The sequence below is a fragment of the Rousettus aegyptiacus genome, unplaced genomic scaffold, assembly GCF_014176215.1.
Source record: "Rousettus aegyptiacus isolate mRouAeg1 unplaced genomic scaffold, mRouAeg1.p scaffold_m13_p_8, whole genome shotgun sequence".
Lineage (NCBI taxonomy): Eukaryota > Metazoa > Chordata > Mammalia > Chiroptera > Pteropodidae > Rousettus > Rousettus aegyptiacus.
In genome coordinates, this window is record NW_023416311.1 from 36202244 (window position 1) to 36346422 (window position 144179).

Genomic DNA, 144179 nt, shown 5'->3' on the forward strand with positions numbered 1-144179 from the left:
CCAAATTTTACATGGAGAAGTTTTTAATAGTTCTCCTTTCAGTACAATGTCAATTTTTTAAAAAGATCCCTACCATATTAACAATGGTCTTTCCCTTCTTAATTTCATTAATTTTTGTTATACATGGATATTAAGTTAGGATGATCATGTAAATTTTCCCCCTAGAATATTGTTATTATGAAATATATTAATTTTGAAATGTTAAAATAACCTTATATTCCTGAAATAAATGCAACATTGTTACTTTTTTTCTCCCATTTTATATCTTGTGGGATTCAGTTTGCTAAAACACTTTTTAAGATGTTTGTATCTATGTTCTTGGGAATGATTTGCCTGTAACTTTTTTTCTTGATATGAATTTCAGTGATTGCTATCAAAGCCATGCTAATGTTGTAAATCCAAGTGGTTTTATGTTCTGTTCTAAAAGTGATTGTGTAAGATATACTTAATTTCTTCTTAACTATTTTTTTAGAATTAATTGGTAATGCCTTTAGTGCCTGGAATTTTCTTTGTTGAAAAATATTTAGTTATACATTCAATTACTTGATATAAGACTAATTAAATTTTTAATATTTTTCTTAAATCAATTTTTGTAAGTTCTATTTCCATGAATTTACTCATTTCATTAAATATTCATGTTTTTAGATAAAATCCTTTGTTTTTATCTTCCCACTACCTAATAATGGCTTGTTGAAGTTTTCAGACTTGATGAGTATTCTTTCCTAATTTCCAATGCATATTTTTATATTTTAGATTTTCTGGGTCCTTTCAATTGAGATTAATAGGGGAAGTCAGCAGCTCAAATACAAAGCCGGCAGCTGCTCTTATACCATAAAGCTTCATACAAATAATTTTGAATCTGGAGATTTATGATTTTAATAAATTTTAAATGAAAATAAATAAATTGTGTATGTGTGTGTGTGCACGTGCACGTACATTAGAGGAAAGAGAAAAAAGAAAGCAAGCATGAAAGCTCTGACAAACGAATCTATGTAAGAATAAACATTGGATGGGTTATCATGATTTACACAAAAATTTTTCCTATTTTAAAATACTTCAACAACTCGATCTAAGCAATTATGTGAAAAATATAAATAGATTTCTTCATTAAATTTGTTGGGGTGACATCATTGGTTAATAGACTGATACCATAAGTTGCCTAAGTGTTGGCTCTGACCTTTTACATGTGCTTCTCAAACTATGCCCTCCAAACCATCAGAAACTTGAGGACTTGTTAAAAGCAAATTCTTGGATCCAACCCCACATCTACTGAATCAAAATCTCTCAGGATAAAACTCTGAAAACTATCCCTGTAACCAGCTCTCGAGGACAGTCTTCGTCTGTGACAGTTGAGAACTTTTTTGGATGAATTCCCTGCTAGTAATTCAGCAGACTGATTTTACCTAATGTTCAAAGTTGTGTAAACATTCACTTAATATGCTTTTTATGTATGTATATATGTATGTATGTATTTTTTGTTATGATGACATTGGTTAACGAAATCCAGTAAGTTTCAAGTGTACAATTCAACAGTAAGGCATATGTATATTGCATTGTGTGTTCATCATCCATAGTTCGATTTTTTCTGTCACCGCATATTTGACCCCTTTTACTCCATCTATCCACCCCCACCTCCAGTAGCCACAAGTCTATTGTCCATGTCCATGAGTCTCTCTGTTTGTTTGTCCTGTTTGTTTGTTGCTTTTAGGTGTATATCCCACGTATAAGCAAGATCATGTGGTTTTCAACTTTTTATGTCTGGCTTATTTCACTTAGCAGGATTATCTCAGGGTCCGTCCATGTTGTCGCAAATAGCTGTATTTTATTTTATGGCTGAGTAATATTCCATTGCATATATGTGTCACAGTTTCTTTATCTAATCATTTATTTAGGACACTTCAGTTGTTTCCATGTCTTGGCCACCGTGAATAATGCTGTACAAATAGAGAAAGGAGAGTATCTTATCTGAGATGTAGGCTAGCTATCTCTAGAGATAGATGAGTATGTTAGCACTAGTGCAGATATCTGGACAACTGAGGTTATAAGAGTGAGACCTTTGCAAAGATTTTGTTGATCCAATTTGAAATCGAAATTGTTTATCTAACCTGAGAAATTTCACATGATCCACTTAAAAAATAAAGATAGTAAGCAACAAAGAATACTTAACATTTTTCTTAAAAATATTTGAATTTTATTAAAATATATTGTAGAAAATTTTAAATTATTTTTCATGTGCATTACTTTTAGATTAAAATATTATCCAAAAGAATGTTTTTGCCTGTTAAAATATATATGAATTTATAATAAATGACTCCTTTGAATACATGATCTAACTACTGAATAATTATTCAAAACCCCAGTGAAAAATAGAATTATGTTATAAACTGTTTAGATATACTAAAATTCCAAAGTGAACATAATAAAAATCTCTCTACAGAAGTCTTTGAAACATTGTCTAAGATATGCTTACATTTGCCAATGCAGAAAATAGATATTTTAACTTATAACTGAAATTAGTATTCAGTTTGATTTTATTTAATAAGTGTCTATTAAGAGAATATAACAGATGTGATTTAAATGAAATTATAAGGAATTTAATGATGAAATAAATGTATTAGATATTCAATAAACCACTGTAATAATTTAATGGAAAGAAATAAAATCATTTCCCCCTTTATTTTCATCTTTTTTATAAACCCATTATATGCTCAGCATCTTTTCAAAATGCATGAAAGAAAAGGATCTCTCAGAATATCATAAAAATTTAATCAGATCCCTTGCAGGAACATTTAGAGATAATTGCTATATGCTGTAATCACTTCCTTCAGTCCTGATCCTTGAGGTATATATGAGGTAACATTATTAATGTTTTTTGTCTTTTGGGAGACATGTGTAATTATTCTGTGCCTCATTGGCCTACGACTATATGCTCAACACTTTAATGAAAATTGCCCTTGCCTTGTCTGCACAATGCACTAAAAGAGAGTCAAATCCCCTTTCTGAACTTCAGGGACCCATTCCTTGCCATGTATTATTCATTTTAAGTAAGTTAATGCCACTGGAAGACAGAGTTGCTGCCTTGTATGATAAAAGGTTTTAAGTGAGATGAAGTTAATTACTTATTGCCCATACCCTGGTGTGCTTTTCCATATGGCATTTTTTAAGCAATGAGTGACAAGAAGTCATCAGGGCAAAGATATAAGCAGAACTTTTTATATTAAAACTTTAATGTATCAATGCCTGGGGCACTAGCTAATTCTAGTTTTCTAGTTACAGAACCTGAGTGAGTAATTTAGCATCTAGTGCTTCTCAATAGGCTTATTTTAGTTCTTCTGTCTCTTAAATCAAATACAGAATTAGCTTTCAAGTGCGTCAACTGCATGTGTCAGTGACCTCAAAAGGAAAGTTTTATTAGCAGAACTCCTACATTCTCACAGGAAACATACTAAAACTTTTAAACCACAACCGTGGGTCTAGTTTTGGAACGATGAAAATCCAAATGTGCATAATGGCAAGAACATTTTAACATTTCATGGTCTTGGATTATACAAAAAAAAAAAAAAAAGAGAGAGAGAAAATGCTTCTTTATCTTTTCTAATTATGAAGATATGTGTTAAAATATTCCTTGATTGACAAAAGTTGTTCCGAGATCAAGGATCAAGCCTCATTAATACATATAATGACTATGGAAACTAAAGAATAAAAAGTGTGAGAAGTTCAGCTCTAGAATGTCACTATCAGAGAAGATTTGGTTTAGTAAGCTTACTGGGTGGTCTGTGACTTGGCATCAAGCTGCCCTTGTGTAGTTGCCCACTGTTTCTACATCATTGGTCTGTTTATTTGGGAATAGTCTTGAGTGCTATTTGAAATTTGGTCTAAATCTTCCCTATCCTAGTCCTTTGTATGGCCACTTTATATTAAAATATTAGAAATAGAAAGGACTTCGAAATTGTTTTAGAGTAACTCTTTCATTTTATAATTGAGAAAACTAAATTCCAGAAATTAGAATGTTCAAAGTTACAGTTTAATTCTTTATGCTCTAATACGATTAAAATATCTCTTAAAATAAATAGTAAACATGCATGCATCATTTGCTATTCCTATATAGGTATCAAAAAACACAATCATACCATAATTTTTATTTTTCTTTATTAAGCTATTAGAAATGCTTTCTCTCCACTGGGTATAAGAATATGATTATCAAGGAAGCTGGTAGAAACATAATGTGTTTTGTAGAGCAGAAATTTGATACAATTTAACCACAAATGAGATGTTTTTTACTTTCATAATTTACATATTATGTATTAGTAAAGTCGATTTGCCATGCAAAAGGTAATTTGTACTTGGAACAAGATCTTCACCAGTATTACACCGTTCTTATATTTTTATGATGTTTAATGATACTATTCTTTTTCTTAAAAAGGATACTTAACTATAATCTTATTTGCCTTATACTGTAGCCATAATTTTATTTAAAAAGCAATAATTTGCATATTGTCATTTTAGAAAAAGAGGTTTGGCAGAAGGAAGAAAAGAGAAAGAAATTTACTATATTACTAATATAATAAAACTTGCCAAGAAATCAAGGCCAAGTCCAATTCAGTAGTGATTAAATAGCAATTATAATTTTAGAACTATTAATAGGATGGTGTGAACTGATTTGGTTTCAGTTTAGTCCCAAGGAGGGACAGATGCACATTGTATTGACGTGTAGTCACTCCACTGAATTATGCTCTGGAGTAGAAATCAGGAGAGCTGAGTCTATGTTCAGCTTTACAAGTAATTTTGCAGAGCCTCTATTTAGTATCACAAATTTTTAATCTATAGCTATTTCAATTCTTGCCTTTTTCTTGTAGAGAGATTTTGCTGATCAATGAATTCTGTAAGAGAGTACGTGGTAAATTAGACAATGCTTTGATTTTTTTTCTTAATTAAGTATATAGTCAGTATATAATATTACATTAGTTATATTAGCTTAAGTCTATAATATAGTAATTGATGTTTTTTATACCTTACAATGTTATCATTCCACTAATTCTAGTAATCTTATCTGTCAGCATGCAAGTTTATCACAGTGTTATTGACTATATCTCCCTCCACCTTTTCGTCCATCTTCCCACCCGCCCCTTTGGTAACCATCCTTTGGTCTTTGTTTCTGTGAGTCTTTTTTGGTTTTGTTTTGTTTGTTTGTTTGTTTGTCTAGATTCCACATGTAAGTGAAACCATATGGTATTTGTCTTTTCTGACTTAATTCGCTTAGTAAAATACCCTCTAGGTCCACTCATGTCGTCACAAATGGCAAGATTTTATTCTTTTTATTGCTCTATAATATTATAGGTTGCTTCCATATCTTGGATATTGTACATAATGCTATGCCAATTTGGGGACTGCAAATTGGTGCAGCCATTATGGAAAACAGCATGGAGATTCCTCAAAAACTAACAATAGATCTACCATATGACCCAGCAATTCTACTTCTGAGTATTTATCCAATGAAAACATTAATTTGAAAAGATATATGCACCCCTATGTTCATTGCTTTGACTGTTTTTAATCCATTTGACTGCTCAGAATACAGTTAAGAACTAAAAAATATCTATTGTTAATGAATTTTGTAACATTTCAGTAGTTTGGCACAATGGAATAAGTTATATGAATTAAAATTGCTGGTGTTTCAAGGAATAACAGCTTAATCCAGTACCTTTTACAAAAGCTCTTCTTTTTCTCTTTACATGTTTCCTCTCTATGAACTTCTCATCTTATTCTCAACTATCACCCAATGCTTCATATATCAAAAGTCCACTATATTTGTGAGTCTGTTTTTGATTACTCCGTTCTTTTTATTCCTTAGATTCCACATATGAGTGAAGTCATATAGTGTTTATCTTTCTCTATCTGACTTAAATACCTTCTAGGGCCATCAAAGCAATATCTTTTTCCATCCTTTTTCTTTTAGTCTGTGTTTGTCTTTTAGTATGAAGTGAGTCTCTTGTAGGCAATGCATGTAGGAGTCTTGTTTTCTTCTCTAATCATCCACTCTATCTTTTAGTTGGAATACTTAATTTTTTTTCCATATTGATAGGAATATAGTTGTTACCATCCTTTATTCTTGTTTTTGATACACGTTTTTTCTTCTTAAAGAAATCCTTCCAATATTTCTTGTAATACTGGCTTGGTGGTTATAAATTCCTTTAACTTATTTTTATCTGGGAAGCTCTTTATCTGTCCTTCAACTCTAAATGATAGCTTTGCTGGATAAAGTATTCTTGGTTGTATATGCTGGGTCTTCATCATGTTAAATATTTTGTGCCAAGCCCTTCTGTCCTGCATAGCTTCTTTTGAGAAATCAGCTGCCAGTCTTATGGGTGTTCCCTTGTAGGTAACGATCTGCCTTTCTCTTGCTGCTTTTAATATTATTTCTTTGTATTTAAACTTTGGCATTTTAATTATGATGTGTCTTGGTGTGGGCCTCTTGGTTCCCTGGTTTTGGGGATTCTCTGAGTGTCCCGGGATTTTATGTCTATTTCTTTCACCAGATTAGGGAAGTTTTTCATCATTATTTCTTCAAACAGTTGTTAATATCTTGTTTTCCTTCAGGTACTCTGTTCAGATGGATATTTTGACTTCTAATAGTGTCCCATATGCTCCTTAAATTATTTTTATAGTCTTAGCCTCTTTTTTCTTGCCATCGTGATTGAATGTCCTTGGCTTTCCCATCCTCTAGATAGGTTATTTGATCCTTTTCTTTATTCACTTTGTTTATTCCTTTATTTATTCCATTAATATACTCCCATCTCAAATAATGTGTTCTTCATTTCAGACTGGTTCCCTTTTATAATTTCCATTTCTGTTTTTATGTTTTTTATTTCTTTGTTGAAGTTCTCACTGAATTTATCCACACTTCCCAAAAGTTTGAGTGTTTTGAACTCTGCATCTGTTAGATTACTTGACTCTATTATATCTGGATCTCTGTTTTATTCTCTCATATGGTTTCTGCTTCCTTGTCTTCCTATTTTGGCTGTCTTTCCATGTCTGTTTCTATGTACTAAGCAAAGCTCCTAAGTCTCCCGCTCTTACTAGTGTGGATTTGTGAAGTAGGTGCTCAGTGGCACAGTCCTGAGAGGGATTCAGCTGCAGACCAAATTTAGCCCAAGACTCTGCCCTTCTGGAGCCACCTGTTAAGATTCAGCAAACAATCCAACTATATGCTGTGCTTATAGTTGCCTCAAAAGGCTACACCAGAAACTGAGGCCAGCTGGTGTAGCTGAGGTGCGGCTCAGCAAGGAGCACCTGACTCGCTGAGGATACACCTGGATATGGCTTGGATAGAGCCGCGAGTTGAGGGAGGCGGAGTTTCAGGGAATCCTCTGGGTGGAGTTATCTCTGTTATCCAGTTTGATGAAGTCTAGGTTACGGCAGGGCTGTGTCTGTGCATTGGGAAGGGGAAGGTCTCAACAGGGAACTATGGGTACTGCCTGTACTTCTGTATAGAGCGAGTCTCGCTTTGGCCCTCACTCTGCATGCATCCAAATTGGCACTGGTGCTCAGAGCAAGTGGGTCCATTACTGGGAAAATCCACTCTGAGACATGGCCCCTTTCAGAGATTTCTGCCACTGCCACTGCCTCCATCTCACTTAGCCGCTCCAGACTGGGCAGCCCCATGTCCTCGCCCTGTCCTGCCTTCTGCCGTTGCAGGGCGATTTCTTAGATTTCTCACTAGTTGTATGGCTTGTTCATCTAGATCTCAGGTGATTTTTCCTTGCCATTTGCTCCTTGTTTCCGTTACAACTTTGATTTGGTTGCAGGAGGGATGAACCTCTAAAGCCTCTGTCATCTATACCATTTTTTTCCTCCTCTTGATTTTTTACTTTTTAAGGTAGAGACAGAAATGTAATAGTAAAATCAGCTTTCATGTGCAGGCTTTAATGCTGGTTTTAAAGTGATAGATATTTTAAGGGATCTACTGAAATAACATTTTTTTTTCTCTTCTAACATAATGATGTATGAAACCTTTTCTTTGTCAGACAACCTGGAATATTTTCAGTTTATCTAATATTTGTCTAATAAAAATCTATTCATGTCTCTGGGGTGGGCACAGCCAAAGCATGAAATAGTGCTGAGTGTCAGCAGTACTTCTTCTGTTAATAAGGATTCTCAAGAAAAATTTGACTCAAACTGCAGAGGCTAGAGTTCCCTTTTTAGCCTTATTTGAAATCTGCCAAGCCGTTTTTATTGCTACCTTTTAAATCTTGTCAAAAAGTTAAATGGTTAGTTATCTTAACATGGATTACAAGCTTTCTTTTCACTATCGGGAGTTTTCCATGGTTATTATTAGATTTAAAGTCTCTCAATTTGTGTATTTGGTCCAGGAGATTTTTTTTTCCAGTGTTTGCTTAAAAATGTATCTTTCATTATTTAATCAACTATAAAAATACAAATAAACTCCGTGTTTTTTTTTTGAGAGATTGTTTTTAAATGGTAATTATCTTAAACTATATTTTATTTAAAGTAATTAAATTAGATGTATTTTAGCCTGGTTTTAGGTTGTTCAATGAGTTGAGGTCTATGTCATTTACTGTTATGATGTTTATGCATTTTCATGTCAGCTTCTTCCTCTCCTCTAGAAGACTCTTCCACATTTAGGGAAGATTTTGGCCATGAAGAGAAAATTTTCCTTTTCCCTCTATTTTCTGTCTTCCTTTAGCTTTGATATGTATGACCTTTTTAAAACTATTGTTTCATGGTCCTTTGACCTCTAATTAAAAAAATCTTAGATGTCTGTTCAATTTCAGCAATTCTTACTCAACATTTAAAACTTGTCATCACCCAGAACTGCTCAGTTTCATAGATCTCATGTCTTTTATCTCAAACTTTAGGTCTTTTATTTCTGTAATGGAACGTATTCTTTTCCATCCCTTAACCATCAGTTGTTTTGCTGCCTTACTATTCTCTCAGTCTTCCAGCCACTTATAGATTTCACTTGTCTCTCTAGTCAACCTAGATTCTTCTTGTTACCATATCATATCGCACTCTTAAACTTTTGAAATTCTTGCTTCATCATTACCCAACCCTGGAAATATCCTCACATCTGATTTGCTTATATCTGTTTTCTAGTCCTATTTTGTGGCACAAAGTCACATAACTTGATAAACGATCTTCAGCACAATCTCCATGGTTTCTAAAAACAGAAGAGTGTTGAAAAACAAACAGAGAATTGAATTTTTAAAAATTTTTTCAGGGAAGAGTGAGTGGTTCAGCTTGAGGGGTTTGGTTGGGAATGATGGAGAATGTAGCTGGAAAAGTGAATTAGGCTGAGGTCATATAAGAGTCTAATGTATCATGCTAAGGAGTTTAAACTCATCCTATAGGTAGTAGTGAGTAGTTAAGAAAAATTGAAGTGGATAAATATTCTTAGAGCTACATTTTTAGAAATAAAATATTGGCAACAGCATGGGAGATTATTCGCATGTGAAGAATGATTGGAGGCCATCAGGCCAGTTTGGAGGCTATTGAGATTGTGCAGTCATGAGGCATTATGGCCTAAACTGGATAATCTGGAATAGGCATGAAGAACTGATTCTCCCTCACTATGTTCTTCAGCAAACTAGTATCTCCTATAATGATAGCAATATTATAGGAGACCTTCAGAAAAATCTCTCGGCTCTTTTATAAGATGACAAGTCAATTCATCTTTCTCATGGGAAACAAATGAGTTTACCAAGCTGATTATTTTTCCTAGGTAAAGCTTTGCGTTTATCTTCGCACAGATGGGATTATTATACATACTACAACAAGGGGATGTGATAGGTAATGTTTGTAAAAAATCTTTGAGAAATATATCTCTGTGTAGAAATTATGCCAGCTTCCTGTTTAATTTCTGTCAAAGAACAGATTGTCTTTCCACTCAGTGCTCCATTAAACCTGCCTAAAATAATTTAAGAAGGTTATAATTGAATTATCATAAAGATCATACAGTCTACACCAGGGAAGTAGTAAAAATGTTTGGAAATACTTTCTACTTTTAAAGTAGCACTGAATTTGACCATAAAGCTGGTTTAAAAGTTGTTGGCAGACCTCTCTGAGTTGCCTTTATGACTCCCTTGAAGTAGGCAAGTTGAGGGGCTCAGATAACTGTGGTTGAAAACTAAAAGCTTGGGAAGAGGGATGGAAGCAGTGAGAGTAGGATCTATATATTCTTTGGCAGTGCCTTGGATAAGAAATAAAGGTGTAGTACAATTCTTTTGACTTGTTTTCTTATCTTTTGGTACCCTGAAATTTCCAACTTGTTGTAAAAACATACCTTAAGGTCTCAGCTGAAAAGATAAATTTTGTCAGCTACTGTAGCATTTCTTATAGTCAAGTGTTTTCCCCCTAATTTAAGGTGATTTGTTGTCTGTGCTGATAGAAGTAGCTGGAACCTTTTAAATGGCAACCTCTCTTGAAATGATTAACAATAAATCAAAATTATATTCTGACTACTCTGACTCAAGTTCCTTGCTATATAGCCTTAGTTTTATAGTTTTCTGTCATTTTGAAGATTTTAGGAGGCTGCAGGTACATAAGTTTTTTTGTTTTTTGTTTTTTTTCAGTGAGCCATAGTGGAGCAGAAATAAAATTAATCTTTAGTGAAGTCCATGAAGCAGACATTTACTAATTTAGCCAGCTCTAATTAGAATGAAATTGATGTTTCACATAAAACTTTGTTAATATCTTACAGTAGTTTACTTTCTTTGCTTTCTGTTAATGTTGGTGTATACTTGCTTTATTCTTCCTAACTTCCTGCTATGTTAGCGTTTGGAAGTCAAGGAATTAAGTTTCTTATCTTGAGATCAGTGCAGCTTCTACACAGCATTACTATGTCTCATTTAGTAGGGTCAGAATAGATTTGTGTGAAAACTATTTCAATAGTATAATTGGTAGCTCAGGTGATATTTTAAGTCACTTAAACTTCTGTCAACATGGTCATGTAAATATTGACAGAGCATCTTTTAAATTTTGTTTTATTCAACAACACTGCATTAAGTACTTATATTTCAATTTTTGTGTTAGGTACTTGAAATACAAAGAGAGAGAAAATGAAGTCCTGGTTTTCTAGTAGGGGTAATGCTTAGGTAGGAATTGGAAACACATTTAATTTTTCTAAAAAAGAATCTTTGATTATTCACTTGACTAGCTTCATATTCTGTGACACTAGGCACTCTATAGTGGACTTCAACATGATAGAAATATAGTATTTAATTCTTGCCTTGTGAACTGTGTATACAATCAAGTGGTTAATCTGAGCAGAGAGGAGATATGAATTCTGATTGTTTTCAGTAATCCAGAGCTTTCACTCTTTATCTATTTCTCTTACACATACACATAAAGCCATACAAAATTTTTTTGGCCAAAGCTATTTCCATTCTAGCATTATCATTGAGGTAGGAAGGAATATGAAAATAAAGATGTCCACTCCTACTTCTAACACCAAATCTAACTGTAGTCTGCATGAAATTTGTGGTACTAAAGTCTAAATAAGATCTACTGAGAATAAAAGGAAATACTTGTTGAAGTGTTTTTTAGATTTCAATTCATGAAAGAGTGGAAATCAACTTGGTTCAGTGGTTCAACTGACCCCAAAGAACAGAAACTATAATCATAGCTTAGCTCATTTTGGCTTTTGATGCTTCACATTTTTTTTTTTCCAACAATTCTCCATGGGTGTCTTGCATTTCTACGTATCATGAATACAGGCACAGTCTGCCTTATCTTAGACTGTTTAAGAATGTTTGTGTACAGTAAACAACCTTGGAAAAAGATAATGTCTAGCTACAGAGCAAAGGGCAGGTTGGTTTACTTTTTACTATAACAGAGATAATGACTCACTTCTGGGGCAAAGTTCTAGCAGATTTTCTGCCCAAAACAAAAGATTTCATTTTTTAAACTTAAGAGTTTCTTTCCTGTAATATACCTGGCCCTCTTTGCAGTGACCTATGGAAATTGGGACTCAGCAAACTAGAGCAAAAATAATACTTCAGCTACTGCTACTGCTATGAATAAAAAATTGCACTGTATTTCTAACTCAGGAGTATAGTATTTTGAAACTGTGCCCATGAAACTGTCAAGCTAAATTGTAAGTTTGTAAGTAGGGGAAGAATTTCAAACCCTGCACAGTTTTTGACAGAGATGAGATTAGAACTGATTTCTAGTCACAGAACCAAATGACATGAAAATGTGGACCCTCCGTAATTATTTGACAGTGGCATGATACCAGATTGTTTCTATCTTTATGTCGACAGCCATACAACTTTAACACTGTTATTATTACAAAATAACAAAAACAAAGACAATGATTTGATTGCTGCAGGTAGAACTATTTCCCTAAAGAATATTATAATAGGATAATTTCATATTGATTTTTGTTTGTTCGTTTGTCCTTTCAGTTAATGGTTAAGTTCCTAACCTTCTACACAGAACTCTACTTTATCATTTTCACATCTTCACAGTGCTCTTTGGATTTTATAGCAGACAAAGTCTAGAGCATTGCAGAAGCTAAGTAAGACCATGAATACTCAGAGTGTTTGCAGGCCAAGTCTTCTTCACGACCCTGTGGGAAATCAAGCAATTGCCGAGAGAGTAAATGCAATGCTTATAATTGTAGTTTTCTGTTTGGTCTTTCTATAGTCGGCTGGTTTTCATCACCTATTAAATCCATATGAAGTGAAACTCTGCTGAGTATTTTATTGAACATTATGTGAGATTAAAATTAAAACACTGTACACCCTAAGTGTAGTGTGTATGCATGTATGTGTGTGAGCTGTGAACACACATAAAAAGCTTGGAATGATTTTCCCAAATCTATAATCAACATTTGTCTTCACAAAGAAACTTCTTGACAGACGAAAACATGGAAAATACAGTTCTTTAGCTCTTTGCCATGCATTCTCATTGATCGTAGGATGTTCACTAATACATTTTAAAGTAACCCTGTAAATATGGTAATGAGTTAAGGAAATTTAGTTCTGTGCAAATACCAATTTCTCTTCAGACCATTTTCTTCTTGAGGACAGAACCTCTGCCTTATTAATCTTTGAGTCTCCCCACTAGTCTCCATCCTCCCTGCAACATTGGAGATACTCAGTTAATGTTTGTTTGTTTAATTAATGAAAAAAAATTGTATTCAAAACTAGTAAATGGGAACATTTTCAGTGGAACTATTGTCCAGAGAAGATTAGTAAAATGATTTACTTCAGGCAGAACAGTGCTGCTTACTTCAAATATTCAGTTGTGTTTTTAAAATGGGGTCTTAATCTTTATCTACTGCTTTTATAATTCTTTAATTTTTCCTCATTATAAAGAAATAATTGTAGCAAACACATACTGAGAACTTATCAAGTGCTAGATATTGTTCTAAGCTCTCTTCATATTACCTCATCTAGCCATCAAAAAGCTATTACTTTTATCTCTATCATGCATATGAGGAAATGGGTTATAGGGAGGTAGGTAACTTGTCCAAGATTACAAGACTGGTTATTAGAACAATATGGAATCGCTGGAAGACTACTTTATTTTAGGTGGTGTCTTAATACTGCATTTTCAAGTAGGGTAGATGTACAAGTGCATACATTAAAGATGATCCACAATTTGCAGCAAATAGCTAGAAGAAGCTGTAAAGGAACTGAAATGCAAACTATTTTGAAAATTTTCTGTTGCAGAAAACTAGAAATTGGCTTTGAAAGCATGCTGTTTCTTTATCCTTGGTAAGAGTTTATTTTCCAGTCATACTGGCTAGAGCCCATTAAACATGGCTACTGGGAGGGAGGAAAAATACACATTGTACTTGACCTGAGATTAAACTTTATAAAAACCATGCCACATAACAGATGTACAGTAAATATGTTTTTGATTGATTGAGGATGGTATTAGGATTCTAAATTACTATTTAATTTTATTCTGATTAGTTTATACTCATTCCAGTTTGTAAATGTTCCCATGGCCATTACTCCTTTCTGGGAAAGTATATCCCAAACTTTGTTATAGTACAGCATTGATTCTGCAGTAAATTTTATGGGTGTTATGTATGATATCAAAGTCATTTAAGTAACTAGCAAATGTTTTCTGATGGTAATCTACTGATATTTTAGAGTAATTTAAATACACAATCTAAAAATTAAATAGGTGAAGAATCAGGAATCCTAGAGCTTAGTGAGAATTTTATAATATTATATGAGGAAATTAACTTCTTCAAAATGGTAGCTCTCACTGAGTTCTTGTAGTTTTGATTTTTATAATAAGTCTAATGAGTTTGGGAATTTTTGGCCTCTAATTTTTTAAAATTTCAAATAAAAATCTAAAATTAATTGATGCAATCATATTTTAGACGATTCAGAGGACCACTTATAACCAAATACTAAGGTGGGATTTGACAGTGGGCAGTGGCATTTGCCCTGGCTGGGTTTTCAACCTCCATACTACAGACATTTTTGACTAGACGATTCTCTGTTTTCGGTATATATTCTATGCATCATAGGATATTTAGCAACATCCCTGGCCTCTACCTGCTAGATGCTAGTACCCTCTGTTCCTTGTTGAGACAGCCAAAAAATCTCTAGATGTTGCCAAATGTGCCCCGGAGGGCAAAATAGTTCAATGGAGAACCACTGTGCACTGCTGTCTGACAATGTCTTTAAGCGAAGAGATACGTTTAAATGTGGGGTAATATGAAAAGAACAGAGGCAGGACTTAATACATAAATGATGCATTTCATACCAGGTAAAGGGCAAGATGACATCACAGTACAGGCACAATTGAAGGTTTCACAATAGTTTTAATAGAGAAACTTCTTAGAATGTTTGAATCATCAGATCTCACAGAAGAATATAAGCATTGTGTACTAGATGACAAACCTGTGCTGAAGCGGGTATCATATTTACATTTAGTTGCAGCATAATATCATCTATCACACTAAATTAATGTTGTTAATTTGAATTTTACTTCTTTTTGAATTTTGTTTGTATATGTATTGGTAAATTTGTTTTGGTTGTAGAATTAAAGCTCTGAGCATAAGTTCTAAGCATAAGGAATTTATACTTAGTTTTGTGTTTATACATACTTAACAAATATAATAATAAAAATAATTCATCAACACCAAAAAGCCTCAAAGATTTAGCCTTTTTTCCACTAAAAAAAGATCAGTACATTTCTGAAGTTTTAGAGAAACACTGGATTTGGGGTATCAGAGGCTAAATGAAGGGAGAAGAACATCCTTGAGAAATTTGGGGAAAACTCCAGTCTTAGGTGCTGGACTTCTGCTCTACCATTTAAATTTGTGCCAAGTACAGAAGAAATAAAAATCAATGTTCCCTTTTAAAACTAGCTCACAAAATGACAGAAACTGCTAACTGGGTTATTTTATTTTTTTCCCTTTTGATGAAACGAAGTTTATAAACACACCTGCCTATGTAAACTGCCACATGGAAAGCATGATTATTCAAGCAAGATAATTTCATTTTGATCACAACTGAAGACCTAAGAGTCAGGGAAAGAATTTTGGTACATATTTAGGTAATTTGGACAACTTATTGTGATATACTATAAAAACACTATGTGATTTTAGAGCAAGTATAAAGGAAAGGAGTGAAATTGATCATAACTGGTCATAGTTTCAGTGGTTGAGGTGGAAGAGCCCAACCCTTCCTGCGGAGCCCATTTCTCTGCATTCCCAGAATGAGGAAATTCCTAAATATAACCGATTCCTAAAATAACTGATTCCTTCAGTTCTGGAATGGCTGGAGATGATACTTTACTCTGAGCTGCAGAGCAAGGAATGTGGAAAAGTAGGGATTGGAAAGCATTTCCTAGCATTCTGGGATAAAGGGCCTTCCTTTTAACCTGTGTACCGTGGAGATGACTGGCTCCTCTCTACCTCACCCTTTATCCAACAATGGCCTGGATATCTATGTTGCCAGAGAGACAGCCAGGCCAGAGTCTCAGGGAATTTCTGAGGAACGAACTTCAGAGAGTATTTGTGGTCATCTCTTCTTTCAGCGAGAAGTCATCAGTTGTTTCATGTGTCTTCATGGAATTTGGGGCCGTCTGAAAATGTATGGTTGTATTGCTTTTCTAAAAAAAAAAAAAAAAAAACAATAAAAATGTAAGCAATAAATTAGGTGAAAATTTCATTACATCATTAGGATGATCTGTTAATTGCTATCATTCTTTTCTTCAAACAAGTTAGATGATTAAGTTTACATTTGAGATCTAACTTTTTGGAAAGAAACATTCTTTGGTACTTAATGAGACATAATTATCATAAAGTCTTAATGAAAAGAAGACAGTTTATACAGAAAGTTTTATCTGTCACTGTATAAGCTCTAAGATATAGCATTTATGCTTTGAGGTTCTGATGTTTGAAAAAGGAAATCATTCAAGATTACTGTGATTTGGGAATCAAGTGTCTCACTGTTATAAATGAACTAGCAGCATTATTTGACAGATAAATTTGAGGCTCTGTTTTGTAATGTCACACTCCAGTAAGATAAGTGAAAATGTAGGCCTGGTTTCTTGCCAGAAGTTATCTTGTAAACTGCCAACACTTTTGATGGGTGCAACTTGTATGGAGCTTGTTAGAGATACAGGAAGAATCCCCTAAGAAACAGGAATAGAAGACTTTAACCTTCTGAAAGTTTATAAGCTCATTGAAAACAATTGTTTGGACATGTTCATAATTATCTTTGTAAAAGCAAACAAGGTCTGATTTCTTCCAAAAGATGCACTCTTCCAGGAGATGCACAAATGTGTTTTACAAATGACATATTTTTTAAAACTTTAAATTATTAAAACCAAGCTTATCTGAAATTTTATGAAACAAATTCTCTCTTGACTATTTTATTTGTTTTCTCTTGAACTTGTATATATGATATAAGGGAATAGACTGTCATGGTTATTTTAAAATTGCATTTTTAAATTAACTTGCATTATGGGTAAATCTAGTTTTATATGGACAAGAGATAAAAAAGTTAAATGATGTAGAAATCACTCCTTTTAAAGGTATTTTTAATTTTGTATTTCAAATAGAAGTTATTCTAGATGGAATACTTTTGGGTACATACATTACAAGCTATCTATTATTCTTTATTGTTGTGAGAAAGAATTTTTCCTAAGAAGATAATGCTGATGACTGTGGCCATTGAAACCTGGAATTTCAGGTATCAGAAGAGAAAAATACTTTTCAAGTCTTTGGCCTGGACTAAAGGGCCATCCAAATGAAAGAAAGAATGATACTTCATCAACCACATAGAATCTAGATTTCTCTCTCTCTCTCAGTGGGTTTTGGAGTGCTTAAGCACATTTTCTTTTTCATTGCAACTGATGTTCTTGTTATTCATTCATATTTCCCAAATACAAGCTAAAAAAGCCATGTTTTATATTCCATTTATACACCATATAAGGATACCTAAAAAATATTGGAATATGTTTCCATAGTTGAGTTTTGAGACATATACTTTTTTTCTCTTCAACTTCTCTGCATTTTCTTTCCTTTTTCTTTTTATTTGGTGGGGGGTGGGGGGTGGGGAGATTTCATGTCCGTCAATAGTAAAATTAATTTTGTATGTATAAGAGAGCACATAGTGTCTCAGATACTAATGAAGTTTGATTTCCAGCTGAAGCATTTTTCATGAGTACTTAAAACATTAAAGATATCAAAGAGTTTCAGCCTGAGAAGGAGCTACACTTTTCATGAACTTGGCATTCAACAATTATTTCCTGTATGTCTTCAATATGCAGGACAGAGCATTCATTAGAAATTGTTCAAGCCTTCCTTTAGGAGGAATAAATACCTAATTCAAATTAGAATTATGTAAAAATATCATAAACCCATTTGTAGAGGCAAGAATTCTCCCTAGAAGATAGATAACGTTTGAGCTAGATCTCAGAGGTAAAAACAATTTACCAAGGAAAAATAAAGGAAAGGTCAACCCAAGGACAAAGAAGAGTGTGTTCAAAGCAGAGACATAGTTTCTCCGGAAATATCTTGATAGATTATATATTTATACATTATTTTAGTTCAAGACACATGTTATCACTGACTTTCTCTGCTCAAAGAACCATCTTTATCCTGATACGGCCTGCTTCTCCCAGCCTCACCTGGTCACCCCAGCTGGAAGACTTGCACCCCAACTGCAGCTTTGCCCAACCCTGGGACTATTGCTGGGGCCATATCTGACTATTAACTACTTTGGTCTCAGCAGAACCTAGAACCAATACTGTTAACCTGCGTGCAGGGCCAGCAGTACCAGGGTGAGCCCTGACAATCAGCCAGCCCCTAAGCTACAGACGGCCTCTACCTCCTTCTCTGGTCCTTTGTGATGAACTTTACTTATATCTTGCCAATCTCTTCCTCTGGCTAGGAGATCTGCTCCCAGTATCTTTGTTCCTTGCTGGCTTATTTTGAAGGGATTGATTGTACACAATGACAACACAATTACTCATATAAAGGTATAGGTCCTGCTATTTGTTCTCCATCCAATGTGAATTTTTTTTCCCAGAGTGAACTTTTTTTGATGTCAAACCTTGGCAGAACCAGGATTGACATGGCCTCATCATGTTGATACTGCTCTTGGAACTCTGACTTTGGCTATTGGCATCCCCTTTTTCTACTTTGAGGTCAGTGCTGTACTCAGGCTAGTTTTTAATGAAACACAAATGATGTTTGGGTAAAAGTAATAGCAACATATTTTAGCTATGTAAGAGTGAGACAAAGATATATTTATTAGAAGACTACGGAAATATTTCACACATAGACCAAAAAAAAAAAAAAAAAAAGCCAAAGGATCAGGTCTTAGAAAAGGCAGTTCTGAGGCTGGAGGCAGCAGGAGCCGATGGGCTGTTTGGGTTATCACCACCACTGGAATGAGACAGCTCTATCGCTTTTCTTCTTTTGCAACCCTGAGCTCAATTCCTGAGATTTGTAATTGTGTGAGTTTGATTGGTCTAGTTTGGTCTATGTTTTTCCCTTCCCTTTAAGCAGGTCAAAGCAGGGCTTCTTAATTGGCATCCTGCCAAGACTACAGTCAATAGGAACAGAATAATCCTCCAAACAAAATGGTAGTGCTGCGTAAAAAAGAAGTTGGAGTTGATATTGGGCAAGTAAAACCAATACTGTCAACTATATTTAGACTATGGTCTAAGTTATCATTTTCTCCTCACTGGCCAATGCTATTTGGGTCCAGTATACATTGAAATAAACCCCTCCTAATTTATGATAATATTGGAATCTCTAACATTATTATTTTGTTTATGAGGTCTCTTTTTGGAGGAGTCTCAAATAAAGTTTGGTCAGACTTACCTTGCTTGCCTAACATAATCCAAAATCTTCTAGCCAAGGGACAACATTTGCTTTATTTCTGTTAGACTTGAGAAGAATAACAAGATGTAATATACGTGTCTATAGTTACAAAACTGCAGTCAGTTTTTAATATCTCGAACATAGTATCAAGATTTCCTAAGCCTCAAAATTGAGATTGGATTAAAATTAATTATAACTAATTCTAGTAGTATTTACTGAAGCCTGAAAAGAAATTTAAATATTTTCTGTAACTATGAATTCTTTAATTAATGAAATTTGACATTTCTCATTGTTGACTATAAAATTCAGCACATATTTTCAAAAATTCTTTCTTAATAACTTTGTAAAATTTTAAATGTATGCAATCTTTGTAAAAAAAGATTTCTAATACCTATCCTAATCCAGTTCCCACTCTTCTCAAACCGATCAGCCATATATTTATTTATTCTTTGATTTTACTTGAATAAAAGATACAAGTGGTTAACACATTAGTACAAAATGATATTTAAAGACATCTTCAGTTAAAATAGTCAGTGAGTCTGGGACTCTTTGGTATATTGTTTGACTATATTTTTTCTTGTTTTTGTTGAGCATCTTGCTACACATATGAATGTGCTTAATTCAATAAATTATAATCAGTTCTATCTCTTCATTTAGTTAAAATGTGATGCTAATTAAGTCAAAATAATTGACTTTAACATTGTATGAACCAGGCTTTTTTTTTTTTTTTTTTTTTTTTTTGCAAAGACCTCCTTTGATCATTCTCCAATTACAAACTGCCTCTCAACCACTTTCTAATGTGTGTTTCCTGTTACAATGGAGAATGAGTATCAGATGGGTGAATAACTCAGCATAACCTATAACCAGGACTGGAGAAAAAGCTACTTAGAGTTGCTTTTTTTCTCTAATGATAGTTCTGCAGCATTATGTCAGCTGTTAGACTGTGGTACACAAGTGAAATAATAAAATTCTCAAGTTATAAGAACCTCTACAAAAAAGTAAACCACAATAAGACATTTTTGATTTTATTATTTTTAACTAATGTTTATATCAATAATCATCTGGTACTCTTGACCAGACTTCAGCGTCCTGTGCAATATGTTTTAGAAATATTGCAGGAGAACAAGAAAAGATGTTGAATTGTCTTGGGTTAAAGGACAGTGCATATATTGGTATAGGGAGGTGGGAGGTGAACGAGGCCCCTGATGTTAAATATAATATGTTTTATGATTGAACTTCTTAGAAACCAATGGAGCATTCTTAATCCAGGCTCAGCTCCATTGCTTTCAATGAAGAATTATTAATATAAATACACTGGATCAATCTGGATTCAATTGAAAGTAATAACGTAATGCACAGAATATTTCTTTCAAATCTTTGCTGCCAATGAATCAGTTTATGATACAATGCACTATTGATTTCAATAAAAAAGTTATTAAGTGCATAGTGAGTATAAAAATATTAATGTAACCAAGCAGCAAAGCAATGCTAACATTTGAAATTATTGAAGATATATGTTAGGAATTAGCTCAAAATATGTTTTACTGAAGCATATGACTCTTTTGCCAAAAGGCATAGTACGAAGCTGTTTTATCGCAAGAAGAAAGAAATCTAAGATTGGCATGAAAACAACAGATTCATGACAAATCTATTTAAAATTCACAAATCCCTATTGATACCTATCATAGCCCCACATTGTGCTAACACACTAGGAAGATGATTTTAAAAGGCAGTGATGGGATGTAACAGAATATATTATGAATTTTTCAAATAACTGCTCCTAGAGGATTTTATCAATACCAGAAAGGAAGTGCCAGACAGGTATGGTATGATCTTGAAACTGTGACTATTTTACTCCACCCGTTTGTTATCTTGAGATTTCAAAATTTCCTAACCTGAATCAGTTTACAAGATATAACAGAAGGCAACATTTAAAAAAAATAATAAATTAAATTAAGAGACTACCCAATCAGTCAATCTAAAAGTGACCTTGGAGTTCCACATGTGACTCCTAACACAACCCTTTCTAATGACATAATAATCAATCTTTACAACTAAAGTTTCAAAATAAAAACTACTTTTAAACATTATTCTCCTAAACAGGTAATATGCAAGGCGCAGAGGGGTAACTACCCTATGCTACCAACCCTGAGACAATCAGCTGGCAATTACCTAAAATCAGCTGTCGTGGAATCTGAGATTCTGAAAATGAGTGATAAATGAAAGAATGCAGTCTATTAGAAAAGAGTATTTCATCTAAAGTCTAAGCCCTTTAATATGCCTCCCAAGAGATTGCTTATTAAGGATATTGCATAAGAAAACCCTAGTAAGGATAAAAACTGTAGACAGTCTGGAAATATTTTGCTGATATGAAAGCCAGAAAAAAAATTACACAAATTTTTTGGGAAAAAATTGGACTATCTGTTTGTTACCTTTGAGTTTTTTAGGGTGTGAGTAATGTGATTCAGTTCTGATTAATGAGAAAAACGTGAAATGAAAGGCAATCCAAATCAGTTCAAATATGAAGCACGCAATGAATCCTCCAATTTGAATATAAAAAAAGAGGTTCGTATTGTTATGAACATAAAAAAACCTCAGGTTTCCTCCCTCTGAGATAAATACTAAGTGCATAATTAAAGGCTTTAAATATGATGGGATCTAAGTTTTTAGTCTGCTTGGCATATCTTGATTTTGCCATGACTTACAGACATGGTATAAAATTATACCTAGGATGGCCTAGTACAGTCATAAGTAATTGTGATGGATAAGGAAGAATTCAGAGAAATGTTAGGAACTGAGCCGGCCCTTAAAGAGAGTTTAGGATTTGAATTAGAAAAGTAAAAAAGTGTAATGAGGGGAGGGACATGTTGACTTATTTTCTGAGACTTATTTTTTTATTAAGTTTATTGAGGTAACATTGGTTAATTACAATTATATAATTTTCAGATGTACATTATAATTTAATGTCTATTTATTCTGATATGTGTTTACCACTCAAAATCCAGTTTCCTTCAGCTACCATATATTTGATCCTTTTTACCCACTTCGTCTTTCCCCTACACCCCTAAATTTGACCCCCTTTAACCATCTGCCTACCCCCCCCCCCCATCCCCTACCCTCTGGGAACCACTAGTCTATAGTCCATGTCCATGAGTCTCTGTTTGTTTGTCCTGTTCATTTGTTGCTTTTAGGTTTATATCCCACATATCTGTGATATCATTTGATTTTCAACTTTTTCTGAGACTTTTTTGGCCCCTTGCAAAATGCTTCTGTTTTAGTTAACTAAATTTTGAGTTCAATAAATGTATAGTCATCTGTGTGGCTGAAAACAGTGCACTATCACATTTCCAAAACAGTCAATTGGCATTTTTACTTTTTAAATGATTATATTGTATGAAGAAAAAGACTAAAAGCTTCTTTTATATTTCTCTAGGTCCTTTAGTGACTAAGCTATTTGAATAGTCTGCTCGACCTAAACTTACCACATTAACTGTACCACCCTCAAATCCATTACATTTAAGGTAAGTTGCTTTTGTAAGTCAGACTCTCATAAATTATTTCCATTATAAACTAATGGTCTGTGATGATTCAAATTTTTCGAAGACTTGAATGTTTTCTGTGTACTATAGTGCAGTTAGAAAATTACAAAGTTGTTTTAAAGCTTCAGTCAGTTAGAGGACATCAATTCAGATTCTATCAAAGTAACCGTTTAAGTCTTCTGCTGGCAGGTCATACTGCGGGCATCAATGCAGAAAAACATTATTTCTTTTACAAATGTTATGAATGGTGAGTATTTCACACTCTGGTCTATTTTTGAATTTGGAAGGAGGTCAAATTAAATCATATTCATTTGTAATAATTATGACAAACTACCACTTTTTGCTATACTTCATTTGATATAGCCCAGTCACTGTGATAAATGCTTCACACATGTTAATTTAGCGCTCTTCAGAATGCAGTGACGAAAATGAGAAAAATCAAGGTAGAGAAAGTTCAATATCTGACCCAGAGTAACACAATTGGTTAAGAGAAGATGTTAGAATTAAAAACTAGATGAGTTTGATGAAAACCTGCATTTTTAATCTCTCCTCCATTAAGTGGATGTAATAAATTCCCCAAAGTCACATAACTGGTGTGTTAGCCATAATGGTTTATTGCAAGTGACAGAATTCAGCTTAAAATAGCTTACTAAGAAAAATGTATTGGAAGGATATAAGAATGATCCATGGAACTTTAAGAAGTGCTAAAAGAAATGATAGTTGTTTCAGAGGTCAGGGATCAGAACCAGGATCTGTAATAAAATCAGATCCACTTCTCTTGTCATTTCCCATATTATGGTAGGAGCAGAAATTTTACCCATACTACTTTATATCTTTGCAAAAATTCTCTGGATAAGTTGCCATTATTTCTTTTGACAGCCGTGATAACTAAGATATAGAAAGTGAATTGATTTGTTCAAGATTGGTGGCTGATTGGTCCCAGAGGCAGGGGAATGCTCTGCTCTGATAACCTACTTGTGTTTAATAAAGCCCAATTGTATAATATTTTTACATGTGTTAAAGCCTTTTTTATTTTAGATATATAAGACAGGCTAATAGAGATATTAATACTTTTTAAAGTGAAACCCCATATGACATTTAAGATTCTCATATGCTTCAGATATTTTTATAAATATTGATCATGTGAAAAAAAAAAAAAAAAAAACAACCCAGGAACAACACATGGGCAATGAACCTATGTCTTAAAGTATTCAGCACTATAGTAGTAAATGACAGGTTACCTTTACTAATATGAATTTCATTAATTTTTTGTTAAAGACATTTATTAAAGGGCTTTGTCTAACATAATATTTTAGAATATAACATTTAGTTTGCAGCTGATACACAATGGGAAAAAGTCTCTTGATAAAAATTATTCAGTATTCTTTCCTTAACCTTACCCTTAAGTAGACATGCTAATAAAATAAAGGTGAAGATAATTAATATCTGTGATACTTAGAATATTTTTTACCTTTTGCTATGTGATTCCTGATAGCTTTCTAAATTAGATGTCTTATCCACAAGATGGTGTCCTAACACTAGCAACCAATAGGTTGAACTTAACGAAAAAAAAATTTGACTTCACAGAAATGTTTTCAGGTTGAAAATGCCAAGTGCCCATGCATAAAAATAATTACTCCTCGGCCTGTGGTTTTGTGCAAAATGTACTTGGGAAAATGTATTGTTCAACTCAATTTGATTAACTCTCTTTGTCATAGATTTGTATTTTTTATGTTAATGCTACACTGGAATGTTCAGTTCATTAACTTCTAATTTAGCTAAAACAGAGGAAAACTGTTTTCCTTGCAAATCACAACAAAACTTCAAATGACATAATAGCTGAATTGTGTGTGATATACATTTTGTTTTATGTCATCAGAGATACACTTAAGAACTTAAGATTTATCATGTTTTTTAAATTACCATGATGGTTTTCTTTTGAAATCAGGGATTGTAACATCTAGTTAATCTTGCACATGACTGCATTTAAAACTTGAATATGGTAGGTTATTTGTTGTTTTCTGACTTGAACACCATGTTTTCTGCTTTCAAAAATGAACACTTATTCCTGGCCTCCTGAGAAATCTCTGGCTTTCTTTTCCTATCAATTTCTGACTTTTGAACACACGTTGAGACTTTCTTATACCAAATTCTGGAGGAAAAGAGGTTGGATGCACTCTATTGCTTTTAAGAACATCTGAATTAAAAAAAAATGTTAATGCTTTTAAATTAACTAGATTAATAACTTCTATGTCCATTTTAACAAATGAAAGCTAAACTTGCTCTACGACTGAAAGTAGTACTTTTGCTTTTTTAAAAAGATATTTCCATTTTTATGTTATCTTTACTGTTACCAAGTTATGAGTGTTTTTGAGACTTTTTTTATATTTTCATTCTGAAAAAGAAAGTTTATAAAAAATGTCAGAAGACAAGAAAGAAATATATCAAAGTGAGATATATAGAATCATTTCATAAGTTATTCTTTGCATTAATGGTACAAATGTGAATTTTATAGAATTTTAGAAATAAATATGGTAATATATACTTTGAACCTAGTCCCACTTTGGAAACCTATTACACAGAAATGTAAGTACCAGGCCTTAGGCCATACATACAATAATATTTACTCCAGTGTTGTTCATGGAAGCCAAAATAAAAACAAAACAACACTGTAAATAAATGAATACTCTTTAAAAGATGAAATATTAAGTATATCTTGATGTATCTACATTATAGAATATTATTCAACTGCTAAAAGAATGAACTAAAGCTATGGAGCTATACAAATCACATAGAGGAATGTATACTACGTATTATAGAATGAGAAAATTAAGGAATTAATTTAATTAACTTGATAAGAACCCATTAAAAAACAACAAAAAATAGTATATATTTACAATACATATGCACTTGTATATGCCTGTGTATGTTTGCATATGATTAAATAGTCATGGAATAATTAATATTGGTTTATGAACATGGTTTCCTTCTTGAGAGCTCTCAAGTCAGGTTTCCTGGAAAGCAGACCATAAGATAGAGATCGGCATGCAGAAAGTTTATGGAGGAGTGCACCCAAGGTTAACCTTTAAAGGGAAATGAAGGATAGATTACGCTGAGGGAGGTTGCTGGACTATGATGCAGTCACAATGGTGGCTCACCTGATGCCTTGGAAACTCCTAGAGCTGGGATGTTCCTGTAAAGTCATTCCGAACTGGAGCAGAGGTGCCTTTTTGCCCTCCCCTCGCTATGTCTCCCCTCTCCCCTGCCCCCGCCCCTGCCCCAAACCCCCTCTACATTGACTAGTCATTATTGGATGTGGACCGCTCCCAGGAAGGAGGCGTGATGTTGCAGCTGCAGTTCTCTTCAGCTGAGGGTAATCCTTACTGGGGAAGATTCAGCTGTGAGCCATCAACTGTCAGCATTCCTAGCAGCTGACGAATAAGCACCTAAATCCCGAAAGGGGTTAAGGAAATCTAGTTGGCACACCATAACATCCTTTTAAAAACTGGATGAAGAATAGTGTGGTTGAAATGGGGGAGGAGAGAGAAAGAGGCAGCCATACAAAAAGGAGAGAAATAACTTTTCTAAAAGCATTTAAACAAGTGGTTAATGTGCATCAATACTTCAAGTGCTATGGGAGTAGCAATACTATGAAACATTCATGTTTCACCTGGAAAAAAACCTTCTAAAACCTTTTCGAACCAATTTTCTAGGTCATCCTTACTTTTCAAGTTACTGGATTTTCTTTGCCAACACTGAAGAGATAAAATTCTCAGTATAGGAGGATTGAGAAGTAAGCTTAAAGGTTTTACTTTTAGAAAGTAAAAGTGGCTGATGTAGGAGGTTACAACATTCTGTATACTTATTGCAGTATTTTGGCTATGATAACTGTATTCTCACTAAGACACTGTATTTGGAGGAAATTGTTTTGGGTAAATAGATAAGCATGTTGATAACATATTGTGGCTTAGCGTATTACAGTAAGACACTGAACTACTTTAATTAAACTATACATACATACAGCTTTGTAGTTTGATTCATTTATTGAATAGCTATCATATACCAGGAAGTTTATTAGGCCCTGGGAACTAGAAAATATAGACTTAGTGCTTCAGAACCTTGTAGAGCCTTGAAGGACAAATAAAGAGGCAACCACAAAGTGATAAAGACTATGATATAGACAGATAGAGTGCTATGGGAACTCAAATGACTACCCAAACACAAACCAGAAGGTTTTAGGTTGAGGATGTCAAAACTTCCAGGAAGAAAAAACTTCTGATATTGGGCGCAGGTGAATAATAAGGAAGATCTGAGCATAATAAAGGCAAACTCAGGGAGATGTGATTAATTTAATGTGTTGTAGTTGAGATCGTAAGCTGTATGGATTGGGATAAAGGCGTGAGTATCAGGAGATCATGGTGAATCAGGGACAAAATCATAGGGTTCTGAAAGGAAGCACGAGGCTCAGTCAAATAGAATAATTTGAAAAAATTATAATAAAGCAGCTCTTTACAAAAATGTTGTAGAGGAGTAGGGCAAGGGTTGTACATTTCCACCCCAGGCCTAAGGGCAGCAAAAGTTAGAGGGGTTATTAGAACCTGGAGGAAGAAGGGCATCGCTTTCCGTGGAAGGATGCTGCTAACTTGCAGTGATATTGAAAGGCGAGAGCTGGGAGAATAAATACCTTGATGGAACCACAGGTAGATGAGCCCATTAGTATGTCCTTTCAGGTTAACATTTTGAAGAATGGAGAAAGGTAGAGAGGAGTAGAGGGTGGTTTTAGAGGGACAAATGAAAGATTTCTTCCTGCTGTAAGTAGCAGTTGCAGAACTGAAGATTAAGTAGGAGGAAAGGAAGAAAGTGCTTTCTAGGCAAATGGAGCAAAGCAGCAGGAGGGGTGCATGGCGAATCTAAGCAGCTAAGGTGTAGAGAAGAAAGTGGTGAGGTGTTACGTTATAGCGGTAGCATGAAGCAGACCATACAGAATCTCTTATGCCAAATTAAATAATTTTGTCTTTACGCTGATAGCAATGAAACAACATATGAGTCTGATCCATAGGTAGCATGATTTTATATATATTATTTTATTTTATTTTATTTTATTTTATTTTATTTTATTTTATTTTGTGAAAATCATTCTATTTGAAAGCAGACTGAGGTACAGTAGGTGTGAAAAGACAGCTTAGAAGACAATGACAGTAGTTGAGGAGAGAGATCGTAGTTGCTTATGCTAGGGTAGAGATGTAGAAAGTGGACACAATCAAGAAATATTTAGGAAGTAAAAATCAACAGCACTTGGTGACATTTTGGACATGGAAGTCGAGGGAAAGAGAATCGTTAAGCATGATTATTAGTTTTCTGACTACATCAGAAGTACATTGGGAAAAGATTTCCTTTTTCTTTCCTAAGAATCATAATTCTTTGTATTCCTACTAACTTTTCTCTCAAATCCTCATTTACTGTAATCATCATTTCTTATCTATGTTTGTCCAGTTCCCTGTGTCACATAATGAACTCATCTCCTTTTCGTCTTTACTAAATCATTATGTTTCACGGATTTCCACCCAGGAGTTTCCTCCTCTAGGTTTGTTCACACAGCACCTACTTCTCCTTAACTGCCCTCTCCTTTGGCTGTAGTCCGTTTGAGATTAGTCAGGAATGGAAGTAGCATGCTATCAACTAGAAGTTTGGTGTCATTAAAATTCCTTCAGGTTTGTGACACTGAATTTACCCGCTGTAGTTTCCATTTATTTCTGTTTTGCTCGTTACCTTCTTCATAAACACCCCTCTGGTTGTCAAAGAAATTTGTATCATTTGTCCTTTCAAGGTTACTGATATGCAGTGTGTAGGTATTTCAAAATGCAGAGTAGCCAGAAAACAGTCTATCGTAAAGCTATTAAGTTTTCCTCATATTTTATATATATCTGTAAAGAAAATGTTTGAAACAAACATTTTTTTTGTTGTTTCATTAATGGGTAGGCTCTCCTGAATTCATGTCAATAAAGAAGAAAATAAAAGAGCTTCGATTATTTTTGTGTGAATTCTTCTCAATTAGAGGTAAATTATTTTTTAAATGACTATATGAATCCAGTATCATGTGTGTGTGTGTGTGTGTGTGTGTGTGTGTGTGTGTGTATCACAAACGACAGTGGAATATTAACAACCAAGAAATTGAACTCAGGTATGACTGACATTTGTGACATTTTAATGTGACCGATAATGCATCTAATAATTAAGAGTATGACATCATTATATTTCATTAATGACTATAATTGGATTAATAAATAATTTATTCTTTTAAATTAAGCATGAAGTATACATTCACTAGTGGAAAACAAGTATATTGTATTTAATTCCTTAGATGAGGAACTCTGGATGAAATTAGCCTTGAATCCTTTCCTAGGAGGTAAAATGATATAGTGAAAACCCCCCAAACCTGAAATTGAAAACTCAGAGTAAGAGTTTGGCTTAACTACTGCCTACTAGTCACTGATGAATCTGTTTCCTCATCAGTGAGATGAAAATCACACCTAAATTATAGAATTATTGTGAGAAATAAGTTAATGTATGAAAAGGAACTTTATAAATTGTACAGTATGCTACTAATATTACTTATTATTGTTATGAAACTTTAAACTGAAGCACTGTTCCTAATTCTAATTTTCTTGCATTTACAACAAATTGGTTGCTACCTATAATAATTCAAAGATGTTTATTTAAATGGAGGAAATGAAAAAGATCAGAAAAAAAATCTTTGGAATGATATCCTCAACAGAGAAATCAGTTTTCTACTTCAGTGAGTATACGTGTACTTCTTATTTTGCATGGTAGTGCAGGGACATACATAAAAATAACTGCACGCTGAAACGATGGGGAGCCTCCAGGATAGCCTATTCTTTTCATCATAAGTACTCATTTAGGTCAATAAATTCTAATAATATCCAATTATTGCTTTTCACTTCTTTGTTACACTTTCATCGTTTAATCAATTCTCTCTTTGGGCTATTCAATATCATAAAATGGGTTTATCACTGAGAAACAAGGAGGCAACACTGAGGGTAAACTGAGTAACAGAGGCACGGTGACCAATCACTAACAGACTTTGAAAGAACTGGCATGATTGGTAACTGATCATGATATGCATCTGCTATTTATACAGAGATTTGTGGATCAAAGAGCTAGCGGCAAAATTTGTCCTTTATGTAATTTACTCACAATAATTATATCATGGTAACTGAAACTTGGACCATGTTATTGAGGGACTATTGTTATTTAACTAAACTGTAGTAACTGAATTCATGCATATTAGAACAATGTGAAGTGAGGAGTACCTGTATATTATCTACTCAGGGCCTAAGGAGAGAGAAAAACAAACAACTATAGGAAATGCCTCAGGTTAGATCAAAAGAAGAGAAATATGAGTTCTCTCTCAACTTCATGTTTGGATTACTTAATTTAATGTGGAAACAATTTATAGAAAAATGCAGCATGTATGCACCAAGTAATATTTATACCCACTCCTATTTATTTGCTATATTTAAATTTTATGATTTTAAACAAGGTAATGATTTCAAGTGGTTAACATTTCATAAGATAGGAAAGGCTATAAATGAAAATGTCTTACTAGTGCCCTTTTCTCAAGTACCAGGGTTTTTTTTTTTTTTTTTTTCCCTGTGAGGTCAACTGACATTATCCTTCCAGAGATATTCTTTGCATATACAAGAACATTAAAAAACGTACATAATTTTTTCCCCTTTTAAAACGCAAGTTCTAAGCAGCTAATATTTATTGGGCATTTGCTATGTACTAGACAATGTGCTAAACTTTGTGTGCTTTATATCATTTAATCCCCCAATAAAATTTGAGATAGGCTATTTTCACAGGAGAGGAAAATCAGTCTCTGAGAGTTTAACTCTTCCCCAAGTCAGGCAGTTGGTGTGTGGTGGAATAACTATTCTCACCTAGGTAGTCTGAATTCCCAAGTGCAGACTCTTAATGGCCTGACTACACTGTCTATGATCAGTGTGTAGGTCATACAATAACATTTTATTAGTCTAACAGCCTTTTATATTACTGGAAATTCTTTTTGATAATTTAGCCTATGAAAATATGGTGCTCAGGGGGGCTGAGAGAGACTAAGGTATGTCCAAAAGCATTAGCTATCTCTCTCAGGAGATTGTTCGGCCACCATCTGCACTGGGATACTGTCCAGATTGCTTGGAAGGAGCCCAGCTCCAAGTGCACGTCTCTGGTCTGTTCTCCGGGACTGTCTGGCAGTCTATCTTCTTGACAAGCATTAGAATTCCATCTGAGGCTTGGAGCATGCGCACGCACGCACACACACACACACACACACACACACACACACTTGTTCATTTATTCATTCATAACAAACATACCTATTAATTATCTTACTCTTTCACAATAGAAACGTGAAACTTAGAAAAGGTAATAATGTAAGCCAAAGGCCGCGTACCTTTCTGATTTCATAAACTGAGTGCTGCTTGATGGTTTACGTTTAACAGGCTGTTGTAAGCAGAGATGCTACCCTTGTCAGTCCTGGTTAGCAATTGTGCATGTTTTCCAGTTGTCTGCTTCCTGAATGCATCTCTTGGTGCAGTCTTAGAGAGAGCAGACTGTCTCCTGAACAAGCATGTGTTGCCTCCTTTTCTCCACTACACATACCTCTCACCTTTGTTACGGCTGAGGTGCTGAATGTTTTCTCTGCTGCTTTTATCTGAGACTGGAAAGTTTGAAAGTGAATTTCAGTCAAGTGATCTCTCTCTTTCTCTCTCACCTTCTCTCCCTCTCCCTTCTCCTTCCACCCTCTCTCCCGTCCTGGGATATCTTGGCAGCAGATTAAGTGCTTCTCTGAGGAAGCTTTAGCCTTTTAAATGAACTGCTCAAAACCTGATTAACAATTGAATGTGAAAGATAATGATTTCCAAGAGCTGCTAGTGAGACAAGAAATATGCTATATTTTCTTGCAAGCTCGAAGGTCTTGGAGCTTGCCATCACTAGGTGTTTGTGTTAAAGAATAATACAATCTATCATAATAATCAGGATTTGGATTTGTTTCTTTTATATACTAGGTTTTTGTTTAGAAATCTAGTTTCCAACTTGGCTCAATTTCAAGTTCATGCTTTTTAATTTGTGAAAGCTCCAGTCTTTGTTTTAAATATTAGACAAGGAGTAAAGATTATATTCCATCTGTAAAATAACATATTTATTATTTCTGTAATATCTAATAAATGAAATTGAAATATTTCTACACAGAGATAGCCATATCTCAGTAGATGATCTCATGTTACTTTATTCAGAAGTGAGAGCACCCAATGTAAGCACCCCAATTTGCCCTTTTCTCATTTTAAAGTCCATGTCACTTTTTTCCTCTTTTGTTCATGCTGATTCGGAGGACCGATCCTTCCAAGTCATACCTACACTCTTTACCTCATTCTCTGTTCTCTCCTGGAATGTCTTTCTATCACTTATTTTAAGTTTTCCTTTTGTATAGCTTCTTTCTTCATCCCCAAAAATTCACAGCCATTCTCTACCCTCTTGCATCTTCAATTACTTAAAAAAGAAATATTTTTCAAAAGAGAATTTTATGTTTTCTACTTCACTTACATTAACACCAGGAATTTGGTCTTATATCTACACCTCTCCAAAAGCCGCTATTCTGAAATAACCAATGACTTCCTGATGCCAACTCAGATGGCCTTTCAGCCATAGCCTCATTAAAGTTCTATAGAATTTGATGAAAACTCTCCCCTTACGGTTTCCAAGACTAGTATTTTTTTCTTTTTTGGTCTTGCTATTTTTATATTCCTTTTTTTGTACTCTGTCAGGGGTTCTTTATCTAATCTCCCCTAAATATAGAGCTGCATCAATTTTCCAGGTTTCTATATTTGGACCCCTCTCTGTCCTCTCAGGTTTGTCAATTTAGCCTCTTCACAGTTTTACTTGCATTTCTGTGAATAACTTCCATATTCACTTGTCTGATACTAACTTTTTGAAAGAGGCAGATCAGCACTTTCAACTGGCGTCTGGATATCTCACTCACTTACTCACACTCATTGATGACCTGCTAAAGATAAGTACTGCTCTAGAGCTGTGGAAAGAGGAGTGAACAAAGAAAAGTCTCTGTCCCACAGAACTTGCATTCTATGGAGAAAAGGAAGTAAAAACAAATAAAAAGTGTATCAGCAGGTGGTAAGTGCTATGGAGAAAAACACATCAAGTAAGAGGATAGAGAAAGATGGGAAATGTGGTGATTAATTTAGATTGGATAATCAGTAAAGTCTCTCTGTAAAATGCTACTTGAGCAAGAAAAAAAAATCTGAAGGAAATGAGAGTACAAACCATGTTCACATCTGGAGGCAAAATGTTCTCAACAGAGGGAATAGGTCCTAAGGTATAGGAGGCAAATGAGGCAAATGTGATGAGTAGAGTGAGTAAAAAAAAATGTCCTCCCTCTCCTCTCCTTTCCCCTCCCCTCCCCTCCCCTTCTCTTCTCTCCTCTTCTCTTTCTCTCTCCCATATGGGGATAGAGATAGATGACATGGAGAGTGAAACAGAGAGAAAGAGATATCTTTTTCATTATATGTTTATATATAATGAAAGTATATATATAATCATATAATCTCATATAATCTTACCACTTATACTCTTTTACACACATACCCCCCACCCCCCCATTGTAACTATAAGATACAATAGTTAGAAATATAAGGAGCTCAAATCACATAGGGCCTTGTGGAGCATGGTAAGGACTTTGACTTTTACTCCAAAAGAGAGGAGAACTATTGAAGGGTTTTGAGCCAAGAAATAACAAGGTCTAATTTACACTTAAAAGGAAACGGTTTGGTTGCTTTGTGGAGAAATGATCGCATGCACTCAAGTGTGGAATCAGTCAGACCAGTCAAGAGTGTAATGTAAAATGCAATAATGCAAGAAAAGAAGATGGGAGCTTGTACCAAAATGTCAGTGATGAAGGTTGTTGGAAGCAGTAGGTTCAGGATCTATTTGAAGGAAGACCTGAAAGGATTTGCTGAAGGAATGTTGAAAAAGATATGAGAGAAAGAGAGTAGTGAAGGATGACTGAAACTTAGAAACTGGTAGAATAAAGTTTCTATTTAATATGAAGAAAGAGACTTTGGGCCAAACAGGTTGTGGAGGGTGGTGAAATCAAGAGTATGGTTTTGAATGTGTCATATTAAACATCTGAGGGGAAATATCAATTAAATATTTAGATATATAAATTGAGTTCAGAGTGAGGTCAAGCAAACTGTATAAGCATGTTATTTGTCAACAGATATATATTTAAATAAAAGTCAGAAGACTGGATGAGATCTTTAATGAACAAGTATAGATGAAGAAGAGGAGAGGTCCAGATGTGAGGACTGAGTTGTGAGACACTCTATTGTTTAAAGTTAAGGAAGATGGGGAATTAGAAAGGGAAACAAACATATAGAAGAGTAAGCATGTGTTTCAAGAGAGAAATAACAAGTCTTTCTAGTTGATTAAGAGGAAGGCTGAAAAATAACCATTGGATTTATCATCATGGAAAGTCACTGATGATCTTACCATAAAATAAAGAGGTGGGTGTGGTGGTAAACAGTGAACACAACCTTCCTTGGGGGCAGGGGTGAGACTAAGAGCAGAGTAATTGGAGACAAGAAGCAGAAATAACAAATATGCTTGTAATAAGTCAAGCATATTACAAGATAGGGTTATATTATGATTATAAATATATAATTGCAGGGAAAATTATATAACATATATTCATATAAAATGCATGTATTTGTACCAACATATAGAGCTAGACAATCTCAGCGAGATTGATATTTGTGTTTTTAGTTATATGTCATTTTAAAATAAACTTATCATGGACATCCATCATTATCATAATGAGAAAAGTAAAAATATAAGATAGAGAGCAATAAAGGCTTAACTGTGTTGAAACCAATGGAAATAGAAACAAAGACATGATGGTGAGAATTTAGAGGTAGAGTCTTTTTTAAATTTTGCAACCGACGAATGGAGTTACAGAAGTGATGTACAGAGAGAAAATCGATAGATCTCAAACCAGCGTTACAGGAGAATAGAGTTGAGAATAAATAGAGATCATATTAGTATGTCATGAAATTATTTAGTGAGTCACTATCCACCTTTTTGTTAATAAAATGGATTTGAATTGAAGTGAAAGTAAGTGAAGTAAGGGTATTGTCTCCTGAAATTTGTGGTGAGTGTATGTTCATGTATTTACATCCTGGATAGTGATATTTCTTATTCTATATTGACGCCAGAAACATTCAATAACCATTATGCTAGATAATTATTTTATACATTCTCATCTCAGATCTAATCTCCTCTTCTCTCTACTACTGTCTGTTGAAAATTCTCTTGTTTCACTGAAAATTTAGAAGTAATCACAGAAGAACTTCACATTTTCTCACTGAATTGTGAATTTCTGCCCATATCATTATGTGTTTGACAAAATCATACTTAATATGGTGTTTTGTGTATAGTATTTTAATCTAAACCATTTTGTTGAGTTGAAGCAGTCACATGAGAGTTTGCCTCTCAGATCTGGGACTGCAGGGAGCACAATTTGCCAAGGACCCTGGCCGCTGTGCTCTAAAATCAACTCGTCTCGTTGTCATAGGACTGCGCTTCCTATGAGTTGTTGCTCTTCAGTAACTGAGCACTGGAAATGTACTTAAGGAGGCCCATTTCTTGGAGACTTGAGATTCATCTGGTGAGCAACTTGACTGGAGGTGGCCCAGTCAGTCCTGTAGAACTCTCCTTAGATCTGTGCACAACTTTCCCTTTCTTTCTTCCCTTAGGATCAGACTTGCATGGAGTCCAAAGACTCTCTGCTTCTTCCATCTCCTTTCCCATTTTCTCACAAGGGCCCTTCTGTTTTCCCCGATAAATTTTTTAGAGGATCCAAACTGACACAGACATTTATTTAGGTTGTCCACAGATTTTTATTCTGTGCAACTAAACTTCTTATTGCTCAACTCTTAGCACAACATTCTGTTGAGAGTTCTTCCAATCATTGCCATTACTCACTAAATTAAGCCTAACCTCCTCTTCTCACAGCCACACTTTGGCTCTGACCCATCTTTCCCAACACCACACACTGCTCTTAGCCTCGTCCAAGGGCTGCTGAATAAATATTTCTCCCACTCATTTTATCATGCTGCCTCCCTCCCCCACACCCCACCCCAAGAAAACATCTGCCCAGCTGAAGCCTCTTTCGTCCTGGATCCCTTCTTGAATTTTTCATCCCATGATGTTGTTTTCCCTCTCCACTTTAAAGGCCATAGAAGGGTGTTTTCTGCAGTATATTCACTCTTTTGGGAATGTTAAAAGGGAGACTGTCTGGCCCAGTGGTGAAGTGCTTAGTATGTAATCAGATAGGCCTAGATAATTATATTACCATCAACAAAACCAAACCAAATCAAACAAAAAGCTGAGATTGGATATGTTTGAGAAACTGAGCTAAACAAATATGATCCAAGATTTTTTTGTTTGTTTTTAATTGCAAGACTTCCTAGAGCCCTTAAAATGCTAATATACACCGTGACTTTCCATGACTAGCACGGCTATACTTTATGTCGCTTGTCCTGAATTTATTTGATCACAATAGATCATTTCCAGACATTATTATTTCTTGGAACACACTTTGGGAAAGGGTACGAGTTGTCATAAAATTTTGAATGTATACTTTTTACAGTACTATATGTATTCTTCATCTTGTTATAGCCATTTGTATATATATCTTACACATTTTTCCACTTTAGCATAAGGTCGTGAAAATAACAGGCACTCGTTCAGGTGAAAAATTATGGACTTTTAGTGAAGGTTCATAGTCTGGAATAACATATTTGGTAACTAGAGAAAGTTTCCATCTATTTTCAGTAGCTCTTTCACACCATAGTATCCCCGGCTACCTTTCTGGCTGGGAAAATTAGCTTTATACTGGACAAAAAGTCCTTGATAACATGGGGCTAAATGCATTTTCTCTGCAAATCCTTTTATTGGAGGAAAATATAACAGAGGAACATTAAGGTGGAGGGGAATTATAAGGGCAAGAAAGCAGGAGACAGCTGACTCTGGGTTCTGGCACACCATGGGTGGTGGCGAAGGCAGCCTTTGGCTTAGTTCTGATTGTTTCCATTTCCAAGGGTATGTTTGTCAAAAAGGTACTCTGCCAGGCCACAGTCCGGGGCTCCCATCTTAATCAAGTTGTGCACGTGGTCACCTAGTTCTTTGATTGACTTCACCTGCTCATTTAGATAGTGGGTTTCCAGGAAGTCGCACAAATGGGGGTCGCCTTTGTCTGAGGCCAGAGTGTGCAATTCCAGTAACGACTGGTTCACATTCTTTTCCAAGAGCAGAGCACACTGCATGGCATTCAGTCCGCTTTCCCAGTTGTCCCGGTCAGGCTTCTTGACGTCCTGCAGGCAGATGCTGCCGCCCCGCTGGTTCTGCAGCCTCATTAGCTTCTCTGCGTGCTCCATCTCCTCCCGGGACTGGTGAAGGAAATACCTAGCGAAGTTGTTCAAGGCCACATCATCTCGGGAGAAGTAATAGGCCATGGACAAGTACACGTAGGACGCGTAGAGCTCGAGGTTGATCTGGCGGTTGATGGCTGCCTCGGAGTCAGGATGGAAGTTCTGGCGCACTCGGGAAGGGCCGCGGGCGGACCCGCCGGGGTCCCTGGAAGCAGTGGCTGAGGCCAGCGGGCGGCTGAGGGCGACGGGCCAGCGGCCCCAAGGGCGCCCAGGGGCCCAGCGCGGGGGCAGCGCAAAGCCATGGCGTGCACTGCGCAGGGCCACCAGCGAAATGCTGATATGCTTGGAGAGGAACAAGAAGCAGGACAGCATGGCTCCTCCTCTTCAGAAGTGGGGAAACTGAGGCCAGGTCTGTTCAGCGCGCGGTCTGCCCCTGGGGCGTTAGGTCTGAATGCGAACTAGGCCCTAGGCGACGGCGACTGCGTCACACGCCCCTTCCCTGCCAGACGTGCTGAATTCCTCGCGGATGGCGGCCAGGGAGGGGCGCGCGTCTGTCGCGGTTGGGCACAGACAGGTGACAGTTACACAATTCCATTTACCTTGCCCCCATCGTCGACGCAAGATTTCTGCCCTTGGGTGTTTGTAATTTTTTATTTCACCTAAGTTAAAAATGCTGTCAAAAAAGTAGACATGTGACTTGTAAAACAAAGGACTAACTAAGCCAAGCCACACTTGTCTTCCCTCTCCAACATTTTTCTGTCGGAGGAGTAAGGGATGGGAGAGGCAAAGCAGTGAAGTAGCATAAAACAGAAGTCACCACCAATTTATCTGAGAGAGTAAAGGTACACATCTAAAGTGGGTGTTTGCAAATTGACCATCTGATTATTTTAACAAATCTAAGTATGGAACTAATTGCCCAGGTTTTCAAATGTCTTGCAGTAAGACTGTTTTCTTTTTAAAAAGACATTTTATTTTTAAAAAAATATAAAAATATTTTATTTTAAAATTTATCTTCATTGTAAAGAAACCAGAAATTGTAGAAAATAGGGAAGAACATATCTAAACTAGCTCTAAACGACGTGACTTTCCTGTCTTTTGTTAATATAGATGCATATTTTTAAAAAGGACAAATTAAATTTAAAATAGCATTTGACTTTAAAAGAATATATATAATTATTTTAGTATGTCGAGAAAATGAGAACTCACAGAGGAAAATTCAAAACATTACAAAATCTTCCTCTACTCAGAAGTGTTGTTGAAAGGTTGATGGTAATTTTCACAGATTAAAAAAATGTAAAAAAATATATATCACAGATACAAAAAAGTAAACATACACATTTTATCAGTTTTATGGAAGTATAATTGACAAACTGCAGAGGTTTAAAGTATACAACTTGATAAGGTTTGACACAAGTATACATCTGTGAAACCATCACCAAAATCAGGATAATGGACATATTCACTACCTCCTAAAGTTTCCTCATTCCTCTCTGCTTCTCTCCTCCCCACCTCATCCCAGGCTTCCACTGATATCCTTTCCCTCACTAAATAGATTCGTCTGCATTTTCTAGACTTTTATATAAATGGAATCAGCATGTACTCCTTTTTGCCTGGTTTCTTTCAGTCAGCGTAATTATTTTGAGATCCATCCATGTTGTATCGTATTTATGGCTGAGAAATGTTCCATTGTGTGGATATACCAAATTCGTTTATCCTTTCACCTGCTGATGATTATTCTGGCTATTAAAATAAAGCTGTTATGAACATTTCTGTACAAATCTTTGTGTGATTATATGCACTCATTTATCTTGGATAATATTTTATATGGAATGGCTAGGTAATATAGTAAGCATATGTTTAACTTTTTAAGAAATTTCAAATTGTTTTCCAAAGTGATTGTACCATTTTACATTCCCATCAACAATACGTGAGAGTTCAAATTCCTTCACATAATTGGTATTGTCAGTTACTTGTTTTATTTAAAATTTAAACTTTAGGATTCCTGTAGGTGCATACTGGTATTTCATTAAACTTTTAATTTGCATTCCCAGAATAATTAATGACACTGAATATATTTTCATGTACTTCTTTGCCAACCATATATCTTTGGTGAAGTATATGTTCAAATCTTTTGCCCACTTATATGTTGGGCCATATCTTTACTTACGGTTGTTTGATTTTTTATGGTTAATATCTCGGTCTTTGCTATTAGTACTACTTCTTTTCAAGACTTCTTTATATTTAGTGTATATTACTTTCTTATATTTCCTTGGGCAAGTCAGATTACCTTTCTCAGCCATTTTCCTCAATTGTAAATTTAGGATCCTGCTTACCTCCAGTGTAAGAGAATATATGCAGAGTACTTATTACTGTGCTTGACAGAGAATAAACACTCGAAATAATCTATAATAGTTTTTATTGGAAAATTTCTATTTAATTATTCAATATCAATCATATTCAGTAAGCAATAATTGTTATATATGGAAAAACTTATATAGCTTAAAAGAATGCTTACATATATTGTTGCTATCATGTATGGGTAGTGAGGTAGAAATTCCTTTATTATACGGACATATCAAACTTGTAGTTTTATAGTAAGCTCTCTAGTCTCAAATGAGCTTCTTAAAGTATACCATAAATAAAGGTAGATGCCTAGGATCTAGTTGCCCTAAAATTCTGCTCATAGAATGTGATTGATATTCACAAAGCAATTTCTCACTGATTTTTGCTTCTGTATACCCATCTTTGCTTTTATTTTTCCCAACTTTTGCTGTTCCTAAAATGTAGTTCCCTAAAGAGAAGTTATGAAAATGATTCTTTAGAGTGGTATTAAATGCCAACTGCTGCTACTAGTGTTTTAGGAGAAATGATGCTCTTCATATAAATGCTTATCCCCAAGGTAGTAAAAAGCATAGACATAAAACAAATGCAATACATGAAATGTAATGCAAAACAATGCCATAAAACACAATGCACATTTAGAGATATCCCATGTTAATTTGTCAAAAATGTGTTTTCTTCCCATTACAAAGTTTATTATATATTTTGCTAGACTGAACATGCAAGGATCTGATAGATGTTATTTTTGCCTTATGGGCATTTTGATTTCTAGTATTCATGGTACAATTAATGTTGTTCTACCGAAAACACAAAGCTAGACTATCACCCACCGCTCTTCACAACTCATTTCTTCCTCAGTTTTAACGGCTCCCTCTCTTGCCTGAACACCTCCCTTAAACTTTTATGTTTCTCTGGGATTCCCTCTGCTTCCTCACTTTGCTTTCGTCCCTTCTTTCACTTCCTCATGGAATCTATCACATCTTTTAAAGTGAAATTAATGCTTATAATTTAAATTTTAAGTTTTTTTTTTTTTTAACTTAGAACAATGTTAAATAAAGAATAAAGATACTATGACAAGTCAGGAGGAGAGACTACAGAAGAAAGGAAAATATTTTATATTTTAGTACCTTTAATAGCACTTTTCCCCTGCTTTTTGAACAAGTGGATATATATTTTTATTTTGCATAGGCCCGGCATGTAGGGTAACTTGAGTTGATCCCACAAGGGAATTCTGGAGCATAGGTGTGCTGCAGAAATTTTCCTGAGTTGGAGCAAGGAGCTGAGCTTTCATACTCCTGTACTAGCCACTCAAGAGAGGTGTACACACCCAGGTTCTCAGTTCGTCTGCATGTCCTGGCCAAGCAGCCTCGGTAACCTGATAGCTGGCTTCCTAATAGTGTTACAGGTTCTCTTGTCAGGAGAAGCCACAGAAGAGCTGAGAGGGGCACACAAGTAAGAAGAGGTCTCTGAGGGGATCCCAGGCAGAATACCAACATCTCCTAACTTGTTGCCTGGACTAATCTCTTACTGAAATCAGTGCAGGACCCAGCAGAAAACAGATGGCATGCTTAAAAAATTAGAATAATTCTAAAAAGTTTTAATTAAAGAATTATATACAGATGAATGGGAAGCGAAGCTAGATGAGATAGTTCAGCACCCTGGAGCTAATCTCAAGAAAAGGATTGCTTAACAGAACCCATGTGGAAGTGAGCGGTTCAGAGAGAACCACTTAGAAAGGAACAATGACACCTGGTTGAGGGACAAGGCCAACCTCAACAAACCTGAGGGAAGAATCCAGGGAATAAATACTCTGGCCTCATGCTTTCCTTCCCTTGGATCTCTTGCTTGAGCTTTGTATAGGTTGAACCTAATAGAAAGCCAGAAGGTAGAGAACTCATCGCTGTAGTGCCTTCAGACCAGCCCCTGGGGAAGAGAACAGGACAGGAAGGTTAGAGAGTGGATCTGTAGAGGCAAACAAAAATACATTATCAGACTCTCTTATGCTCTTCCAATTTACTGTCCCCAGACGGGCTACAGACAGCTTTCTCAAATGTAAATATGATTAAATCATTCCCTTGCTTTAAATCTTAGTAGTTCCACATTAAACTATAGCCCTGCATCCCTTGCTTTTCTGTGACTATCTTCTTGCTAATTAAAACACCCTTTACTCTCCCAAACTTTAAATAAGCTTCAGTCATTATGAATTTTCTTTTGGACACTGTGATGCATCATTTGTTCCTATCCCACAGGCTTCTAAATGCTGTGTCCACTACCTGGAGCACTGTTTCACCCAGAACTAACCATGGAGGAGTGTGAGCAGAGGGTTAACAAAACTCTTTTCCCTTCTGCATGAGTTTATGACCATTGACTGGCTAACCATCTAACTCTGTTAAAAAGTAGAATATTTGTCTAGGCAATCTTGCTGTGGAAAAATTACCCACGATTGGCAAATTAACATTGAGCTTCCATGAATGTGTTGACCTTTGTTCCAGGTGTGCCTTTGGTGGGAGTTCATGGAAACTGGAGTTGTAATAAGAAATACTAAGTCTTGTGGGACATGACTCTTTTTTAGCCAGGGTATCTCTCATGCTCATTTTATGGAGATCATGAGAGGATGCTTGATACTATCCTGTCAAAAGGATGGTATCTTGTGCTTCTTGTCCTATGTCCTGAGTGGCACTCTTGTAAGTACGAATGCTTAATTGAACCCATTAAGGCTTCTTGGTAGTTGTATAGGTAATAAAGAAATTAACATGGATTTCTTTTCTGACATCCCCCCTGCTGCTACTGCTGTCCCACAGCTCTGCAACTGTGCCTTCCACACCTCCTTCTTTTGTATCTTTGCTGGCTTATTTCCACCATTCTTTTGATCATATCTTAGATGGTTCTTAAACGCCTTCAAGGAGTCCCATAACGACATGGTGAGACTAAGTTATAATGATCTCTTTACTTTTTTGGCCCACTAAATTGAATAATTCCATTTGTCAGGGAAATGTCCATCTTTTTCACGCTTGTGCATCTTGCATTTAGCATGGTACCTCACACGGTGCTCTTAGTAATATTGTTAATAAAATGAATGAGGGACTAAAATTCCCTCAGGTCCCCAAACTTTTCTGGTTCCAAATAACATTTAAGGAACAAAGTTGAGGGGAATTCTACCTTGTTTAATGTTGGGTTGTAGTAATGGTTTATTTTTTGTCTAGCTCCACTACTAGTGGAGGCCAGTGAACTTATTTAATTTTGAGCCTTATGTTCTTAAAGATTAAATAATCATCTTAAATTCAATTTGATTTGATTTGACTCAATTCCAAATATATGTTTTGAGCACCTGATAGTAGTAGAAGGGACTTGGATTTTAAGACCTCTGTGCATTGAAGATAAAGTGGTTGAGCCTCATTCCATCATAGAAGCTCAGATGTATTAGCATCTCAAATCAAGCAGAGGAAGATTTGTGTAACTAACTGCTTTGTAAAGAAAGTCAGATTTGACTATAGTCTTAAAACAGGTTGGGGGATGAGGACTCTATGCAGAAAAAAAAATTAACAAAAACCTCCTGGGAAGTTCCCAAAGGTGAGAACATTTGGAGCAGAAGAGTGTAGACAAAATTCTGTGGGACTTGGTTGCAATATGCACAATATATAATTTGTGCCTTAGGAAAGAATTGATTTGAATTGGGCCAAAGTTTTTAGCCTTTTTTTCTAGCTCTAAAGAATTTTGTGAGTGTATATGTCCCTGCTTGTATAATGTGTTGCAGTTTGAATCTTATGAAGTAATAAAATACATAAAACATATATGTGCTGTCCTTTACATATGCTATGAGTAGCTATATTAGTACTAGAACCCTGCAAGGATGCTACTTCCACCAAAAATGTAGTTCACCACTGCCACTCAAGTTATATAAGATGAGGTTCTTTCAGTTCATGGGCTGGACCTAGATAAACCAATGGTGATTCACGACTGTAAACGTATTCTCTGCAGTCTCTTCTGCTCGTATACCTTAGCTCTCTCAATATTAGCTCAGGAGTAAATATGTTCAAAATTATTTTTTTCTTTGTTAAAGGGGCTAAGACATTACATATTTATGTCATAAAAACTTTTTGAGAATAATTATTTAATTCTGCTATTTTGAATAATTTTATAATTTGAAAGAGAATATATGATACAGCATTTAAACATAAGCTCTAAATCTTCTCCCATGATTATAACAAAGAAAGGTGGTAGTCACTGAGTGCCACCAACACGTGGTAAGCACTATACAAAACACTCTTCAGTTCATGCTGTCAGTGAATCTTCACAAAATACTGGGCGATTGGAATCAGCATACTCATTTTGACTGTTTATAAATTACAAAGAATATACACACATTTTTCTCCAGTATCATACAATCTGAATAGATCTAGGAAAAATATTTTTTAATAATTCCTTTTTCAATCAAATAGAAGGAATATTTTAGAAGTTGAATAATATGAAAGTGCTGTTTTTATTGATATGTATGATAGCAGAGATTTTAGAACCAGAAACTACCACGGAGTTTGTTTGTTTCATTCTTTATTTTATGAATGAAGAAGCTATGTGATAGGGATTAGTGGCACAGAGTTACAAATTTTGATAGCAACAAGCCTGCTTTACAAGAATATTCTTTCAAGTATACTATACACATTTTCCCAATAATGATTTGTATATTAGAATCAAGGGATGCTTACTCAGTGACAGTGGAGGATGGCTTTCATTTGTATCAAAGTCAAACAGATGAAACACTGCTTTCCAATAAAGAATTGCCTATTACCAGAGCATCCCCACCTGAAGCTTAAGATGGCTGTGTAGAAGCTATTGCTGTAGAAGAAATTGAAAGAGCCAATCGATTTGATTTCTTCAGAGTATTTACAAGGTCAGTTCTATTTTTAGAATAGTCAACGGCTCAATTAACTAGAATCTGCTAACAATATTTAGTAACCTCCTTATTTTGGAGGAGTATATGAATCCTTGGGAATCTGTAAATGAATTCTATTATCAAGAATCTCATTTAAAACACCTTATGATTTAAATGTTCCACTTTGAGAAATTCATTATATGGAAAAGTGTAGCGTATAAAGAGTACATAAAGAAGTATATTGATTTTGTTGCAGTGTTATATATAAAACTAAAAGGCCTAAAGTAAACTATCTCATTGAAGTATTGATAAATTATAAGAGAGTCATAAAATGAAATATCATATAGCCCTTTAATAGAATAAAGTAATTTTCTTTGTGTAAATATTGGGAGATATCTGTAATGTGTTTTAAAAGGAGAGAGCAGTGTGTTTATGTGTGTGTATATGCAATTCCATATTTGTAGGGAACTAAAAATTGTATATGTAAGTGTATATACACACGGCAACACATGAAAGAGAGAAAGAAAGACATAGTACAAACATAGAAAAATGTCAGAAAAGATGAGTCACCAGGCTACTAAACCATGGTAACCTCTGTATCCATTGCAATTGGATAGATTGGGAAAGAGGAAGATGGGGATTTAATTGTGTTACACATTTTTAAATAATTTGGTTAATTTTACTTAAGTACTATTTCAATATTCGTTTAAGTTAAACAATATGAAAAGAGCCTTTTGAAGGAGCCAGCTAATCACAGACGAGGTACAATGTATCAATATAAAGAAAACTCAGAACAAGCAAATGACTTTAGCCTCGTCAGGTATCTGTTGAGAGTAGCGGAAGTGGTGGCGCAGTGGGAGGAATGTGGGGTGATCACAAGAAATAGCAATTTGTAAAGATCATGGGAGACATTGAGATGGCAATGTTAGTTAGGAAATATTACTAGAGAATTAAGACAGAATAGGTGTAAGAAAGATTAAGAACAAGTATGCTTGCTGGAAGGGGGAATGACAATTTGTGAAATCTAGAAAGTGGATTCTAAATAACAGCCCTAGAATCTATAGTTGCCATATGGTCACAGGCATTGCAGTGGTTTTGCTACTAATCACATTTAAAAATATTATTCACATTTTATCAGCATATACTAATAGCAATTTTTTTTTATCATTCTCATTATTAATTTGGTCCACATAAATATGACATAATATACTTAAGAGAATACAGGTTATACTTATTTTTTTTCTAGGGTAAAAATAATACGAATTTTAGTTCAATAACCTTTACAATAATTCCTTGTTGCCTTTGAGCATGAATATATTTCTATCTAAAAATCTGCAATGAATTTTAATAAATCAGAATTTTGTGGTTCATTTAATTATAAGCCCAAAGCTAAGTTGTGTATTTATCTTTGTGATATAGAAAAATGGTGTTTTCAAGCTTCTCACTCACTGAATTGATAACATGCACTCATGCATGCCTCCTGAAAAAACATTAACTAAAATAAATAAAATGCAGAAATATTTTAGGATAGTATATGCAGGACACTTTTGAGACTTCCTTTCTTTACCCAATAATTATTTCTGTAACTGTAGAAATTAGTCCTTTTTAGCCATCTGATTTTTTAAAATCCCATTTTCTCCTTTTTTCCCTTCTGCATCAAGTAGAATTTTATTATTTTGCATTAGTAAGTATTCATGGCATTCATAGCTTAGGTCCCTATTCTTAGCTCATTTGTAATTCAATCTAGAAAATATATGGCTGGAATAAGCATGTTATAAAGCCTCTATACCTTTCTTGCTTTTTCTAGCAGATAAAAGGGTTTTCTGAAACAAAGTCGGTCACAATGATTGCTGACATTTCATTGTTGTGAAATTCATAGTTATTAACATTTTTTGGCTTTGGAGTTCTTCTGACTATTCTCTTTGATCTCTGGATTGGCCTTAAAATCTCCTACACTTTAATATTCTCAAGTTAACTATTTGGATTATAGGTGTGGCATTAAGTTGGAATATTTGCTGGTGGCCCATGATACTCCCAATACATTCTGAGTCCCACTGTATGGAAGAGGACCGCCATTTATGATTGTGTGGTTTGTGTTCTTCGGACAAGCCAGTACAATTGAGAGGTCTATAGAAAACAAATCCTGCCTGTGCTTCCTGCTTAGCCTCTGTCCACTGAAAAGGGGATGCTAACTGTATAACAGCACTGTTCATGTGCCAATCTGGGCTCAGAGGGGTTGCCATTTTTAATTTGCACAAAGGCACTGTGTGGCTTGGTAGCAGTCCTGACCTGGCAGGATTTTAATTTTGATCTACCTTTTTATGATTTGGAAACTGGGATAGTGATTATGTTTGAAGGGCCAAATTTAAAAAATTCAGATCCAGTTCTCGACTATGAGCCGTTCAAGGACAGGAACCTTGTCTTCCTCATTTTTGAATCCCCATTCAACGATAAATAGTTGACAAATAATCAGTGAATGAATAATTGATTGATTCATTTAGATGGCTCCAAATATTACATGCATGGATGGAAATTCAGGTGATGGGGCATGACACTTCTGTAGGACAGTGGCCCAGATTGCTGCAAATGATTGGTATATGTTTTGCTTTATTTCCTGTTGTGTAAAGAAAAGGTTAGAAGAGTTTCCTCTAGAAGTTTCATTGGTTGCCCAATAATGCGAAGGCACAAGTCAATATACATCTGGTTTGTATATCAAGGTACACATGCAGAGGGAGGTAGCTGGAAATCCGTGATGAGGCTAGCAAATGGAATGCATAGGCCTTCCTGAATAGAATTAATTTGGGATGAAGTGCTTCCTGTAGGACGCTTAAAGATTTGACATCACTAAGAGCCAGGCCTTTAAGATCCCAGCATGTCAGCTTGTGTTATGGACTGAATCATGTCTACCCTCCTCCCCAGCCCCCCAGCTCCCCCCACCCCCGCCCAAAATACATATGTTGAAATCCTAACACTCAATGTGACAGGATTTGGAGATAGGGTCTTTCAGGAGATAACTAAGTTAAATGAGGTCATTGGGATAGGACTGTAATCTGATGGGGTTGATGTCCTTATAAGAAGGGAAAGTGACACCAAGAGTATACTATGCAGAGGGAAGGCCAAGTTCAGAACACAGAGAGAAGATGGTTCTCTGTAAGCTCAGGACAGAGTTCTTAGCAAAATCACCCTCATTGGCACCTTAATCTTAGACTTCTAGCCTCCAGAACTAAAAGAAAATAAATTTCTGCTGTCTAAGCTATTTAGTTTGTGGCATTTTGTTCTGGCAGCCCTAGCAAACCAATACAGCTAGTAATCTTTCATTAGCATTAAGCTCTAATTTATGTCACAAGAATTCTGTGGAGGCCGCTTAGGTACAGATAATAATGATAGAAACATGGACACATTAAGACTGTAAGGACCATAACAGAAATATGCCAACAGAATTTATTGAAATCTTTTTGATGCATGTGTTTTTTCAGAATTCAATTATGGCAAGAAACAGATGAAAATTAGTAAAGGAGGAGGAACACTGCTGAAAATATCAGTTTTTCCAGATCAAATCACTACATGGTATATCAAGAAGGAATATGGCTGAATTGTACTGTTAGGGCAAGACACACCAAAGGGCAAGTTGAAGACAACATAGAGGGTGCGTAGTCTAACCAAAAGTCCACTGTGTTATTCTTACCTTTGGGTGAAATGTTTCCATATATCCACATTGTTATTTTGAGGGGAGCTGATAACTGTTAAATCACATACCTATGACAGTCTTTCTCAAACCACAGACCTTCCTGTTGCCAGGGCAAACTATCTTCTGTGTTTGTTAAAGGTCTTGAATAAGACTTCGTTTTCGCATTAAGGAAGCATACTCAAAGAAATGGACAATGACACTGTTTCAAATTTAGAGTTGATTAATTCAAATGGTTAAAAGAGCTATTTTCTAGTAGGTATTAAAATAGAGATTTATGTTACTCTGGGGATCAGATTCTTTTGTAGGGGGCTATGGAATGAGCTGGAATTTTTAAGTGAAACTTTTTAGCACTTATTTCCTTTTAGAATTGTTTAACTTGTAAGTTAGTTTAATGCATATACATTAATACAAGTGCTTTTTATGCTTTGGTAAAATTATATTTCAGCATTACTTTAGATGACAAGCTGTTTCATTATTCTTTGTAGTATGTGTGAGCCTGAATATACTGTACACACACACATTTCTGTGAACAATTCTTATGTGAACTTACATTATCACTTATGGATAACCTCTAAATTGGGAATATCTTATACTTAGATTATGAAAGCAGGAATATAAAGTTACCTCTGCGTATTTAAAATGATCTAATTCATAGCATTCTCATTATGTGCCTTATGTGATTGCTAGTAATATTTTTAAATGGCATTCTGGAAGGTGATGAACCATTTCTACAGAGGGTATTCTGAAAGCCTTGAGAGGACTACTGTGTTATGAAGTGTGATTTTTGCAGATATGCATGATCATTAGTATCTGTCTTTTGTCACATCCAAAAGTTTTAATTTACAACCAGCCATAGGTCAGGACAGGGTGACAGATACTCTAAATAGATTTAGTCCTGCAACCAAGATATCCTTTGAAATAGAAGTGGGTCACAAGATTTACATGACCCCTTCTTATTTAAAAAAAAAGAAGAAGAAGAAGTAGGGATCCAATGTGATTCTGATGGCCTGATACCATTAAATCTGTCTCAAGAAAGAGAACCAAAAATGTAACAGCCTGATACAGAATGTATAAAAAAAGATCCGTTAGGAGACTGTGAAGGGCCAGAAGTGGTGACTCATTATTGAAATTTAAATTTAATCCCTGATGATGCTTATGTAAAGAATAATGTAAGAGATTTGGAGCAAGACAAATAAAATTTTTTTTTGCTTTGAGAAATAATTGATTGAAGGACAGCAATATGAATGGCAGTTATGGGTATTATACCACTTTTTGATAGATACTCTGTTTTTCCCTTTTTTATTTTTAGAAAACCGAGGCAATGACAGAGCTGGAATAAATCAAGTTCTTCAAGTCTTTTACATATAACCCCATTCTGCTGAAAAATATTTTTGCCAAACTGAAGCAGAAATCATTATCAGATTTGATTTATATTTCAAACGAGTTTACTAACACTTCAACAGAAATTTTCATAATCTCATTTCCACACAATATAATCACATTTAACAATTATTTAGTAATTAGAAATTACATTTGAAGGTGATAATACTGTAAAAATTCACATTGATTTCTTGCAATGTCAAAATGACCCACCTGGGAAGATATAACTTACTTCATATGGGATAACAAATTATATTAGAATAAGCTTATTAGAGCCTTTAGTCCAATAGATACAAATAACTGAATTAGCCAGATATCATATTTATTAGAATATTTAAATCAATCATCACAAGAGAAATCTGCCTGCTGATTAAATAGAACTGCCACCTAAAGGATATATTTCTAGAGCGTGTCAACAATATGTGAAAGGTGGCCTCTAACTTCACCTTCAGTAAGTGCAGTTCACACTCAAGATATTCCCTTCCCTTGAATCTGAGCTGTACTTACTGACTGGCTACTGATTTGCTATAGAATATGGTAAACAATGTGGAATGTCACTTTCAAGATTAGGTGAAAAACAACTACGGCTTCTCCCTTGGATGGTCTCTCTTGCTCTTTCTTGGGTCATTTACTCTAGGGAGAAACAAGTTACTATGTCGTGAGGCAGACCAACATGGAGGAACAAATGAGTGAGCTTGTTTGCAGGTGTTTTGAGGCCTGCCAACAGCCACTCAGTGCACATTGGAGGAGACTCCTTCCCAAACCCTGTCTTGTGATGGGAACATGCCCCAGGCAACAGCTTGACTGTAATTTCATAAAAGACCCTGAGCCAGAAGCACCAAGATAAACTATACGTGGAGTCCCAATCTACAGAAACTGGAAGATAATAAATGTTTATTGTCTTTAGCCACTATTATTGTGTAGCAATAGATAACCAAAATGCCATGTTTATTAACTCATTAACTAATAATAGCTTATTTAACCATCTGTCCCTTCCACATTTTAAGGATGTAATTTTCAAATGCTTTCTTACTAAAGACAACATCAATTGGATAATGCAGATATTCTACACAGCATTTGAATGCTTTTACATTATGTTATTGGTATTTTTAGGGAGAAATTATGTTTAAACACGAATAGGAAATTCTTATAGTTGTCAGAGTATATTTGATTCCTAAACTTTAGGCATAGTGAAAAATTTACAAATTGAAATATAAAATGATGATATTAAATTCAATATGTAAAAAGAATATTCTCTCTTGATTTGTCAGATCATCTTTGGATAGCTATGGGTAAAATTAATTTTGTGTAGCTATTTATGACATGTAGTTGGATATGTTGTCTATATCCAGGTCAGATTTTTTTCTGGCCAGCCCTCACAACTTGCTTTAGTGGCTCTATGTCTATTATTTCCAAAAATAAATAAATAAATGAAAAATATGTTTCCAAGTATGTTCTACTAAGAGCTTGGGTTAAAAATAAATGGGTATTCTACATGGCAACATGTTTTCTTTTAACAAACTAAAGGAAATCAAACATTCATAATATTTCTGATTCTATGTCAGGATACCAAATGGCAACAAATTGATTATTACGGTCTCCACAAATTATCTCAAAGTACTTTTTCAGAGTAAAATTCCTATTTCTGATGCAGTTTCTAAATAGGGTGACAACTGTTATCTTTATAAAAACTGACCATGAATTTTAAACCTCTGTTAATAAAACAAAGAGATGTAATATACTGCGAGGATACAGTGACATGTGCATGTGATTATCTCCTCTGAGCTGACAGAGAAAATCCTAAGCCTTAGATCATAACAATAGTTTAATTGGATCCAACACATCATGAAAAGACCATTGCTGTTTTTCCAGTAGCTGCCAGTATTCTCTGGTTAGATCTCTACTTTTAAAAGAACAGATGCCGAATTTCCTTAAAATGAGAGTCAAAATATAAATCAAGGATTTTAGACAAAACCTATGGCTATGGAGAATGTAGACCACTTTAGAATAAAGAATAGACAAAGCCAATGTGTTTGGCTTTCTGGTTGAATTCCTCCCTGAATTATCAATTGCTTAGGCTGGTCTGATAGCCAGTATTATAGGGGTTGCCTAAGACTGTCTGAAAACTGGCTCAAATGTTGCTGCTGCTTGGTAACTGTCATAAAATGACATTAGCTACAAAGTATACATTGAGAACTTTGTCACTTGCTTTGCTTTCTTTTTTTTTTTTTTTTTTTTTTTTAATGTCCTGTGTATTGAGCAAAATTTCATCCCACAGTGCAGTGTAATCATGGGCTTTTATTCACAATGAGGCACTGAAATGTCGGGCTTGATGACAAAGGAAACATCATGCAGAGTGTGAGCGCTTGCATGTCTTTGGAAAAGCATCTTCCTAACCAGGCTAATCTGAGTCTGAAACAAATTCTTTTCTTCTCTTCCAGGGCACTGAATGAGCTGTGGAAAGGCCAGCAGACGCTGTCTCAAAGAAACAGCTAAATTAGTAATTAAATTTCTTGATATAACATGAAATAAATGTGATTGTCATAATAGTCTATATTTAATCATTGCTTCTTTTTAGAGCTTTTAGCCGCCTTCTTCTCTAACTCACCAATGTGACAGAGAACAGCAAAGTGCTTAAAGCCATGGATGCGGGAGAGGTTGTACGGCAGAACTTTGGCACTTGCTGCTTCAATACGTTGCCTAAAACCTGTCATGATTTATTATTTTACTAAGACACAAATTTGAATTGTGTGCATGGGGTATAGATATGCAGAATGAGTCACCTGGTTTTTGTGGGAGTCTTGCCTAGTTTTAGTATCAAGAAATTTCAAGAAAAGTTTCACTGGCCCTTACTAGAAAGTTCAAGAAAAGTTTCACTGGCCCTTACTAGAATTCAGTATTGCTTAAAAGTGCTATAGTATTTGACAATTTAAAAAGCACAAAGTTTCTTCAGATTAATTCCATAAGAATATCAGGGAGCGAGCGGCAAGTAGAGTTCAGGCTGCCAGAGATCCTCTGAGATCAGTAGAACCATCTTCCAGGATTGGGCATCTAATTTTTATATAATTCTGGGGAGAAGTTAGGCCTTTATGGTTGGCTAGAACATTCTTTCCAGTTAGAGAGTGTCATATAAACTGGCCAAAGACAAGGCTGTTTTCTTGATTGAGGATCTGTAAAAAGTAAACTTTCATAACCCTCTAGATACCCTATTATTTGAGTGTTGCTATCCTGAGGAGAGAACAGCCAGAGTATGTCCGATGGGCACAGGTGTAAGTTCCTAGAAAACGTAAAATTTTATGATCTTGTTTTGTACATCAGGGTCTACTTAAACAAGCAGATTTTCTGGCACTGACAAGGGCTTCGAAAGTCATGGTGCATTCATTGTTTATTGCAGATAATCAATAGAAACAATTTTCCTCTCAAAAACATTCAAAATATATATATTTTAAGCTAATTTCTGGTATTTTCATAGGTGGTAGTAATGGTGGCAAATTGTAGCAACTACACTGTAACTGTTAAAGAGATAATGTTTTCAGTAGATATTTTGTAAATCAAGGGTGAGTAGAAGAGGATTTGGGGAATCCTGTCAGTGTACTGTTTGGCTATAATCCTTGATAGACACCTACCTATAGTCTATATTTTTCTTTTTTATTTTAGACTTGTAGGAGCCAAATATAGTATATAGTAATGAACTAACAATAAAAAAAAAAGAGAAAGAAAAAAGTTAAATTATGCTTAGCAGTGACAATAGGATTTTGAAGAATATGTGTGATAATGGTAGATCACAAGGGGAGAAAATAAATCTTTGTACCTGGGCCAACAGTTGTTAATAGTAAAAGCTCAATCTTGCTCTTAAAAAGCCAGACTATGAAAAGAATATTCTTGGCAATAGCCTGTCAAGTTTTCAAGTTTGTTGACTAAGAACTTTATTTTATGTGAATATTGATGGCTCAGTATTGTTTCACACATTTTTTTTTTCTTCCAGTAAACTTTGATAATTGTTTCTCCCTGGGACAAGAAAAAAATGTCTATATTAAAATGGAAAAATTAAGACAACCACAAAGGCTTTTCCTTTCTAGCAAGACAAGTTGAACGAAACTATAATATTACTGAATAGTCATAGGTGATGAGTCTTAAGTGGTTTCCTAACTCAGTCATTCTTTGGAAGATCAAAGGAACTTTGTGGGAGATGTTGCCTTCCTGGAAAACACAAGAGGTTTCAGTCTGCTTATAACAGTGGAGTCCGCATCCCTAATCTGTTCCTGGTATTGCAAGAGATGTGCTTCTTAGAACTCATGGCCACCAACAGCAAAAGATGAATCTTGCCCTGTTATTTCCCGTTAATGATCATTCGGGAGGTATATCATCTCTGTCTCTGTGGATCCTCATTCTTCTGTGAAAACTCAGTTATGGTAAGTATACAGAGCGTTGGCCAAGAGCAGAAACATAAATCAAATTGGCAGAAGTCCAATTCGAAATCATAAATCAATATGACAAAAGCTGAATATAAAATGTCTAAGACATTTGAGATTGACTGTGATCCTTTGAAGCTGTTTAAACAGAAAGATTTGGGCAAGGTATATCATTTTGGGAAGATTTTTAGGAAAGGTTGAGGCATATGACAAAAACTTACCTGGGTCTCTAGAAAACTTAATCATTATCAAAATAATTCTTCTATAGCATTTTTCTTTTTAAAATTGTCCATGACAGTGATTATAGTGACTTATTCTTGTGTTTGCTCCCAGGTATATATTTAATATATTAGATATATTTAAAGAAAAATTCTATTGTTCATCTTATTTTTAAAACTTTCGTTCACCTTATAATGTATCTTTAATTTGGAAATGTCCTCTTATTTTTTCATGTCATATTTTTAACCTCATATGTAATTATTATCCAGGCAGAGAAGATAATCTTTAAAATTTAGGATTTTAATATGTCAAATCTTCCCATACTCCCTGAATAAATAAATCACTCTGTGCCAGCAGAATCTCTCCAGTGACTAAAGCCATCATCTTATATTAGGGGATATAATTTTAGAATGCTATTAAAATACAGTTCCGAGAACATTGTCCTATAAATGATTAAGTGTTGTTAATATTGATTTTTCAGTTGTTTCCTAGAAGCCCATGATGTATCTGAGCTTTGTAGAATTTAATGCCTCTGGTATATGCTCACTTATTACTTGGAGGATTACTGATACATGATTGCACTCGATTATTCGGTCTCACTCTTTAATATTATAAACTAGGAAATTCAGGTTTTCTCACTTATATGTTTTATACTTGAATGTACATAAAGAGCACAGTAGTGATATTTTGAGGAAAATTTTCTATTACTTTTAATTCTCCAAACTTGTAGAAGGTACAAAGATAGAGGAAGGTCGAGTTCTTGGGGGAAAATGTCAAGAAGGCGGAGGTCTTGTTGTGCTGGCTGCTGTTTTGGCGTCACCTGTAAATTCACTTTCCAGGGTCTGCTTATGTCCTGTCTGGATGAAGGTGATCATGCCAGTTCCCATTTGTTCTCTTTCTGTCTTCTCTTTTTCTTTTTTTTTTCATTCTTTTCACGGTAAAAGCCAGGTAGTGAAGAAGATTATAACAGAACAAAGACTAGAGCAAATGTTAAGAGACTCATACCTGTCGTGTCTGAAACTTTGGACAAGCGATTTAGTTCCTCTCAGCTCCAGTTTTTCTCATGGAAGGTGGCAGTCAAAATACCGAATGCTAAAACTTTGTGAATCTATGAATGTAGTTTGGGAACTAGAAAGGACCATATCTCTTCTGTTGAATAGTCTTCTCCAGAATTTTCTTCTATCATCATCTCCATTTGCTTCCCTCAGCTCAGTGGGCCACTCAGTCAGACACCTCAGCAGACACTGTGCCCCACCCACATCCCCTCAGCCCATACCGAAGTTCACCTGCAGGAAAAATGCCAGAGGCTCCCTGTGCCTCTGCTGCAGGCATTCTCTGGTCTTGGGAATGTGCTCTACCCACACATGGGCCACATTAGCAGTGTTGGGGAGTTAGCTCCCCTGAGGCAGTCCCTAACCGATGAAAGACGGGGGTTGGTGAAACTAGCCTGGCTGCCTTACCCTGCAGGAGACAACTCTGAGAGACAGTTCTATACTGTCCCCAGTAAAAATAAGTTCCAGTTACCCACAGAGCAACATGACATTTCTTAACTACCTTCCTTTCCCTGTCATACCCCCATTTCCTGCAGCAACTTCCAGAACAAACTCCTTGCACTGAACCCTTTATCTAAGGCTCTTCATTGGGGAAAACACTTGTTTTGTCTGCTGTGTACCCCTTCCAACTTCTGTGAAAGCACTGCTGGTTTGCATTTTTAAGTCATCACATTGCCATGTGTCAGTCAGAACCCACATCCTTTTCCCCTAAGTTTGTTAGCATTGGATGCATGTCACTCACATAGTCAGTATCTGTTTAGAAGACAGTTTTGTGGCCCATGCTCTCCTTTCTGAAGGGAATACCTACTCCTTTTCAGCCCATTCTCCATGTCTCTACTCAGCCTTGCTCCCCTCCCTCCCACAAACCAAAAAACACAGTTTACTTAATGAACTCTTGTTCATCTTTCCAGTCTTATCTTAAACATCCCTTCTACAGGGAAATCTTTCTACATACTCCAAAGAAATGGTTCCTCCCCACCCAACTGGCTCCCACTGTACCCTATAATTGTTTATGGAATGTTTCTAATGGCATTATAAGCTGCATATTGCTTTTGTTTACCCCAGTAAATTCAGGAATTAGCACATTGTCCAGCCTCTAACAGATAACTAAGCATATATTTATTGAAGAGTAAATAACTAGACCTGAGGAATTGCTTAATACAAACCTTCATTTTTTTTTTTTTTTAGATGAGGAGATCAGTGCCCCAGATATAAAATGATTAAGATGAAAAGTGTAACTAGAATTCAAAAACCGTAACTCCCAGTTGGGTGACTATATTAGCATATGTACTATGCAGTACTTCTTCCTTTCCATCCCAGTCTCCCTAACAGACACTCTCTCTGTGTAGTGACCCTGCTGACAAGCGTGTCATGGCCCCATGTTAAGAAGATGCCCTGTGAGTGGAGTTTAATGCTCTGTGGTAGATATATCAAAATTCTTTTTAAAAAATGGCACCTTCAAATTTGCATTTTGTAAGTCAAGTCTCATGGGACAATGAGAAAGCATGGGGGCTTGGAGCCTTGGCTCACAGCATCCCTCCTCCCTGCGGCCTTCCTGGATGGTTATCCCTGCTCCCTGACCCCCTGAAGTCCTGGGCCCCAGTGGCCTCCTTCTCTTTACCCCCACCCATGACCTCTGCTAACCTTTCCGATAGGGGCCTGGGTGTCAGTACAGAGAAGGTCAGGGGTAGGGGTGAGACCCTTGCAGTATCTTAAAGCCCGGAATGACATTAACTCTCTCTACCCCAGACTAGCAGCACCTGCCCTGTAGTCAGTCTGCTGGAAACTGGCCTTTTATCCACCCCTAATTAGCTACAAGTGCCTCCCAGAACAGAGGGTTAAAGATCCTTGTGGTTTTCCTGTTTATTGTGATGGGGGCCCATGGAGCAGAGAGGCACTGGTCTTGATTTCTCCAGACCCTGCCTCCTCTAAGGCACACCTTCCAGATCTACTGCAGGCCTGTGAACATGCATTCCCTCTGCATCCCTGGACAGCCCCACACCTGTGTCACCTGTGAAGGTGTACATTCACCCCACAATCCTTGTGCCCCAGAACACTCCCTAGGCTGGCTCTGTCCCTAGGATGAGTGGGGCTCCTCTCTTTCTTTCCAGATTTTCTGAGTCTGACTTATGTTCCTCTCTCCTGACTTGTGGTACCACCTTCTGGGAAGGAGCCACATCATATGAATTGTGTAATTTTGGCAATTCCACATATAAGTTAAATACTTTGATATTTGCATTTGAAACTAGCATTGCATAATATAAATATGAACAGTGAAATCACGGTCGTAATTTTAAATGTTAATTTTTCTTTACTGGAAATGGCATGAAATAGCAAATAAAAAGCAAACAGACTACAAAAGAAAGGAAAATGCTTTTTATATACACATAATAGCAGTTTTTTTCTTGCTTTTTTAACAAGAAACCCACATTTTTATTTGGCACTGGGTTCCACAAATTATTCAGCCATCCCTCCCATTACCTTACAATCCTGCCCCTGTACCAGAAGGTTTCAGACTTGATCAGGTAGGACATATTTATCACCTGGTTGGTTCTTCACAGAGAGTCTACAAATTGAACTAATTACCTTCTCTAAAGAAATAATTCAGGTAAAAAATGAGGTTCTGGTTGTTCTTTTATATAGAATAAATTACGCTAAAGCTTAATGATTTAAAACAACAATTATTTTCTATCTTATGGCGCTGAGGGCTTACTGAGTTCAACTAGACCATTCTCACCCAGTGTCTTTCATGCTGCAGTCAAACAGTACCTGGCCACGGGTTCCTCACTCACATGTCTGGAGATGAGGCTAGATGTTGGCTGGGATGTCATCTGGGACTGCTGTCTAGAACAGTTATATATGGCTTCTGCATATGGCCTGAATTTCTCAGAGCATGGAGGTTGGGATGCTGGAGGGAGGGCGGGGGGGTGGGGGAGAGAGAGAAAGAGACAGGGAGGGAGAGGGGGAGGGGGAGGGGGAGGGGAGGGGGAGAGAAAGAGACAGGGAGGGAGGGAGAGAGCGAGAGCGAGAGTGAGAGGAGAGAGAGAAGAGAAAAGGAGGGAGAGAAGAAAGAGGGGGGAGAGGAAGAGAGACAGGAAGAAACACTATTGTCTTTCCTGAGTCGACTCAGCTTTGGAAGTCACACAGCATTACTTCCTCCACATTTGTTAGAAGTAGTGACAGGTGGGAACTATTGATTATATGAGCAGAGGCCCATATCATAATATATGAGTCCTAGGATTCACCGTCTATTTATCATACGGTTGGTGCTCAACAAATGATAGTTACTCCAGTTGTATTAACTCCTTTTCCAATATTAAATATAAGCCGAAGAACATCTTCCTTCACCTTTGGTTTTTCAGAGTGCTGTTTTCAATATTTGACTTCAAGTCATTGCTCCATCCACCTTTTAGCTGTCAGCCTTTATTCAAGCCATTTAAGCTCTCAAACAGCTGTTTTCTCTCAGAGTTTGCTGTGGAAATTAAGAATAAAATGTGTGCAAAATCACACTGTAAACAGCTTGGGATGTGTGAACGTGAGTTAGTAAAAAATCGCAGTTCCTTTAGCGAACTTGGTGGCAATTATAATTAGTTCTGTAAATTTGAGTTTTATTTTTATGATGAATCATTGATGTGTTGTGTAGAAAAATTACCTTCTGCCTTCCCCCACATCCATTCACTTTATTTGGTTGGTTGTTTCTTGAAACGAATTACAGATGCTATCCTCTCCTCTTTTCATTTATTATCTTTGTAATTTTTCTAATCATCTAACTATAAGCTCTTTAGTATTTGTAGTTTGGGGATTATAAGAGGAGAAGGAAAAGGAGAGAAGCAAGGGATGTAGTGATTTTATCTTTAAAACACAGAAGAAGATAAAGAAGATGAAGAAGGAATCTTAAAACACAGAAGAAGATAAAGAAGATGAAGAAGGAATCTTACGTCAACTTAAAAACCTCTAACACCAGCTGCCAATGTAAATCTGTTTGTTTGATATTGACCTCTGTACCCCATATTGTGCATCACAGAACTGGCATTTTCACCTTGTATTGAGTTTTCTTATACATGTTTTATGTTCACATTGATCAGAGAAGAAACTTAAGCTTTGTAAGTTTTTGTTTCCTCCTACTGTACAGGATAACATGTTCTCGAATCTAGAGTGTCTTACATACTATAGGAGTTCAATAGATTCTCCTGATACATTGATTTATATTAACATTTATTATTATATGCCTCATAGTCTCTCATTGCTTCTCACCGTGCCACATAAATCCTCTTATAACATAAATTCTAAAACGGTTGTTGGTATAGTTGATGATAGTATCTTCTCTCTCTCTCTCTTTCTCTCTCTTTTTTTTTTTTTGTCCACTCCCTCTGATTGGTATATTAACACAGACATTTATGGAGACACTATTCCATTCTGAGATAATCGAATGTACTGTAAAGTTGAAAAACAAAGCTTAGAGTACATGCTATGTCTGAAGCGCTGTACAAGACCTATACCAACATTATTCTATCTTATTTGAGTTCTATTTTTTGTGGTCCATCTGAAAAAACTGGCTACAGTATTGTTTCTCAGAATGCAGTGTTATAACTTTATACATTAAAATGAAGTTTCTGTTTTATTCTTAGGGCTTTTAACATGCACTTTCATTGCAAAATAGACAGTTTCTCCACTAGACTGTGTCCTCCTGGGAAACAGGAGGTGTATTCAACTAAATTCTAATTCCCAAAGTGGTTAATACAGGGCTATATAGATGCTCAACTACTATTAAAAATGAAAGTATAGTCAGTTTCTTAGCAACATTTTGAGACTGTGATTCTAAATTCCCTTTGTCTTCCCCCCCTTTTTTTTTTCCTGATCTCTACTTTTAATTTATGTATGTCCCCGAGTGGAAGTTAAGCTAGGACAGTAAGTTCTTCCATTTTTCACATGTAAATTATTTTTATCTTTGCGAGCACCTCTTTAGCTGAGTCCCATGGTTTTTTAAATCTTTATGTATTTAAAATCTTTATGTATTTTGAAATTCAATATTAACTTTTTCTTCAACCTTCAGTTTTTGACTGTTTTATTTGGTGACTTTACACTTTGTACTATGTGATATTTCTTGTTCTCGTCACTGAATCAACAGTTCCTAAAAGAAAGAAGAAAATACACTTAGTATAAGTTATGTGATAAAAGATATTTTTTAAAAAAATTCTGCTAAAGTGTTTGAAAAAATTTTCCCGGTAAAACAGTTCTGTTCTACTGTTTTTAGAAAAAAAGAGTGAGCTTGCCTCTTTGTATTTTTATTTTTGTAATATTGGAAACAGTTCCTAAAATAACCCTAGAACTATCTATTTCTTTCAAAGCAGAACAATATCATTCCTTTAGAAGTCTGTAAGAAAAGCCATTGAGGAACACAGAGTTGCTAGAAGCCAGGGCTCTCCCAATTTAGCATGAAACAGGAGCACCTGCAAAGTTTATTAAAACACAGATTACTGGGCCCGCCTCCAGAGTTTCTGATTCAGCAGGTCAGGAATGGGGACCAAGAATTTGCAAGTACCCAGGTGACGCTGGAGACCACACTTTAAAGCCCACTGCTGTGTGCGCTCACTGAAAATCACTTCTGAGGTGTCTTTTATGACATTATAAACTGCTAGTCTCAAAATAACTCCAAAAAGAAAATTTTTGGAAACCTAAATCTATTATTAAATGAATGTAATTTCTTAAACTATTTTGAGATGTGTTATTATTATTATTTTTTTCACCTGCAGGACTTCTTTTTGTGTGTATTTAGTCAAGAAAAGAAACTCTCATCTGAACAATAGTACCTACTTAGTTTGGCATTTTTAATACCGACTTTTGTATTCTGGAACAGCTAAAATTACTTCCAACATATTCATTAATTTAATTTAAGAATATTCACTGGTGTCTACTGTGTGCCAATCTCCTGGGAGAAATACACGAATGCACAGTGTTGGTATGGAGTTTACATGTACATTTCTATAACAGGCATCTGCTGTGGCTCTATTGATTCTAATACAATCAAAAAACCGAGAAGGCTCAACATGAGAGTTATGACTAAAACGATGTCCTTTACACTTCTTGTCGTTAGAGGTCATCCATAATATAAAATACTATCACAACTGAATATTTGGGGAAATAAAAATTGTAACAAATTTTGTCTGAAAACTGATTAACAGGGTATGAAATTAAAGGCAAAAAGTTGGCTGACTTTTTTTGTAGAGGTAGCTGGGTTTTGTTTCTTCTCAGAGCAGTTTATGTGGAGTAGCTAATTATTCCTTGCCACTTACTGTATACATCTAAATACAAACCACTTATATATTTCCTTTTTGCTTAGCACTTTGTATATGTTAACATTTAAACTTTTCTAAGCACTATGTATCCTTAGTTCTCTACCATAATCTATGAGGTAGGTACTGTTGATATACCTACTTATAGGTTAGAAAATAGGCCCAGAGAGGTCAAAAAACTTGTCCAGGCTGCACAGCAGGATGGAGTGATGGAGCCAGGATGAGATGTCAGCAATCTGTCTCAGAACCTACTCTCTTCACTACTAAGCTCTGCTGCCTATGCGATACCTCTGGCACTGGCCACGAATTGTTATGCTTTAGCTTGCAGTTTTCTTTATAATAAATAACTTTTTTTTTTCAATGAATAGTAGGGTCTTTGAGAGCAATTTCTAGGTCTAACACTTCTTGTATTGTATAAAGTGTCCAGCACAGTTCTTTACATATAATAAGTATTTAATAAATACCTTCAATAGACTGATTGTGAACCTGCCAACTGTACAATATAGAAAATACAAATCTCTGTTTCTCTCAACAGATTAATGAAACGAGTAGGAAAGTGCCTATTTTCTTTCTTGAAATAGAAATATAAATCTTCCATTCATACCTAGATCAAAGAAAATAGTTATATGAATTTAATTGCTATGGAATACAGTGTTATTAGTCATTATTGTTAATGGTCAGACTAGCCTCAAAACTTGAAATGAAATAAGAAAAAATTATGTTAACCTAGATGGATATCCAGATATCATCTCACCCAGCTCCTAACCCTTATTTTATTTATTAAGCAGCAAAGGAATAGAACTGTTGAGTTTCATACTGTAGGTCACCCAAATAGTTGATGATCACTGAAAAAAAATCTATATCTTTTGTTGGTTTGAAAATTGTTCCCTGTAGAGGAAGGGCAAGGAGAGACAGAAGAAAGAGGCAGACCACTCCAGATAGATAGGTGGCAGGTTTAATAAGCAAGGGAACTAATGTATGAGGCTTGCCTTGGCAGCTATAGGATAAGTAGGTCGCTACACCACCCGCCAGAATCTTAAAAATTTGTACAGAGGCCTTAACTAGGTTCAGTCAGGTATGTCGTCCAGATGGTCTCAACCACACATTACTATCTCAAGGCTGAGTCCTTGAAGATGGCTCCCACTGCGGGGAGAGACAAGCATAGGTGGTGGTGAAGAGCCTTTGCTTGCCTGGGTCCAGCTCGTAGGTCAACCGGAGGTCATGTTCTCTGTATGATCTCGTCAGCGTCTTTCAACTCTAAGCCTTTTTTCCCCAATAAAACTTATTCCCCTTGTTATTTAAGACAGCACTTTATAGGCTAGTGTGGACATACATTGTAAAATAAGTTTTAACTCTTTCCAAGGAAATGTCTTTTAGCAAACACACTAATCTTTAACCAATTTCTAGTTTTCTCAAAAAGAAATACAGAAAATTTTTATGTTCTTTCAAGATTACATCTTTCACGATTATATGGAAGTAGATTAGTCACGTATATTGCATAACGAACAAGTATAACAGATACCGTGGTTTAAAACAACAACCTTTAGTTTGTCAGTTTGCACTGGGCCTTAAGGTTGGGCTTGGCTGAACTCAGCTGAATTTACTAATTCCTCAGCGGTTACTTGCCAGGCCGCTTGGGGCCCAGCTGATTCTGTATGATTTAATTCACATGTTTGATTGTTTACTCCCAGGGTATAAATGGGACTAGGCTACGTGTCTCTCATCAACTGGTATGCTAACTTGAGCACATGCACGTAGTGGAAGCAGCAGAAGTCCCAGGAACAGCAAGTAGGTAAGCTGTAATGCACCAGAGCTTTTCTACCTTGTGCTCATGTCATGTTTGCTAAAGTCTCATTTATATGGCAAATTACAGGGCCAACCTAAATTCAAGAGATAGGAAAATAGATTCTTTGTATGAGAGAAGAGATAATTCTATGTATTTTAATAATTTATTAGTCTATCCATTCATCACAATTCGCTTTCCTCTCACTTTCAAAATACCCACATTTCCTCCCATGACTCACAAAAAGTCTTATTTAAGTCCATCCAGCATCAGGCTGTAAGTCTAGGATCTCATGATTTAAATAAAGTCTGAATATGGCTCTTTGGCCGTGTTCCTCTTGCTCCTATGAACTAAAAAAAACAAAACTATAAACTTAAAAACACAAGCTATGTGTCTCCCACATACAATGGCGAGACAGGAACAGAATAATTATAATCGACTTTTCCATTCAGAGAAGGGAAAAAACAGGGAGCAGAAAGCTGGCATTAATCCATGTGATTTTGAAATCTTACAGGGCAGATGAGGTCAGATCTTCTGACCCTGGGGCTAGGGAATGTTTCTTGATTAGGGCCCAGTTCTGCTCCATAGAAGGGGCTTCCCAACACAAAATTCCTCTTTTCCTTGGGAGTGGTTATTTGGTCCACAGTTCTCCATGGATCTTGACTCCGCCTCTTTGGGCTTTTGGCTCTAGCCTTTGAAATGTTTTTGTTTTTCTCTACAAAAACTGTCCGTGTTTGCAACTGAATAGCTTTCTTGGCTTTCTTCCTCCCTTAGAAAGTTGAGATACAAAGGATTTTTTTCTTTCTTGAAATTTTAACAACCTCCATTTCTTTTATTAGTAAAAGGGCCACTAGTTTATATTAAAACTCCAATGAAAACTTTGTGGGCTTTCTGCATATCAGAGTCTATAGTCTGCTCTGTTCGGTAAAAGCCAAAATCTCAATTGTTTTAGAGACTGCTTCTCGACTCAAATTCCTTTTTTTTGAGGGCCGGGGTAGAGATAAAACATTTGTGTGACCACACCCTTACTATTCTTAGAAACTTTGTATGTTATGTATCTTGGAGAGGCCATTCAGCAAGCACGTCTTTGAATCTTTCAAGATTTTAAGGAAGGGTTTTTACAGACGAAATCCTTGACTTGATCTTTGTTCTCACTTCAGGCCTCATTCTATTTTGAAAGTAATTTGGTGGTTGGAGATACTGAAAATGAGAAAGTTTTGTTTTGCAGTCCAACAAGCCCTATTCCTTTATTTTCCCTTTAAAATCTGCCTGAAAATGTAAGTTTCTTTTTAGCTTATCTCTTACTGCACCTTATCGGAGGAACTAAAAGAAGCCAACTGACTCCAAACATTTTGTTTGCAAGCTCTCTTATCAATGCTCACAAGTTTATCAGATAATTTTCTGTCTTCAGTTACTACAGGTGAAATAGTTTTGTCAATTTCGTTTTACTATGTAACATGGATCGGACTTTGCAAGTTTTTTCACTGCTTTTCCAGCTGTATTTTACTGCCCAGGCCAATGTCCAGTGCCACATATTTAGGTTCGTTAGCAGTCCACCCCTTCTAAGTACAATTTTATGTATCAGTTACATTATTTGTGTAAAAACAAAATGCCACAAAATTTAGTGGCTTGAAAAAAAACCTTCCCAACCCCCTTGCTTTTTTTTTTTTTTTTCCTAAGCATATAATTCTGTGGGTCTGCAATTTGGGCTGACCTCAGTGACGGCTCTTTTGATCCGCGGTGGCCTTGGCTCATCACAGCTGGGCTGGCTCATGCTGCTTCTGTTCATTGGCAGTATGGTTGTGGGCTGGCTGATCAGGGTGCCCTCAGAAACTTGTATAGTGATTGGCTGGCTGATACCTGATGAAAAAGGGTAACTGAGTCTTGTCTCTTGTCATCCAGCATGATAGCCAAGGCTTATTCATACCATGGTGGTGACGAATAGGCAAGTCCTAGTTTGCAAATGCTTTCAAATCTTTGCTTGTTCCACAATTTGCTCATATTCTGTTAGCCAAAGCAGTTCATAAAGCTCATCCACATTTAAGAGTTGGGGAAATAGGCACTAACTTTTGAAGAAAGGAAGAATTGTGGTCGTTTTAATAATCTGCATTCTGGAAATATTTTCTCTGACCACAGCCCAATAGCCACAGTCTAATTTTAGCACCTGGAGTTCACAGGAAAATGTGATTTGTCACATATCTACATTTTGGAACATGTATTTGATAGAATAAACTTCAATTTTACTTATCTGATACATTTATTCTAAATACAAAATAAAGCGTATATTCACCTGATCCTTTAAGCCTTATATATATATCTCCTTGGTTACTATTGAGTTGCTCTCTTTGATTACTGTTCTAAATATTTGTATAAAACAACACAGGCAAAGTATACACATGATAAATATTATAGAAAACATTGCTATTCCATAGCAGGTCAATTTTTTATAAATATTTATAAATATTAGTGTTTATAGTAGATAATAGTATGCTGGCTCATGCACTATCCTCTTTTGGTATACTTTTCTGAATTTCTGAGCTTAAAAGATTCAACTAAATTTTCCAAACTCCTTGCAGTTTATATTCTTGTGTTAGCTGAGTTCTACCAGGTAGATTTGCAGCTGAGATTGGGAAGGTAAAGTAAGTTACATGATATACAGCTGAGTGCAGGGAGAGAGCATGTTGTGGGGAATGATTTTTATTTTTTCTGGGATAGCTATAAAACATGTCTTCAATAAAAAAATGCAAGTCTAGTTTTGATCAGTCTGAATCTCAACAGGAAACGAAGGCTACATTTTTTTTTTTTTTTTTAACGAAGAGACTAATTGTAAACGTCTGAATAGTATGTAGGAGATTTCAATGCAAGCTGCAAGAACCCTGGTCTAGCAGCAGCAATATTCCCTATCTCTATTGCAAGGGAAAGAGAATCTGTATGGTTACTGGAATAGAGAGGGAGTTGAGTGAGCAAGGCAAGCTTCCTTGCAGAGCACAACCATCCTGAGGCAACCTAACAACAGGAGGAACCTAAATGAATAAATGCCATAAACTTTTTTCTCTCTCTGGTCTTCTAATAATAGCCTCATTGTTCTATCCAAGGAGAAGCTACAGGGGTCATTAGCCTATTAATGAAATCTGAGAGATCAGCCTCTTGGGGCAGACCCCAGAGTAGAAAAGCAAATGACAGGTATCTGGCACAGGTTCCTTATATCTGTTAAATATTTGATTAATTAGTAATAGGCGGTAGATAGAAGCCACAATGAAGTTTTTGCTAGAACAGTACCGAAGTTCTGTTCTGACTGTATTTTTCCTGGCTGTCTAGCAACCAAATTTGGTTCTTTGGCTGAGAGAGAAATTCTTTAAGCTACACAATGCCCTTAATAAATCCTTTTCTGCTTAGAAGTGATTCTTTTGTTGAGAATAAAGAACCTTATCCATACTATGGTGATAAGAATGAGTAAATGTAAGGATAAATAAGTGAAAAATGACACATGACCTTACTTAAAATTGGAAAATCAAATTAAAACAAGATAAATATAAAAATGTTAACTTTAAAGATAAATTATTTTGATGATAACACTCAATATAGTAATGAAATATTGTTTTAAAGGACCAATGTGTTTAAATGAATCTTAACTATATAGCGATAGAAGTAAATATTACCATCATCAAGATGTATGAGAAAACTGGTCAGGGACCACCCTTTAAAAACTATAAAAGTTATTTTTCTATAGATTGGTTATCTAGAAATCTGAGAAATTTGTTTGTATGATAAGCTTTATTATGATGTAGACTCCCAATATCCCAATCAATTTGGTGTCATCGAACTTGAATCTACGGACATCCTTCTCTGTGGGGGGTGGGAGGGTGGGGAAATCCTATAAAATTTGAGTTTATGGACTCCTTGAAGGATATCTGTGAATTTGAAGTTAACAATCTTCAATTTGGAGAATCATGAACAAATGAGATAGCGATATATGAAGGTTTGTAGCTATCACATCAGTGCTAATACATATTGCTATAATCACTGAAGTTGTTTCAAAGAGGCACCAGTTCATCTAACATGAGCTGGCATATTTTGTAGTACTTGGTAGACTTTGTCTAAGGAGAAAGTACTTTGATCAAGAGGCATTGTTTATCAACCTATATAAAAATTTGCTCATAAAAGCTGAGATGCCTCTAAACTTGCTCAATAGTAGAACTTGTCATTTTCTTCTGAATTTATAACAAATCGATAATATGATTTTTGTATTGGAAACTATAATTTGCTTTTATGTAAGTTTTTGGCTGGATCAAGTTACACATTTCCTAGAGTCTATTAGAAACAAGATAGCAAAAGCTAGCTCAATTCATATGTAAAACTGGGAAACTATATTGAACATGAGCCATTAAATTTATTATTAAATTGTGTTTCACATTTTAAAATTGTGAGTGATAGAAAAAAAATATATGTGGTAAGGAAGATATGTGATAAGGAAGATATAGAAAGAAAATATATATAGTAAGGAAGACATTTTTATCACATATAAATCAGCCTTCAGGAACTTGTCTTCAATAACAAAAATGAGAAATCTATTCTAAGAAATCTTGCGGCAAGTAACAAGGTGTGTTACATATAACTGTTTTTTCCCTACCCCCTACATGTTCTACCATCTGGCCTCAAATAAGTTTTAGGTGGTTGAATAGGCTTTTGTTTTGCTGCTTTTTACTGTTTCCCGCCTCCCCCCCCCCACCATTATCGTTTCACTGGGAATTAAGATAAATGAAAATGAAAACAAAAAACAGTAGAATTGTGCATCCAAAAATGTTTTTCGGATTACAAACTAAAAGAAGAAATTATAGGAACATAGGGAAATAATGTTAGATAATACTTCCTCCCAATTTAACTAGATACTTAATCGCTTTGTAATTTAAAAGATATTTAATGTATCAGTATCACCATTATGAATTGTCATGTTTATTTCATTTTTTGAAAATGTCATTTTTAATAAGCTTCTGAATTGTCCAATCTGTTGACTTATTACTCTCTGCAGCAGCACTGATCTTCCCACATTATAAACCTTCTTTTTGGAAATTAAACAAGCTTTCATGAGCAAATGACTTTTTTACATGAAGTTTTTAAAGTGTAAGTTAGATTCACTTTATAAGAGGAAAGAAAATGGGAGGGCAAATCAGTTGGAACTTGAAGCTAACTTGTTAAATTCATCATCAACATGCATCTGAGAGACTGCATATATGAATGGGCAATGGCTATACTATATATAAAAGTAGAACTCTGACTTAGTTTATAGCAATCACTACAGGAAGCCAAACAACCTCCGTAGCAATCAGCAAAACAAGTTCTTGATCAATAACTGACAGCTTCCCTAAATTTTGCCCCTGCTTTCGAGGTATGATCATCTGGAGAAAGCCAAACGTGTATCCCTAACCGATCACAAAGGATGCCCCACTTCAAGTTAGCCTCCATGCTTTTATAGCTTTCCCCACACCAATAGCCTCCGGTTAGGGCATACCTGAAGCCTTCCCATTTCTCCACTGCAAAGCTATTCCTCTCTGCCTACCTTTGAGTCTCTGCCAAACACAAGTAATGACTCCCTTGCTATAACAAACTCTGAATAAATAGACTTTTGCTTGTTATCATTTGAGTGATCTTCATTTATTTCTATGACTATTAAGGTCTTCTCTTAGCACTCAGATTATACCTGTATTGGTCCTTGTCATTATAGAGAGAAATATTGTGTTTGCTTACTTGCCTTCTTATTCACACTGAGATACCCTAGAACAGGGGTCCCTAAACTCCAGGCCACAGATCAGTACTGATACATGGCCTGTTAGGAACCCGGCCACATAACAGGAGGTCAGTGGCAGGCCAGTGAGTGAAGATTCCTTTGTATTTGCAGCCACTCCTCAGCACTAGCATTACCACCTCAGCTCCACCTCAGATCATTGGGCATTAGCTTCTCATAAGGGGACTGGTCCCTGGTGCCAAAAAGGTTGCAGAAGGAAGGGTGCCTCACAGTGTCTGACAACGTCTGCTACGCAGTAGGTTCTCAGAAATGTGTATCTATTTATTTGTTGAACGAATGGACTCTAAGAACTATGTTAATAGTAGGATTCCAAGGATTAGAATACATGGGCTCTAATCTTGAAACACTTTACAATATCTCATTTTTTTCAGGCAAAACTTTCCCAAGTAACTTGATGATGCCCAAAGATAATTGGATAATTTCTGAAAATGAAATCTTATCCTATTGCATTCAGGGACATTTAGATATAGTATTTTTACTAGTCTTATAAAATTTCTTGAATCATTGGATCATTTTACTCTTAGTTTTAGATCAACACCCTATTTAGTAATTCCATTTTAGTTTCTTCTTAAAGGAAATTCCTTCTAGCCTATTATAAACCTAATGTTCTGGAATTATGAATTTAGGACCTTATTTATTCTGATTTTTCCTACCTTTGCTTATGCCAGAATTTGTTCATAAATGACTGGCTTAGGTGAAAGAAGTTGATATTTTAGAGAAAACTGATTCCTCAAAAATGCTTTTCTACTCTTTCTTTGAGAATGTCTTATTCTATTTTCTTTATAGCAATAAACAATAGAAGAGCAAAGCAAACATTTTCTTTGTCTATGTTCATTCATTTTATCTGCATTTTATCTCTCAGTTCCTCTTCTATTGAAAATAGATTTATCCTCTCCTTTCCTTCCCCTGCCTCCTTCCCTTCATGTCATTATTCAAATATTTTTGGGCACTTATGTACTAGGCATTGAAAGTATAGTGATGAACTAGATTTAGGAGATCCTTGTCCTCATGAAATTTATATTCAAATGTAAGACATGCAATAAGTTAAACAAGGCAGCTAAAAATTGTGGAAATGGTATTAAATAAACAATGATATAATAGACAAGGACCAAGAATCGATTATAATAGTTCTTCAGAGAAGACTTTTTGAAGAGCAGATATTTAAGAGATATACTTTGTCCCTTTTATTTTCCTTCAGTTTCAAATAATACATTTCAAAATGCAAGTTGCATAGATTAGTTTAAGATTTCTAAAATTCACGTATTAAGACTTCACTGTTGGCTGCAGGATGTGTGCCATAGAGGAGTCAACTACAAATATTCTTTCTCATTGAGAGGGTCATCATATGGTTGTAATTTACCCAGGAGATTTTATCGTTATTCAAGGATAGTTATGTAGAACATTGTCTACCACAATAGACTGGATGTCTTAATTTCTTCAACTGAAAAAAAGTAAAATCAGTAGCACCCATCTCAAGCTGACAAACTTTTTCTGTAGCTAGCCAGATGGACAAATATTTTAGGTTTGCAGGATGTACTGCTCCAATCTCTCAACTCTGCCTTGTCGGGTAAAAGCAGCTATAGATGACATAAAAGTGAATGATCATTACTTTTCCAATAAAACTTTATTGAAAAAGATGACAGCTCAAATTTGGCCCCCAGGCTCTAATTTGGCAACCCCTGACCTATCTGATGGTGGTTAGATGGTGGTTATGAAGAGTAAGTGAGATAATGTACTTAGAATATAATAGGTACTGTGTTTAGTATTTTAAGTCTATATTAAATATGTTGTTATATTTAGTAAACTTATGATTGGTATTGATACAGTACGGGGCAAATTCCCCCAACTGGGGACTTGAGCACTATCTATGCCCATAAGAGAGAAGGTCCTTGACTTGGCTCAGGAAAGAATATAAGTGTGAGCCAGAGTTAGGGACAAAGTTTATTAGAGAAGGAATAATACTCCATAAAGATATGGTCTTCTCTCAAAACCAGAGAGTGAGACCTTGAGTGTTTGAAGAATTGCATTTACGTTTTTTGTTTGTTTCAGAGTATGGGTATGCAGTGTTAAAGGCATGAGGGAAATAGTTGTTAGGAATCTCAGCAAGACTCTTCTGTAGGTTTCCCGTGGTCTAGCTTATGCTGATCAGCTAGGTTCCCGTGTATAGCAGGCTCTGAGTACAACCTAGTTTCATATTTAGTCAATTTGCGTAGTTCTCATGCCTCTTTCCTATCATTATGGATCTTAAAAGACTAAGGGTGTCAAATGCTGGGCAAAATTCTCAGCTCGATCCATCATCTTCTCAAGAATAATACCCCAAAGGGTAATGTACTGTAATCACTATCTCCGAAAATGGTACAATTGTATTCCACTTGGCTTTTCTGTATCTTCTCTGTTTTGAGTCCTCTTTTCCTTTATTTGTATCAGTTCTTACATATTGTCTGCAGGCACTCATATTTTCATTTCCTTTATGTATGCTGCTGTTCTTAATATCATAGCACAATGTGCAGTTTAGGAACAATTTAGAAACTGCTGATGCAGGTTTCCTGAAAGGTTCTTTCAAGTTAGGAAGAAAGATTAAAAAAATTTTTTTCTTGTCCTTAAGAGCAAGAAAATGTTTAATCAGATTAAGCATGAAGATGCCTATTTGTATTAACTAATGTGTGACTGTATCATTATAAAAGGCTTTTAAGTACATTAACACTGAGCAAGTGAAAAATGTACGATATTTATGGAACCGTTTTAAGATTTTCTTGCCAGCATGAGATTAAGCCTTAGGCTAAATAGAACAATGTTAATGTTTAAGCAATATACAAAATGTTACCTTTTAAAATGCTGTCCTTACTTATTATATATGCTAGTAGAACAATAAATTATATTTTAATTTATACTTGGTATGATTTATAATTAGAGAAAATTGATTATGTAAATTCAGTTGGATAAAAATGCTGTGGTCAGTCATATGCCTCAAAATATATATCTAGCAAGTCTGGAGGACAGAAAAATCACAAGTACCCAGAAAGCCCATCAAATTGGAATGATGGGGACACCTGTAAATATTTGGTATGTCAAAGACGACTTGTCCATTAGGGGAGGGTAGGATTGCTGCTTCCAAATTAATGGAAAGGCTGATATTATTGAAGTATTGAAATTTTAGACTATAAAATTCTCAATAGCCAACTAAGAGGAATGATTTTCTTGCTGGAAGACAATTCATGAGGTAAGTCAATGATTTTGAACCTTTTTGAGTTGCTGAGCTGATGGACAATGTATTTGTCAATCGTAAACTGTATGCAAATACTTGCTTAGAATTTCAGGCTCATAGATCATTACTTTGGGAAACAGATGTCAATGGACCCCGATTAAGGACCTCCAGAGTAAAAAAGCTTTCTAACAAATAGAACTGTTGGGAAATTCATCAGGCTATGCATTTCGTTTTTCATCAGAGTTCAGGTACACGGGAGTGAATACATGATCATCTATCTCAGATTTTACAACAATAATTATTTAGTTAAATGTATTCTTTCATTGGTCTTCCCTCTTACTCTCTACACTAACCTAAAAATTAAAGACCAGACTGAAGGCAACAAGCGTTAACATTTGAGATCCCAAAGAATAGCTAATCTGGAGGCACTAATTCAGGCAGAAACCCAGTGTTCTTATTAGGAGGCTAAGACAAAGGGTATTTATAAGAGAAAAGGAACAATGACATGAATAGCAGGAATGCATTTCTTTAGGTGCAGATAAACTAACATAATGATGCTAATTCTAAAGGATGTTTTTAATTTTAAGTCTCATAGTTGTAATATCTGCTTTGTTATCTTTTCGAATAGTTGTTTGAGATACAGTGCTGCTTTAGGCCCAGTTCAAAGGTTGTTTTGCCCATTTTTAACATTCCAAAGGTTTGAGGAGTAAGACTTGCCAGGTAGTTCCTCTGGTTCCATTTCAAAGTGGCTCCATTTATATATATATATATATATATATATATATATATATATGTATACATATATATATACATATATGTGTGTGTGTGTGTATATACATATATATACATATATATGTATATATAAATGTGTATGTGTATATATATACACACATATATACACACATATATACACACGCATGCACGCGCACACGCATGCACGCACACATGTATACACACATATATACACATATATATATTTTTACAGATCAGTAGATATATTTAGATTTATCAAGAAAAGTAGTATCTGCTATTCCTTGATGTATTTAAGATGAGGATAACTGAACATCTTCATCTAGGTGAAAGTAGCTGCACAGAAATGAATCAATCAGAATCCTCACCAAAACACATTTAAAATAATTATTATGGGTATTGAATATACTATATCTCTATATCAGTGGAGACAACAGCATTCTACCATGAGAACTGTGTTCATTTGAATATTTTATCAATTATTTAAAAAATATAGTTTATAAAATTTTCCTGTTTAGAGCCGTCACTGAAAATCCTACCACTTGGATTACTGGAGGATTTAGGAAACCAAGATTGGTTGAGAATAATTTTTTTTTGGAGGGGAGGGGATTCAAAACTCCCATCTAATAAAGAGGAAATGCATTTTGCCCAGATATAGTACTAAAACCAGCCTTTTGCCTGGATTTTAAAATAAGAGAATCGATTATAGATGCATTATCTTGCCTTTTGATATATCAATCTATATGTTTTCATAAAGGTCCCTCAAATAGAGAAACAATTACTGTCAGTTTTTCCTGCATTGTCTGAGAGACTATATGCTATGGTTCAAATTGTGGTCCTTGGACCAGGAACACCAACATCGCTTATAAGCTTATTACAAATGCAAATTCATGGCCATTACCTCAATCTCCTCAATCAGAACCTCTGGCGATGAGAATCAGCAACTATTTTAACAAGCTCTCTAGGAGATTTTTTTTATGTACACTAAAATTTGAGAACCACTGTTGTAGTTGAAATTAGATGAGCTTTGGGGTCAAACATTCATTTTAATCCTGATTTCTATTCACTAATCCTATAAGCTACTGAATCTGTGCCTGTTTGTTGTAAAGCAGGAATAATAAAAGTTTTGGGGGCTGCTAAAGGATTAGTGAAAATATATTAAAAGTAATAAAATGTACTCAGAATATAATAGAGTACACAGTGACAGTTTTTGTATTTTTTGTATTTGATATGTACTATTCTTTGAGTATTTGGCACTAAAGGAACTGGTTTACATATATTGGCTCGCTTGATTCTCAATGCCTGATATGTATTGTTTTAAACATTTTACAGAAGAAACTGAAGTATAGAATAGTGAATTTTCAGCTACATGAATGAATGTTAATATACAACTCCAGTAGTAAATATTTGTGTTGAATATGAAAAATTTAAAGGTATTATCCTTACTAATGGTACTGCGGCTTCTATTTTGAATTTTAAAAATTAAAAAATCCTTTGCCTATAAGTGCTGATCCCCAGATTAATGCCACCTGCTTGTGTCTTACTGTATCATCTATGCAGTGGTTTAGTCAATAGTCTAAGAATGGCTAATTTGATTTCTTATAGTCTTTTCATGAGCTTTAAACCATTGTTGATGATGCTCTGAGTTAATACCAAGGGTCTTATTGATAGCTACATTTAATCATTTTTTAATATTTGTGATTTGAATAGGACTTGCTTAGTGCGTTATCTTTTTCATTGAATGTGGATTGAGCCTACGGTTAATTACATATTTTGGATTTAACCACTATTTCTGATTCCAATATATTCCAACTAGAAAGTTCCTGGATTGTGGGGTTTTTATTATCACACTAAAAGGATAATATATTTTCTTGAGAAAGATGTCCTGAAATCATAGCCTTATGAGGAAAAAAGCTGAATTGAGTTCAAGGCAAATAAATATGTAAAATATTCTCTTACGACTGGGTCATGCACATTTCAAATGAAATGCTCACATGATATTGCTGTGAATTGAAAATCAGCACCTTCTGGCTCAACGGGTCTTGATGGCACTCTGAGGACTTTTAATCAGTACTACCTTCCCGACATTGAATAAATAGAGAGAATTTAGCTATAAGAAATTACTTTTTTCATGATTCCTATTTTTTTTCCCTGCCTTTTTGTTACAATTATTACGAGCTCCATGGGATATAAACTTTGTGGTCTCAAATTTTCTGCAATACAGATGAGTAGATTTAATCATTTCTTTTGTTCTGAGCCTGTGGGATGTTAGAGATTTCTGACTAAAGGATCTTTTGAAATTAACTGAGAGCTGGGTCACCAGATACATTTTATATGTTCTCTTATATATAAGAACAGTGAAATGGAAGCAAATTTCTAAAGGAAGCTACTTCACAATACAGTACTCTGAATTAGCAAATTTATTTTTTTCTATTTCTATTAAAACAGCAAACTACCCCATTGTCATAGTCAAAATTAATATCCTTGCTGTGGATCTAATACTTGATAGGCACTCATTAATTCTTAAGGTATAATTTTGTTTCCTTTGTTTAATCTTCTAGAACCTGTTTCCACATGCAATTATGATTTTCATTAAATAGGAGATCTTTGTTCTTAATTAGTTATCCAAAGATATTAATTTTATTTACAAATTAAAATGTTTTTTTCTCTTGGGTTTTACTTTTTATATTTGGAATACTTTTTTTTTGTTGTTAATTTTCACCTTTTTAAAAGAACAACGATCATGATGGTATTTACAGATAGTATTGTTTAAACTATAACAATTACATACTCTTTATTATTTTTATTTTTATTATTGTCCTTTGGAGTGAGACTGTTTTCTGTAGAAGTTTTAGGCAACGATATATTAGTAGAAATATCAGGTGAGTATCGTGGAGGAACACTTGAAATCGGAAAGAGAGGAAAAGGGGGGAAATGAATAGAAAGTCCTAGCACGTGCTGTGAATGAAGGGAATTGCGTGAACACTTTCTCCAACGTGGCCTTGTGTTAATGTAATCAAAGAAACGCTTTCCATTTGATACTACCTGAGCCAATACTAAAAGCTTTTAAAGGATGAGTCACCAGTGTGGAGCTTTCTTTACAGGTCACATTTCCTAGGGTTGTTCTCATTCCATATATTAATTTATCTTGCCTTGGTATTAGAAACTGTCTCTAAGATTTAATTTGACACAAAATTATATCGCAAAAAATATCCAGAACACTCACACAAATAAGTTTTTCTATAATATTTATAGTTTGAATCTTTAAGTGAATGTGTAAAAGTTCTATTTAATTGCAAAAGATTAATAAAATTGATATTTATTTTGGAGAATGAACATTAACACTAGGTCTATTTCTTTAATTCCTGTTTTTAGTTTGAACACTTTAGAAATGATTCTGCAATCCTTCAGAGCTCAAAACTTGGCTATTTATATACTTACTAGAATACATGATGGTCTAGGTAATGGGAATACAAATGAAGATTTGAATTATTAGCATATTTTATATGCTAATTATAAAAATATGAAATGATTGCACATGTCAGGAAATAGCATTAGTTTAGTCTTTTCATTTCTTAAACCATGTGCAATTTCACTCACATAACTGTAAAATAACACCTTTGAAGATTTTTGTCTTTTTAGACTCAGTAATTCCAGATATAAGTAAAATCTGTTATTCTATCATTGATTTCAAATTAAACTTTTAATAGTTATTAAAGAAATGTTTCTTCTCTACACAAATGATCCTATTCCTATTTTTCATATGTCCTTGTAACATTTGCAGTTATTTTAGAGTTAGCTTTGTTCAACTAGTCTTAGAAAATCTGACTACTCTTGGCTGTGAATAGTTCGGCCTTGGGTTATTGCTCATTACAATTTCAGCTTAAAATGCTAGCCAGTGTAATGTTTAATGACACCTTATATGCATACATATATACATACATTTCAGAAAAGAGATTATGAGGAGTAAGTTTGAAATATATATATAAAACCCTAAGAAGACTTTAACACCTCTTTGGATTAAACCTTGGGTGTTATCCATTATACTTATTTCAGTTTTGTTTTATCCTGTTAATAATGTCTAGGATATCACATGAATAACATCTCTTCCTACTCCTAACCCCCTTGGGAATTCAAAACACCATTAAAATTTTTTGATGCTTATCAAATTGCTTTCAAATTCTATCTTTGCAGTATTTCTCTTTTAGAAAAATAGAAATCAATTGGAGTATCTGCCCTACTAGTTTATTTTATTTTATCACATACCAGTTCCTTTCTCTTTAAATGTTCTGATACCAAATGTGTTAAAGTTTTTTCTCCATACCAACCAATTCCCCAACTCTCTGGACATGAACAAGGTGTCCTATAATTTAATTTAATTTTAATGCTAACTACCTGGAGTTAATGCAGACACCAAAGATTGATAGCTCAGTCTAAGATTGCTACCTGTACTTTTACCAACTGGCTATAAATTCAGGGTTCCTGTGTCCCCCACCTCAGGTTTAATAAGTACTAGAAGAACTCAGGACTCAGGAAAACATTTCACGTACTATCACTGGTACATGTCAGGAACAGCCAGATGAAATAGATGCATGGGGCAAGGTATGTGAGAGGGCAGGTATACCACCCTCCCAGCACCTCCATGTGTTCATCAAACTAGAAGCTACCCCGCCTTATCATTTAGGGGTTTTTATGGAGGTTTCAATACATAGGCATGATTGATGGAGTCACTGGCCAATGGTGATAATTTCCAGTCTCTTTCCCTATGCCAGAGATGAGAGGCAGGGCTGAAAGTTACAACCCACTCTACTCATGCCTTAGTCTTTCTGATGACCAACCGCCGACCTGAAGCTATCTAGGGGCCCACCCAGAGTCATCACATTAGAACAAAGATGTTCTTACCACTCGAAATTACAAGGGATTTAGGAGTTCTGTGTTAGGAACTAGGGACGAAGAACAAATAGCTATTTCCCATTTTACCACCCCCGCCCCACACACACACAATGCAAAGAAAGGTCACTGCTTGTCTCATGCCTGCTGAAACATCCAGAATGCACAGGGTTGTCCTTTTAATACACTCAGTCACAAAAGTGACCAAATAACTCTAGTCTTTGTTCTAGTTAAGTCTTATCCCTTTTCAATACCACATTTACTAAATGAAAACAAGTCCCTTGTTTTTTTTTATATCTGTCATAGTCCTTAACACATTACTTTGCATAGAGCATACTCCTAAAATGGTTTTGAATGGACTTTATTTAAAATCACCAGAGTAGCTTATCACTTTTCTTTATTAATACACATTAAAAACATAACGGCAATGAAAAATTGCAAAAAATGAATGTCACTTATGTGCCAAGAACTATATTAGGTTCTTTGTATGCATTATCTCTAATTCTTACAATATTTCGAGGTATATCTTTCCCCCATTTTGTACATGAAGTGCAAACAGCTTACTTGGTTTTCAGCTACACAGCTGAGATTCAAATATAGGACCGTTGGAATTCACTGCTCTCCGTGCCAGAAACTTTTGAAATGAAACAGAATTGGGGAAGTTAGAGCAATATTTTTACTGCCCTATTTTCTAGTTCCTAAAAAACTGTTTTTTCCCCACTCTGCCTCATAGAATTTTCTTTTACATTTCTATATCTGGTTTATTTTGATAAATTGTAACTTGACGATGAAGAAAAAATTAGGTTTGTTATATGAACATTGGAAAAGTTACATCAATTGAGTATTTTGCCTTAAAATTCAAGAAAAGGGTATTTTTCCCACTTGTGCAGCTTTGTATATGAATATAAAATGTCAAAACATAGAATTGTACTTTTTTTTTTTTTGCAGAACAATTCATCTTATGCTTCGAGTTTATGATGAAAATCATTAAATAATCATTGCAACATATTTTTAATTCTATCCTGTATCTAGGATAGAACATTTACCTTTTGTATTTGTTGTTCAGGAGCGCCAGAATTCTATTGATTGAAGATGATAGCTGTTTGGATAAGAGATACAGGCAAACCATTACTAATGAACATGGTACAGGAGTATTGATAAAGTTAGAGCCTGCGGACTGACTTGCATATACTCTTGCATACAAATGGAGAAAAATCACATAGTCTGATAATTTCTAATGTTTCATACAGATTCTTTTCTGAGTTGTCTATTTTGCATAGACCCGATTGGCATTAAATAGCTTTCCCACTCAATTGAAAAATCAATATTCAGAACTCATCTGAGGTCTAGTTTGGCTCCCAGTTTAATTGAAACATCTCATGTAGTTCTCCTTTTTATTCTTTTAAAATTCTATACAGAAATATTTATAAACCTATGATTTCCTCATGTAATTAAAAATAATTTAAAGTGGCATCAATTTAGCAAAAATAGAGAATTTCAATGGGGTTAAAGAATATTAAAAATGTTTCATTATTCAATTTACTCAGTCATACGTTTGGCAGGAATTCAACCCCTCCAACTTTCCAGTTTCTCTGTAGAATACATTATCATCTGGCAAACAACCTTAGAATATCTCACAAGGTGAGTGTGACAGAGTGTGAAGTAATAGAAAAAGGGATTATGGAAGCTTGTATTGGTGTTCCCCCAATTTTACTTCTTCGTTTTGAAAAAGGATTATAATTTTCATCTATTTCTATGTAATTCGCTGTGCCTTCTGTGTGTAATTGAGATTCCCGCCCCATGCATTGGCTTTGGGTGATGGAATGTGATCAGACACTAGATACACCACATCTAAGGAGAAATCTTCAACAGCCATTGTGTCTGTTTCCACCAATCTCTAATTTCCCCCACTGTCATGCAAATTATACGTCCCAGGTCAATGTCTCATCTTCAGCCTGGATTTTTGAATGAAAGGACATGTGTAGCAGAGACCTTCCACTGCCAGCATAGAACACGAGTGAGAAATAAACCTTTCTTGCTGTAAGTCGTTGAGATTTATGGGTAGTTATTTATCATAACACACCTAATACAAAATATATGTATTCTTAACTGCAGGAGATATTAATGAAGTAGGTTTATTTTAGTAATAAAGATAAAAAAATGATGTTTCGTTTTAGGGTTTAGGGTAGGAAAGTGGGATTAATCTCATTTTAGAACTATGCCATTTTAAACGTGGATATGAGTTATAAGTACTTTCAATTTATGAATACATAGAAATAATAGTTTATTTTTTAGAACTTCATTATGTTGTAATATGAACAATGAATAGTTGCTTTTTCAATAATTGTTTTTCAGTCCCAAAGGCGAACATTTTCAAGTCTAATTTTATTCCAATCAAATCTAAGAAACTGAGACTTTCATTGAATCAAATGGAACTTAATGTTTTGAATATTTTAAAAATAAACAGAACTTCAAAATCTTTTCTTGACTTCATTGTAATAGTGTTTGTTTTTTGTAGCTATAATTTCCATGTAGCAATCATCTGGTTTAGTGTACTGAATTTAACAAATCTAAATTAGTGGAAATTTAAAACAGTTATGGGACTATGAATATTTTGCAATTATTGAGATTACTATTCATATTCATAATAACTGTAAAATAACATTTGTATAGTTAAAAAATAAATACAAGTTACATCAAGAGTGGAATATTAGAAGTAAAAAATTACCTCTATTTCATCCTATAATCTTCTTAGAGGTAATAACTGTTAAACACTTCTATTTTTAGTTCAAGTTGTTACCCTCACCTCACCATAATTCTAAATATTATTCTTGACACTTAATATCTTGATTTATCAATTTTAGAAATTATCAGTTGTAATGATTTATATCAATAATTTAGATCATTCATATCAATGTTTCTCAAACTTTTAACATGCAACCTGGATTGTAATTAAGAACATGCAGCTTTTTAATCATACTTAGTATTTGGTCTGTTTGGGATATACTGCTCTCTAAACCTGCCAAAAAGATGTCATTCTACAAATTCTTTTCAGTTCTCCCATGAATTAATGTCATTGTTTTTTTTGATCTTCTATTTCTTTTCTATTAGATTTCATGCTTTAAATTTTTTTTTCTCGGTTAATCCTTCAAGTAATTTTTCCTTTTAGAGTTGCAAATGTATTTATTTTGCTTTCAAAGTATAATCTACTAATGTACTGAGTATATGGAATTGCAGATTCAATATCTTTTGCTTTCAAAATTTTGAAGACATTACTTCATTATCTAGTTTATAGTAATACTGATGGGAAATTTGATGCAAATCTTTATGAGTCTTTAAGGTAAACTTATTTTCCTTTTCAGAGGTTCTAAAAAAATTCTAGGAATTATGAATTTTGTTAGTATGAACCTAAATTTGGGTTATTTCAAATTCTTTGCTATACATTTAAAGATCCCTTATAGTCTGAAGACTTGAGTTTGGCTTTCAGTTATTAAAATTATTTCTTATATTTTATTTTCTTGTTGCCATCCTCTACTATATACTTCAGCATTTGCGCAATCTGTGAGTCCAGCTCTGTTGATTTCTTTGTGTATTGACAGAGTTGTTTTCTGCGTGTATATGTCATAATTTTTTATTAGATTATGGACATAATATGTAGTACAGGGAAGACTGAGTATTTATGTCTAGAAATGAGGAGGTCTCTTTTGCTGCTATAGTGTAAGATGTTGAGTCCATCTTGTCACGAGTTGAGCTGAGTTTGGAACTTTTTGTTGTTATGGTTACTCTCAGTGCACCATCACCTTCCAATTGCCCAGGTGTTCACACTGGAGACTGGTTTTCTGTAGGGTTTTTCTGCATGCTCCCTTTTACTCTCAGCTATGAGTCTTTCCTATGCCACAATGTGACTCTTCCTCCACATTTTTCCCTCTCCTTCAGTGGTAGACTATTGTCACATGTTCTTGGTGTTCTCTAGCCTGGTGGTGTGTGGGGCAAGAGGTGTCTTTTTTCTTATCCAGCCTCGAGTCCCCTGGTGCGACATGGAGCATCCTCTGTGCTCCTGCTTATTCCCATGGCAGATAATCTCTGCAAGGATATTTTGCAGATTTTGTGCTACAGCAGTTTTTCTGGCTTTCCCCATAACTAGGAGACTTTTGCTGGTATAGGGTTTGGGACACAGGAATACTTCTTGCCCCTCTGTCAGTGGCAGGATATTAGCTGTTTTACATTCTTGCAGTCACAGTGACTTTTCCCCTGTCCTCCAAAGTGGCATGACTTCTTTTTGTGCTTTCAGGATTTCGTTTCATAGAGAAGGGTCTAGGTGGGGCTCCAGGCTTTTCCCACAGTGGCAGCTGTTCACTCCTGTGTACCTGTACCGCCAAGCAAATCTCTGTCTCCTATTTTGCTCCCGACAATTTTTCATGAGCACCTGGTGGAGACCATTGCAAAGAAATCTGTGAGCCAGGAACAAAATCCTCCTGAGTATACAGCTTCCCAGGCTTGTTTTCTCCCTCCATTCCACAGTCAGGCTGTAGCAATTGTGATGGTTAATTTTATGTGTCAACTTGGCTGGATTACAGCGTCCAGACATGTGGTCAAACATTATTCTAGAAGTTTCTTTGAGGGTGTTTATGAATGAGAGTAACATTTCAACAGGTGAACTTTGTATAAAGCCAGTTACCCTCCATAATATGGGTTGGCCTCATGCAGTCAGTTGAAGGCCTGAGTCTGTCCTCTTCTGAGCGAGAGGGAATTCTGCCAACTGATGACCTTTGTGCTGAACTGCAACATTGGCTCTTTCCTGGGTTTCCAGCCTGCTGGCCCATCTCGCAGATTTCGGACTTGCCAACATCTAAAATTCCATGAGCCAGTTTCTTAAAATCTCTGTCAGTCTCTGTCTCTCTATTAGTTTTGCTTCTCTGGGAAACACTAATACAGCAATTAAAAATAAATTGCAGTTAAAAATAAATGAATTCTTATAATCTTATCACCTGCTTGTGTGGTACCTGGATTTCATCTTCTCATGCTCTGCCATAGGTGAGCCAGAGATCATATCCAATCTCTCTGAGGAGAGATCTACCTTCTCCTGGATTTTAGGCTACTCGATTACCTTAAAAATTCAGCTCTCAAATAGGTTCAAGAAAAATGATGATTTTTAAAAAATTTATTAAGCACATTCTTTTTTCTGTGATAGGCACAATGTTCTTTCCAGCTTTCTAAATCTTAAACAGAAGAGGAACTTTCAATAATCTTAAAATTTGTTAGCATAAAACTCGAATTAAAAAAAAAATTCTCTTTCTTCCTTATAATGTTGATTTTTGGCCCAGAGTTCTGTTTTTTAAGACTCGAAAACTTTTTTTTTCCATGTTATTTTTATTAATGTGGTAATCCTTGTTTGACCACTCAGGTTTATGGATAAAAGCCTATACTGATTAGCATAGAAAGACAGGAGTCACAGTCCTTATGTCTTCATACCCTAAAGCTTCTACCCTCAGTTGAATGCCTGGTTGCGAATTTTCTTGAAGTATATAGATTTGGCACCTCAAAGTCTACTTTTTGTTTGCAAAGTTGGGGAACATCCAAGAAGCCCCCAAACCACGAAAGCCACTCATGTAAGCATTCTCTACCCTTGACAGGGAATATATGAACATATTTTATTCCCAGGTGGAGCCGCTTTCCTTCCCACAATATCCCCAGCTTACATTCCCACAAGTCTATTGCGGAGGTATACAGGTGCTGCACACTTCATCTGCCTTTCTCTCTATCCCTGACTCACAGTGTGATTGACTACTAGGAAAGCATTTGTCTTTATAAAGTACACTTTAGGGCACTAGCTGGGAGCATATTCGGGAATTTTATCAGGAGTCCTGCAATTAATATATGGTACATCCCTATACCCCATCTCTATTTTTTGTACCTGCCAGCTCCAAGCTTTAAACCCTTCAGTTCTTCACCAGGCTAAACAATTCCCATCTCTGCATCAGTCTTTTCCTGTTAATGCTTCGGGCTATAATTTCCTCTGGTCTCATTTGTCCGCTATTACACTCTCATGTGGATTCTGTCTGCCAGAAAATCTCTCCTTCGTCAATGGCATATTTCCCATTTTCAGAGTATATTTTATCATTTATACTATATCTTTACTGTCACTTCACTGTGATTTTTTTTTTTCTTTTGGAGTCAATATAGGAAATTGCTTACAATGAATGCATCGCCTTGAACTAGAAGTTTCCTTGGAGATTTTTAGACAAGAGTATTTTTGATGAGTGTGATTCAATCCTGTTTAAAATAATATATTACTTTGACAATATATCCTACTATCCATTTACTGGTTATTCATTCAATTTATATTGGGTGTTTTCATATAGAAGGTACTGTTTTAGCTGCGGTAAATATAGTGAAGAACCAGACAGACAGAAGTTAGCTTATGTTATATTAAGAAAGTAATAAATTATTAATGATTTAATTACAACTGTAATAGAGTCTACAAGAAGTTTAGAATGACAGTATTTAATGGGAAATCTAACCTACTTGGAGGTGAGGAAAAATTTCTTCCAAACAGTAAAATCTGAGTTCTGCTCTAAAGAAGAATGTATAGAAATTTCTAAAGAATGAGGTCAGGAAAAAGTATTTTATTCTGAGGAAACAGCTTCAAATAAAGTCCCTATTATTATCCTTGAGATTCAATGAGATCTATATTCTTCTTGGCAAAACCAAGTCCATAATTTCCTTTTTAACATACACACACACACACACACACACACACACACACACATTACTCAATAAATTAGTGTCAGAAAATCAAGAGGTGAGTTTCTAATACCTGCTCTGTTACTGATGAAACAATTTTGGGTAAGTTACTTCATTTTTTGAAGATATGATGTCTTATTAAAATGGTTTAAATTATTGCTACAAGAATTTTGGAGAGCAGAAATAAGAGAATAATATAATAGTTAAGAAACTTAGAAATGTTCATGTTTGTCTTAAACACTCTACAACTAGTATTTAACTCCACAGAAATACTTTGGAAATAATATAAAGCTATGTGTGCCAAATGTTCATTGAAGTAATATATATAATAGCAAAAAATGATAGGCATAATTGTAATAACAGAAAGGTAAATTATATTATACCAAGTTAATGGAAAATTATTCAGCTATTAAAATGAATAGCTATAAAACCCTATAGAAGCATGGCAGACTATTCCAAAAGTAAGTAAAAGCGGCAGATTATAAATTTGTATGAAACTGGGATTATAGCTATGTAATATATTTTGTATTATGAAAATGCATAAATGAAATTTGCAAAAGTGAAAATAGTTTTGTTTATGTAGTGGCTTATAGAATTATTTTCTTTTCTTCAAAAGATTCTTTGGTGTTAATATAATAATTTAGAGGGAAAAAATGATAATATAGCTGTAAACAATTTGCCCCTTCTGCTTCATCTTTCAAAGCTTAATAAAACATATCAGGATCTCTGTGCTAGAAATAGAAATTTTTAGATATTCATGAGTAACACAATTCTCATGCTCCAAATACAGAAGATGATGCAAAATGAGATAAGGTGACTAAATCTCTCTCTGCATGTGTCAAGTACAATCATCTAAAAATAATTCCCTTAGGCCTCGAGTCTATTTGTCTTTAATATATTTCTACTGGAGTATAAACAGTCCTGAGAAGGGTAGCTCCTTAAGGCATTATTAACCTAGCATGTTTGCTGACCCCAGTTGGTTGAACCACTAATTCTGTGACAGAAACATATGAGAGACCCTAGGGTAGAAACGTAAAGAAGAGCAAGAAGGTGTAGAACAGAGAGGAGGAATTGCACTGCATCTCACAGAATGCCCCACGGAGGTTATCACAATGAACAGTTTTGCCTTAGTATGTCTTATATTTATGTTTGCTTTAAAAAATACATATCAATATCTATTTGTCAATCTATTATATATCAATCATTTACTTTTTAACAAAGCAGCCCTGAGGGGAACTCCAAGAAATTATATTTAAAAACAAGTCTAAATGGATAATTAGAATCAGAGAAAATACCTATTGGTAGACCATCAAAATCCTATTTAAAAAATACAATTATGTTAACAATGCAGGTCAGCAAAGATGTCACAATTGGGCCTTAAATTTGGCTCTTTTTCAGGAAGCCAAAAAAAATCAATGAAGACATGGTGTTTTATACAGTTCTGATAATAAAAACAACAGAAGGAAGGCATGCTCATTTGACGAGAATCAAAGCGTGTAATTGAACACTAAAATGTTTCTTGTTCATGGGAGGGAAATTCCTCTTAAAATTTTTCTCAGGCCACTTTTCACAGAAAGTGGATGACCAAGTGCGCTTCCCCAAAGTTTTGCTCATTGGGATGATTTTCTTTTACCATTGTCTTGTTTGCCTCCTCTTAGCAAGGATACTATAACTGCTGCCCATTTTTAACTTGATTTTGCATATTAAGCTGACCCATGGTTCTTTGAACAAAGCCAGGCTTTTCTTCTTTGGTCAGCTGGTTTTACGAGACCCCCTCATATAACCATAGATGTGAGTTCAGGGAGAACTACCGGTCAATAATGATGGCATGGAGAGGTATAGGCTACATATTCATACAGTTTGCTTGTGACCTCTGGTCCTGCTTGTGCTGGACTCATTTTAAGATAAATTGTTATTGGCCCACGTTTTCATATGACTTGATGTGCCAGAGACTATAGTGCTCCATCTGTCACTAGCAGCGGCAGTCCTCATTGCCAGGGTAGCAGGTGATCCATTTCCAAAACTCCATCTTAGTGCATTCTGTCTTAGACCACTCACAGTACCAACTGTTGCAGGTGCATTCCCTGGGAAGCACACACTGAGATGCAGTTTTAACATACTGACCCTAATTATGCTCAGGATTAGCTTAGCATTCCTCTCTCATTCCTGAATTCCCATCTTTATGATTAGAAGTTCACAGGTATTGCTATGAATACATTAATTACAGAGAACTCCCAGACTACTAAGCTGAAATCCCAGGAAAGTCTTGAAAGCATTATGATAAAAACTAGTTAGCTAATTTTAAAAAACAACACAATTTGTCAGTGCAATGTTGACGCATGTGTACTTTCCCATACGTGGAATGCCAGAAATATTTAACTGAATATGACTGCCAGATTTGTGGTGATTAGAAGTCTAAATACAAGCTTCCATCATAAAGATTTCAGAAAGTTGTTAAAATTCTTAGAAACACTATCGTTATACACATGGGATCTTATTAGAGACTGGTTAGATCCAGGTAGTGTGGTCAAGTGTTGGGTTCTATTTATAGTTTAGAAAGTTGTATTCTTTAGAAAAATGAATACTCGAGTGGGTGCCTTTGATCCCTAGTTACATAACAGAATAACATATATGCTTACTAATTTCCTAAGAGTAATATAAGCATTGATTATGATAATACCCATGGAGTATTTTGAGTTTTTTAATGATAAATAGTATTAATAGCAAGACTTTTATTTTTATTAATTTTGTTCCACAATTCTAAGCTAATAATAATTCAAATTTTTTTTCAGTAAAAATTTTAAAAAATATGCGCTTACCAGGTACAATTAGTTTCTTCACTCATTAACCCCTCTTCTTGATTTAAGAACTCATCTCTTAAATTATTTCAAGGTTATAATACACTAGAATGTTAGAAATCAAAAGCTTCTTAAAACTGCCAAGAGGATTCGATAATTAAAAACAGGTTATCAAAAATTTTTTAAAATGTGGTTTATAGATATTTTTCTGCTGTGCTAAGGCTAGTGAATTTAGAGAAAACCCAGAATGGAAACTGACAACATAAAAACAGTTAAGCTAGAACAGAAATATTTATGTCAAAATGATTCGATGGAGGCAAGTTTGCCTTGGGTAATACCAGACCCTTTTTGGGTTGCTGTTTCTTCCATTAGTGGCTCAGTGGTATCCTTTCCAGAATATCATTAGAAATGTGGTCCTATATTCTGTTATTTTTCCGTGTAATATTTTATCTGCTTTTCTCTCTAGAAATATTTGAAGTTTAGCAAGGCAGAATTAATCTCGAGAATGAAATATCAGGCATCAGAAAGCAGGTGAGATATTTTGAGAGGGTATTCAGACTTGTTGATCCTTTCTGAAGGGCCTGAGATTTTACTCTACTTGCCAGTTAACAAGTTAGCCTGCCACGCTTTCATAGACGATGGCAGAAAATACATGACTCCTGGGTCAGAGATAGTTAAATGGTAACTCGAAATGAATGAGCAATGGTTAAAGGTAGGCACGTGGATGACAGAGGAGGAACATTGTCCAGGGCTTGGGAGAGGGAAGGGTGGAGAGGCGAATGGTTCCATGCAGGGAGGACAGCCTGCACATGCAAGCACCTGAGAACCTTGGAATGCTCAGCTTCTACTGTCTGACGAATTTTCATGGCCTTGGTAGGATCTGTTATCTATCAGAAGCAAGACCTTAAAAGCCAGCACTTGTCAGAAGGCAGTGCTGAAAACTTGATGCCATAAAGCAATTCAATCTATGTCCTGACTTGATGCAGGGTTTGGATGACGAGCAGTGGGAATTTTCCATTGTCTTGTCTAAGAGTATTTGTTACTGTCCTGCAACTATAGCTTGGAGGTTAGTTTATTTTTAAGGGTACTGCAACCCTCTAATAGGTATTCTATTATACAGAAACACACTTCAAGGCAAAAAAAAAAAATTGTAAACATTATAAATCAACCTCTTTTTCCCACAAAAATTTGAACTTTAATAACAAAAAATAAATCATTAAAATTATGCTAAACGTTGGTGCTTATAGCATCCCATACCTGACCCCCTGCTGTCTGTACTTTAATTTTCCTGGGAGATGTAATCCATATCTGTGGCTCAATGTACACTCTTCTATATGCTTATGACTCCCACATCCTTATACTCACATTCTTAACTGCCTTCTCAACATATCTCAATATTTAGTAATACTACAGGCACTTAGCATTCTAAATATTCAAAACTGGATTAAATAATTCATCACAAAACATTCTCTATATTTCTTAAGTATATATGTTACTGTTTTCAGCCTGTTACCAATATTCTTTCATCCATGTATATTTTTTCTCCTATATACTTTCTTGAATTTATACACTCTATCTTAAATGCACTGCTGCCTTGGCGTATTCTCACTTTCTTACCTATATTGTTATGCAGAGAAATTTTTTTTAAAAAATGGAAGAATAAAGGAATGACTAGCAGAACAGAGAGAGGGAATACAGTTGGAGGATAAGCAGGCAGAGGAGTCAGCTACAAGGATAGAAGCAGCAGAGAAGAGGCAGGACCTGGTCGTGTTTTGAGACCTGAGCTTGGTGTTTCCAAAGGGCTTCTCAGCCATGTTGTCAGCATTATGAGAAAAAGTCCTCTTCCAGCCTGGTATTGGGTTGTAGATTGTGACTGTCACCATCCTCAGAGATAAATGGGATATTATGTTGTAGTGTGACATCTAAAGAGTTTCTACTCCATGATCTTAGCTTTTCAGTGGGTAAAGGCAGGAACTTCACCACAAGGCCATGATAGAATACAAAGATGTATCCACAAGAGACTTTTTTCTTTTTCTTTCTTTTTTTTTTTGTAGCATATACAAGGGCAACTAATATATCGTGTCATATATACAAAGTGGATATTGAGGGACACTGACATGAGGCAGGATGATAGTCACGGCTACAACCAGGCAAGGACAAATATATTTTAAAACAATATGTGGATTAACTAATTTACTTAACACATTTAGTGCTTTACTACTGTACACCAGTTGATTATGTGGGTCCTGTGCTAACGGCTGTGAACAAGACTAAGTCACAGCCCTTTTGAAGTTTACTTCGTGGTGGAGGAGTCTGACAATAAACTAGTATTCTCTCCTAGTATAATTTCAGGCAGTAGTAGGTGCTATGGGAATAAAGCAGGTGGACAGTGATGGAGAGAAGGGCTGTTTTGTATCAGTGAGGGAAGGCCTCATTGATGAGGTCATGTTTGAGCAGAGACCTGAAAGAAATAAGGAACCAACCCAGGCGATGATTTAGGTGAAGTAGTTTTCATATAGAACAATTAGCAAGTTCACAGATTTTTTTGTACCCTTGTTTTCTTGGTCAGGCTAGGATGCTGTTTGAGTGGAGGAAATAGCAGTTTTAAGACACCTGGATTTTCCACTCCCTGCCTTTCTGAGAAAAGAAAGAATACAGAGGATAAGGAGAATGCATAAAGTAACTGTGCTGTTGCCGTATTTGATCACTCTCTGATTCCATACACATTTCATGTTATTACTTCATATGAAATGTCAAACACATACTTTCTTACTGACACGGCTAAAGAGACAGCTGTGAGAATACTTACCAGGGCCTCTCACTGTGCTCACCACTCAATGGACACTCCTTCCCACAAATGTTCTCCCACCACAGTGCAACGTTCTAGCGACATGTGTATCTTCACCCTCCCCCACTCCCAATGCAACTAACACAGCGACCTCCTTCAGGGTAAGGGTGTCCCCTACTAACAATTAATATTTTCTCTATTTTGAATATGGGCACACACACAACAGGATGAGGATATCTGTTTTTGTCAGCAGAAATAACATTTTTTTTTCATACCATACTTCAGTTGCCACAGATATTCTAAAACATCATTTATGCTCATTTTTACTTCAGACTTATTATATTTGATAAGTATGTTGAAAAATAATTGGTTTCCAGTTGTTACAGATATTATAAAATATTTATACTCATTGCTACTTTAAATTTATGACAGCTACTAGATTTATGTACTTTCATAATATCTAATACATTAAAATAAATGTTATTCTATTATAAATTTTATTTTTGTTTTTGTAGGTATATTTAAAAATAATTGGTTCCTTTGTTATCCCATGATTTTATTTTATATATTGAGAAAGAATATTCTGAGACGAGATCTATAGATTTCATTGTAACTTCAAAGGTGTCTATGGCACAAAAAAAATGTATTTGCTTTAAGCTCAATTAATTTATATGAAAATGATTTGGATAAATCAGACAGTTTTTCTTTTCTCTCAGAGCACTCTATGTGGTCACATCGATTTTCCTGGTATGTTATTAATTACCAACATATTCTGATGACTCTATTACAAGGCCAGGTCACTTCTTTGAGCTAGAAGTAAGATATTTTATTGCTTATTTGACATCTTAACCTGATGCCTGAGTTATCTCAATCTTGACATACCCATGATTGACTCTTATCTTTCCCTCCCAAATCCGTTCCTGCCCAGTCTTACACACTGAGCAATATTCAGCCTGTTGCTCAAACTGGAAATCTAGGAGTCATTTTTTGTTTCCCCTTTTCTATTACCTAAACATCAAATCTATGAGAAGGTCCTGTCTGTTCTGCCCTTAGCTTAAATGTACCCACTTCTCTCCATCTTTACTGTTCCCACCCTAATCCAAGCTACCACCATGCTTTTTAAATTTTTTTAAATTTGTTTTTTTTGGGGTTAATACAATTATATAATTTTCAGGTGTACATTATAATTTGACATCTATATATTCTATTGTGTGATTACCACCCAAAGTCCAGTTTTCTTCAGCTACCATATATTTGATCCCCTTTACCCTGTCTACCTTTCTCTTCCTCCTCCACCCCTCTGGTAACCCCTAGTCCATTGTCCATATTCCCGAGTCTCTGTTTGTCCTGTTCATTTGTCGCTTTTAGGTTTATATCCCACATATAAGTGATATGTGATTTTCAACTTTTCCAATCTGGCTTATTTCACTTAGCATGATTATCTCAAGGGCCGTTCACATTGTCACATATGGCAGTATTTTATCTCTTCTTTTGGCTGAGTAATATTCCATTGTATATATGTACCACAGCTTCTTTAGCCAATCATCTATTGTAGGACAATAACTCTCTCCTTTCTCCAACTTGCTCTGTGTCCTGGAGGCTGGCCTTTGTCAACTACATCAATGGTTTCCTTGCTGTCTGGCTCCCTGGGTTGACTTATAGGGAGAAATCTAGACCTCTGAGAGAGATGTTATTTCCTCCCTAGATTTCATCCTGTGCAGTCCCCTCTGGCTGGCTCTATTTAGTTGGTCAAGGCCTCTCAGGCAGCCTGATCTACAACTCCTCTTCTTCCAGGTTCTGCTAACTGCTGCCCTCTTATCCTTTTGGCTGGGGTGTTAAAGGTTCTTCTACCATTAAACCTATGATGCTGTGTTTTCTGCTCATAACTTTGTAAATAGTTCCTTCATTAATTCCTTCTCTCATTTGCCTAACTTGATATGTTAATACTATAAAAAGTTCAGGACCATACTAAATAAATTAAACCTGTGAGGCATTCCCAGACCCACCTCTGAATTACAGTGTTCTTCAGAAAATATAGGGTTGGGCACGTGACAGTTGTACTGCACTAAGTCACTTATCGCACATTCCTAGTATGTACTGTGCGTGTATTTAAGTACAGTGTGGATTAACCATGCATTTTTCTTTGAAAAAAGCAAGCAAATATAATTGAGATGAAATTTCATCAAAACTAAATGAGAAAGGACACCATCCTTTAAAATATCACTTAGATCTACTAAGACTTTTTACATATAAATAAATATTTGTATTTTAGATAAAGTTTAATGTCTTCAGGGAAGACTCATTATTGCTTGTATTTCCACAGATGTTCACGTTTACTTATAATACTTTCTAAAGTCTATTATAGTTAGTTGTGTTTATTCCTGTGTCTCTTGATTGAGTAAAAGTGTTTCTTGAAGGCAGGGTTTGCATTTTTTTTAAAATATATTCTTCAAACAAAAATAAATTCTAGGCACTTAGTAGATACTCAGAGTGTTTGTTGAAAACATTAGATGAATAAATATGAGTGAATGACTGAATGAATTTGGAGAATACTCCTCGTTCACCTTTGTGAACAGTGGCAGTAGTGGGGTGGTTTTTGTTGTGCTTACTGATCTAACCCAATACAGAAAATTGCCTGGAGTGAACATTTATTAAGCAAAAGTTATCTGGAACTTTGTTTTAGCTCATTTAATCCCCTCAATGATTTTTATGAAGTAGATGATGTTATGATCCCATTATCCTTATTTAGCACACAGACCACGGCTGCCTTTCTGGAAATGTCGTCAGTGGGACTCATCAGTATCCTAGAATGGCAATGACATTCACATTTTCAGTCTACCCCAGATGACAGGCGGTGGCTGCCTAGACCGTTGTCTGGAGCCCCCGCTAGAAATGATGCCCTTATAGGTAGGGGAATGTGAGGAGGCATACTACATTTCACAGAAATATGTGTAGAAAATATATTAGTCTATTTTCATATCATTAGAAAGCTCTCATTTTCTTGTCTTTGAGTTATGTTAGTATTTAATTCTTGGATAACCTTTGTTGATTTTTAAGTTAAATAGAATTAAACATCAATTCTGTCTCAACATTAACATTTACACATAATGTGATCTTGAATAACTTATTAATAAACCTTAAAAATTTCATTTCCTCCTCTAAAAATGAAGTTGATAATAATATTGTCTCTTAAGTTTTTTGTGATAATTAAATTTAAAAATATGTAAAGTACTTTGCACTGTGCTTGGCTAATAATTCGTCTTCAAAAAATGTTAGCTATCGCACTTTTATTTTTATGTCGACTCTGAAGTTTTAAAGACAGTAAAGAGCCTTTAGTAAATAGGTCTGTCTCTTTTTTCTTCTGAGCGTGGCCGTACCTCCCAAAGTAAGCAATATCATGTAGAGAATAGACAGGAAAGAGAAACGACTTTGTAAAAAATAAATTGAAAAATATCTGAGAGATGAACCTTCTTATGAATGTTTTAGAGAAGTGAAATGAAAGTTAAGACATTCTAAAGTTTAGATTTGATAAATTTTAGGGTCTGAATGAGTTTTGTAATATTTTAAAATTAAAGCCAATACCAGACCCAGTGTCCATCTGGGTGCTTAGGCCAGGTATGTAGCAAGCAGCTGGACGCTGATGGGTAATCTATTTCCTCATAGTCAATTTAAAGAAGATAGGCAGAGAGATACCCTGGGCCTTCAACTGAGAAATTGACTTTCCCAATCGAAATAGATGAATGAGCCTTCCCAAGTGGGCATATCTGACACAGTGTACATTGGCCTTAGAGTTTGATTACTCTGCGTCCTTTGGTATATGCCAAAGGTAAATTCTCTGCTAAAGAAAGATTTCTATATCCAAACAATTTTTGAAATATCTAAAATTATGTTTTGCAGAGAAGTGATCAGAAAAATATGTGTTTTCTCTAAAAGGTAATAGCAGTAAATGTGGCTAACTACATTTTGTCATGCGCTTAATGAAATGTTATAAAGACATGAAAATAATAATTATTTAGACTATGCATCAACATAGAAAAATTATAGTATTAAAATGTTAGATGAAAAAACAGCAAAGCAATCAATATAAAATTTGAAGGTAAGTAAAATATGTGCATAGACAAACTCTAGAAGGAAATCTACAAATATTTGTATTGTTGTAGTGTTAAGGTGGTGGGATATATAATAGTTTTTCCTCAAAACTTTAAAAATAGTCCAAGTCAGTGAACCTGTTTCTTGGTAGTTTGTGTTTATCTTAAAAATTAAAAGAAAAAGGAAATAACTATGTTGGGTGATCCAAAAACTTTGTTAGAAGTATATGTTATATAAAGAATATCACCCTTATAACTTTTTTTTCAGTATAACAACATTACATGGACCTTTATTCCCAAGTATCCATGGACTAGCAACCAGAGATACTTTAAATTTTTCACAACACTAATGCCCCAATTAGAATAGAAAGGCATCGAGACACAGGTGCTCAAAGGAGAATCTGCACTGATTTTCAAGGGTTGTCTTTTACAAAATTTCCAGCATATTTAATAGCATCTTCGACACACTTATTTCATGAATCATTGTGAAAAATATGTTTTGCAATTAAATAGAATCTTTTATGCTGTTACGGGATACACTCCTATAGAAATGTTGTGAGGCCTGAGGAGACTGAGACAGAACCAAAGTGGGAGAGAAAAAGAGTTGAATTATTACAAGGTATGCAGTATCATGATGCTATGTCTTTTAGACCAAAGATTCAGAAAACCTTATTACAAAGGTTTTTAGGGGGAAAAATCATGGAACATTCTAGTTTGGGTTTTGCTATATACCAGCCTCCTTAGTATCAGTTAGGATTCTTAGAAAATATGACCTAATCCAGTTGAAAGAAATAAAATAGAGATTCGGGGTTCAAAGATTTGATCAGAATACATTTCTATGCTCTAATTTCTTGGCGTTCACTCCATTCTCAAATTGACTTGCTCATGTGATCCCAAAGTTGGCTACAGACATCTCGAGGGTAGGTAAATTATACATTCAGAACAAGAGAAAAAGACATCCGTTCTGGTTACTCTTGTTAAAGAAGAGAATTTTTATTCCAGGAAATGCCTCTCCAAGTCCAATTGACTCTAAATGACTTATTTTTCCGTTCTTATATTAATCACTGTGGCCAGGAAAATGGAAAAATATGATTAAGTTACACTAAACAGAACTTTCCACTGAAGCAGGGAATTGGATCAGTACTGCTGACGTAGGATGTAGTGGAGATGTTTTCTTTGATGTAATTCAAAATTCTATTGGTAGAGGAGAAAGATGGATGTTAAAAAGACAACTTACAATTGTTTAATACACATGATGTAATAATCTTACCTACTTCGGTAAAACTAAAAATTCTTTCACTATGGAATGATGACTATAATAAAACATTGTTACCTTTAATTCATAGAGACAACAAAGCATGAAAATGGCTTTGCTGGATAAATTAATGAGGGTTAGTACTGCTTTTAATTAAACATACACCCTATAGGTTATAGGTAGTTCATGTATTACTAAAGAGGGTTACTCTTATTTCTTCCTAAAATGAATTATCCATTAAATGTTCCCCATACATATACTTATTTTAAACATTTCTCTTATATAATTAATCTCAGAACTTAATGTGATGCAGCTTACTTTAGCTTATTTATTTTTTCTCTCCCATTGCAACGTAAGTTTCATGAAGGTAGGAAACTACTTAAACCAAAGGACAATATGACTAGATAGAAGATCTGAATATATATGACTGCATTATTCAAGGATCTCTTTTATTTTCCTTCCATGATTGGAAATCTCAGTATGCAGAGGATCAACTTAAGTTATAAGTAGATTTTCACCTGCATGGTTGGTGGGCACCCCTAACCCCCACATTGTTCGAGGTTCAACTGTATATGTTTGTAATTGTCCAATACCATTTGCTGAAAGAAATAGAACTGCACATTTGTAGAAAATCAATTGACAATGTATGTAGGGATATATTTATGGAGTCTATTTTCTACTCCATTGATCTATATGTTTGTTCTTTTTTGTGTGTTTTTTTTTTTTTCTCCAGTGCCATACTGTATTGATTACTGTGGCTTTATGCTAAGTCTTGAAATCTAGTGGTATAAATTCACTTTCTTTGTTGCTCCTCTTCAAATTTGTTTTGGGTATTCTACTTCTTTGCTTCTCCATACATTTCGAAATCAGCTTATCAGTTTTTATAAAAAAAGTACCACTGAAATTTTAATTAGAATGATTAAATCTATAAGATAGTTCCCAGAGAGCTGACATTTTAACAGTATTGTCTTGTCATCCATGGTCATGATATATTTTCTTATATTTTCTTCAGACTTTTACATTTTCTTTTATCACTGTTTTGTAGTTTCTAGTGTGCAGATTTTGCACATATTTTGTTAGAGTTATAATGTTTTCTGGCCTTTTCACTTCTAGTTTTCAGTCATTCATTATCATCTAGAACCATGATTGACTTTTGTATAATGACCGTATCCTACAAACTTACTAAACTCAATTATTCTAGTATCTTCTTTTAGCTTTGAGATTTTTTAAAATATATATATATAAACAAGTATGTTGTCTATAACTACAGACACTTTCTGTTTTCTAATCAATATGCCTTTTTGTTTTTTCTCTCTTGCACTGGCTAGAACCTCTATAATGATGTTTAATAGGAATAATCAGAATGAACATCCTCGTTTTTTTCCAGTTTTGGGGAAAAAGCAATCAGTGTTTTGCTATTAAGTATACTGTTAGTTATAGGATTTTGGAGACAATTCTTTTCTCAGTTTGCTGAAAATTTTTAACATAAATGCATGTTGAATTTTGTCAAACATTTTTCTACAGCTGTTATATGATGATTTTTGTTTTCTTTAGTCTGTCGATAAGGTGACTTACAATGTTTGAGTGTTGAATCAATCCTTCCTTGACAGAATGTAAGTGTTGTGCTTGAGCTGGCTTACACTAGCTTGTGAGAACTGATGATAATATGAAATTTGAGAACCAGTTGTTAAACCATTAGCAGGTAGAAGTCAGACTTGGTGGGAGTATTCACACAATAGGAATCAGCAAATGCTACCAATCATGCCTCTCTGTCTTTTGTTCAGGTTATTCAATGCTGCTTAACCAACAATCCCAAAACTTAATGGTTAACCAAGAGTGTTTATTCTCACAAATCTGCCGTTCGACAAGGTTTGGTGAGCATAGCTCAACTCTTTCCACTCAGTGATAGCTGGGCAAACTTCAGGTCTAGGGTATAGAATCACTTGAAACTTCATTCACTTACACATCTGATGCCTCAAATGGGATAGTGTGTGTGTGAGAAAGAAGTCGGGGAGGGAAGGGGGAAAAGAGAGAATTCAAGGTGGGAGAGGAAATGGAGCACCAGCATTCAGCTTGGCTACTTTGTGTGTACATATGGCTTCATGGAAGTTCTCTAGGTTCTTGGGTTGGTGCCCCACTGCTACTTATGAGCCTTATCTCATCTATGCTCCTTGTACATGTTATCAGTGGGAAGCTAATGGTGATATGGGAGGCAAGAATTTGTCTTATTTAGACAGGGCAGAATGTGGCTGGACTTGAGTCTGAAACAGATGAAATTTTTTAGGCATCTCTCTCTCAGTGGCCACCCCGTGTGATCTTTCCAGCATGGCAGCCTTAGGATAGCCAGATTTCTCAGATGTTGGCTCAGGATTCCTTAAGTGAGTATTATGAGGGAGATGAAATCAGTCAGAAGCTGCATAATTTATAACCTAATCCCAAAAGTCACACAGCATTCCTCTGCTGAAATCAGAGGTCCTAGGCTCTTGATGGGTCAATATCACATTGGAAAGACATGTGGGCTAGGATATATAGGTGCAGCAACATTTGGAAAATGTAATCTGCCACAGTTTTGTTACTAATGCATCCTGAATATCTATATATCAGTGCTTTATACAAAGGAGTAGCTCAATAAATATTTGTGGAGTAAATGAACAAATCATTTATTCATTGTGCCCAGCTGAAACTGAGTGGAAATGAATGCATCATTCTACCTGGAAGGATTGTAGTCTGGAAAAACATAGAGGCTCATCCCTGGGACCATAAGTAGATTGGTCTGGTTTTATGGTAATCCAGACAATCCATTGCTTATATTTCTTCTCCTTGCTACTGCCAGGGAGTGTGGTCCCACTCAGAGGTGGGAGTGAAAAGGAAGTCAAAGTATTACATAATTGTATGTTTTTGAGAAACAACTGGAAATTAAAATAGTCCTTTCAACAAAACACAATAAAGTTAAATGTTTTATAACACTTTATTCTTACTTTAGTCAAGGGAAAGGCTTTTCTTCTACATAGTTAATTTCCCGGAAGAGTTCAAGTTGTTCGAGTGTCTTGGGCCTCTGCATAGCACATTGTTTGCACTGGGGAGGGTCTGTTGGAGCATGTGGAAGGACTGAGTAGAGCCCCATCAAATTGGTTAACCAGTGGACCATATACGACTGTTGGCAACTGGTCATACCAGAAAGTTATGTACAAAATAACACAACATAGATTCTGCTTGGATTCCTACCCTGGATGTGGTTGATGCTAATGTGGTTTCTATATCTTTCTGATCTATGTGGCTTCTCCCTTCTCAATTTCCCCAGTCCTTGAAATCTTTTAAAAATCTGGCCTTCAAAATCAGGAAAAGGGAACATTATCTTTGTGTCATTCTGAATCTTTCAGTTCCACACTTTTTAAAAATAATTTTTGAGCTTTGTTGTAGAGGGTTCACAGCCTTTGTTTTTAAGAGTCACTTGTAGCTATGTAGGCTGAGGAAGGTGGAGTGGGGGAGTAGGCGAGGTAGAGGTTTCAAAGGATAGGGACAAGAATAGGTACCACACACACTCTCACACTCACAAATATACACAGTATGAAGATAGAGGGATGTTCTCTCCGTTATGCGTGCCCAACACCTAGCATGACCAATTAATTTATTTTCTAAACTAAAGTATCTCTGTCAAGTAGTTATTACTATTAATAATTGTATACTGATAACAAGCATAAACCAGTGCCATATGCACAAGCTGGGACTTTCCTCACCCTAACAATAACCCACTCACAATTAGGATTTGAAACTCCAAATAAAAATGCCTTCCAGAACATAGTATTTTTTGTTGCTTTTTAAATGTAAAATCCTTTATAGACGGGCATGTTTTAACAATTTCTGGTTAAAAGTCGTGAAAGAATCATGGCTAGTCAAGCAGAAAGTCAGATACTGCTGGAAGATTTTTAGTTGAATAGAATAAAGTTTTTTTTTACAATAAACACCTTTGGGCATGCATCTGTTCACAGGAATATTTCAGAAATTATGACAACACTATAACATTCTTTGAAATCATTAAGGATCAAAACAAAATATTGGAAAAGTTGACTTTCCATATTTCTGTATTTTCAATGTGTTCTCAATGTATTGGCCAAGATTGGTATCTCCAGAGACACATGCTTAAATCAAAACCTAGGCTCCAATACCTATTTAATTGTGTGACCTTAGTTATCATTTTTTTTTTTTTTGTATTTTTTGTTGCTGCAGCAGCTAAGTTAGGATAATTATAGTACTTGCTTCATATGGTCATTGTGAAGATTAAATTGCTTAATACAAAAAACAAGTACAATACTTGGCACAGAGTAAGTGCTTGATTTAGCATTTATTATTATGATCCCCTGCCTTAATAAATGGCTTTAGCACCCCTTTAATGCCAGAGCAAGAAACCTGGAAATCATCCTATTCTTTTCTCTCTATATCGCTAAATGTCCAGATAGTCACCAGTTATTAAAATATACCATTCTTTCTATGAGTTTTCCTCACTCTAATATAGCTCCCTGGCCATGTGGTATCCACAGGACAGCCAGAATAATTTTACAATGCATAATTAATAAACCACTTTTTCTACATAAATCCCTTCGGTAGCTCCTCATCCTTGGAATGGCTTTACTACACCCTTTAAAATTTGGCATCTGCTTGCATAATTCCCCAACTTCACTGCTTTCCATGTCTTCCTCACACTTACAGACTAGCCAGATGAACTTTCTTAAACCTTCATAAGCTTTCTTAAAGTTTCACAAAAGAATGCCTCATTAGAAGTCAAGTTCTTTCAAATAACACTTTTTTCTCTTTCTTGCCTTACTTTGGCCTTAAAACCTCTATCATTCAGGGCTGAGATTAGCTGTTACTTTCTGGGATAACTAGCCTACTTAAGTGAGGTTACGTGCCTTCTCACTGCCTCTTCAAACGACCTGTGCATACTTTTCTAGGAGCACCTCACACAGTTCTAATATGAGGATGGACAATGCACAGTCTGTCCCTTCTGATAGGATGTAAATGTCTAGACAGGAGCTGGGATGTTCTTTGTTGGATTTCTGTACCATGCACTACCTATGGCGTATAATGTCTGTTCATAGGGTGCTGGTTAACTGAAAAAATGAATACATAACTGTGGCGTTGCTTAATGAATTATAGGATGACATTTTTGGTATTAGTTTTAGCTTTTAAAATAAAAACGTTAGTATTTTTCCCTATAGATTTTAAGATTTTTATAAAATTACTTTTATAAAAGTAGGATTCTTCTACTTAGGAAAACCTTACAATGAAATCAAATCTCATTAATTCGTAGAGTCGATGTGAGATAAAGAGAAGAAAGCATAAAAAGTTAATTAAGGAAATAAGAATTTGTGGAAGGGTTACATCATCCCTGAAACTGCCAATAGAATTGAAAGTACACTAATTCTTATGCCTTGTTGTTTTATATTCTTTTTATTGCAATACTATTCTATTAGCCTATCTTTCTTTGTCCCAGAACCATATTTCTATACAGTGGGCTGGGAAAGCTTTATGTGGAAAATCTAGCCAGATAAGTGCCCAGAATGGGAGATCTCAAATTTTTTATCTGGCAACAGTAAGAATTCAAAACTATAGCTTGTGATTATATGTTGATACTGGATAAATGAGTATTTCAAGTAAGGACCTGTTTTTGGTGAAAATTAAATATTTTAGATTATTTTAGCATACTAATAAGTATAAAATTTTCACCTAATTTTCTTTTAAGAATATATTCTCATTACAAAAATAATTCTTTTTATAGGAAATCAATAGCAAGTATCCATTCCTCTAAGACTGTGCTGTCAATATGGTAGTCCTAAGCTACATGTGACTATGAACTTGAAATGTGGCTAGTCCGATCTGAGATTTGCTATAAGTTTAAGAGATCAAAGACTTTGCTAAAAAAAAAAAAAAAAGAATAGAAATTATTTCAATAATTTTATACTGTATTATACTTATATAATATTTTTTACATAAAATTTTTATAGAAATAATTTGGATATATTATGTCAGATAAAATATATTCAAATTAATTTCACTTCTAAATTTTTCTTTTTATATATAGATACTAGACAGCTCTGCTCTAAGTGGCTCCATCTTGTAGCTTGTTTTGTGTTCAGGGGGTACTGAAAAAGTTTGTAATAAAAGCTTCAGGCTAGTCTATACATTTATATCAGTGTATAAAATAATTTGTGTGTATTGTAGGTAAATGGATGTGGGTAATTTTTCTTTTCTCTTAGAATATTTCAAACATATCAGACATATGATCTAATTTTGTGAATAGCTGTAGTCTATAGTTTATGTTTTGGTCAGAGATTTTATGTTCTTTTAATCATTTTGATACAAAAATCATTCTTCTAAATCTTTAATTGAATCCTTATTTCTGTTATTTTCCCTAAAATCTCTGAAAGAAATTGAGAAATTGCAACTTTTATTTCACTAACACTTGCTCATTACTGTCAATTTCTCTCCTTTGGCACTGTGAATCAGGCTTGGGAATGCAGGCCGGGAAGCTTTGTGGGTAAGGAGGGACTTATTTGCCTGCTCCAGGCAATATGCAAAGCAAGGCAGTCCTGGAGGTGTGCCAGAGAAGCTGAAACCAAAACCCAGCAGACAGCCTGACTGTGCTGTTAGTACACAGAGTGACAGATTCTGCATAGGCTGCAACAGTTGGGAGCTATGGAAACTAGACTAGAGAGTAAATAAGGGTGGCAGACAGAGCTAGAAAATCCCTTGAGCTGTAAGACCAGAGGCAGATGGTATTCTTATGGGACATCAGTGGCATTGAGTTGTATGCACAGGGGTGGGGACGTAGTTAGGACACCAGCCCATTGTAGATAACCAATTATAATTTGTACAAATTTAAGTGTATTTTAAAACAAAATTTCTATTTGGTAGTAAAATAGTGAATTTAATTTGTGAATTGTGCCAAGCAATTTTTCTGCGTGATAAAATTGAACCAATAGTTTTACATAATAAAAAGCTATAATTATGCCCCATATAAGGAAGAAATCAAATATGATCTTTTGGTTCAAAATTCTTAACTGAGCTCTTTTATTTGCTTTTCATTACGGCTCCATTGTTGAATGTATACTTAATACATTGTTTTCTAAAATAGATAATAAACCACTTGGTAGCTCTTCAATAAATAATGTAGTTCTGCAGCCACACACACAAAAAGAACAGCTACAATTTTTGTTTGTGTTTGACTAACAATACCAATTTTAATTCTATTTACTTTTTTTTTGAGACACAACTTTAGTAAAATCAATTTGTACATGCTAAATATTTTGATATCTAAGCCAGTTCTTGGTGCTTACTCTAAAAATGATGTCAATAAATTATCCTGGTTATTTCTAAGGGGAAAAAGTGGCCAAAGCAAGTGACTCTTGTGTCACAGGAAGAATGATGGAGTTGAGCGGGAGAGTGAATTGAGGAGTTCCCATAGCAGTGGTGAATCTTGATTTGGGGCAGAGTTGCTGAGAAAATAAATTTTAATTCTTTACAAATGGGAGAAATCCCTCTTTTAATGATGATGTCTCCATGATGTCCTGGGAGCACAATCATGGAGACATTGTGAAGCTTTCAGTAAATAACTAAGGAGTTTAGTATTCTATGGCTTCCAAATGAGATCGAGACTCAGGAGCCCAGGTTATCAGTCTTCTTTATTTATATATCAGCATGATGAGGCCAGATAGGAAATCAAAAAGTCTGGAACTGTCTCTGAAAATTTAGGAGATTCTCCCCTGTTGTCAGTCTGGTCTCTTTCTCACACCACAGAACTCTTATTTTATGAAGTCTTAGGTCCTTGGTTTCCCACTCTAATATCCTTACTTTCACCTCTCAGCAGTGAGTACACAAATAGATACACTATAGTGACCCAATTCAAGACTGACCACAGACTGGTTTTGTCCACTTTTTGTGGCTGTAGGCCAAGAGGAAGGACAGGTAAGGACTATAGCTGGGTCGGTAAAACATAAACTCTGGAATCAGACAGTTTGCTTAGGACATGAGCTCAAATACTGCCTAGTTAGGTAATTTACTTGTTTATGTCTGTTTTCTTTATGAAAATGAAATAAAAAATAACACTTCGTCTATTTTGGGGATCGAGTGAGGGCTAAATGGGAAGTGTTTAGCCAGTTCCTTGCATGTAACATGTACTAAAACTGCTAGTTATCATTATTAAAGAGAAGGAATATCTTGATCAACTGCCTCATCTTTGAGGACTTTCTGGGCACCTCCTTAGCTAGAAAGGGATGTAAAGAAATTTGAATATTATGCAATGTATTGACAATAGGAAATTGATGGGCAAATGTAATTCGAGGCATTCTTAGGGGAACCCTATATCTAGCATGCTAATAGACCCCATAATAAGAGCCTGATAACCATCATCAAATTTCTGTATATGCAGAAACACAAAGGAACTCAATTATTTTTTAATGAAATTCCCACTTTCTCAAAATATAAATCATGAACGAGCTTTAAAAAATTAAGGCTGCCTTGGAGAATGTAGTGATTCTATTTATAGTTTCTCTTTTAATTAAAAGCTGGTGGATAGTCCATCATGCTATGAATTGTACACTATCACTTCTACCAAGTCCTTTAAAATGCTACACGAACAACTTTCTGATCAAAGATTTTTTTTTTTTTATTGTGTTGTCATCATTTCCATTTATCAGACTAAGCACTAGAAAGAGAAAAAATATTTGGTGGGTTGAATGTGTGTTCACACTCAATGAATCACAGCATAGCAGAAAAATAAAAGTTGAGAAATTACAATTTAACTGGTGACAGAAAAACAGCTAATAAAGGAGGCAAATGAAAAGACATCATTTGTTAAAAAATCAAGAAGTATTAACATTTTATGTTACTGAAATACATACTTCAAAATGGATGTTATATGAATTTGACGTTTGCTATCTCTTATAAAGGATATTTTAGACCGATTAGTTCCAGAGATTTGCAACTTTTCATTGAAGATTTGACGACTAAAGAATGATAAACTGTTTTCCTCTGTTCTCTATTTTTAGAGATATAAGCTCTATACTCCCATAAAAATAAGACTGCAGTTCTGAGAGAGCAATAGATAATGTTGCATAGTGGATAAAAAGAAAGTCTTGAGGCTGATATTTGGAGTTGGAAGATGCTGTGTGCCATTGAACGAGTTTATTAACCTTGCAGCATCACATTTTTTTCATCTGTAAAATGAATTTGATAACAGAATCCTTATAGGGATTTTGTATGATTTTAACAAATTAATTAATTCATATAAAGTTCTGAGAAAATTTTACCACACAGTGAACATTCAACCAATTAATATTTTATTTTCAATCCATGTAATGCTATTGTTAGGTGAAATTTATAAACTAATTTATGGCTATTCAAAACTTACTCTAAGATTAATATTTAAAGTGTTTGTTTTAAAGTAACAGGGTTAAAAAATGACATGAAGATATAATAAACCAGAGGCTTCTCTTCACCATGCAAATAAGTCAACACTAAAATTCCAATCAACATTAATCTTAGAAAAATATATATCATTCTTACATCATTTAAATTGGCAGAGTGTTATTACATATATCTTAAGTGTAGTATGAGGAAAGTTAGGAATTAATATTGCTTAATTTCACTCCCTCAATATACCTTTATTAGTGTGGTTGGCTCCTTGTAGTCTGGATGTTGCAGTAAAAACTGAACAGAAGAGAAGAGATCCAATTATGGTACTTCTAATTTTAAACTATGTGCCTTCCAGAAACACTCTGAGCCTCAGTTTATCTATTTGAGTACTTATCAAGCCCCTTCTAGTCCCAAGTTCTCCAATTTTGAATGTAATAATGGAATTATGTCAAGCGCTCTAATTCACAGAAATAAATTAATATTGTATAATTAATTCAAAGACAAGCTCAAAAGTGTAAAGGCTTCAATTACCCAAAGAAAAATAAGATTTACAATATAGAGAATCTTATTTATGATAAAATAATCTCTAGTATAAAATTTTAAAAATATTCTATAGTAAATATTTAAGTCCTTACAGGGGAGGAATATTTGAAAAATATATCGACTTGACTTTCATGTATATATTCTATTTTCCAGTTAGATTGTACCTCAAAATCAGGAAACTGAAGTTATGTGCAACCTAGTGGAAAAATAGAATATATACTTAAAAAGTACTTATAGTTTTATTCAATAAGTGTCTAATGCTCTTAGAAAATAGATGCCTTTAAAGTTGTATAAAAATTGTATACTTTTAAACATTCTATTTAGATATATTTAGTGCAGGGAAGTATACATCCTAGGCAAGGGAAACGGTATGAACTAAGGCTTGATAGTAGAGCTATATATGGCTTGAGTAGGAATAAAGTGTAGACTAGTTTAGACAAAACAAGATTCAGGGGAGTGGACAGAGATATTCAAAGTAGGATGGGGAACATATCATTGAGTGTCTTGAATGTCCAGTAAAGATATATAACAACCATGCAGAAAAAGTGGAATGATTAAAAAATTTTGAGGAATATAATGTAAACAAAACATTTTTTCTGAGATTCATCTGGCATCAATGTTTAGGATAAACTGGATATGAGAGAGAGTGGAATCAAGAAAGCTAGCAAAGATCGGTTTCAATAGAAAAATAGAAGAAGAAATAATTACAAATGGTATGTGTTCCTGAAGTGTTTATGATCTTATTTGTCTTTGCATTCTAAGCTCACAGGATACAATAGATGCTTAATTTTTTTAATATAAAAACTTGATTATTGACTAGGCATTGGGAGTTTAAGAGGGTATGTCAAGAGCAATTCCAAAATTTCAAGCTTGGGTGATTAAAACTAAGACATTTGTAAAAATAGATTTACTCTGGGGGTTACCTGATTTGGGGAATATAAGAAATGAAGTTTTATAAATTTTGAGTTTTAGCTGAAAAGATATCAGTGACTAATCTATATTGAATTGAATGGTGAATATGTCAATCATACTCACTCAGATAATAAAGGTTTTTTTTTTTTTTTAAGCTTGTGAAACTAGTGTCTCTTTTTAGAATTGGAATGAAAATTCCAGTTAGAAAAAAAATGTCACTTAATTGTCAGTAATCATTGACTATGCATCAATAGTGTGATTATTGTTTTGGTTTGATAAAATATTTACTTTAAATTCTTTTCATAGTGATGATAATCAAAGATACCAATATTTTTATGTGTGTTTGACAAGAATTGGAGATTTAAAAGTATACAGTCAACAGGGCCACTTTAATAAGGATGAATCAGTAATGTGATGACACAGCTGATATTTTAGAAAGTAAAAGGATAGGCAGACAGGAGACAGATGCTCAGCAGTAAAACATAATCACACACACATTTCTGAATAAATACATGTAACCAGAATAATTGGCTTGGATAAATAAACTATGTTTTGGGATGTACCTTCACAATTATCTATTGTCTAACTCAACTCAGGATCTATTCTGCTCTAGTGAGGGGTAGGGGGAGTGACTGAGAGTCATTGTTTAGAGTGATTCCAGTCTTGAGGAAGAGCCTTCTGAGGGTTTGATTCACAAAGATGGTTATTCAATTATCTTTCTTATTTTAAGTCATTTATAATACCTAGTAGCGATTCTTCTCTGCTATATAATATGCTCTTTGAAAATATCAATATCAATAAACTTCTCAAGATTTCAAGCTGGCTGAATTGACTTGTAACTAAAGTAAATTTGAAACAACATTTCTGTGTCTGGTTTAATAATATTAAGCTTCAAATATTTGGTTGACTGATTAATAATAAGTTTATTCTAAGGATACTGTGTCCTGTTATTTTCCTTTGCTTAGAGGACACATATTTATATATATATTTTTAAAAAAATTATAGAAGCCCATGGAAATGATCAAATTGCTTTATTTCAGTAATTACATTTTATTTATGTAAAATTTAATTTAATTCAATATTCATGTAATGTTCACATAATTCAACTCTGAGTTGCATTCTACAGTCATGGGTCTACTAAATTAATGAAGAAAGTGGCTTTAAATATCATCTGTTGCCTGAAGACATCAAATTTATGTCTCTGGCTTTGATCCTCTGCCCTGAACTCTACACTCATTTAACAATCTAAGCTGTATCTCCACTTGTGTTTCTAATATGTCATATTGAGCTTACATTTAAAACAGAATTCTTAGTTTCCCTCAACAAACCTATTCGTCTACCTTTTGTCTCTATCTCTGTAAATGGCTCTTATATACAACCTGTCATTGAAACTATAATTTTGGAAACATTCTTACTTTATAGATTTCCCTCAAATACTCTATGAAATTAACAAAATTTGTGGCTGATCTCTACAGGTGTGACTTGACCTGGAACAAATTTCACCATTTTATATCTACCATGTTAACATCATATCTCACTTGAAATATAGCAAAAACCACCTGTTTTCACTTTTGCCTCAACACTCCATTCTCCATATAACAATTGAAATAATCTCTAAAAACCATTAAACAGACTATATGACCCCTCTGCTTAAAAATATCAAATGGCTTTAAAAGTCCTTATTTGGAAAGAGTAGAAACCATTCTAATTCTGGAGGCCAGTATTCAAGATGCAACCTAGTATCCATATTCTAGTGCAGTCTGCTCCTATTCAGGATAAAGCTGACCTATATAACCAATAAGATGTTGCTGGAATAATGAAATATGACTTCTGAAGCTAGATCATAAAAGACTTGCTGTTTCCATCTTGCTCTTCTTGGGTCACTTTCTCTGGAGGAAGCTAATGTCCATATCATGAGGATATGAAGGAGCCCCTGGGAGAGCTCTATATGGTAAAGAACTTAAGGCCTCCTGCCCACAGCCAGTGGGAAACTTAGGACTCTCGATAACAGCCATGTAAATGAGGCATTTTGGAAGTAGATCTTTCAGTTCCTGTTGTGCCTTCAAATGAGTAAATCCCAGGCCAACATCATGACTGCAATTATAAGAGAAATTCTGAAACAGAACCGCTCACTCGAGACATCCCCTAACTTCTGATCCACAGAACTACATGAGATAATAAATGGTTATTGTGGTTTCAAGCTGGTAAGTTTGGAAATAATTTGTTATACAACACTAAATAATATACTAATATAAGTGGAAAATCCTTTAACAGAAGGATATTGGTAGTTTGAAGAATTTCTGGGGGGAATTAGGAGAACCAGGTTCAGGACTACACAGATAGGGGCCACATCACAATCACACCACAGAACTGGTCCACTGAGGACCTTTTGATGGCCTCTGTTATCAATGGTTGATGTAGTTACCCCAGAAGTCTGAATACTGATGTCAACTTCTTAAGAACTCAGTCTCTGTGAAACCACTATCATCATCTAAGACAATTTCTTATATTTCCTGTGACTCTTTTAAAGCTTCAGTGGAAGCTGGAAAAGTTTCAATTTCTAGAGTGCAAAGTGTACACGTTTTTTCCTACCAAGCTTCATAAGGTGAGAAAAGTCTATGTAGAAAGGGTGGTCAAATACTGGGCAGCCAGAATAAGCATGTTTGGTAATGTGTGGTCTCCTTATTTCAATTAGAATAAAATGCAAACAACTTGCTATAATTTATAAGACTATTCATTTGGGCCATGGCCTTTCTCCAGCTTTATCTCCCACCATTCTCCTCCAGTCGTGTTGGAAATCTTTGTCTTTCCAACACGTTAAGCTTGTTCTTATCTCTATTTCTGCGCTTATCACCCCCTCTACAAGCAGAGTGTTCTTTCCTGACGCCTCCAATTCGCTGGCTGGATTCTTCTTCAGTTTTCAGATTTCACGTCACATTCTCAGAGATTTCCTGACCATTATAGCTAAGTCATTACTACCCCCCCCCAAATCATTCTCTCATTATTCTAATTTTTTTCATTTTCTGAAATTGCCGTTACTAGCCTGTCCATTATCTTACTGTTGGTTCCCTATTCTTGGGTGTCAGCTCCTTGAGAGTAGAGATATCTACTTTAGTCAACTGTTCTCTTCTCAGTGCCTAGAATCGTGTTAGGAATCTAATTTGTTTTTAATAAATATTAATTAAATAAATGACTAAAAAATTTTTAATCGATAAGATTAATTATGCCTCTTTTCCCCATGATCTTTAAATATAGATAATATAAAAATAAAAGAATATAATTATGTAATCCCTTCTTTGAAAAAAGGTTATTTTGGGGGGGAGAATAAGTGAATACTTTAGAACAGACTTATTACTTCAAAGAAAAATTTACTCTTAAAATATACTGTATTTATTTTCCTGGAAACTGTTTATCTCTTCTCTTTTCCTGATCAGATCTAAAGATTTTTCTACCATGTAATATGGTTGAAATTAACTCTCTACAAACAACCTTGTCAAAGATCACATTCTTCTAATCTCCCAATGTAGAGGTTGACAAGGAAACTGGTTGGTTCAAGGTAAAAGGAAGTCCAAGGTTTTGTGTGGTGGTTATATGGAGAAAACATATTTCTGCTCCCCTGTATTATATATAAGGAAGTATTAACTCTGGTTGAAACCAGTAACTAATCTGAGAGCACAAGGAAGTCCAGGCTTAGGTAAATTTCATATTGTAGAGATGAGTAGAGAGTCACAATGAAATTGCGAGTTTATTAATGTTATTGGACAACTATATCTTGGATGTTTCAGTTACCTAAGCCACAAACTACCTTGTTTTCTACTTTTTAACTGAAAGCAGTTTACCCAATACAAAATCAAATAGAGATTAAATTTCCTGCTTCTTCCAATGCCTTATGAAGATTAGTTTTTTAGAATTGTATATATTTAAACAGACTGGAAATAGATTTCCTATTTATTAGTAACCTGTTACCTTCTTTTTTTTTCTGTATTAGAAATGAACCTTCATAATGTAGCAGGATAAATGCCAAATAATCTGAAAATAATGATAATTTTATGGTTAGAACAAGGTATCAGACTGGCATTTTCTAGGAACATAGTGACAATTTAAATGAATAATGATGATTTTATACTCATAGTAAAACACAAGGACATTTATTCCTTGATTGAGTTATATTCAATGTCACCAAGTTTGTGTGCCAGAACAGCCCTGTGTCAGAGAACATAATTATTGTCATTTAAGAATGATGCTTTAAAACATATCAACTAAATTCAACTTTAGTTTTCAAATTAATTTATATATGTAAATATAGGATTTATTTCCTCAACCTTAACTATATAGCTAAGTAATTTTTTTCTTACATGATATAAAACAAATTTTTGTATTTTTATTGGCTATTGTCACCATATATATTAACTATGTATATAGATTATATACACACCTATATTTTTACTTGATCATTCTTTTATATATAAAATATGTATACAGTATATAGTATTTTTTCTATAAAGGTGTATTTACCTGGTAGTAACTATTTTCTAAACAGTCTCCTTACACATAAATCATTTTTAAACAATTATTCTCATGTAAGTAAACATGAATCGGATTTAGAGAAAATTTATTTAAATAATGGGGCACTGACTCACTAATACAGGAATGTTATCTATCATTGCATCCTCTGATACTTTTTAGTCATGTCCCAGTGATCTAGATAGATAAGTTGCCTGAGTTTGGTACCCAGTGACAACAAACGAGGCTGTCTATAAATATACTGACTCCTCTAGGAAACAAGGCTTTGCTGGTTTCTCAACTGTTCTACTGCTGTACTGCTCTAATGATGCTTTTGGGTCTCGAGAAAAGAGAAGAAAGTCAATGTTCTATAGAAATAAATAGTAATGTAGAGCGATTAAAAATGATTGAAAATAGCTCAAATTCATTTTTTTTCACATAAGTAATGAGATAATCTGTCCCTAATGATAAAATAATTCATGAAGAGAACAATCTAAGCATTCTAGAAATTTTTGGTCCAGTATAGCTGATGATCCCTAATTTTAGGAGAAATATGAAGGCCTGATTTTTAAAAAAACACATATGTTCTTTCAATATATATTTTAAAATGTATTTTTGTCTTTTCATTGAAAAATGGAAAGCTTTCAAACAGAAAACTGTTGAGAAAAAACAAAGTGCCACATTACTTTCCTAATCTTGATTACCAGAGATGATCAGTTACTTGTTTCTTGTGTATCCTTCTATAAACATTCTATATCTGGGATCCACAACCCTGGACCACGGACCCATACTAGTCCATGGCCTGTTGGGAACCAGGCTGCACAGCAGGAGGTGAGCGGCAGGAGAGCAAGTGAAGCTTCATCTGTATTTGTAGCCGTTCCCCAGCGCTAGCATCACCGCCTCAGCTCCACCTCAGATCGTCAGGCATTAGATTCTCATAGGAGCACCAGTCCCTGGTGCCAAAAAGGTTGGGGACTACTGTTCTATATACTTCATATATCTTTGTTCAGATGTGTAAGTATATTTGTTAAATTTTGCCGTGGAATTTCTAGGTCAAGACGTGTTGAAGTCAGAATAGGCTAGGTTACATTGACGTAACCAACAATCCCAACATTTAAGAGACATGAAACACAAAAGTTTAATTCTGACCCATGCTACATGTTCAGCCATGGTAGTTGAGGTCTCTACACTGCCCATGCTAATGAAGCAGCCAGTGTCTGGAACACTGCTGGTCAATATTGAGTTATGGAGTCTTTACTCGTCACGGATTCTGTATTTGCAAGGTTGCTTGCTTGCTAAAATTTATTCGTAATCTCCAGCCAATACTAACAGTGCTGTTATGGTCACTCACTGGCACACAGAATGGTGAGGAATTTAAGCCACCCAATATGCACATTTCCAGCTGAGTTCAGACAAGGTAATGCTTTGCCTTCTTGCTTCAGCTCTCATATTGTAAACAGTGGTGTTTTGTGTGACCTATTTAGTGGTACTTTTTCACATTTTGTCTTTTTCTGTCAGTGCTTTTGCTGCTTATAATGATCCTAAGCCTAGTGTTCAAGTGCTGTCTAGTGTTCTTAAGCACAAGAAAGCTGTGAAGTGCCTCATGGAGGTAATAACATCTGTTAGATTAGCTTTATCCAGGCATTAGTTATGGTGCTATTGTCTGTGAGTTCAATTTTAATGAATCAACAGTACAGTCCATTCAGAAAAAGGAAGAGGAAATTTGCCAATATTTATGTGAAGCTGCTGCAGAAAATGCTAAAGTAACAGCTGTAGTATAAAGATGCATGCTACAGTAATATCTAATGCTATGGGAAAGATGGGAAATGGTTAAATTCGTGGATTCATGAGATGTAGACTGACAATATAGTGGGTAACATTGTTGTGAGGCTGAAAACCAAAGAATCTGTAGTTTTGTTATCCAGGAGAAAGAAATGCTAAACTTTTGGGGGCTATTACTTTATTATAATAAAATACTGCATTTAATTATTTGTAACAAATTTGTATTCAATGGCATCTTTAAACAGAAATACATAAAACAGGTATTGGTTGTATTGATCGGTTGATGACAGTGTTGTAACCAGAGGCTTGTAGGAACCTAACCCTTTATTTATCCTAGGAGCAATGACTTAGTATTTGATATTCATTATTCATTGAGATTTTATAGGACATAACCAGTGAGAAGGGGAATTAACTATAGCTTGCATTTGCTCTTAGAGCTCAGAAGTGTGTGTGTCATTTCTGCCCAAATTTCATTGTCTAAAGAAAGTTACATGACCATTACTGGCTTCAGAGAGTAAGAAGGAATAAGTTTCCTTCAAGAGAGAACTAGATACAGTTAAAGAGGAAGGCATTTACCAAAGAGTGTGTGAAATAGGTACATTTCCTTCACACAGGCTGTATTCCAACAACGGTTGAGCATGCCTGCTTCCTCACGTGCTCACTACTTATACTAGTGTGTCAAAGTTGGTTAAATATTTCCTCTTTCTCCACACTGTAATTTCCTATAAATTCACTACTAACCAAGGAGAAATACTACTGTGCCTTTGAGAATTTCCTCGGATAAACTGTTGTCCCTATTGTCATTTTTTTGGCTTATTAGGCTGTTTCTACCTCTTCATGGATGAAGGAATATTGGGAAAAGATTTTCTCTCTGGTTAGTAAAATAAGATTACCTATATGTATATTCATATATTTTATCTAGATGAAAATCCTTTTTAAAATATCAAGCATGTTTAATGTCTTAGATTTATTTGAGGATATAGCAGATTACATAAACCTTTGGAAAGTTGCTGAGAAATAGATTCTAGCCCTGATGTCTGTTTAATGTATTAAGATCATGTAAACATTCATTTACAAAATCCTTATTCAGAGCTGTAAGTAGTTCCAGTGTCAATCCTTATTCTCAACGTGAAGATTCAAAGATCCTTCTTGTCTGTTTGTTCTATCAGTTACTGAATGAGATATGTCAATCTCTTTATAGTTTTTGTATTTGTTTATATTTTGTGGTTTGTTTATGTAATTCAAGATCATGTTATTCAGTGATTTTAAATTACATTATTATGGTGAATTGAATCTTACTTCAAATAAGTTTTAATGCCTTAAAGTCTGTTTGAAATTAATTTGGTTAATATTTGCATGCCATATCTTATTAGATTCTTTTAGTTTCAGTTTTTCTCTAACATTCTATTGTAAATGTACCAAAATCATTTTTATACAGTCTGATAATCTTTGTGTTTTTTTGCTGGAACGTCCTTGAGTCTCTCTCCTCAAACTATTGTTTTGTCTGATAAGTACAACCTTGTAGTTTTAAACTGCTCAAGTATGTTTCAAATACCAGTCCTCATGTCAACTAAATTACAGAATATGCATATAGAGTCCTTGAGAAGCCTTCTTTATTTGGAATAATGTAAGAGGAAGCATTCTTTCCCTGTCCTCATGGGGTAGTGCTAGCTCACTAACGAGGCTTTCCAAGGAAATCCTCTCTGTGACTATTCAGTCTTCACTTTTTGTTTTTTTAGGCGAGGTATTTGACCTTGTAGGATCTGAAAAACATTTCTTATGCTCTAGCATTGGTGAACTAACATCTCACTAGGATGTATGAGTATTTGGCACTTAGTCTATGGTTTTCAGTTTTTGGGGCCTCAGCCAAATCCAAGATAGAAAGATCATCATTGTAAACTCTTATTACATTAGTTACTTTAGTATGTGCTGGCATCCCTAGACTTTCTTTTTGTATAATTGCACTTTTAAACTTAAGAATTGTCAAAGCCTTTTGTATTTTCTTTAATATCATTTGCCTAGATTGGATAGCAATAGTTTTCTTTTTTTTCTACTGTGATTATAACATATGTTTTGGAAAAAGTGTATCAGAAGTCCGATCCCATTGAAATTACAAACCTAGAGTTCTAGGCCATCTTAAAGTATATGTTAAGAGAATGAGCTTTAGATTTGTTGATATTCAGCTAAAATTCATAACTGCAGTTTGAAAGAGGCTGTTGGCAATAACACTCACTCTTAAGTCCTACAATTGAAAATATTATTTTCCTTACAAATTAAATACTCCTCTCCAAAGGCCAAATAAATTGGTCTGAGAATTTCAAACTCGTGATTGCTGTCCCATCCCTTGTATCAGGATAAGAATATATACAACATGGAAACCAGTAGGCTGCAGACTATATTTTAATTGGCTTGTGTGCATGTGTCCTCTGTTTTTCACATTATCTTTCTCTGTTGCTTACATATATACATATACATTTGAAATAGAAGAAAAATTGCTTGTGATGGTTAGAGAACTCTTCTATCTCCTTGAAAATGTTTTTGATTGATTTGGAGAAATTCTGAGAGAATTATTAACAACATTAATATTTAAGTTCCTATGTGGAAATAAATTCAGTGATTAATAAAGTTAAAAGGGAAAGTCTTGGTTTTGTAATGGAGGCAAAGAATTGTGTGCTTTTATTTAGGGGGATGATGTTAATGGATAATAAGTACATTTCAATCTATTTTCTTTAAGTCTTACTGGCATCTATAAAATCTTTGTGCTCATCGCTGGCACTCAGTAAGCATTAGCTGAGTTGGAATTGGACAGCAGAAGATGGTTCTGATGTTATCCTTGGCATATCTGAATGAGCATGGTAGCCTACTACACTTTGGCCATTTTGCTTTCATCTTTTCTTCACAGTGGATCAGCTTTGCAAACATTTCCTAATATCTGTAAGTGAAAGTAGTTTTGCTTTGCCTGCCAAACACATTGATCTTATACATTTCCACCGTTTTTAGAAATCCTTGTCTCTTTTAATGGTTTTTCATAGCCCTGGGGAATGTAAACACAAAAACTTCTTCAACCTGAAAACTATTAGCTGGGCAGATGAAAGGCAAATTGTGAGCTAGATATTGGGGTTTAAGGATGTTTCTTCCCCCAGTGTATATCAGCTTGGCTAAAGAGCAAGAAAAAGCACTTCTCAAATTCATGCATAGGAACTCAAAGTTCATGGCAGGAAGAAGCATGAGACAAACTCTCTGACAGAAAACTCGAGGTGAATAACATTTGTTATTTTTGTCTCCATTACGTGGTTGAATGGAGAGAGGTTTAAAGACCGAAGCATTTGTTGTTGTTTTAAGGTCCTATGGAAAGGTATTATTCTTTTCACAAGTTTCCTAATTTTAATTTTTATACAAACTGGGTTATGTATCTCCAGAAGTTGCCAGAGGAAACATTCTTTTCAAATGCATGTTTCCAAAAAGTATCTTACAGAAAGAACAATATAATTTTGAATTTATAAAAAATCTGTAAGGTCTCAAACTGTCCTAATTCCTTATTCAATTGATAAGGAAATTGCTATTCCAAAACACTAGATAATTTGTTCAAGGTCACACAACTAATTTACAAGTCATTCTGATTCATAGTGCTTTATCTTTGTCTTATACCTGCCATTTTTGGTGTTGAATATTTTTTTCCTTCTGCCAACGCTGTACTAATTCTTAGCAGTGAGCACCTGAATCTCTTGACACAACAGGAAGAACTTAAGACCTCTGCCCATAATACTCCCATGTTTGAATTTCAGCTCCTTTATTTGGTGCCTATGGCTCCTTTACCAACTGAGTTTCTTATGAATTTGAAGCTCAGTAAACCTGTAAAATGGGTATAAAAACACCAAAGTTGGATAGTTATTGTGCTAGAAAATGTATATGTAATGCCTGCTAAATAACAGGCACATAATAAATAATGCACATTTTCACCATATTTATTTATGTTCTTTGTTTTTGCATGATACCTCAGGTAAGCAGCAACAGGAATGAGGGAATGTGTAGGGCAGAAGAAGCTTTTTATTGGTTTTTCCAAAGAACTATACCAGAAAGTCATTGTGAATTCTCCTGAAGCAAGTTTAAGTATGGAATATAAGGAAGGAAAGACAAACTGACAGAACAGATATAGATATAGGCAAAATTCCAAGGACAATTCTTTGTCAAACGTTGAGTCCATTCACAGTTGGTCTCCAGTAATGCAGTTGTAAGAGCTAGAGTTCTATGCATAGATCTAGTTTCATCAGAAAATAAGGATACTAAGAAGGAGACCGAGACAGAAATCAAGTTTCTCAAAATTTTCCTACATGTAATGAAGGGGACAGAAAACCCTGAAGGGCAAAGACAACACAAGCCTTCAGGGTTTGTTCATAGAACAGTGTGTACTGGGCCTAGTGAAAACAATATCGTTCAATCTGGAGGGACTGAGAATTCCGATCTACACATAGTCCAGCAAGAATCTGCCCAGGCGCTAGTAAGGAGCTGAACCTACAGGTGTCATCACTATCAAGTGAGCCTTCGATGTCCTGGGGAAGACAGAAACTGACAGGACGGAGAGGAGACAGAAGCTGTTTGTTGTCATAGCTTTTGCCATGGTGACAAATGAGTAAGAAAAATCAATTAGCAGTGATTGTTTCCTCTTTTTGTTATTTTGCTGTTGTTTGTTTTACCTCTCCACCATTTTCTAGATTGGAGCAGCTCCTCCTTGCTCACAGGTGACATGAAGGGCCATTGGGAACTCCACTCCAAAGCTGCAGAGGCTCTAGATTTGCTCTATGTGTGCTGTGTGTGTGTGTGTGTGTGTGTGTGTGTGTGTGTATTCATCTTTTGGGGCAGGAAGAAATTAGTGGAATGTGGAATGGGACAATAGTGTCATTTCGAGAATAGAATAATCTATATCTGTTTCTACTATAGTGTTTGGTTCTAGTGTTATTAAATTTAGATTTTGGTAATATATAATATATATGTATATAGATATATGCATGTATATGTCTAAAATACATACATGTAGGTATACATGCATGTATAAAATACATATAGAATATATAATTCCATCTTAAACACATAAAATATATACTATATGTATGTGTGTGCATGTATATATACACATACATATGCACATACACTTCATTGAAACAAAGAAAAGTATTTAACCACTGAGGTGAGCTCATGGAAAAGTACTGGAGGACTTTACCAGGATGGTCAATGTGATTAATAAACCATCTGTGCTTGCGAATTGACACTTATCAAGTTAGAATTTTACTCTCTCACAGGGGTCCTATCTTTCTTGATAATTACATTTCAAAGAGATGACTTCTGGGTCCTTGAGAAAGACAGTCCTGGGTTGAAAAACTGGCAAGAGGCTGGCAGAAGATTTACATTTCAGATGACAAAGAATTTTTAATTGTAAGTTTTTAAAAATGCTTTTAAAAAATAGAGGTTAGGGGCGTATAGTCAGGAAAAAAGCCTATAATGTTTAGTCAAGGTGAGGTGAACATTAAAGCCATCTTGGTCAGTATATATGATATATATTCAAGTGAGTTGGTTAACTTCAAATATGATTAGAATGCAATGAGTATTCTAATTTTTGTAATAGGCTATAAAGACTTAAATGTATTTTATTATCCTGCTTTTAAAAATTTAGCTTTGTAAAAAAAAAATTCAAAATTCAAGCATTCTCCTGTAAACACTTAAAACATTATTATTACAAATTCCAAAGTTTGAATGACTTGACAAATGTATAAATTTAATTCGTTTGTCTACACTACAAAGGAACACTTTTGTGATAGTGTTTTTTAAAGTAAGTAATGTTGATTTTCAAATTGTGCTGATTGAAACAGGATTAATACTAATTTCCATTAAAATGGAAACAAGAATAAAAAATTGCTTTGGTTATAATTTAAAAAGAAAACAGTAGTTCATACTCAAGGGAGGCATATAGGCTTATGAGTTGACTAATGGCAATAAATAATTCAACTTCTTAGCACTGAACTCTCCCCCTTTCAAGCACAGGTATTTACAAGCCTTATGCATCATCAGTATTGAGCAGTACACCATGAGTCATGCAAAAACAATAGAATTACAAACACTTTGTCAGAATTCTTGCAACCAGAACTAAAAATTAGGCAGCAAAAGAATATTTCCTGGGTAAACAATAAATGGGTGGTCACAGTAAGAAAAAATGATAATTAAAAGTTAACTAAAATAACACCAAATTTACCAAGAAAAAAACCTCTAGTTTAAAATCTTGAGATAAAAGTTATTGATACTTCAAAAAAAAAAAAAAAAAAAGGGACTGTCTTGTTTTTAACCTGTCATTTTAGGTTGCCATGACTTAAGTCTTTTTGTACTTACCATAGCGCTATCTATACTTAATAATATGTGTGGAAAAAAAGAAAAATGGTAAGAAGGAAGGTGAGAAAGAAGGAAAGATTGGGGAAATAAAAACAATCCTCATTCCAATGTAGAAGAGAGAAAAAACACACTTGATTAATTAAGCATTATCAGATTTATCTTCATGTAAGGTTATATGTAATTGATTATAAAATCTGGATAGAATTTCACACAAATTTATACAGTAATGTAGAAGAGAAGTAAGACTTACCTCCTTAACACACAAGAGAACTCATTTTGTGATTATCTCCTGTATATCTTGTGACAAACTTCGCCTTTAGTCTAAGAGATGTGGGTTCTGCAATTCCAGTAGTAGAAAGACCCAGGATCTTGCACTGAAAATCCAAAGGTTAAGACTCCTCTGTTTTCAAAGGAGACCCTATAAGGAGGAGATGTGAGGAACCCACTGACTCCTTCCTCTATTTCAACAACAACAACAACAACAATAGAAAATTGGTCTTTGTGTACTGAGGAGTAGAATGCTAGCTCATTTTACCTTTCTGGAGGCAAGAGTGAAAGAGGGAAGTGGAAGGGAAAAGGGGAGGGGAGGGCAAGACAGTAAGAGGAAGAAGACTAGGTGGAGGAAAGGTGCGCACAGATAGAAAAACCCAATAATGTCCCACAGCAAATTAAGTACCCTTTTGTTACCCTCCCCCGACCCCTCAGAGTGGGCTTCAATTTCTTGAATCTTGTGAAACGATGAACAAATTATCTTGCAGACTCAGAAAAATGCTCAATTGTCCTCTGGTCCAAATCTGAGAGAAGAGACTAGTGTTTATGAATAGGCTGCATTTGATTTTGTCAATTTCCTCTTGAGGCAGGTTCATTCTTTCCCTAGGGTAGCAACACAATTTTAGCAACTGCTTTTTCAGCAGAAGGGAGCAATTTCCCTCTCCATTGGTCTTTTGTTCCTCATCTACTTCTCATTTACTCTCTCATCCATCATTGAGTCTCTTTGTAAAGTGGCCTCAATTCCAGTCTCACATGCAGGATGGTAAAGAAATAAATGGCTGAAATCTGCCAGTAGGACATTGAGAGGATACTCATATGCACAACGTTTCCTGGACATCCTGGAATGGGGAGCTTGGGCTGTGTCTGTCATTCAATGGTTTGTGATCTCCTAACTAAGAAGAAGTATAGAAAGAATGTTTTTTTTTTTTTCCATGTGAAAGGTAAAATGTCTAAATTTCCAGCAGCATCTCAGATTTGATGGTAACAATTATAGCCATTTGGTTATCAAGTTCTTTGTGATATTTGTTCCAGGGTGGTTATAGAGACCCCTCTTATAAATTTTCCATAAATTTTCCAATTATGACTTGCAGAAAAGTTGTCTCATATCAAAACGAACTTTTGTCATTTCTATATTATACTATTTTCCAAATAACTCCTGTTTTTGTGCTATATTCACCGGAGAGGAATTGATTATCTGTTTTAAACTGTATATCAAATTCAGGAGGCTTACTTTAATTACTATTCAGATACCTTATTTCATAATTGAAACTTTTATCACTAATAAACCCATCTTCTGTTGCAAGTGAAATATTATTCATGAAATATATATCCTGTTTTCAGAAACCTTATTTTCTTTGCTATTGAGAGCAAGAATTCTATTTTTTCAATCTGTCACAGCTTCCTGGTCCCTTATATTTCTAAGTTTAGTGGACTGCCAATATGATACAGCAAGGTGGCTATAATGTAGGTAACTTTTATTTAACATTCCTCCAAATTTTAAAACTAGTTCAATTTTTGAAGTAAAATCCTAAAACTCAAACACAAATGAAGCTTCCCAATCAGTTCTGTCTGGCTACTTGTCTGTTTAGTCAGGTGATAAAAACCACTTCTTTATTATACAGTTTCCCTTCAGAAAAACTTCTGACATTTGTCCTTGACAGTCCAATTGGGTTCATTTAGTACCCATTAAACTCAGTGCCCTTGTTTCCTTACATATAAGGTAGCTTTAATTACATATTTTCAACAAAATTTTAGAAAATTGTTTTCCCAGAGAGAAAGAGCTTTGGTTTATTGCATTAGCAATAAGAAACTTTATCTATTAGCTAAATTAAATTTAAGTAGCAATGTTTTTGTTGTTGTTTGTTTTAATTGCCACTGCCTACTCTTGAAATTAAAGAGAATAAAAAAGACATCTGTGAATTTTTTTCAGGAAACAGACCTGTCTCAGAGATAAGAGTATCCCTTTTCTCCAGGTGAACAAAGCAGTTTAGTTTTTATGTGAGAGCCCACCGATTGGGACAAAATGGTTTCACATTATACTGGTACTTTGGGTATCGCTTTTTAAAAGAAAATAGATAAACTAATAAATGAGCAAAAAAATGCACATTTACAGGCTGTGAAAATTAATAACAAGCTCCCAAGTTTAAAAAAAATCTGGTTTACTTCAGTTAGCATAATTATCTCGATGTTGTCACAAATGGCAGTATTTCATCTCTTCTTATGGCTGAGTAATATTCCATTGTATATATGTACCACAGCTTCTTTAGTCAATCATCTATCATAGGACATTTTGATTGCTTCCATGTCCTGGCCACTGTGAATAATGCTGCTATGAACATCGTGTGCAAATATCTTTTTGAATATGAGTTTTCAAGTGTTTGGGGTAAATACATAGTAGAGGGATTGCCGCATCGTATGGTAGATCAGTTCTTAGTTTTTTGAGGAACCTCCATACTGTTTTCCATAGTGGCTGTACCAATTCGTAGTCCCACCAGCAGTGTATGAGAGTTCCTTTTTCTGTTTATCCTCTCTAATATTTGTCGTTACTTGTCTTGTTGATTATAACTATTCTAATAGGTGTGAGATGGTCTCTCATTGTGGTTTTGATTTACATTTCCCTAATAGTGATGTTGAGCATCTTTTCAAATATTTGTTGGCCATTGGTATGTCCTCTAGGGAGAAGTTCAGGTCCTCTGCCCATTTTTTGTCGTTATTGAGTTGTATGAGTTCTTTGTATATTTTGGATATTAGGCCTTTATTGGAGGTGTTGCTTGCAAATATATTTTCCCATTTGGATAGTTGTCTCTTTACCTTGTTGACAATTTCTTTTACTGAGCAGAAACTTTTTAGTTTGATGTAGTCCCATTCATTTATTTTTGCTTTTACTTCCCTTGCTTTTGAAGTCAAATTTACAAAATCCTTTTAAGTCCAAGGTCCTTGAGTTTAGTTCCTATGTTTTCTTCTATGTATTTTATTGTTTCAGTCTTATATTCAGGTCCTTAATCCATTTTGAGCTAATTTTGGTTTGATAGATAACAGTCTAGTTTCATTCTTTTGCAGGTGGCTTTCCAGTTTCCCCAGCACTATTTATTGAAGAGGCTTTTTTTTTTTTCTCCACTGTATGTTTTTGGCTTTTTTTTTTTGTCAAAAATTATTTGCTCATATAAATATGAGTTTACTTCTGGACTCTCAATTCTGTTCCACTGGCCCCCTGTGTCTGTTTTTCTGCTAATACCATGCTGTTTTGATTAGTTGCTTTGTAATAATTTGAAGTCAGGCAGAGTGATGCCTCCAGCCTCATTCTTTTTTTCAAGAAGACTTTGGCAATTTGGGGTCTTTTGTGCTTCCGTACAAATCGGATAATTTTTTGTTCTGTTTCTTTAAAGAGTGCTGATGGGTTTTTGACAGTGGTTGCGTTAAATCTGCATAATGCTTTAGGTAATATGGTCATTTTAACTATGCTGATTCGTCCAATCCGAGAACATGGAATATATTTCCATATCTTGTACCTTCTTCAATTTCTTTTAATAGGGTCCTATAGTTTTTATTATATAGACCTTTCATATATTTCGTTAGATTTATTCCTAGATATAAAATATGTAATCTGGAAAACAATCTGTTTTGTCATGTTAATCCAATTTTGGGGACTTATCAACTAACCAAGGACAAATGACAACAATAAACATGAACTAAAAAAATCGAAAAAGAAATGTCTTTCTGAGTCTACAAAATCCTTATGCTTAATGTTTTCCTTTCATTCTATTTAGACATCTGTCAATATACTACACATCTAAATTTCTTTATTTACCCACACAAACCTATTTGCCCCTACTCCCTAAAAAACATCATATTGTTAAAGCAATGTCTGAGTCATAATATATAAATACATTTAAACTAAGGTGATATTAGTTCTTGCCATTCTGTAGCCCCCCTGAATTTATATAATCTTTGATCAATAGAAGCCCTGACTGAGACTTACCACAAACTGTATTAAAGGAAAACATATAGACACACTAAGCATCTTATTATTTGTGCCTTACCTGCCCTCAAGAAAAAAAAGATCAAGCAGGTTTTGATTTATGTGATAAACATAAATGACATAAAAGAAACCCCTGTCATCTGAGAGTAATTGTTATCTCCAGAATCCACTGAAAATATAAATAAAAAATTTATCATTAATAAAGAAAAACATTTAATTTAAATTATATATTGAAAAAAAAGCAGACGTATTTATTGTGTATATACCAAAATTTTTCCCTATTTTTATGATGGACTTCGAGTGTAATTTTGCTGACAAATTTGTAAAATACCACACTAATACTAATTCTTGTATTTTACTTTTGACTTTTGCCCTTTGACCTTAGAGCAGTGGTCCCCAACCTTCTCAGCATCAGGGACAGGTGCTCCTATGAAAATCTAATGCCTGATGCCCTGAGGTGGATCTGAGGTGGTGTTGCTGGCACTGGGGAGCAGCCGAGTGGCTTGGTTCCTCGCAGACCCCCACTGGTCCATGGCCCAGGGGTTGTGGACCCCTGCCTTAGAGAATACAAGTTTTGCCAAAAAAAATTTTTATAAATTTTTATAAAGGCCAATATTAGTGCTTTGATATTCAAATTACCTCTTTGGAAACATCTTTTGTTATTCCTACTGCTGCTCATTTTCAGATAACTGATATAACTTGGTTAGTTTCTCATTTTTGAAGAATTTTTATATGATTCAAGTCATTCTCCAACACTAATTTCATGCAGTTTTTGACAAGATTTGCTAGATTATTTTGTAATTACTTTGCATTTTATTTCAATTTTATTGCTTGCTAGTTAGAATATTTAGCTATCTGTGTGAGAATTCTTGACAAAGGACTCAATAAGATAGGGGATAAACTACTCACTAGCAATAAGCCACAGAGAGATGTTTGAGTGGACATTAAATATTTAAAGTTATTCAGTGAATTGATGTATATTCTTAAGTTTTGCAACTGCAGAAACTTGTGTAATGAACACCACATGTAATGGGCAATCTTAGAACTTTAAAAAATCCAACAGAATGTTAAACCTACTTTTTAAAGTGATGGTAACTAAACAACTGTTATAAAATATAAATTCTACCAGCAGCTGTCAGGCAAGATTTAGTTGACCTGCTTTTACTGCTCTTCATCTGTAATTATAGCTTTAATTAGTTTATGAAGCACTATAGCTCTCATTACTACCCTAGGTTCTTTTGAACCTTTTCTTTAGTTTGAAATTATTTAGCAAATGAAAATATTCATTTCAGAATGCAAAAGAGCTAGTGATTAATTATGTGAGACTTTTCAAAATATTGTATATAATGTAGACAACTTTATTCCATTTACAAAATTATCATTAGCTTATGGAATATTTTATATTATATCGTTAATTGGCTAACTATCACATAATGATTTTAAAAAGATAAATAGTTGATCAGTCTTAGAAAAATTAGCCCACAACAAGGGAAATTGTTTACTTTAAAAAGAACAGTATACAGAAACAAATAATTTAAATATTTGCTACTTTTTAAAAGGCACTGATGTGATGCAGAGGCTTAAGAAATAATGATTCTATAATTCCTAAACCTACCTTTACACTGATGTAATTTTTGAAAAATAACTATCAGTGTTTGTTTCTTCTTTCAAATGATTTCTTAACACAGTTTTTAGAAAATAAAAGTTCATTTGAACATATTTAGGTTAGAATTATTTCAAAAGTAATGAGAAATCAAAAGCTCATATGTGACTCATCCCCAAAATAAGTTAAATAAAAGATCATGAATTAATTATAAAGACTAGTTCACGGTCAATACATACAATAAATGCATAGATGACTTATCTTCCTACTTGTTGCTACTAGAATGCTGGACTTAGTTGGTTTTATGAAATTTATAATTTTATTTAACTTAAAATTTGCGGTTTTATTTTATTTTGCTTTGTTAAGAAATATCTTTTATTTAGATCTGTACTCCAATGATAATAACAATCAACAGGATATGTAATTAGATGTCGATTTTAATGGTACAGACCTGAACACCAAATCAAAACGAATCACCATTTATTATAATTTATTATCCATTTATTATACTTTTTAAAATATTGAATAGAATTCAGACTTCTAGTTAATTGTCTCAAATTTAGTTTCCCTCTTTAATAAGCCAGCTTCTGTTTAAAATGTCATGGCATAGAAATAAGATTGTTTTTGGAGAAAATAAGTAAAAAGCTATACTGTGTCACCTTTAGTCATGGCAACAATGAAAACCTGATCTTGAAGCTTTTCTGAGTACGTATGAAATTATTTCAGGTAATATTCTCCAAAATCAATGAACTTGAGGGATTTCTGCACTGACTTGGGAGCTGTTAGATTACTATGTCCCTTTTTTCTTCTCTGATTGTCTTGGTGAGTTTGGCCTCATCCATTTCATTGCCTTGTCATCATCAACATGGCGGATACACAGAAGAAGACTGCTGGGGGAAGTGAGTTCTCTTCATTTCTCACTTATTTCACTTGTCAGCCACTCACATACTTCACCTTTTAAGACTAACTGATGTAAACTAATTAAGATGGGAGTAAACAAAACTCTTCAGTTTGCTTTCTGTCCCTTCTTCTCCCCGTCTTCTAAAACAAATGGTAGTTGTGCCATCTTACTCTCAGCCATACATATGAAAGATATAAATAATGAGTCGCAGCACTCTTTCCTGCCTGGACAAAACATGATTTTAGACAACTTCTTAATATATCTCTCCAACAGCTTGAAGTTCGTACAGGGAATGAAACCTATTTGCCATTTCATTTCCTGAAATAGCCTGGAGTCTTACGTTGGCTGTACCCAAAGTATAATATAAATAAGGTTTGTGAGGCCACATCACTTACCATTCATTTGTTTGGAATTAGAAATACATTTTTGTTTTTGCACAGAAATGGCGTTTGTGGTTGCAGTCCCAGGATGGTCCAAAAAAATCTTATGAAATCATGTATCGAGTAGTACTGTTCAAAGAATCCTTAGATGTCATTTATGGCAAAATTTCTATGGGAAAATATATTTTGAATTTTAGCCCAGGTCTCCAGAATTAGTTCTCTGTAACACTCATTTCCCTTTTCCTCTCTTGCCTGTTTTGATTCCTTTGTAATTCCATTTTCAACATTCATGTGTTTCAAGGTAAGGGAGCTATTCCTTGAGTGCCACATTTTCACATGCTCTTTCTCTTTTCGCATTGCTAAAGTAAATTTTGCATCTTCATGGTTGAAAATATAGGTTATTAGACATTTTCCATAGTGGAAATATGATGTAAATGTAATCTAAGGTAAGCATAGGTTATTTAAGATAAATGAAAAAGTTTCAGATATTCAATTTAAAATATGCTTGATGTAGGTACCTGAGTTAAAACTGTTTCATTTGAATTCCTTTATAACCACCATAAAATTTAGCTTCATATTCTATCACACAAACGATGCTTTCCTCTTGTAATTTCTATATATTGTATAAAAAAAATTTAATCTTTTCTATATCTCAGCATTTATTCCATTTTCTTTGTAGAATTTTGCACTATCAAATCCCTTTTTGTTTTTTTTTGAATGCTTTCATTTTTTTTCTCCTTAAATTAATGTCTTTTTTTTTTTTGCTATTTCTCTTGAATCTAAATGTTTTACATTTCTCAAGATCTCACCTTTGATCTAGTTCCATTTTTCCAGTTGTCTTTCTCAATCTATTTGTATATTGTGCCATTAATTGTATAATCTGAATATTCTTATGTCTTAGCAGATTCTGGGCACAAATGAGGTCATATTAACATGTAATTACTCAAATTTCAATGGCTCTGACCCCCATGTGAATAACCTAGGACAGCAATGCACTCCCAGAGTCCTCCCAGTTGTTTCTAGGTTTTCCTGGATATCATGTATGTGTATAATAACCGTTATGTCCTGTTCACTTGTTCTGGTTCCCTCACAGATGTTCACCATTCACAAAAAAACCTTAAGGAAGCTGCCCCTTTAATAGTTGTCCAAATTGAAATGGCTAAAGTCCTTATTTACACTTGAATGCACGATGTCTAGTATTCTAGCAGATTTTCTTCTGTTGTAGAGGATTTTTCAGTAATTCTTCATATTCCATAGTTTAGTCCTGGTAGTCACTGGCCATATCAACCAATGATGCCACATTGTAGACTACTGTTCTGCAAAGGCCACTGCTCCCTCTGTTGTTGGTTACCTACTGCCATCTCAAGGCAAATTCCTTTTAACTTGCTTCTCTCTCCTGCAAAAATGGAGATAAGGCAGTAACTTGTAAACAGAATACAGAAAGATTGGGAATAGTGGAAGGGACATTTGGTACAAATAAACTACAGCAGTTCTTGAATGTGACTACACGCAGACACCACCAGCTGTGACCCAAACTCAGGAGCCTGTCCAGGATGCCCTTCAGCCCAGTTGCTATCCTGATGCCATTTGACAAAAGCAAATTTACTCCTAAGGAGTATTTTAACTGTCAAATATGTCCCAGGTTCCTAGGAGACTTTTTTTTTTTTTTTTTTTTGGCACTTCCAATTAAAGGCTTACATCTTTATTTTTTATTTTGTCATTGAATAATTAGCAACCAGAATATCTCCTTGCTTAAAATCTCACTCCCACCTACGGGGATGTGATCTGTTCTTATTCTGCCAATACAGTAATCTGATATCAACGCATCTACTGCAGTCTGTATTATTCAGCCTCGAATACAATAATGAATGAGGTTGCAGCAATGCAGAACAACACATTCTTGAGCAGATGGTCAGGCTAACAAGCTATTCTTGGAGTCTTCTGTGTCTCTGCTCCTGATCCCCTGTAATTACTTCTTGATCAAGAGTCTACATACAGGACTCCCTGAATACAAGCAGTAATGTAGAGCTACAGTGAGGGAAAAAGCCAAACAAAAAATGTTTCAAGGATAGATGGCCCAGATAGTTGCAGATCTGTTCACATTCTAGACAAATTTTTATTATCACTTTCATTTTTCCCAAACAATAGAATTCGTCTTTATGTCTTGCAAAGAGAAGAATTCTGAAATTGCATGACTTCACATATTTTAACCTATGACAATGACCCTCCCCACTGGAAAGAGAAACTAATGTTTCTCTACTACACAGAATTAAGGCTTAAGATGGAATTTAAAATTATCATTTTGACATAATTATATTTATGCTTTGTGTTCTTGATTAGCAAATCATGAAGGAGGAATATGATCCCCAAGGTATTCTATGGGATACTATAAATGATTGTTTTAAATTTCACTTAATCTAAGAAAATGATGCCAACTAGGCATTTTTTGTGATATTAGAGTAAGACATGTCACATCAGAATAAATAAATACACACACACACACACGCACACACATGTATCCTAGAGACTTCCAGTTATTTTCAACAAAGTGCTATTATGAAATTTGGATTTTTATGTGAACTTTAGAGTCTCGATAATTTAGAGGTTACTGCTAAGGAGAAGCAAGCATCTACAGAGTAATAGCAATTATATTGTGCACAATAATACCAATTGGGAGGTAAGAGATTGTCAGAGAAGATAATTTGGACAGGCTGTGTTAGTAAAGAGGACATCTTGCTGATGTTTACATTCCATCGATTTAATGTTGGGTTGTAAAACAAGGAATATTTCATATCTAAAATTCTGATATTTGATTCTCACTTTAATCTTGGACCTTATAGTAGCTTTGCCAATACATTGGATAAATGCTTGCAATTTTTTTTTAAAACGTCTAGCAAATTCAAAGAGATGAAATGTAAAGCATTCTAAAAAGACGACTGCTGAGAGGTGAAGCAGAGTCAGAGTTAACTCATTTTAGAATACATACTGACAGCTGAGTTACTTGCTAATCTGGAAATCTTTCATATAAATGTTTATTAGTATTACACTGTCAGGTTCAAAGTTTGATGCACTGGTTTTTAAAAAATATAATCATTTTATAATTAGGACCCTAAAAAAATTTGGCATTCATTAATTTTGGTGGGGAGTCTTTAACATAAGTGAAAAAGACTGAAGATGATTATTGTTACATCACTCTTTAAAAGAATAACTCTTGATTGTTATTGGATTTGAAATAAATATTAAAAAAGGCCCCTAGCTGTTTATTATTCTGACTCTTGTTTATGAGCTCCAATTGTAAGATAAATGACATGCAACTTGCCTAGAGAAAGTTACTAAACAAAAAGTTAAAGGAGAATGGTTTTAGAAAGCCAGGCTATGGATTGCTCTCAAAAGCCACATTTAGCGAGTGGCTTGAGGTTTAATTGCAAAAGCTAGAAATATAGGCCAGGCAGGAAAATTGGGATTCTGTGACTTGGGTTTATGGAAAGTAAGTTTATTGTTATTAAAGTTTCTTGGAAATTGAAATAGCATATGGTTCCCAAGTTTTTATTTTCTTTTCTTTTTTTAAAATATTGGCATATTGACTCTCCAAGAGGAATTTTTGCAGTTTGGCTCTAACAGAAATATTTTAAATAAGATTTTTAAAGAAATAACATCATGCTCTAGCCATAACCCCAAAGTATGCTGAGTTTAATTTTTTCTTGAGATCATGGGAAATAATGAATGGAAATATTTGTGAAATCAAAATTGGTATTGAATAATTTGTTTTCTCTTTTAAAGTGAAGGAACAATGATTTACTAAGTTTGTGATCACAAAGTAACTTAATTTGGCCACAACGACATATTAGAAACTTTTTATTATTTTCTTTCTTTCTTTACAAACTTCTTATTTCCTGATTAGAACATTATTTCATTGTCATTTGTGGTGACTAAGAAAACATAAAAGAACAAAGAAGAAAATTCAAATCATTTATAATCATTAAAGAAGTTAACATTTTGATATATTTTCTTAAAATCTTCTATTCCATGAATTTATTTGAAGGAATAAAGATTTGCATTCCAGCACTCATTCCATTGGCTGCTAAATTGCTGGGTAATAGAAAAAAAGAATTACTGCTATTTTAACCATAATTTATGATCTACCTTGACTCAAGCTCAGTTTCTTATTCCTTAAAGATTTTAATTTCTGGCTTATTTTCCTTTTCTCACTCTGTCACTGTTCTTGGTCATTAAATAGTCATGTTTTATTTTTTCAAACCTTCTTTTCACGGATCTTGTCCTGCACTCTTCATCAGCTACTTTGTCCCAGAGTCACCTTATGTATCTTGTCAATGTATCTCTGTTAACCACATTCTTATCTTTTCAACTCACAGCCTTTTTCCCTAATCCAAACAATCCTTTAACCCGTCAGGAGCTTCAAAGCAGTGAGCTTGCTACTTTTATACTGTCTCTTTTTATCTCCATGTTCTCCCTTTCCCCTTAAATTGTATGTCCTTGAATTTCATGGTCCTTCATTTTAATTACTTCTTTGCCTATATCCTCAAGTCCTTTGTTGACATACTTATGTAGTAAAACCACAATTCTATTTAAACTCTTTGAAAATCCATAGAATTGCAGTAAGAGAAAAACATAATTAGGAGAATGGATCTTTTAATTCATGGTCACTCATCTCATACTGGGCTTGAATGTGATCAAGACAGCCTTAACTTCCCAGCTTCACTAAACTTTTGACAAGTTTCTTCCTCACTATAGGTCCTTAACCTCTCGTTTTATCTTAGAAAACTTTCTATTGGAAATGTTTTCTGTACCTGTGAGATACAAATCTTCTCCCAGCCTCATGCCAGTTTTACAACCCAGGAATGTCTTTAAGTTGCTGGGAGCCCAGCGTTTGAATTGTAATCAACAAGAAAGATAGGGCCCCTGTCTTCCAGTCTGTAGGAGGGTAGAGCCAAACTTTGATAAGCAACAGTTAGCCAACTTAGATGACCAACTCCCTCCTACCTACCAAAACCAAAACCTAAACCAAAACGAATCCCCCAAAACAAACAAAAAACAAAAAACAAAGCTGTTCATACTAACACTTAGCTACCTATTTCACAGAGGAAATCGAAACAATCAGAAGTGAACTCTCATATTACATATGCACATCAGTTTGTGTTTACTTAGCCTTTTCTCCTGATTCAATGAATAAACTCTTGTGTTAGCTCCTCAACCCCTAACACGTCACATTCTCTTTCTAACCCAAGGACATCTTCCCAGAAATAACCACTTCCTCATCAGCAAACAAATATGCTGTGTCTTATCACAAAAACAAACAAAACAAAATTATTTTATCATTTTTTTCCAGCCATAACTCAATTTATCTCTCTTTATAGTAAGAGACAAATAATTGTCTGTAATTTATTATTCTCTATTTTTCTAGTTTCCCTTATTCTCTCAGCTCCGCCTATATAATCATTCTCATTTGAACTTAACTTTTATGTTATTAAATCCAGTAGCCGATTCCCAGACTTCATCTTACCTAATAATCTGTAGCATTGTGATCATTTCTTTCTCTTTAAGCAGTTTCTTTATTTGGCTTAGAGGATACCACACCCCCATGTTTCTCTTTTTATTTCTGTGGCTATTATTTTTCTCTCCTTTATTTTCCCTCATCTCCCTGACATCTTAATGTTGGAATATCCCAGCACATAGTCTTAAAAAATTTTTTTTTATACATTAACTTCCTGGGAGATCTCATAAAGCCTTAAGGCTTTCAATATCCATCTACAAGCTAAACAAGCCAACATGTATATCTACTGTCTACTTCCCTTCCCAACTCTAGACTCTTATATCCACTGACTTTCCAAATATATCCTGATGGATGCCTAATGGACATTCCAAACTTGACATTTAAATACTCAAGATCATAATCTCTCCTCCTTTCCCACCACCAACAAAACCGTGTTCCTCTATAATGGGCAACTCTTTCTTCCATTTATTTGAGCTAAAACATTTAGAGGCATTCTTTACTATTCTCAGTCTGTCATAGTCCGTATATTAATCTGTCAGCAAAATCTGATGGGTTTTCACTCTACCTTCATAATATATCTTAAATCTCACTATGTCTCCCACCTTCTACTGCTAATGTACTGTCCCGAGCTACTACTACCTTTTATCTATTTCATTGCAATACCCTCCGACTATTTTTGTTGCTTTTTCCTTTGTCTCCCTTTGATCTATTTTTAATAGAGCCACAAGAGTAATATTGTTTGAGTAGGTTAGATTATATCACTTAAGGTCATTTCAGTAAAATCCGATAATGGCTTCCTGTATTGTGAGACTAAAAACCAATATCCTTGCAAATCAGCCAGAGGTTCCACACAATATATTTCCTCCTTGCTCCACATTGCTCTTTGGCCCTCCCTACCTTTGCTGTTGCTCACTCCTTACCACCTACACTAGCCTCCTTACTATCCCTCAGACATTTAAAGCAGAGTCCCAACTTAAGGTCTTTTTGCTTGTCCTTTGTCTGAAACACTCTTCCTGGACATGCACTTGATTTCTTCTTAATTTCCTTCAGATCTTGACTCAAATATCACCATTCAAGTGAAGAAAAACCTAGCCATCCCATCACAAATTGCACATATGTTGAACTCCATACTTCTCTTTATTTTTCTTCAGAGCACTCATCACCTTCTAACATATATGTTTATTATTTATCTTGTTTCCTTTACCTACTAAAAAGTAAGCCTTTTGAGGATGAAGATTTGTTTTGTTTTGGTTCCTGTTGTAATACAAGTCCCTAGAACAGGGACTGTCTCAAAAGACACTCATTTTTTATTTGTTGAATGAATGCTGGAAAGATACCACCAAGGTTGCAACAAACTATAACTTGACTAGTTCTTAATCAAAGTTTAACTCTCTTAGAGGAGTTTCTGATAAAGTATAATAACAAAGGTAATGGAAATAAGTGAGACATTCAAAGCTCTCTATGAAGGAAGAATCAATACTAAGCCATTCTTGGAATTCAGGTTGGAGAGGTTGGGGAGTCTGCCAAAGAAGATATGTGATGCGGAGCTAGGTAAACACACTAAAAATCTATCATGTTATGTATAATGATTTATTATAATCATTCAGATTTTCTAATGTGGAACTCAGAATTTGTATGTGGGGTGAATGAAAGGCACAGAACCCCCCAATTAACCATGTGAATGGCTCGGGTCACTTAGCTTCATAGTGAGTTTGTTTTGTAAAGATTTAGACCACTCAACTAAAGTCATAATTGTAAAGAATTTTTTACTTACCCTTCAAGGTCACTTCATTATTTTCTTGTTCTCAAGACAATTTTCAAAATGAAAAGTAGCTCTTATAACTAGATATCTTTAGTTATTATTGAGAAAGATATATTGTTTGGATATTTTGTTTGGTTCAGTGATTAAAAAAATCTGGGAGTGTAATTGCTGTCCTGAGATGGTACACAAAATTAAAGTCAGGTTTTGTTTATTTGTTCATTTTTAATTTAGTGAATGCTATTAGTCATTGTCACTTGGTTAAGGTTCTTTTATAAAATTTGATCTCTGTGTGCTTCTTATGTGTGCTCCTCTAAGCTACACATTTCTAAAGCTAATAAAGATTATAAGCCTGTTAGAGAGAATGTAGGTTAATGAATTAGAGAATGTGAGGATGTAAATTCAAATTTAGTTAGCAGATACTCTTTGAAGTGACTAATTGTTGTTTATGGATGTGCCCCATCAACTAAACTTTAAGGGTAGTTAAAGAAAAATGTGAGAAACTTCCTTTGCTGATGATTCTTGTCATTTTGAAAGTGATAAAATCCTTGGCTGTTGTTCAGAGAACATTAATTATTGGCTTAAAAATGATAATAGTTATGTTTATAGTCATCGCCCGGACCCAAACAAAAATTCTAATTTATTAAGCTTATTAAGAAAAATAATTGATAGAGTAATCAGCCAATAAAATTTTAATAGCACCTTTTGGTCTTAGAAAAAAATTTAACTAAGAAAAGATAAAGCCCTGCTCATTGTGGAATAGCTTGGGAGAGGAGGGACCAGTGAGAAGTGGGTTTAGGACCAGACTGGTGGTGAGAACCATCAAGGCTCAAGGCCTGAACCGAGCTTGAAGCTGCACCACTAGCTTCACGACTTCTCTTTTCAGGATGACAGCTTAAGTACCAACCAGGTACTCCTGTGGCTCTCCCAAATGGGAAAGTTGAGATTTTCCAAGCTGAGTAGATTATCTAGCAAGTCATTAACATATCATATATTGTAATCTATATGCACGATGTTTTATTTTAATTCTTCTTAGAATATAGTTCTTTATCTTCTGATAGAAACAGTACAATTAATCCAGCCAGCTACTATGAATCACTGATTTCCATAAATGGGTCTGATTGAAATTGTAGCACTGAAGTGTTTTTCTTAAATTTTAATAGGGATGAATTAAAGAGCAATCACTTCTTGTATATCCAATTGGCTAGAACTGACACACTTTCTTATTTTAAATATTGTAGTCACATCCCAACCTGGCTTCAAGGATCTTTAATTCTTCTCTTAAATCTTTTTTTTTTTCCAACACATAAAATGTAAATGCTTGTATATGTATGTACCCATCCACATTTGGGCAGTAATAGGTCACTTTTGACATAGCTTTAATAGTATAAAGCAATAGATTTATACCAAGCAAATACATTACTCGTGGACTCATGACAATACAAACCATAGCCTGCTTTTTAGCCATTAGTCACTCTAGAACTGAGGGTTTCCAGAATTGAGCTGTATAATAGGCATTTAAAGAAACAGATCCATGGAATGTTTTGTTGATTACTTCTCTGTCAGAAACCATAGAGATTGGGTTAGTTTTTCACAATTAGAGATACAGCACTCCCACTGGGCAAAATTTTAGGCTAAGCCACCTCAGAGATAGGTAGTCACCTTCATGTCCAGCCTAAGTGTCTTCGCCCTTGATCTGCACACCAGCTTCTGATCTAATTATTTGTGGCCAATGTATCAGAGATGGTATGGTTTATCTGTCACAAAGATAGAACTAGGGAGAATGAGTTTCTTGGGTTCATGTTTCACTGATAGGGGCTTTAGCTGAAGTCAACACTTAAATAAATATTAATAGACTCTTTATCAGTACAGACAGGAAGAGGTATAATGAGAGCATAGTTATTCTCTCTTTATACTGAAGCCAGGGCCAGGGAAATGATATTAATTAAAAATTAATTAAGAAACGGACACCCGTTAGAGCCTACATAAGAATTTCTTGATTCTCCTACAGGCAATGAAGCAGAAAAGAAACAGACTGTAAGTGAGCAAAAGGACAGGGCATCTGCTCTACCCCTCTTGAAAAAGTCTCTTGTATTTTTGTTCATCCTATCAAATTTTGTATAAATGGAGTTATATTTTAGGCTTGCATATTTTCACAATTCACCTACGGTAATAGTAACTTTTCCTAGTTCCCTAAATGGACATCTTCACATATATCATGCTCTGGCAATAGAGACTCACAACCAGACTAAAAATTCCAACTCCTGAAGATGCAGTGTTTAAATTAAATTAACAAGGACAAGTTTAAAAAGTAACTAGATTCCCAAACCATACTGAAAAGATAAGTAGAAGAATGGAATTTGACTATAAAAATAGTTTATTTTTGAAATTCTGTTCTTTAGAAGGAATACCAAAAGCATTCTTGAGAGGAGTCTAAGCAGAGATGCATTTCCTTTTTATTTATAGCCATAGTAGATGACTTGAGATAATTAAAATAATACAACATCATGAGAAAAATCATATACTCAATAGAGATTGCTGACAAAAATGAGAATAAAAGGAATTGCAGGGGCTTGAACTATAATGACATTTTATGTTGAAAAGGCTAATACGCTTTGGCAATTATTGATAGTCCTTCTACTTGGTAATCTGTTAAACCTTTCCCAACTCTGACTACAGGGTATTCATAAAGGATAATTTTATTTATGTCAAGGGCAAATAGCTGTTCAAAGTGGCCCTGAACAGTGAAAATATTATCAGAAAACAAAGTGAGAAGTTAAGTAATGAACAATAGACTCTATAGTTATAGGGTCTAAGACAATTATCTTAAAAAGAATGTCATTGGATACAGAGGCAAATACATGGGAATTCTAAATTTGGTATTGCCCTGATCATATCCACCAGAAGGTCTAGATAACATGAGGCAAGTACAAGATGTGGTCATTGTATTCTGTCCATCCCTGATGTACAGAATCCAGGAACATTATAAAATGGATATCATTTTATATACTAAGTTTGGGGTTGTTTGTTGCCCAGCACTAACTGGACCACTAAACTGACTCCTCTCTTAGTTTTCTGGGATCCTTATTCATTCTACCTCAATGATTCTGCTATACAATCAAATTTTTCATTCAGATTGTACACACAACAAATGACCAACTACTGCTGACTAATAACCCTTGGTAATGTTGAGACATACATTTAATCTTCCTTTAGTTCCACCAGGAAGGCCTTGCTTTCAGAAGAAGCTCATTTAATAAATTTTACTCCAGCCAGTTACCCAAGCACTATGACAGCATGAATACTTCTTGTTATTTCCATATTCTCTCCTCCAAAATAATTCATTTGTTCAATTACACAGCTAGCATTTATTGAAAACTTTTTCTGTCAGGCACTATTTCTGGCCCTATAAGAACTTTTACTCTAAATGGTGATTAATCAGGCCAACATCATGGTCTGAAAGTTCTCTCTACCTACTCCTTCTCTCTCCCTTCATCATTTATAGACATTATCTTTATTAATCTCTTGTATTTGTGACTCCATCTTGACATCTGCTTCTTAGAAGACTCAAAATAACACAAATGACCTTCCTATCCTTGTATGTCTGAATAATTCTTGTTCATAATACACAGAAGAGAGGGAAGAACTGAGTAGGTTTTTAACAATACAATCTTGGTAGAGATAAAAGAAAGTAAAGTAATGTATTCTCTGTTCTTCATCCATTATGGGAAACAGAGATGATACTTGTGTAAGGGAGGCAATAGTTGAATTGGACTTTCTACTGTGATTAAACTTACACATGAAGTAATTTTGGCCAAATCTATAAACACTTAAGCTCATGTCATGGGGAGTGAGTTAAGACCTAATCCTGGGTGCTCTCACAGTGATGTTGCACTGAAAAGCCATTCCAGATTTTCCCTCTGAGGCATTCAAGTTACTCATCACCCTGTGAGACCACTAACATCTCAAATCAGGATACTATTATATCTACCTGTTTTTCAAGATTAGAAGCCTAAGTTTCATACCATTTCTATGTGTGTTGCAATTAAAGACTATCTACCTGAATTACTGTTTCAATTGTTTATCTTCTAGTGACTCTGCCATTTCCTCATGGAAAAGAAAAGAGGCTGGCCCTTTTCTATATTACTATCCCTTATTACAATGACTGGCACATAGTATAACCCTGGTATGACTAACTGGAGTGAAAAGCGTTTTATTATTTGACTTTTTAACATATAAACTCTTTCTTTGCTGAGTTGAATTTTCTTCAGGGAATAACTTTGCTGCCATAGGTATCTAGTTGGGCATTAGTTTTAAGAATAAAAGAAAAACAGCAAAAGAAAGCTTTTTGTAGTATGATATTTAAGGTATTGCATTACTGGATGATTTCTGTGGTAACATAAGTATCATTGTCAAAAACATTGAGGAAAAATTAGTATGAGCAAAAATTAGATTTAGAACATTATTTATTAGCCACATTTCCCCAATTACTGAAAATTAGCATAATCAGCTCTGCTAAGACATGAGAGTTATTCTATTCTCATTAATTAAAGATATCTATTTTTTGGCATTCAAAACCACTTATAATATTACCATTTAAAAACTGAAATTTAGAAGAGGAAAGCAACATTTAAGGCTTCATTTCTGGGTTGCTTTTTTCAGAGGACAAAATTCTTAAACATATGGTTACTTAATTATACCAATTTATGGTTGGTATCTATGAGGTTATTTATCTATTAGTTGTATATTTTTTCCTTTATAGAAGACGTGAATATCAAATTTAGAAATAACTCAATATGTAAAATGCTGGCTAGGAAGCTAAATAAGAATTTTATCTAGGGATGGGGAAAAATGAAATCATGTCTTTTCTGTTTCTAGACGCATTTAAATACACCTAAGGTTATGACATGCTATGGTAGTATCTTACAGGAAATGTAGGAGTGAGGGTCATGGGAAATATTGAGACTCTGTGTATTGGGAGTGAAGCATCTTTTTTTCTGTTTTGTTTTCTTATTATTTTTTTAATATATATTAAATTAGTTTCAAGTGTACAGTACATTGGTTAGACATCTATAACGTTCATAAAATGATCTCCCCAATTGCTCCCTCCTTCCCCTGGCCCTCCACTTAGCTATTATACTAATGCTAATTGCATTACCTCTGCCATGTGGGGTGCAGCATCCTCATGCAAGATCTTGCTAGGAACAGGTTTAACCATGTAGCCCAATCCTTTTGTAAAAGCCTCAAAACAGATTTTAAAAATCTTTACCCAAGTCTGTGTATCCAGGATTAAAAGAAAATCTAGATTTCATTCTTTACCCTTAATTCCTTATAATAAATCTCATCCTGCTTTTTCTTATATCTAGCATCTTTCCTTATTTCTGCAGAGAATTGGGAATTATTTTTGTGTCCAAAGACCCCTACAGCCACCCTCATATAATTTTGTTTCAGGTAATATTATCTGGGAACAAGAGCCTCACACATACTAGGAAGAAAGGGGTGCCAGCACCTCCTATCCATCATGGGTTCTGAGACAGGGGTCATACAAGGTGGAGAGGTGCCAAGGCCCTGATTGTGGAACAAATCAATGCTCCAGGAGCAGCGGGGAACCTCCAGGACAACAGAAGCTCTAGATTTTGCAGGTGGGGTGGAGTTCATTAGCAGATACTTGTACTTGAGATGCATTCTAGGGATTGTTTACCACTCTGGTGGGCCAACTTTTATAGCTTCTTTTCTCCATAATACTTTCCATATTTTTACTTATCAAAGCACAGTTAGCATATTTATTTTATATTCTGTTTGATAATTTCAGTATTTTAAGTCTTTATGAGACTGATGTGATCTTCCTTAAGCCTCAGTGTTTTATGATTTTTTTAAAATGTGTGATCATTTTTCATAGAAATCAGTGGGAATTCTATGATTTTTGAATTGAAAATGGGCCCTTGTAGAACAGATTGATGTATGCTTCTGCCAGGCATTTGAAAATACTCCTTTCCAACCTGGCCCACTTCACACTAAATTCTCATATTGTTCAGGTCTCTCAGATTATGTGGATTCCGACTACAAACTTATATGAGAGTCCACTTAATGTTGCAATTCCTTAGGGGAATTTCTTCCACATTTAGCCAGTGACAGTTTTAAAGGTAGATATATCAGAATATTTGTGTAGGTCCTGGACTTTTCTCCTCACATCTAGGCTCTGAGAGGCCATGAAAAATCAAGTCATAGGTATTAAATTGAACAGCTGCCTTTAAGGTGAAAGCCAGATTTAGGGCTTCACTTATATTGTATACTTTATAACTTTTTCTGTAAAGGACCACATAGTAAATATTTTAGAATTTGCAGGCCCCACAATTTCTGTCATGAACTCTTTGTCGTTTAATTTTTCTTTTTGACTCTTTAAAATCAGAGCACTATTCTTAGCACTATTCTTAGCTCTGGAGACATGCAAACACAGGCCATGTTTTGTTTTTTTTGTTGTTTTTTTTTGGTCCATTGTTTGATAGACTCCTCCTCAAGAGTCTAGATTCTTCCTTTATGTATTGGCTCTTGAGATCATTTACAGTTCACTGATTTTTAAGAAGTCTACAGAATATTTTTTCTTTTCTGGAATTTTTAATAGGGTGTCAGGGTATTCACTGTGACTGAAAATAAAAATTTAATGTTTATTTTATGTAATCTATAAATATTTTAGACGACTGCTCAATTGATCGTATTCTATTGTTACCATGTTTTTCTTCTCTCAGATCTTCTTTCTGCTATAAACCTCCATCTCTTTCAAATAGATCCTTTAGCTGTTCCATTGGTGAGGGTCTGTTGGTCAAATTCTTTTCAAAGATTGTTTCACTGTGCATTTAAGTATGTGTTCCCCTATAATTTCCTTAATCCTTTGAAGATACTATGGGTTTAATCTTACTTACTCTGAATGGGATTTATTGTACATTCTGATTCTGGAGAATTACATTTTTTATTAATTCCAGAAAAATTTTATCTATTTTTTTTTAAATGATCTATTATTCTACCCTTCTGTCTTTAAAAAATCCAGTTAGATCTACATTAGATCTCAGGGTCCTCTGTGTCTTCCAATTCATCTTTCACTCTGTCCGTATCTAACTTTCTCTCTACTTCCCTTCTTGCCTCTCTTGCTTTTTCTCCAACCTATTTTCTAGTTCTCTCATACCCTTTTTGGTTATTGTTCTGCTGTTTAATTATCCATTATATGCATTTGTAAACATTTTAATCATTATAATCTTTGTTTCTGTAAGTCCTATAATTTTATTTTCTAATTCATCATTTTGGTTTGTCTCTCATTAGCTGTTCATTTTGTTGATTTTCTCATTTATTTCTTTGAAAATATGAAACATGTTGGATTTCAGTTTGTGTTTGAAAACAATATCTGAAGAGCTTAAAGATATATTTGTATTGTTATTTTACTCTGTCTTATACTTTCTTCTTCTTCTTTCTTCTTCTTTCTTCTTCTTTCTTCTTCTTTCTTCTTCTTCTCCTGCTCCTTCTCCTTCTCCTTCTCCTTCTCCTTCTCCTTCTCCTTCTCCTTCTCCTTCTCCTTCTCCTTCTCCTTCTCCTTCTCCTTCTCCTTCTTCTTCTTTAATTTGATGGTTAAGAAGGTTTTTTGAGAACATTCTATAGGGTGATTTTATGAGTCCTAGAATGAGAAAGTTGCCTTCTTCCATGTCCATGGGTGCTTACCCAATACAGGATAGTTGATTTAATTTAATGATTTAGGATTTTTAAACCATATGGTTAGTAAGCCTTTAAATGCCTCTCCTGCATGTGTTCGGACTTTTGAATAGAAATTCTCAGGAGAGAACATTCTGTTTTACTCTGCTCATAACCAAGAAGGGGTCAACATATTTTGTTGCCATCTCCTTTGGCAGAAGTTGGTTATTTTTCTAGTTTACTTCTTCACGGAGGATTAACCTCTTCAGAGAAACATGCTTTAAGGGGTTTCTCTGTTGACACTCTACTAGCTTTTTATAATAAAAACTCTTACCAAGAATCAGTAAACACCTTTAATTGCTACTGTTTTCAGTTTGTTTTGTTTTTGGACTCTTGAGATTCCCCTCCCCCGCCCCCGCCACAATTATACTTTTAAATGAACATTTGGAAGCATGAACATTTTCAGAATTTGTAGAATATTCCCAGAGAGAAATCTATGTTAGACATCTTACTTTATATCTATTCCTTTAGAGAAGACAATATACTTAAAGATTTAGGATTGAATCTTTTATTAGAATCTGTTACTGTTGTCCTGATCTTAGGAAATCGTTTACATTTAGAATCTCAGTTTATCAACTAAATTAGGATCCTATAATACCAGTCTCACAGTGCTATAGGTTGGTGTATATAAGATAGTGGATATTAACATACTTTTCAAAGTCATAATGTACTCTACATTGTTGCATTTCCCTAATAACTAGTGTTGTTTTTACTATCAGAATCACTACTTTGACGATGCTGCAGTCAGGTTCTCCAAACCAAAAAACAAAATGGTTGCTGATATATAATTATAAATTTACAAAAAAAATGTTCCTCCATGGGCCTTATAAAATCCAGTAACATTTTCTTCTTCTTCTTTTTTTTTTTTGGAGAACAAAACAAGACAAAACATACATCCAACAATCAAAATAAAAACTTATTTGTGTTTATCACTTAGCAAAATAATTATAAATCAATAAAATAAACCAATAGTCCTTTAATAATATTATTATTAGGTTTGATAATATTTCAGGGAAGAAAACGAAAATCTCTAATTACTAAGTCAAAGTAAAACACAGACATAGACTTTCTCAACATAAAATGCTACTTATCAAGCAAGTTAGAATTAAACTAACCATAAAGTGTTTAACAAAGAACATATTCAATTACTATCTACATATTGTGATATTTAATAACATTTATTTACACAACTTTTAAGACTTTTAATACTTTTGTTACAGAGTCTATTTTTTCCTTATTTCTGCAATGAGCTTGCATGCAATTTTAAAGTGTAATTATTCATACTATTTACAATGACGTTGTGTTTTTGTGCTACATTATTTATATGCTTAAAAATAATTTATTAATTTACCTTCTGGCAAGGAGAATACAAGAAGATGGACTTCTTTCTTAACCATAAATTGTTTAAAGCATATTTGATCACAAATATGATTTATTTTACAAATACATAGTTACATTTACAGCTTCTGTGGGAAATATTGTTTTGATACATGTGTTTTCTTTCTTTCTTTTTCTTTTTCTTTTCTTTTTTTTGGTTAATTGGTGAAGAACCAAAGCATTTAATATCAATGTCAGAGGAACATAATCAATTTAGTTCAGTAAGAAATTTTGCTGATTGGATAAGTTCAATGAAAATAGGATCTGCTTCCAAAGAGCAAGTTGAAAACAGCAAATCATTCAGAATCAGAATTCAACTTGAAACAAATTGGGAAAGTAAAGTTTATCTATTTTAGGAAGATTAGTTTAAAATGTCTTCTATTTCTTAAACGCTGACAGAAATAGCTAATAATTCTTTTTTAGTTATACTTCTAAGCATTTAATAATGTTAATATACTTAAACATCCTAATAGCCCTGTGTGTCTATTTCCTACATATGAAGAAACAAAGAATATAGTGTGATTAAATTGCACAAAGTCATTTAGCTAATAGAGGGTGAAGTCAGAATGTGAATAAGGTCTTTTAAAAATAATTAAAAATTTTCTGTTTATATTGATGAAGTACTCTTTACATTTCTTGAGTAACTGATTTGTAAAAACATTTGAAATTTTTAAATTTTAATTTATTTAAATTAAGTTTTTGGGGTAACATTGGTTAATACAATTATATAATTTTCAGGTGTACATTATCATTTGACATCTGTATATTCTATTGTGTGTTACCACTCAAAGCCCAGTTTCCTTCAGCTACCATATATTTAATCCCCTTTACCCACTTCACCCACCTCTTATCCCCCTATATTTGACCCCCCTTACCACATCTACCTCTTCCCTCCTCTCCCACCCCTTACCCTCTGGTATCCACTAGTCCATTGTCCATGTCCCTGAGTCTCTGTTTATCCTGTTCATTTGTTGCTTTTAGGTTTATATCCTACATATAAGTGATATCATGTGATTTTCAACTTTTCCACTCTGGTTTATTTCACTTAGCATGATTATCTTGAGGTCCATTTAGGTTGTCAAAAATGGCAGTATTTCATCTCTTTTTATGGCTAATATTTCATTCTATATATGTGCCACAGCTTCTTTAGCTAATCATGTATCGTAGGACACTTTGGGTGCTTCCATGTCTTGGCCTCTGCGAATAATGCTGCTATGAACATCAGTAAGTAAATATCTTTTTGGATATGAGTTTTCAAGTCTTTGGGGTAAATAGCCAGTAGAGGGATTGCTGGATCATATGGTAGATCAATTCTTAGTTTTTTGAGGAACCTCTACACTGTTTTCCATAGTGGCTGTACCAATCTGCAGTCCCACCAGCATT

The 144179-nt window shown here is 34.7% G+C and overlaps 1 protein-coding gene and 1 long non-coding RNA gene across 2 annotated transcripts; one reads left to right on the forward strand and one right to left on the reverse strand.

The window, feature by feature from the left end:
- Positions 1-17824: 17824 nt before the first annotated feature.
- LOC107511151 lies at positions 17825-54041 on the forward strand. Its single transcript, XR_001597010.2, has 4 exons — positions 17825-18645; positions 22761-22848; positions 52111-52169; positions 53838-54041. It is a non-coding gene; the product is annotated as an uncharacterized LOC107511151 (long non-coding RNA).
- On the reverse strand, positions 37035-37763 carry FTMT (ferritin mitochondrial). Its single transcript, XM_016145306.2, has one exon. The coding sequence runs from the start codon at positions 37761-37763 to the stop codon at positions 37035-37037; it is 729 nt and encodes a 242-aa protein (XP_016000792.1).
- Positions 54042-144179: the final 90138 nt, after the last annotated feature.

Coding starts and splice junctions, on each gene's coding strand:
- FTMT (XM_016145306.2), bottom strand. CDS start 37,763: ATGCTGTCCTGCTTCTTGTTCCTCTCCAAGCATATCAGCATTTCGCTG.